General features: G+C 49.5%; 2 protein-coding genes across 3 annotated transcripts in view; both read left to right on the forward strand.

Moving 5' to 3' along the window:
• UBTD2 (ubiquitin domain containing 2) overlaps nt 1-36,476 on the forward strand; it is a gene marked incomplete at its 5' end in the record, with an annotated part of 58,428 nt that extends 21,952 nt beyond the window's left edge. Inside the window, 3 exons of one of the 2 annotated variants that reach the window (XR_014269663.1) lie at nt 7,418-7,654; nt 31,908-32,467; nt 36,434-36,476. Coding sequence is in view for 1 of the 2 variants with exons in the window: in XM_082489923.1 (XP_082346049.1) it covers nt 7,418-7,654; nt 31,908-32,305 (635 nt within the window). Of the gene's footprint in view, nt 1-7,417; nt 7,655-31,907; nt 32,864-36,433 lie in introns of those variants that run through there. The other variant, XM_082489923.1, reaches the window with a different exon arrangement.
• Nucleotides 36,477-50,180: 13,704 nt separating this feature from the next.
• On the forward strand, nt 50,181-100,362 carry STK10 (serine/threonine kinase 10; the record flags this gene model as incomplete). Its single annotated transcript, XM_082489766.1, has 19 exons — nt 50,181-50,336; nt 62,812-62,976; nt 81,424-81,472; nt 83,771-83,920; nt 85,210-85,282; nt 86,011-86,205; nt 87,285-87,366; nt 88,445-88,579; nt 89,364-89,906; nt 93,637-93,771; nt 95,731-95,847; nt 97,143-97,322; nt 97,564-97,656; nt 97,819-97,948; nt 98,359-98,483; nt 98,996-99,184; nt 99,501-99,626; nt 99,897-100,010; nt 100,125-100,362. 19 exons carry the CDS (start codon nt 50,181-50,183, stop codon nt 100,263-100,265), a joined length of 2,898 nt encoding a protein of 965 aa, XP_082345892.1. The 3' UTR covers nt 100,266-100,362.
• Between the last annotated feature and the right edge of the window lie 1,708 nt (nt 100,363-102,070).

Consider the following 102,070-nt stretch of genomic DNA (forward strand, 5'->3'; position numbering starts at 1 on the left):
GGTCCCCCAGAAATGGTTATCCTACTCTGAATACTCTCAGGACTGTGCCAAGAGATATTTTCCTTCCAGTTTTCATATGAAATCTTGGGTGCTCCTTCATCTCCTTGTTAGGAAAGTTTAGTTGTTCAGCATAATATTTCATTGGTAAGGCTGGAAGTCTTTTACTGCTGTCCGGGGACACTTCCTTTACAAAACACTGTTCTTGCCTTGCAAAAATGTGACCCTCTTAAGAAATAAAAATGCTGAAAACTAGCAATAAACAGATAAGCTGCTGCCGTTTTCCCGTTATTGTGTAAGCCTATGCTACTTAATGTAATTCAAATTGTCTGCTGCTTAGATGCAATACATTTCCCCCTGCCCCCTCCCCTGGTTTTGCTGTTTTTCTGCACCTCTCCTTTGTACTGACTCTTCCTCCAAACACTATTGTAATTTGGCTACTGAAAGGATCACACTAGAGAATGATGCAAAGAAAATTACTAAGATGAACTGTATTTAGATACTGATACCAAATTACGAGATGCCTTATGAGGAAATGGGAGCAAAATAGATTTAAAATGAGACTTATTTGATAGAGTCTTACTCACTGATTGTGGGGAGGGAAACCCTTGGGACTATTACTAAAAGAAACTTTATGGGTAATAAATTGTTACTTTGCATTTCATTTGTCTTAGAAATATGCTTTGTTAGCAACTGATCCTCAACAGGGAAGCAATTTTGTAAAGAAAATATTTTTGGTCATGAGTTCAATTTGTATAATATTTAGTAAGCTTCTCCTGACTGTCTTCAAATAATTACCCGTTGGTGTTTCTCAAATTGCATATCCCTGGGAGGGTATCGCTTCCCCTGTTGAAGCTGTGCATGTTTACAGTTTAAGCAAACCAAACAGTACCTGCGTGCCACGGTCTCCTCGCTGGCCTCAGCCTCCGCAAGTCTTGGTCTGCTTTGTTTCCTTGACAGCTTGTCATTTCTGTCCTCCTCCCGTGGAGCCTGACAGTCGTCAAATCCTATTTTTTCCACTGAGAACAGTTTCTGAAAATGTGTCTCATCTTTCCCATTCAGATAGACTGGTTTGGTGATTTTTCTGTCCTTTCTTCAGCACTTCTGTTGGGCGCTCCCGCTCCTTTCCTCACGTTTCATTCAAAATCTTTTTCATCTCTCAACATTTAAGCAGTTGGTTTCATCTCTTAGATATTTTCCTAAACAAAACAAAGAACCCAATGAAAACATTACCAGATCCCGCCAGATTCTCCTGATACTACTGTTATTCCAACATCTTGATGTTATCTTCTACCGCTTGCCTGTATCTGCTCTTAACTCGTGGTGCACAGGTGGGGGGGTCCCTCCGTGCCAGCCTTCCCCACCGCTTGTTTCTTGGTGTGTATCCGTCTCCGTACCTGTCTGCAGAGATCTGGACTCGCCAAAAGGCCCTGTTCTTGCAGCTCCAGCATACAGCTGCTGGTGGGTGCATGGAGATCGACAGCTTTGGGCTTCTGGTCCTAAAGAGGAGCATGTCCAATACCAATGTCTCCTCCTGGGAACTGCACTGCTGGGGCTCCCCATGCCCTGGGAGGGTTGTGTGTGGATGGCGACTTTTCCAACACACAGTTTGGCCAAACTGGGACAGTTTCTCCCACTTCTTACAAGAGCAGCAAAAACCTAATGCTACAAACAACATGTTTCTGTTTCAAAGGAAAAGGAGGAGATTCACTCTGGAGCACTTGCATGAATTTAACATGCCAAATTTTGTTCCTGACATTATTTTAAGAAATAGGTGAAAGATAGTTGAAGAAATGCTCACGTAAGGCTGACTGACAGCAAAGATGACAGTTCCCCAAATGTTTAAGTTTTAGCTCAGTTACTGGAATTAACTCTGGGCTGTAACAGGGGACCACATCCAGTGGCCTGTCTCACAGGGTTACCTGCATGGCCGATAACTGGGAAAGAGGAAAATCTAATTCGTGATTGAAGCAGAGGTCCACCTGTCCTTCTCCAGAGGCTATAAGCTGTCTGATGTCTCATTCAGCTGTTGCATTTGCCTTATTTGATTTGACAGTAAGCCCTTTGGGGCAGAGATATTATCCAATTTGATTATCGAGTGCTACAGTTCATGGGTGTATAAACTAGGAATTATGAATGCTTTAGCTGGATATTGGCTTTTAGTATGAGACTCTTCCGTTACCAGCTGCTCCTACTCATCTGGTCCGCTTCGGAGAAGGCGGCAGTACTGTGATCCTCATTGACAGCGACATAACAAACACAACAGCTGTTAAAAAAAAAAAGGTTCTACTTAGACATTTTTTGACATTCTGTTAAGAAACTGATTTAAATATCTGGATTTATCTGCGAAAGCTCACTCTAAAGAAGTGTAGATAACCTCACTGATGACATTGCTTTGATGGGAAGCTGCGGGGAAGGGAAACAAACCTTCATAATTCAGGTCATAAAATAGCCTGCACGGACTGGACAAATACATCTTTCCTTCTGAAAAATGTCTTTGTAGTTTGCCAGGAGCTAAGGTTAGTGGGGCAGGCAGTAGTAGCTGCCTCGAGGATCCCGGGGTACTCCTCTACCTGTGAAGGGAAAACATGTTATATATGCTGCTAAATCCTACTGATGGGACAGAAACAGCCTAGTGCTCGTCTGCCACTGGGTTTAGGTCACTTTGAGGTATTAAACAGTCTTAATAAGGGACACTTGACTACGGAAGAGGGCTCGAGCAGTGCTTGGATTTGGTGTGTGTAGGGACACCTGAATGGCAGCCGTGCCGGACGGGTGGATGCTGAGTTCAGACAGGATTTGCCTCTCTGCTTGCCCGCTTCTCCAGCCCGCTGAACATCACTGCGATGCCCTTTCTGCCCCGGCTTCGCGCTGTATCCCGGAGTGCCTAACTACATAAGTTTGGGTTTCTTCTTTTAAGCATGCTGAGCTTTAGGAAGTTTATTATGCAGCTAGTAATTATCAGGACTTCTTACCTTCTTAGCTATTGCTTTTGCTGCCGTTAACCTGAATGGACCTTAGCAAGTCCTAAAAACGGTATTCGGCACTTGTGCTCTGTGTACCATGCAAGTTGTAGTGCAGTTCAAACTGGGGGGAACGGCGCAGGAGGCATCTTTAAGGCAACTCTCTGGCTAGAGCAGGTCCAGTATCCAGGAGGACAAAGAGCACCCGTAACCACCCTGCGGTAACCCCTCTGAGCAGCCCAGCGAAGGCCTTTGTAAGGCCACGTAGTGGCCCGTGCGGCTCTTCTCCCCGAGAAAGGTCCTGCAGCTTGTCAGCAATTTCTTACCCCTCTTTGGGATGCACAGCACCACGTGAATATCAGTGAGCTATTGGAGCAGGAACAAACAAAATTATTTTTAGAGTGTCACAAATGTGCCGATCTTTTCCTTTTTGAAAAGTAGATTGTTAATGGTCTTCATATTTCCTTCTAAATAAATCTCTTGCCAAAAATACCAACCATTGCTGTCTATTGAGAGGGGCAACTTTCAGTATTGCTTCAAAGAGAACATGCCTTCTTGGCATTTATAAAACTATTCATATTTTCAAGCAGGATATTAATAATTTCTTACTTATGTTGAAGTGATGTAAGATGAAAAATTAATGTGATGTTACTTTCTCTTCCAGATCTTGCAAGCTAGTTGTGCCTCTGATGTGCATGGTATTAAATGAAGTCAACATTGTCTTTTGAGCTCTAGTTTACTTCCAAAGTGAGGAAGAGAAAACTGACACTGTAAATACCTGACAAAGTGTTTCCAACTGCTGATGTTTGTTTCATTGCCTAATCTGACTAGGCTTTATCAGCCTTATTACAGAAAAGGGAAAGTCCTTTGATGTGGTCCACAATTTTGATTGTAGAAATTCATGTAGTGATGTTTCTCTTTAGTGACTAAACCATGAGGTGGAAAGCGAGATTTGGGCCCTTTTATGCATTAGGCTTTTTACATTGCTAAGTTTCTCATGTCCCTTCTGCTCCATCTATCCACACAGCTAGAGAAAGATTAATATTTCTTTGGGGGAGCATAAAGCTTTTAGGGGGTTCTTGAAGCACTTCTAATAAATGGTAAACATGCTAAAGATTTTTAAATACTGCCTTGTGAAGCCAAGTTGTGTTTAAAGGCTTAGTACTGGGATGGATGACTTGTTAGAGTGGATTTGGCGTTAGAGGCATTTGTAGAGTCCCTTTCTTCCGCCATCCTTCTTTCCAACTTGAAAAAAAGAATTTATCGCTGAGTTTATCATCGCTGCTGTCTGTGTAGGACGGATTGTATCTCCAGGGAGAAGTTATCAGAGACTGTTGGGATCTCTGTCTCTCTAGTCTCTCCCCTGCTCTTCTCATCTAGTGAAGAGCAATAGATTCGGATGCTGTCTTGGGCGAAGGGGGAAGCAAGGGAGAGAAATGGCCGGTTGGAGTTTCTGCCGTGGTGCTGGGTAACGGGCAGGCAGGGCTGTGTGCCGGCGACGCTGTGCTCGGGGACTGCGGGAAGTGCCTTTAACCCGCTTTCATAATTAATGTTTGGGGAGAAGGAGAGTGCCCTGTGGGATAAATTAGCATTCATTCGCTGTACATGCAAACAGATGTTAGCCGAAGTAGAATGGAAGAAGAGATGCCCACTGACCCAAATTTCCTGCATTGTCCTGTTCTGTCTGTCTGAAATTTTCATGCTCTGACTGCTAAGCCTTAATAAGGAAACAATTCCTTGTTTAAGTGTTTTACCACATATGTTTTTACAGTTTTGTACTATACTGTTTAATGCACACGGCCCATCTTGTCCGGGCTGCCTCCTTCACCATTGTTCGAGGCGGGAGCATCATCGGCTCCCGGCTTGCGTGTGCTCAGCTGAGGCTTGGACTGGGAACCGCTGGGCTTTGCCAGGAAACTTGGTGTTTTGTAAACACTTGGGTTGGCTGTTCTGAAATCTGTTAAATGGTCAGCACTTCTTTGAAAAGCAAATGGAAGCAATCTCATGGAAGCAATCCCATGGAAACAAAAAGCAATAAATGTTTGTGGTCACTTGAAAGGATTCAGAAGTTTATTATTGCTGGTTTCTGCATGGGATACAGAATGCCAGCTGGAGACATTGCATGTGTGCCATGCAATTGTCATTTGCTACTTTTAATTATGATCTGACTTTGTTTCCGTGCAAATATATGCTCTACTATATTTTTTTTTTAATCTGAAGAAGGTTCGTGCCTTGACGTAGTTGGCAATGTCATCTTACCATCAGAAGTTCTTTTAAATATCCTATTTTCAATGACTGAAGTCTCAGCTGCTTAAGTGTGAGTGTCATTCTGAGTTACGAATTTAAATAGGTAGTTCTTTGGTCATATAAAGTCAGATTGTATAAGGGCTCAAGGTGTAACCTCGTGAATTTGGTTTCGGTCTCCTTAAAGCCTGTGTGAAGTTGCAATGCCTTCTGCGATACCAGGCACCGATGCTCAACCCTGAGACCCAATGCTCGGAGTCAGGTGCTGTTTAGAAAACAACTGAGTGCATCTGTGGCAGAAAAAAAAATCGAGGAAGGAAAGGGAATATTTTAATTAAATAATGTTTTTGCAAAATGTTACAGCTTACCTGAAATTGCTATTTCACTTTAACGTTTAGTCTTCTCAGTCATATCCCTTTCCCCCCCACACACACTCTTTGAAATATACGTGGTCTGTAGTTAACTGTAGAGCCGCAGTGTAAGTGTAGATTAAGAACTACGAAGAATATTTAGACATTACACTATTCTGCCATTGAAAACTGAATGCTGGAATAAGATTGAGGAGAGACATAAAGGGGTTTTTGTCAGCTATTGTCAACATTTTGCCAGAAAAATAAGAGGGTCTGGAAAAAGGAAATGTTTCTTATCTCTCCTTATCTATCTAAGGACGGACATGGGATACAGAACGCTAAATGTAAATGCTTGTGTTTTGTCCTGGTGCTCTCCCGTCCTTGCAGTCTAGCTAGGAGCACCTGATAAGCAGCAGCTTTGCTCTGCAGGCTTTGATACCACAGCCATATAGTGGTGTCTCGTTCTGGTAAGGGACATTTCAGCCTCGGTAACATGGATGTGGGGTGACAGACGGCATCTCTTCTTGCTTCCCTGGCCTGACGGCAGCTGGGATTCCTTTGCCCTCTTGGGATAGCAAGGGCTCTTCATGGGAAGCATAGGAGACGATGTCTCTCCAGCATCATATGTGGTGGGGTCCTTAATTGACTTGTGTTCTGTGTAGATTACCTGTCTTTCGGGAGCATTCAGTACTCATCACCCAGTTTCTATGACCCGTCCCGTAGAAGGGCTGCTTATTTTCAGCTGCAAACACACTTAAACTTAGTTAAACTGTTGAAGGACTCTTTATTTCCTCTGGAGACATTTAAACTATGTATTCAAGGTTTTGCGGTATTGAGCCGTGATGAGAACTGTTTTTGTGGTTTGTCACTGCTCTGTTTCCCGTGCTCTCCTCGCAGGGTCCCGTTGCGGCGAGCTGCTGAAGGAAGGCTGAAGGAAATGGGGGTTTAACTCTTGTAGGAAGAAATTCTTCCTGGTGTGCACTGAAGTTTTGCTCTCCAGTTTTTAACTTTTCATTTCACCGGAAGTTGAAATAATACCTGACTCGCAGAAATGCAAGAGAAGGGCTTAGCACACTCTTAGCAGTGCTGTAATTTAAAGTGAGCAGGTAGTTTTCATCCACCAACATTATACCTATGTGATTATCTTAACTGGCTATTACACAAAAATAGCTGTAGTTAAAATGAAACAACTGCTTTCCTGTTTATTGTGAATGAGGTAATCGCTTTTTAAAGCTTGATAGATTCCTGGATTATTCTTTAGGGCTTTCTGTCTCTGACAATTCTAGCCTTTGTGCATCTTATTTGCCTTTCTACATATACTTACTCTGCATTAAAACTGTTTAAAAGGAGATGATGCAAAAAAAATCCTCAGCCCCTTAAAACTCTTGTATTAACAGAAGATCACGTTTGTTGAGCAGAGAGCGTCACTAACAGCGTGGAGCAGAGGTCCAGGTGTGCTGTGGTCTCACTGCATCCCAGTGGTGGGATAACGGGCGTCTCGCTGTACCGCCGGTACAGCCTTCGGCAGATGGCTCTTGGGCGCGAGTCCCCCCGCCAGGCGCACATGGCACAGGCGGAGGGATGCAGGGTTACCGGCGAGCTTGGGGAGAAGTCGTGGGGTGCTTAGGGGTGCAGGTGAAACTAGCAAGCAGGAGGTAGCCCCTCAATTTTTTCTAATTTTTCTAACTAACTTGGAGCTCAGGGGAAGGGAGGCGGTGCCTCAAAAGAGAGGGGGAAAAAGGATCAGCATTGTCCGAAAGTAAACTTCAGCTCCGTAGATCCTAAATAGAATAACTAAAGGACCCTTAAGTAATTTTGTGCTGTTACCTTTTTAAAATTTCCCTTCCTCTTTCTCTTCCACAGTTGCTCTCGGTCGTAATCAGCCCTTGAAAAAAGAGAAACCGAAATGGAAAAGTGATTACCCCATGACAGACGGACAGTTGCGCAGCAAGAGGGACGAATTTTGGGACACAGCACCAGCTTTCGAAGGTCGCAAGGAGATTTGGGATGCCCTCAAGGCTGCTGCACATGCTTTCGAGAGCAATGATCACGAACTGGCACAAGCAATCATTGATGGTGCAAACATAACACTACCACATGGTAGGTTCATCTAAGATGGATGTGGCGTAAGTGTAACCGTAGGTTAAGGCAAATGCTTTTCGTTTTAATCTGAAAATCAATTGAGACATGTATGCAATAGTTTTAAATACTTGTATTTCAGTATGCATGATGTCTTCCTATTTGGTGTTTCAAAGCAAAATTCATTAGTCTGTAGAGGGATCAAGAAAAGCTACCTTTCTGTCGTTACCTAAATTTGAGTGTATGGTCAGGTACATGGTGTAATACACAACTTAAGAGTCTGATCTCTGCAGGCAGCACTTGTAACTTTCTGTAAACTCTTAAAACACCTGCATGCTTGAAGGTACAGTTTTCTTAATTTTTTTCCATCCTCCCTTTTTAAAGGGAATAGATTCTTTTCCCTAATCTTACGTGTTTCTTTGGCACTTGAAATGTTTTGGGTTTACTTTTTTAAATTTATTTTCTGAAGAGTATGAAAAACTTTCTCAAAAACTTGGTGCTGGCAATCTGCTGCAAGATCTTGTACAAGATAAACTGTAAGCACTTATTTCAGGTGCTTTCCCTTTTGCTCTGTTGTTCTGAATACTGATTTTTTTCAAGCTCTGTTGTCCTTCACTCCACCCTCTGAAATGAATCACTCCCCTTTATTCCCAACAGAAATACAGTTCAAGTTCTGCATTTTTAAAAAAATAATTAAAAAAAATTGAATGGATTTGTAGCTTCAGTAACCTAAAAGAATCAGAATGAAATTAAAAAAAAAAAAAAAACACAACACAAACAACAAACCACAACCAAAACAACCCACACCAACCCCCCCACCACCAACAACCCATAACAAAAGACATGGAACTGAAGCAGGCGTGTGTTCTGGTTGGGCTCTGCTTGGTGTCCTCCCTTCCAGAAGGGGCATGAAGAGGCTTGCACCCAATAATGAACTTGTTCCAGACACGTGGAGCTGAATGCTATATAAAAGACATTATATTATATATGTCTCCTGGGAACAGAAAAAGGATGATGTGGAAGATTGCGTACCTTGCTTTCCGGGGTAACTAGTCTTCATAAGATTGACTACTCATATTTTCTTTTTCTTTTATTGGTCCTGTTAAAGACCTCAATTTCCTGAAGAAGTCACAGCCGATCATATATTTAATTTGGAAGGGGTGGATTTGGGGATCTGTCTGTCTTTTCCCATACTAAAGTGTGAAACATTAGTAGTTGTCGGGGCTCGGCATGTTCTTTTCCCCTCTCCTGTTTAGCAGGCAGGAGCTCTCTGAAAGTCACGGAGAGGTGGAAACTTCCAGTGCTGCAACACGACCTGGCTTTTCCATAATTCATGGACAATCTTTTGTGGTCTTCCAGATCATTGTTTGTTTTCAAGGAGGTTTGTGTTTTGCTTGTTTGACTGATAATGAATGAGTTTTTGTCAAGGGCAGTTACGCCTATGGAAATGGTTTCTGTAGTAGCTGTAGTTTTAAAGAGAAATTGGTCGATTATTTCCAGAACCTACCAATGCCAACTCCTCTCAGGTCTCCTCTTTGACAGACCTGCTGGAGGTCCATATACATTCTAGGCCCAATCCATTGGAGAGAGAAAAATAATTTCCCTGCTATAAGCTAGTGTGATTTTCAAAAGATAGAGGAAGGAGTCACGTTGTCTAGCGTGGAACTGGTATCAGAAAACCTTTCTTCCTGTGCTTGTCACACCATGTTTCTTTCCTTGCACTAGTTTATAAAACTGGTCAGAATCTGGAAATCCAAAATTACCTACCAGGCTTCTTGATTTTATATATCAATAATGTACTTTAAATAGCATATTTACTCTGTGTCCAGAAATCATCAGAATATTCTCCTTCTAAATCAATAGTGTTGCTCGATTTTTGTCCTTCCAAAACATCTAGATTGCTGAAAATATCCCAGAAGAAGCTGGGTGTTTGGGCAGCTTATGAGCTGGAGACAACTGTATAGGTGAGAAGGGTCTGGCAAAATTGATACAGAAGTTACTGATAATTTTAAGTCACCATTCAGATAAACTGAAATAATTTATATCTCATAGACTGAGTATTTGCAGACCTAAGGTGGTCGCTGCATTGTTTTGCTTAGTTGCTAAAATAAAAATAGTAGAGGTCAGGAAAACTCCATGTTGTATATAGGACAGATTTAACAAAATATAGATTACTTTCCACTGTGGTCTCTTACTGCTTATGTGAGTTGCTCTCCAGATCAGACTTGAGCTTAGCGTAAAGAATCATCTCTTGGTGTGTGAATGCTCACTCTGCAGTGAGGGTCTGGGTCTGCTTGTAACCATACACAGCGGACTGCTAGAAACATAATCCTTTGAGTAAATGAAAATTTGAGTCACGAGCGTACTTTTGCAGTGAAAGTGTTATTATTTGTATAATGTGGTTACGGAATTGACGAGACCCCGGTAATAAGCTATTTTGACAGCGTTAGATTATGTATTCAATTTAAATGTTGCACAAGTGTACATATGAACAGCACTTCCAGGGGAAATGTTAAATTTACAGCATCAAGGGATGCAAAGAAGCCGTTTGACATGTTAGGTCTGTGCTTCCTCTCATCAGAGTGGCATAACATCTTGTAATTGCAGAGGAGGATTTTATTCAAGTGGGAAAGTTTAAGTCTGCCTGGAAGAATGTGTCTCTGGTTCTGAGATGGAGTCGTTCATGTGTCCACGCTCCTCGCTTACGAAAAGGGAGGATGGGTGATGTGTAGTTTCAACACTCCCAAATTTTGAAAATAGCATTTCTTAGTTTCTTAAATAACTGCTTATTAATCTTATTCAGAGTTTAAGGCTTTAAATCCCAGCAGTTTCTGCTTGCAAGCAAAAATCTGAAACTGGGCAGTCAGCTCGCATTTCTTCTCTTTGGGCAGTCTGAGGAATGCAGGGTGGATGGCGTGCCCGGGAAAATAGCCCTTTTAATGTCATTGAATGTAATACTTAAGGGGGAAGAAGTATGTGAACTCTTAAATTTGGCTTTTCAGCAGACAATTTGCTTGGGGTCCTGCCTACTGCTGGCAGACTGCAGTCTGCTTTCTGAGGCCCACGTGCAGAATACTCAGAATATTTCAGATATAAGTCAGGAATCAAACTTGTGTCAGACGCTCTGTTGCTCAAGCCAGGCCTGGCCTGGGGCTGGATTCCAAATACAGAGAACATTTTGAATATTTATCCGGGATCTCAAGTTTAGTAGTGATTTTTGTACCCATAAAATTGCATTGCTTGCTTTTTAGCCAACCTTCTGCTGGTGTCACTTGTCTGGTGCATCAGCTGCTTGCGTAGTTCTCTGTGCAGTGTGACCCTTCCACTACAGAGAAAGCTACTTCTTTTAGAAATTCAAGTATTTCTTAGTCATCGAGCATTGTTAGTGCCATGTATGAATAGATTATGAATAAAAGCCTTCCATTTATGGGCTCGGTAACGCCTGTTATCAGCAAACTGAGCTTATCTCCAGGCAGGTAGAACAAACAAACTGTCCTTGTTCTGAGTGACACCAAAAACCTCTGTGTTTTTTTGTTTACAAAAACTCACTTTGTGGAAAACTTAAAAAGAAAAGAGAACTGTTCAAGAAATCCAGCTGCTGCGTATGCATTAACTGCCCGGTCCTGTGCTTACCTGACTTGAACTACCACCGGGATTTACCCATGGAACCGCTGAGCAGCGCCGTGCCCTGCGCGGGGTGGTCCGTCCTCCCGCCCTGCCCTGGGCTCTGCGAGGGGACCTGGAGCATGGCAGGGGACCCACGTCACCTCTGAAATTCCCCTTATATACTCTTTTTGTTGTCTGTAGCTGTTTACCTGGCCAGCTAGCAAATACGCGTCCTGTTCAGGCTGTGCATTCCGTAGCAAAATTAGGATGAGAATCAAAATGCTTGCAGAGCCTCCTGAAATAACACCTATATGCCCACGCGCAATTTTGTCTTCTGGTCTCCCAGAAACCCTGGTAAATCGAGTCGGGAGCGCTGAGTGCCTCCTTGGAGTTTAGGCTTTATTTCTTCAAATGGGAGGAAAAGGGGAAATTTGCTGGTGAGGCTGTGCATGCAAACACTCTGTATTTCCCCAAAGGAAGCAACCATTTAGGAAGATGGCATGCAGAAATCAAGTCACGATTCCCCCCCCCCCCAAGTAAATAATTTGACAATGGAGCTCTGGCATTTTTGTGCATGAGAACTTGTATTTGTGATAGGACAGACAAGGATTGGACATTCTTCCTTAGATTTCTTAGCTCACCGAAGAATTTTGATTCCTAAGAAAAACCAACATCAACTAAGATAAATTCCTTTAACTCTACTGAAAAAATGGAAAATGTTTAATTTTTTCCTCTCCCAAAGGGATAGGTCTTCTGCAAAATAATGCAATGCTATGAGACTATGGCATTTCCTCTCATTTATTTTCTATGTGCACAACTGAGGCTTAAAAAAAAAAACCAAACCAAACCCATACATCTACGTTGTAACTGTCCCTTTGTGGTAAGCACGTTGTGTATGTCTTCAAACCGTGTATTACTTACAAAATTAAACCTTGCGGGAAGTGAGGGGGTGGGAAGAGGGGGCTGGGGAGAGTAAGGACTGACAGAGGTTTGCAGATACAGATTCTGGCCTAGCTGATGCTGCAAAAATAAAATTGTGCTTTTATTCCAGAAACCTGTAGGAAAGGGAGGAAAAAACACATCTCTTCTTAACACTGCGTTCAGCCAGATATCTCACTTGTCTAACCTGTGTGAGGAAGACTCTAACCAATGTAATTTTTCTAATGGATGCCTTTGCTGTCTTCTGCGGTTAAAAATAGCACGTAAGAAGTATTAAATAAATAAATAAGCTTGTGGGATGGGCTTAGCACTTCTCATCTATCTTGGGTGCCTCTGTGGGATGTATTTAAAAATAGAAATAACGTTATCACCAATTTATATTTTTTTTTCTGATGTCTTAAAGTAGCACATCCTCAATATTTTATTAAAGAGTCTATTTAAATTTAATGAAGAACAGTTTTACATACTTCTCAGCTATCAAAAAGGAAATGTTGGCGTGTGTAGTATTTTATTAGGGTCTGCACCAGATGTTAGCGTTGAGCTGAACTTGTCCTGAAAGTAGTTAATATTAATTGGAATCTGTCTGGGGTTAAGTGGAGTTTTTACATTTCAGGATGGACACTTAATCTGCTGTAACATAGTTACCATTATATTGGATGTAACTCCTTTAATGCTGTTTGAACAATTAAAGGGCCTCTCTTTTAAGCAGTAGCTTTGTGCTCAACTTCTCTGTGCCTTAAAATACCGCTCCCATAGCTTGCAGCATGCTTTTTCAGTGAGCAGTCTTGCAGCGCCGGCTCTTTGTGTGCAAGCAGAACTGTCACATTTACTGTGTGTAACACTTGAGATCATGAAAAGTGGGGATGCGAGTATTTAACTTCAATGCTGGGGAAGAGTAGGTGAAATTAATGAAGTGTTCTTGCCTTGAATAGAGCATTTTCTTCCCCTTTGGGTGGAATATTCGACGGAAAACCACAGAAGAAACTCAAAGCCAACAGCAGTGGTATAGAGGAAAGCATGCCGTACCTCTGCTGTTTACCCCACCCCAGTCCAAACACAAATTCCTAATTCCAGCAAAACCCTTTTTTCCCTACTGAGCTGAAACTATGCATCATACTGTGATATTTGCTGCCTTCAGGCCCGATGTTTCCCTGCGCTACAGAGCAGCTTTTAATGGCTGTGCCTGCAGTGCTGCATCCCTCTGTGCACTGCCTCCCCTTTGTCTGCACTGGGGTTTCGGAGACTGGTGCTGTCGGAAAGGACACAGTCATCACTGTGTCCTTTAGTGCTCAGCTGCCTCTCGGTGCAGCACTGTGGTTCAACAGACCATCAGGACGCACGTGCTCCTTACTGAGCCGGTCGGGGTGGTTTTTTTATTTTTCAGTCCTTAGCCAGCGCTGTGTGAGCACGTATTAGTTGTACTTGATAAAGTAAGTTGCCCTCTGCTATCTTGAAAACTCCATTTTTTGTTTGTAAATGAAGGGTTTCACGCTGTTGCTCAGGACCTTGGGAGTGCAAGAGGAAGGGGAGAGAGGGGAATAGCTGAAGCTGATGGAAAGGTATGATTTGGGGTAAACGGGAGAGCAGCCCATAGCACGGGTGCGTTTGGCAAGATGTCAGTGTTGCTTTTAGCGTTGATTGCGTTCGTTGTACAAGAAGTCCTGAGGAGGTTTTTATATTGCTTAGGTAGATCCCTGGGAGCGTTGGAAAACGCCTGCTCCCTGCTGCAGCTGGTATTTCACCTTCTCTCATTGGTCTTGAAATAAATCAGGAGAATTATTGAAGTTTTTTTGGAAACAAAAGCTATGTCTGTGCTCAGAAGCGTTGGATGGGCACACAGGTTATTGATGGTGGGCATCAGCGTGCTGTATTGCTGCCTGGCACTGGTAGACTGTTCATATGTTACCTTTATTAAGATGGTCTTTTATTCACTTTGTTCAGTTGATGGAAGGATTTCCATCCTTCCTGAGATTATTGTGTTGTTTAGGGAAATTTCAGGCTAACAGGTTGCCTTTCTCTAACTTCTTTTCTGCGATAGTTTTACAAAAAGTTTGCATAGCAAGATCACGGTGGTGCAGGAAATACGGGATTTGCCTCAAGCAATTGCCCCCAGTGTTTGAGACTGGATGGACAACACAGTCTGTACTGGTGATGGAGGCAAACCATAAGCAAAATACTATTTCCTTCTTCCTTGCAGGGCTGAGGAACACAATAATGATGGGAAAGCTGAGCAGTAGATGCTATCAACACAAGATAGTAATCCCAACCGGCCTCATCCTTCCTTTAAGGATGAGGGGAGGATGTACGTACCCTCAAGTGCCAGCAGTCATTTTAAGGCTGTATCAGCTGTTAGTGGCTGTGCCATTTTGTATTAATTTAATAAAAAGTATTGTATATCACAGGCATAAAAACTAGTTTGTATTAAAGCCAGATTGTGTATCAGAAGAGGGTTTCTTGATACCATCCAGGAGTGAAATCAGACTTACTTTTTCTAAGTCAGGTTGAAGCGTGGTCTCTAATTCAAAAGATTAGGTATGAATTTTATTCTGTTGCGGACTTTGTGTATCACCTTTTAGAAAATACATCTGCTGTGGTGTTTTTACCTATTAAAAGGGAATACCTGCCGAACTCTTTGCTCCTTTGTGAATGTTAAGGCTTCTGATGTCACATGCCTGACCTTTATTAACACCCGAGAGGTGCTGCATGTGAATGCCAGTGGTGGGATGCTACTGTAAATAAGCTTTCTGCAGCGGGCCCTGTGTATCCATCTCATAGACTGATTTTTCCAGGCTCCCGAAACAGTAATCGCTAAAAGTAAGCTGCCAGCTGTAAATGGGAAAGGAAGCAGTGCAAGGTAGCCGGCAGGCTCTCAGGAGTTGGTCTTTAAATTTGCACAATAATTTGGAAATATCTACAACAAAATTACATAGTAGATGTTTAACACTGGCTATTTAATGTACGTCTCCCTTAAAACAGTAGCTCCAGAAATGGAACTCTGATTTTTGCAGTGCTTTTTGTGTGATGGCTATATTGGACTTAACTGTTGTATTGATGAATCTGTGGTTGAGAGAATCTGTACAGTAAACTTCGCCCTAGCGTTTTAAATTGAATTTTTTTCCCTGAATTGCTGCCCGTTAAGCCACAGGATCCTTATGTTTTTCTCCTACCCTTGCCTGCAAGCTACCGTATCCATTGCTTAGGCTTTGCTAGGGGGCTAAGGCTGCAGGAATTGCTTTCTCATAGCTCATTTGTCTGAAGAGACTTTTTAATTGTCATTGACAAACTATTTTTTTTCTGTAGCGCATTACATTCTCTACACACATGAAACGTTGAACAATGTGGTTTTGTATGTGGATACAGAATGCTTGGTCAGATTTTTGTAATGTCTCTTTAAAACGGTAGTGAATGGTATTTTGGTGACTCTGGCTGTCTAATTTTAGATTTCAGCAGAGTTATGAAAGCTTGGGGGGTCTGACTATCAAAGCATATCTGTCAATATGATCAGCAGTAGTACTGAGATGAGCATGCAGGCTGCAAAAGTTAAGGAAAGTCCAAAATCTTTCTGTAGTGAATACCATAAGATTTATAGTTGAGGCTACTAGTTTTTTGCCTTTTTTTTTTTCATTGTTGTTTTTTTTTTTTCTGTGCTAAACTCTGCTCAGCAGAAAGCAGTTCTTAGTTTGAGGGAGGGTTTTTTCTGTTTTGTTTTTACTTCAATTAAAAAAAAAAAATCAAAAATAAAGGATTAAAACCCCAAACTTGCTGGTGTCTTGCAAGGAGCTGGGCTAGCTGCTGTTAGCGCTAAGGACATGAGTGTGCATTAGGAGAGAGCTTGTACTTTGGTTTTTCTTCTACACATCAGTATCTGTTTTTAAAAGTAGTTGACGTCAAGTTCTCTCCTTAAGTTTATCTTTGCTAAAATGGTTAGTGAATACATTGATCCTAGCTTTTACAAGACTGCACCCAAATTCTTTTGACACCTTTCTTCCTCTGTGTGTGCACAGCACCGATAGATGCTCTGGAAAAGGGTTGCCTGCTCAGGTGAGAGCTGCGGTCCCAGTTTTGGTGGTGCCTCTCAAGTTTGGGCCGTTCTGGTTGTTACAGTCTCATCATCACATTACTCTGAAGCACAGAGGCGGCACGAGGACGCAACAGGTGTCAAAAATGCTACCGTCCAGCTGCTGGATGGGCACCTGCCCTGGGCTCCTGCAAAGCGGTGGAAATCCATTTTATGGAGCAACTTTGTGCGTGCTCCTTCTGCCCTCTCTGTCCTCAGAAAGTACTTCCCGCTGATGAGAAATCTCTGAAATGCTCTGGCTGTTTCACTTCTGCTCAGGCACAGTAATCCCTTTTTCGTTAGAAGACTTCATCTAAATTGGGGATCTTCGACCAGTAGCCTCCAGGCTGTGTGCTCCCTGCTCGGACACCGATCTCAACCTGCTTTGACCCGCTTCCCGGTGCCTGCTCGGAGGCAGCCGGCGGGGTGGCAGCTCCTCCTCCTCGGCTGTCTCTTACCTCTGTCCTTCTCGACATTTTCTCTGTCCGTTGTTGAGCCGGCATGCCTGGAAAGATGGCTTATTGCTCTTGGGAAATGCCTTTTTCCAGGGAGGCACGCGTGCGGGCAGTGCTGGGGAAGGGCAGATGCGCTGTGCCTGTGCTGCTGCCCTGCTCCGCCAGCAAATCCTTATGTTAGGCTCAAATCAGAAAAGGTCCCTTTTGCTCTGCAGTTCTCGCTGTTGAAGACTGGCCAGGTACTCAGAAGGTCTAGCAAGTTTTCTGGCAATATGCAGAGAATTGTTTCGTTTTTGCTTTTGATCCATGTGAAATTTAAAAAGACAAAAGTCAATTATTACAGCAATTCCTTCAACTTTTACTGTCCTTTGGAAAAGGAACTGAGGATTCAAAATGTAAATGCAAACTGCAAAATGTTTAAATCTTTTCTAAAGCCTCGTTTCACATTCTTTTTTACCAGTTTCTGTTGCCATTTGGTTTAACAGCGCTGTCAAGTCCATAAAGCTTCATCACATGACTGTTGCACAATTGGCAGCTTTAGCTGCATTTTTCTTTTTAAACTGGAACTTCAAGAAGGAGATATTCAGTTATAAATATGAGTGGGAAAACAGCTCTTCCCGGCTGAAAATACAGCACGTTATTTCAGTTCCTGGATGCTTAAAGCAATCCATTTGTTTACCTTCACACTGAAGAAGTTTGCAGCATTAATTTATAGACTGTAGTGCAGTAGAAACACCTTCTTTCATGGTAACCACTTCAGAGCTGGGAGTTAAAAGCTTTGGAGAAACCTTTGATTTGGTTTTTGTGTTTAAGTGGAGTTGTGAAAGCTTACGCTCTTGAGTACTTTCCCTTCCTTTTAGCCTTCTAGGGGAGAGGGGCAGGGGGTTAATGCGAATAACCCCATCCTGCATTGACCTGGAGTCTCACAGCCAGTTGTTTTTGCTTTTCAGTGCTGTTGTCTCCTGTCTTTCCTCTGGTTTGTACTCTGAAAGGATCCATGCAAAGCAGAGCGTTACTGTGAAGGTGCCTGTAAAGCACGGAATAAACCGAGGAAGAGAAACCCTGGTTTTTATTTGAAGCAGTGTAAAAGATTGCTTTCCTAAACAGCAAAGCTAGCTGTTGCTGGTTTCTTCCATTTGATAGAATTCCTTGGATTGTTTTCGCTTGAGTCAGAAGGGATGCGAGGGAGCAGGGAGGCAATGTGGGACAGCGGGATGGGGCTGCTGCTTTGCTGGGTCCCCCGGCAGGAGGGGAGAGAAAGCACGCTAGCAGGGGAAGTACTGACAACTAATGACTTTGGTGGGTGTATGGGTGCGTTCAGCGTTTATTTCAGGTATGAGACAGCATGAGAGAAAGCAGAATGTGTATTCTCAATCTTGGAGAGCGATGGTAAAGTAGGGTTGGCTTCCCAATACTGACCAGGGCTGTGGACCCTGAACACTTTAAGCTGCAGAGCAAGACTGAGCAGGTTGCCTGCTTCCTTTTACACAACTTCCTTGTTTCCCCCTCCACATCTCCAGGGTCGGAGGATGCTGACCAGGGGCAATGTACATCTTTGGGTTTAAAATGTCCTTTGCCACAACGTTTATTTGCTTTTGACGTTCATCAGTTCCCCCATCCAGTAGCTGCAAGCACCTATAGCAGGGCGGGCGATTCAGTGGGTATTGCAACAACAGGAACCAGCAGGAGCTGGAAGTCTGGCAACTGGTAGGATGGTTTTAACGTTCAGAAAAACATCCATGCATCCAGAGCCTCGGAAGTGGCAGGAGGGGACCGTTTATGAACAGCCTTTACTTTCACAGCCAGTGGCTTGCATGCATTTTAGGAAGAGAAGGGTGTAAAACGGCAGTGATTTTTCAAATGCAATGCGCTGCAGAGGAGCCCTCGTCTGCCACATAATAAAGTGATTCTTAACAGCACCATCAAATGGGTTATTCGTTCCCACCCGCTCTGCTGCAGAGTTGTGGGCTGGCTGTGACTCCAGGTTTCTGAAGAGCACTGGGGTGTAGCCCCTGTGTCCTGGGAGGACTGTTCTCCACTGGGATGTGGTTAGAAGTGAGAGGCAGAGATGCTTGGAGTATGTTTGTACGGTATTTTTCATTAGAGAAATGCTTCTGGTAAAAGTGAGCCATTCAAGAGATCCCCTGACTCAAAATTAGAGAAATGCCAACAAATTCTTTTGTAATTGGCGAATTCCATGTGAGAAGGCTGTGTCTGAGCGCCTACCAGGCGGTGCTCCGCAGTGTTGGGGTTTCTCTTGTTCTCAAGGAAGCAAGTAACAGCCAGGCTAACGTTTGGCCAATATTCTTGTTCTTTCTGCATTGCAACCGCTGTGCATAGCATGTGGTGGAAAGCCGGGCACAGAGATTTCTGAGTAGAGAATGAGGGGAAATTACAATAGCTAATCAATGAGGCAGTAATTGTTGGAACTGGGTTACCGTATCACTACTGAAGGTGCTTTTATTCTAACAGTCTACCCCTTTCTGTCATTTTGTTTTTTCCATCCTCTTCAAAATTCCAGATTATTAGGTAGGATCTCCTGCTCTTTCCTCCTGTTTGCTTAAAGCTAACGTGCTTGGGCCAGTACACAGGCACTGGTGAGTAAGTACACGTGTTTACAGTGTAAAATGCACCTTGTGCTGCTTTAAAGCAAAGGACTACTGTGGAAGACAGTGAGAAGACCTATCCCTCTTTGGGAATTACTTTAATTTCCTTCCCATAGCCTTCATTAGTGGTTGCGGCACTGCAACAAGTGTGATTCTGCAGCTGCTGTCTCGTGTGTCGGATATTTTCCGCAGGAATGGTACGAGCTTTCTCTGCTGTCCCGGGTGCAGTATGTTGGTGCTGGTGAAGGACACGTTACGCTGTTGTGCTTCACCAGACACCTCCTAACCTTGAAACAGAGTCTATTTTCTCAAAAGCCTCTTCAGTCTGGAGCTACAATTAAGATGATGCTTTCTGTCACTTCTGCTGTGATTAATATTTTTAAAATAGATGCGCAACATCCTTTCTGAGGGACGCTGGATTTCCATGTTTTCTTCAAATGGACCATTGAATCAAATCATCAGGATGTATAGCAGTTGTGGCTGGCTGAAATATTTATATATCTAAGTGCAGGTTAGAAACTATCAACCCTTCAAATAAAAACCCACTTATGGCTACATCCTACAGTTGTTTTCCTTAAATATTTTTAACTTCTGCTCTTGTTTTTTGAAAGGTATTTTGAGGAGCTTCGTCAACATAATTGCTTGGACTCTTCTCAAGTCTCTTCCCCTGGTAGCATATGCCCGTCTGTTTCCCATCTTTGGTTTCAGTTTGCCTTTTCTGGGGCGGTGAGGACGACTGTACAATGCTGGTTTCAGAACGGCTTTTTTTTTTTTTTTTAAACCATTAATGTGTGACCAGGAAAGTGTAGCTAACTCTTTTAAGGAAAAACAAACAAACCAAGACTGACTCTACATGATGGCCTTTAAATGCTCAAATTAAACCTGGACTCATGACCAAAGAAAGTCTCCAATTCTTCATGTAAGAAGCTGCAGACTACATGTTGATCTGCATGTTGCAGATCTTCCAGACAGGAGTAAGTGTGCTTTAAGTGAATAATATTCCTCTGGTATCTAACAGTGGTCAGGACATGATGTCTAGTTTATTAGATACTCCACAGAAGTGGACAGTTACTCCATCATCGGTTGCTTACAGCGGTGGAACCGGGTATCTGCTTCATCTGCCTTGCTGTCTGCTAGTAAAATGAGAAAAAGAAATATGAAGTGTTTAAAATGCATTCCTTATTGAAAATTTCAGTGTAAGCCAATGAGAGCCCCATAGGTGCTGCCTTAGAATCATAGAATCATAGAATCAGTGAGGTTGGAAGGGACCTTTAAGATCATCAAGTCCAACCATTAACCTACCCTGATAAAAACACCACCACTTCTAAACCATGTCCCTAAGCACCTCATCTACCCTTTTCTTAAACACCTCCATGGATGGTGAATCCACCACCTCTCTGGGCAGCTTATTCCAATGTTTAATAACCCTTTCAGTGAAAAAATGCTTCCTAATATCCAATCTAAACCTGCCCTGACATAACTTGAACCCGTTTCCTCTTGTCCTATCACTTGTCGCCAGGGAGAAGAGGTCAGCTCCCATCTCTCTAAAACCTCCTTTCAGGTAGTTGTAGAGGGTGATAAGGTCTCCCCTCAGCCTCCTCTTCTCCAGGCTTTTCACACAGGCCTTCTGTGTGAAAAGGTGATCTTCACAGTTGGTATTGCTTGTTTCTGTGATTGACGCAGAGCATTTTGCCCTAAAATTGGTGTTTCTGAAGGAATTATCCTTCGAAGTGCCTCAGTTTGGTAAACAAGGGGCTCAGACAGACCTTAGGTGTCTCGTTTGCTCCTTGCCTGTGGATGCACCCTGCTCCTCCTCCACAATCTCCAGTTGACAGCAGCCAGGACATTTCTCGTCTTTCGCTGGTTTGGCTTCAGGTATTTAAATAATAGGAAGATGGTAACTTTTCTCCAAGATCGAGGGAAGATAGTTATGATCAGAAGTGTCTCAGTTGCAGAAGGCTTCTCCCTGGCACAACTTTTTAGGGCCAAGTAATGGTTTAGGAAGGTCCCATCTGGGCTGTGCTACAGAGAGCCCGGGCAGTGCTCTCTAGCCTGGTAGGGAGCCAAAGGGAGGTATTTCAGTACTTTTAAATCTTCCACCACCTCTTTGCGTAAGGGTGTATCGGAGGACGACAAAAGCATGTGATAGATAGCAGGCTTCATCTGGTGAAATTCAGATTTGACAGTGAGGGGAAAAATACTAATTTCTAAGAATTGGGTGGTTTTTTTTTTCCTTAGCACTCGCGTGCTTTGTAGTAGCTTGAAAGGGTTTAGGACAATAAGGGACTTCCGAATCGTAACTTGAAAGAGCCCGAGTTTGTTGAGACCTAGAGCCCGTAGTTGCTTTTTGCTGACACTTAGAACCGAGAAGCGGAACGGGCTTCGCCGTTTTGCTGATACGCTTCCGAGCCGAATACAGAGCCCAGCACAGAGCAAGCACAGGCGATGTTTGTTTCATAGCCATAGCAGAGTGAAGAAAACTTGCAACAAAATAAAGCGTGTGTTTCCATGCATGCTTTGATTATCAGTTAGTATACAGAAATAATGAAATCTCAGAGCTGCCTTTATTTGTTCCGTAGCAATCAAGGAAGTTTTTTGTAGAAAGTCGTAGTTGCGGCCAGGCCTTGAGTTTTTATCCTGTCTGGGCTCGCACGGTCTGTGCAGATCCCCAAAGCCTCTGCTAGGTGCACTTTTAGGGTACGATGCAGCTCTGACTAACGTGCAATCTTCTACATTTATGCTTAATCAATAAATTTTTTTCTTTTTTATTACAAATAAGGTAACTCTTGGACATGCGGAGCACATCTCATGGGATAAAGCAATGTTACAGCCTTCTGTTGCTTCAGATCTCTCCTGTAGCCTTCTTTAATCCCCTCTGCCCCCACCTTTTTAAACAGCCTTGTGTTGTAATTTTAATTTAGGATGTAGGTACTAATGTGGGATCGTGTCTGTTTGCTTGACCTCCCTGGAGTCTTCAACATTTTTGCTGATTATCTGTGGAGACTGAGCATGCAAATGAATGATTTCCGTGCTCGTTAACAGGTCTTTGAGGGTCAACACTGGGGTACAGGCAAGTTTGAGAGCAGTAAAAGAACAAAGGTGCAGGGCAAATTTTTGTCTAGATCATTCTATGCTTTCTTTCTATCCATCCCCTGTTGCATACAGATAGATCAAGAGAGTTGTTGTTTAGTCTTAGAAAGTAGTTTTCTACATCCTTTTCTCTTTGCAAACTGACGTGGGACTCCTCTGCACTCCATAAAAGCCAACATTTGCTTTTGTGTTTGGTCTAAGGGGTTGTCACCACTGCTCTGTTAGCTGAAGCTGTAATAAGTGCTATCTCAAGCCAAATTTCCATCCATATCCACTTCGAGCTCAGATTAAACTGAGGCTCAAATACCATTTTGCTGCCCAGAGCGGGCCTTGTGGTGGGCAGGGGATTGTTTGAAGGTTAAGCACGTTGACACTGGTCACGCAATGGAGATGGAGCAGCTCGAGTTGCTGCAGTCACTAGTTGCTGATTGAACCTTCCTGTGTAGGGCAGGACTTCTTAGCGTGGTCAGACTGTGCCTTCTCCACTTGAGAAGCAAAAGGCCATGTTTGTTCTTTTGAGGTGGCTACAAGTCAGTCCAAGGTAGAACAAGCAGTTAAGGACAAGTGGATTGTACTTAATGAGATTAGTCTCCAGCAAAGGTGAAGTTATCTTTGGAAAGGAGCAGGCTCTGGTGTACTTGTCGGATGATGTAGTGGTCTGCATTGTTGATGACTAGTGTCCTGCTGATCTTAGCTAAAGGAAAATCCTCTTAAAGTAAAATGCAAATAGCATAGCAGTTACCTTGTCTTCCAGAAGTAACTGGAAATAGCAAAGTAGTTTGTCATATTAGCAAAGTGAGATTGAACAGTTATGTTTCATAGATGGTTAAAGTCCTACTATAATGAACTAGGGATCTAGTTTAGGATTAACAGAACTTCTGCAGTCCACATGGCATCTTCTCTTGTCCTGTTTTGTGAAAGAATAAAGTATTTGTACCTCAAGACCAGTATGCTGTGTTTTCTGGTGGCCTTTCTGCAACATCGTAATCAAACATCTATGGCTTCTGCATCAGGAGACTTTTACAAGTCTGTTTTAGGAGACCGTAGGAAAAGCTTTTCAGACTTCCAAAGAAAGCAAAAACTGCTTAAGTCTCTGTGGTTGGCAAGAAGAAGAAAAATCTCTATCAGTTCCATAAAATGCTATTGTTAACCTCCCATTTGGTTTACCATTTTAATCATGTTAGTTGTAGGATTATGGATGCTGAGTGTTAGGTATTCACTCTTGGTTTACGGGAACAACAGAGTAGTTAAAAATTCAGTGGTGGTAAAGGCAGTGACAACTTCTGTAAATCTGAGTTTGGCTTCTTTTCATCCTTATGCTGAACAGATAACCTGGTCACTTTAAACATTGCCAAGTGAGCTCTCCATGGAGGGATATGATGCGTGCCCAGATGACTGGGATACTACGCTTTTTTTTTTTTTTTTCTCGAAATCCCCCCATCCCCTTCCCACCCCCTTTTATAAGATGGATAATGGAGAACAGCAAATGTAAATGAAGAGGATATACAGGGAAGCTCTTTTACCAACCAGATTTTTATTTCTTTTTTAATTTTTATCTAAGAAGCCTGTCTAGACAGGCATCTATTTTAATGACATGCAAAGCAGAATAGAACATGAATACTTCATTAGTAAAAAGACGTGTCATCTTTGAACCCTGATGTAATGTTTCTTGGAAGCTGTTACCTTCTTGCAACATTAGATCCAAGTTTTAGAGTGATGCAGAAGTGGCAGTACATATGGTATTGCTAACATGACAACTACCAAGCATTAATACATAATTGACTTTCTCTATCAAACTTGATTTGAATAAAGAACGACTCACCAGTGAATTGGTCTGTTCTAGAGTTCGTATTGTGGCAAAAGCCTGCAAGGAAAGGCATGGGGAAACTTGTTGTAAAGGACGCCGTGACTGGGTGACTGCTTAGCCAGCCTCTGAACCCATGGTTGTGGTTAAAATTCACCATCTTCTTGCATTGTTTAGTTCGTAGTTGTGATTCAAAGTCCCGGACTAGTAACTGGCAGTCCTTAGCCACGCTGTGGATTACAGCTGCGTATCCAGCCCCATGGGTGTCTTGGTTGTCTGCCGCAACCAGAGAGGGTGAAAAGCCAATGAACTGTATAGACTTGTAGGTATTTGTGCTCTTGTAAAACCGTACTAAGGAAGAATTGGCTCTGTTCTGTAAGTTACAGGGCTGTCAGGTTTTGGGCTTTCTGGCGTAGGTCCCCTGTGCTCTAGCATCCCCTCTTCCTCTGGCAGACGAGCGCAGTGGGGCTGTGCATCCCAGTTCTTCTGCCAGGTTTGCCACTGCCACTGTTGGCATTAGCAAGCATTATTTAAGAGGCCTTTTGAGGGAGTTGGTTCAAGCCCTTGAGCCCCCCTTTCCCACAAGCGTTGTCCTTCCCAAATCGTTCTCTGTCCCCACCCGTCCCTCCTCCCATGGCAGCTAATCCCTCTCCTCTCCCTGCCCTGCTCTCCCCCTGCAGCACAGCAGGGACGGTAAGGGATGCACACCTACTAACAGCGGCTAAAAATCTGAAGAAAAGTGGCTAGCTTATCTAGTGCAGAAATTTCTGTCTTTGAGAAGACTGTTAATTATTTTTTGCCTTCAGCCTAGTTAATTAGTACTAATGAATTAACTGATGCTGGTGCTCTGCTATGAAAAAGGGAGCAGATCAGCATGCCCAGCAATGCACCTGGCGTATCTGCACCAGCCTTTTCCCAAAATAAACACCCCCCTGCTCCTTCCCTGCTCCCCCTCCCCAAAATCCACCTCGAAACAAAAGGTTTCTGACAAACACAGGCAGCAATGGCATGCAGGCAGATTGGCTTTCACTTACAACACGTGGACAGACATACCTCAGACTGGGTGACGATGGCACATCCCTCTTAGCCAGCAGATTACCGCAGAAGGAGCTGCACAAACTCCTTGTCTCGCTTCGCTGTTCAGATGCATCTCGGTTTCTTTGGCAGGTGAGCGCTCAGGCAATGCCGTCTTGGAGCACGGGGTTCGCTCTCCGCCGTCCAGCTGCCCTCTGGTTTCTGTAGGTACCGGGTGCTGCCGGTTCGGTGACAGCAGTTTGGGTTTTCCTCCTCGGTGCCGGCGTGAGTTGCAAAACTGGTTTTAAGAATGGTTTACTCATGAGATGGCCAGCTTGGTTCACAAACCTGCCCCGCAGCAGAGCGAAGCGTGCTGTTTGAAGCAGGGTGACTTAGCTACACATTGAGGGGTCTCTGGCTAGATACTGCGACTGAGATTTGCTCTTTAGAGTTTTATTACAGCAAAAGCAGCTAGTTAGGATCATTCAGGTTGGAAGGGACTTCAGGAGCCCGTGTGTAGTCTCACCCTCTGCTGCAGGTGTGTCTCAGGTTATTGCCTTGCAAAGCCTTTCAAACAGCTGAATGTATGTTATTTTATCAGGAATCTTGGAGCCTGGGTGAGCCTGGTTTTCTGAAGAACATCCAAGCAAGGAGATGAGCATGAGCAGTGCAATAGCTGATTCAGTGAACCAGCTACGAGGTAGTTCTCCTGCCAAAGAATGGGATGGGAGGATTACAGGGGCGGCAACAGAGTATCATAATTTTCTGCTCCTTTCCCTTGTAATGCATGAAGCACAATTCCAGTCTGTCTTGTGCCAGTTGCCGCAAGCAGGAGTGAGCTGGTCCCCGCTCACCACGCAGCTCCTGAAGCCCTGGAATCTCTTGCTGGCTCGGGAAGTTGTTCTCCTCTGTGGAATTGAGCCAGACGGATAATGTTCCCATAAGGGAAGAGCTGTTTTTCAGGGAATTTGAAATGAGAATTATTAAATGCTTAACACTTATTATCTACAAAAGCCATTCTTTAAGGAGCTGGAGTAAGTTCTTTATAATAAAGGGAGGCTGAAAATGAGAGCAGAGCTGTGTTGTGTAAGTAGTGCTGTGGCTTAGGAGACAAGCTGGTGCCTTCATAAAGGCTTTGTATGGTAGCTTTATGGTAGTTTAAATTTGCATAGCCCATGGAAGTTTAGTGTGGAAGAAGCATGGGAGGGGGCTTACATATGTCATTTATTATGAAGTGCTTCATCCACACCATTAATGATTATAGCTGCTTTATTGTTCTCTGTACGTGGTGCAAGGCACAGGCTTGCACGAGTACTCCCACGCGTTGCCCTCCAGAAAACGGGAGAGCTGCAGTTGTTAACTGCAGCATTAAGTTGTTTCGGTCATTATTAAGTTATACGAGGTTTAATGTGAAAGAGCTTTTTTTTCTATTATCTCCTCCCAGTTTGCAGTGGTTGTAGGTGAGCTGGAACAAAGCACTACGTGTTTTTACTTGTTTGTCTCAATCCTGTTCACGTACTGAGCACAGTCACCCTTCACCACTTTCGCATGCCGTTGACGTCAGTACACGTTTATATCTTTTTTTTTTTTCTTATAAGATCCTGTGTTTCCCAGCCGTGACCTGGAATCGGCAACTAATAAAGATGAAGCGATAGTTCAGGTTTTCTGCCTCGGTCGTTGCTCTCTAGGAATTGTTGTACTGTAGGACCCAGAAGAAGACCCACTTGCTTTGTGATGCTCATAATGAGTTTCAAGCATTAGTGACCTATATTGGATTCAAACCAATAGTCTACAGGTGAAAGCTCTACTATTGCTCTACAATTTATTCAGCATTCCAGGCTCAACTTGAATTTGGAATGGAGCTTTTCAGTAAGAAAAACAAATGAACCAGCTGTTCCTTGGGCAAATGTGTTATACACAGACACTTAAGCTCCTTAAATTAGTTAGTCTCATTGCAATGCTAGATTTTGGGTTGTGTCGTATTAATTTTTCTTCCTGCAGCAAGTCTGGGGGAAGGGAAGAAGAGATGGAAATCTGCTCAGTTTTATAGTTCTGGGCGTTTCTGAGCAATCCTCCTCAAAACTGCTCAAAATCTTAAAGAAATAGAAGGCACATTATCAACAGAAAACAAGAATTTTGCTGCTTCTTCTAAAGAGAAGGGTATGCAGCTTTAAAGAAATGCCAAAATTCCATTAAAATACATCAAAATCTTTATGGTTTTGGATGAGTATGGTCATATGTGCCTGATTTCAATAACTTCTGCAAAAGTTTGCCGTTATGTCATTTAGCTCTCTTAAATTGCTAGTCCTTTGACATGCAAAATGACAGGTAAGTCTGAACTACTTAGGGGTGGAAGCAGTATCTCAACCAGTCTTTTTTTGGTGTTTTATCTTACTAATCCCGAGGAATATCTCCATCCTAATAATCTCAGTAAAACAAAAGTTTTATGGCCGGCAGGGCAATTAATTTCAAAATGTTCAAATTCTGTATGCTTGATGATCACAGCTGCTTATTTTTCCGCCTGAAACTCTCAAGCTGTCTCCTACCTGGATAACACCCAACAAGAAGCTCTGCTTCACAGCTTCTTCCGGAGTTCCCCAGTCTCCAAGCCCCAACCTTTTTGAAATATTAAAATAATCTCATCCGCTGTGGTTCTAGCATTGTGTCTTCTGTTCTGTTTGACTCGAATCAAACGTATAAAGCTAACTCCATAGCCGTGTTGCAGCATCAGTACTGGGTGACTTTAGAGCTTACTTGACAGCGTAAGTCTTTAACTGGGAAATTTTCAGGGTAATGAATGGGTCAAAGAGATCCTCAAAGCACTCCTTAGGTCTCGTGCCGTGGCACCTTCATTCTGAATGATAGAAAGTTGGAAAGGACTAGGGTTTGGGTGGGTGGGTTGGTTGGTTGGTTCTGTCATTGGCATTCCTCAGAGGCAGTTCTTCATGTTGCTACCAGGATGTTTCGTGTCCAAGTTCATTATTGTGTCAACATCTAGAGGAGTATTTAAATACACAAAGAATACTTAAGTATGTGAAGTACTGATAAGCTTAATTTGTCCTCTCCTCAATATCGTTGTAAGACCTTTTTATAACATCTTGGTCTTTCAGGTACCGTACAGAATCCTCCACCTGCATGCCTGCCAACCATCCTCCCTGCTGCTTTCTTCCTGAAATGTACAATCCAGCAGGGAAAAATCAAAGCGCTGACTCCTGCTCTAGGCTTTGGCATCTGAACCTGCCCTGGTTGCCTGATGCCGCGTCCGGCTGCGGCATCTGGGGCAGGAATGGGAAGCAGGGAAGGGGAAACCTGCCCAGGTTGGGGCTGGGGGGGGTGGGGGCTGTCCTCGTGTGGCTCTGAGCACACTGCCCGCGGCGGGGGAGGGCACAGGGCTGCCTGAACTGCGAAACCTCTGTTCCCGTTGGTTTTTCCTTCTTCGGTGTAAGGGAGGCTGCATCCTTCCTATGCTGTAACTGGCTGGTGAAGACCCTTGTTGCCTAGGTAACAGGGAAACCTAAAAAAAAAAAAAAAGGAATTATTTTTCTTTTTTCTCTGTGTTTTCTCATAAAAGCTTGACATTCTTTTAGTGCCCCTTCCTGCTGAATAACTTTAGTGGCCCAAGCTGATGTATCTTGCGGGAAAGATCAGAAACATGGTTTTCAATTATAGCAGCAAAATTATGAAGTGTTTTGTAGTTCGGATGTTTAATTTCCTGCGTGTTTTGCACTGCGTAAGGGACACTGCAGCGAGTGCCTCGGTGAAGAGCTGCCATCTGGCTGGTGAGATGGGCCTCGCTGTGGTGGCTGCGGGTAATTCAACCACTTTCTCTCTTCCTCTCCTCTTGATAAGTTGTGTCTGCCTGCATCGCTTAAAATAGCTCCACGCTCACCACACCTTTGGTATTAACCAGAATGTGTTCAGCCATTGTTTCACTTTTGAACTCCAACCAACGTGACACCCCTTCGCGCTCTGCCTTTGAGTTTCTTGCTGCTTACATCATCTTGAAGGTCATAGCGGAGCCTGACCCTCTCCAGAAAGGCAAAGCGTGGTAAAGCCCTGTGGGAATTAGCTGTTGAAGAGGAACCAGGCTGTGTGTGTGCACAGCTCCATGTCTTTTTGGAGGTGAGGACCAACTCCTGATCACCTCCTTGGAGCTCCGGCTTGGCCTCCATCAGGCCTCCCAGAAAGGAGGTGGTGCTATTATAAAGTCCCTTCTGCTTGTAATAGTCATCTCCTGTGCTTTAATCAATATATCCAGTCTTGAAAGCCACTGAGTGGTAGGTAATAGGACTTGAGAGTCTTACCAGTACAAGTGGAAGAAGGGGATTACCAGTGAGGTTTATGGCAACTCGTTGTTATGTTAACAATTTATCATAAACCGTTTCTCAGCCTGGGATGGGACTGTGCAGTTTTTATTGGCAAGAGCTTTCCTTTACTCTGTCTTTTTTTTTTTTTCTTTGAAAGACAGACCTCCGAGTTAGTTGCTGTTTCAGAGGATTTTTTTTTTTAAAATTGCTTATCTGATTATGATTAAGCAATCCAGTGTTTATAGCATATGCTTTGACCTTGATGTTAGTTCAGCTGGGCAAGGATATAAATGATGAAGAAATTCCTCAGCGAGTTTACCCCATTGTATTTAAAATTAACTCTTTGATATGCTATTCTAAGATAGGAGCTTTTAAAGAAAGGTAAAAGTTTAGCTGCTTGGCTAAATTTAAAGGCTGTTGAAGTTCAGATTTTTCTTTTCTTTTTTTTTTGTTTTTTTAGCAGCAAACCACATCTACTTGTTTCTGTGAACTGTGATCCAGAATTTAATACTGTGACATTTACTAAATCGATCAGGCGTGAAGAATGAAATGAACATTTTAAAACAAAACTGAATTACAGGAACTTGAGGCCTTAGTCTGTAAATCACAGACAAACTATCATGAAAGGTATAGATCCAATACAGTTTTGATGAAGGCCAGTTTGCTCTGAGATTCATAAATGATACAGGACTGTAATGAGTGGTATAACTATTTTTTTTCTGGATTTTCTTTTTTTGTTTTGTTTTCTCAATAAATCTCAAGGCGTAGCAGCCTTGGTGCTACCTGTACAAACAAAAGCCTCCAAAAGCAGCTGCACCTAAAACATTGATCTTTTAGCCAAAGATTTCCTCTGTGTGTTTTCATCAACACAAATTATCCTTTAAAAAAGGGGGGCTTCTGTCTAAAAGAAAGATTTCCAGCACAAGGTGCTGCTGTCACACTGGGCTGAGTGTAACCCCAAGTTACAATTTTACGTTGCAGTGATTTTGCTGATCAAACGGCAAAGTTTAAGACAACTCACTGTCAGCATGAAGAAACCTCCAGCTAAAAAAACCCACCCTTAGCTTCTAACAAGGAGCAGTTGGGTGTTGTGTGTGCAGAACTGCCGAGTCAAAGAGTTTTTTTTTTTTTTAAAATATTCTGTAGCTCAAGGACTTGGCTCCTCTTCAAACATTTCCGACTACAAAAGGATGGGTAATCTCGCAAGTGAATGTGCCCCCTCTAGGGGCAAAAATGTGGAAATTTGTTATAGCAGGTAAATTCAAAAGGGGAGAAGCGTTTGCTTGGCGTGTGAATATCTGTGGATTTTAAACCACAGTGAGAAGGGATTTCTGCTGTGATCGAGGATGCAGCTTCCTCAGCATCTCAGTTTCCCGGCTCGCTGCGAGAGGTGATGTGTGCCGTATGCAGCAGGGCTCAGCCTTCAGCCTGCTTTTACTGTAATTCTTAAAAGGTTTTGAAAAATATTCTGCCATCATTCCAGGCTAGTTCTTGAAATATCTTTATAAAGTGTGTCTCATAGAGTGGAAAAAGTCAGCTTGCATTTGTTGTTTCAGGAAGTGTTACAATTCTTGAGCTGTTCTGTGCGCGTTGTGCCGTTTCGGTAAGAAGGAATGCCGTGTGCGAGGCAGCACACAAACACCCAGCTTGTCCCGAGGAACCTCTCGGGAGTCTGGGGAAATAAAATCACCCCTGAAACTTCGGGGCTTTGAATATGCAAGTTACAGATGCTGTGCAAATGTGAAATGTGTGCTGGGTGTCGCTGCGCTGGCAGTGACACCGCGCTCCGCTCGGAGCCGCAGAGTGGTCTGACGTGGGTGGTCGTGTTTGTTTGTTCTGGCAGCGATCGCTAAAACGAGTCCTATATGAAGCCCTTTCAGCAGTTTTTGAATGCCTGAGAAGTTACAAAATCTTTCTTTCACAGTGGTCTTTTGCCTTTGGGCTTTGCCGTTTTGCCTTTTCAGAGCTTGGGTTCAGGATCGTGTCATTCATCCCAGTAGCGTTTTCTGGGTGCGCGCGTGCCCTGAACCTCAGGCTGCGCTGCCGGTGAAATATTCCTCTTTTAAATGACACATGGGGGAGACCATCCTCCTCACTCATCTCTTCCTTCCAGCTGCTTTGGAAGTTTATCCTGGTTTATTGGGAAGAAGGGGTGCGTTTGGCTTTTAGGCGGTGCTTTTAAGTCAACCCCAGGTTTCCAGATGAAAACAGGGCGAAGCAATTTTTAATGAAAACTTCGGATTTTTTTGGTATCTATCCTTTCAAGCCTGAATTCAGACCTCGTTGCTCAGATGGTTTAACAGCGGGGTCAGCGCTTCTGAGCATGACTGCTTTAACGTTAAATGTGAAATGCGCTCATATTCTTTTTTTTTTTCCCCCCCTCTTATCTCCTAAAGGTGCTCTTACAGAGTGTTACGATGAACTGGGCAACCGGTACCAGCTTCCCGTCTACTGCCTCGCCCCACCTATCAACATGATAGAGGAGAAGGGCGACCTGGAGACTCTGGATATTCCTGATCCCCCACCCAATTCAGGGCACGAATGCCAGCTCCGTTTGCGCCTCTCCACAGGCAAAGACCTCAAACTCATGGTCCGCAGCATGGACACGGTGTACCACATGAAGAGGCGGCTGCACGCGGTGGAGGGAGTGGAGCCGGGCAGCCAGCGCTGGTTCTTCTCGGGCAGGCCGCTGGCAGACAAAATGAAACTGGAGGAGCTGAAAATCCCAAAGGACTACGTGGTGCAAGTCATCGTGAGCCAGCCCTTAGCAAATCCCACCCCAGTGGAAAACTGATTTCTGCTTGTTTATTGATTCTTCTTTCCTCCGTCTCTGTCATGGGGTTTGTTTTCACTGCCCTCTCTTCTTTCGGTCTGTCCTGCTAATGGATTGGTTCCAAGAAATGACCAGCAAAAATTCCATCTGTGATGGAGATCTGCAAAAACAAAACATAAAAATGTAAACTGGCCTTTGGGGTTTGCCTGATCTCATATTTAACACAACAGCAAGCAGCACAGGGCAAGGGCAAAGGAAGGACCGGGAAGGGGAAGGGAAAAGGGAGGAGGTACAAGGAAGGAGGGAAGAGACTGTAGTTTACTTAATACAAAAAATGTAGTGATTCTTAAAACTGTAGGTGGTGTCATGATCCGTGGAGCCAGAGCAACAGAGAGCACTTTTATTTAAGAAAAAAAAATAAAAATCAATTTATAAAATTTCATATCAGCACCACACACAGTTGATGCAAGAATCGCAGCTGCTCTGGGGGGTCCCGCGCTGCCTGTTCACGGGGATCCTTTCTGGTTTGACCGAACTCCCGTGCTGTGCCCGGGCACCGCCGAGGCACCGCCGGCCCCGGGCAGCGGAGCTGGGCTGGCGGCTCGGTCTCCGTCCCGTGCAGGTGGCTCCTGGTGGCGCTCAGACCAAGCAATTGTACATTCCAAGATGGCAACACAGTCCTGTGCCATTGCTGGCTCCCGAGCTGCGAACGCAGCCCGCCGGAGCCTTAGGCAATAACTTAGTCAATGTATACTCTCACGTACTGTACTGTAAACTTACTTGCTACAAGACTGACTTAGCCTGAAGTTTACTGGTTCGCCGGCACCTGCGTCTGTGCCTGCCGAATTACTGTATATCACTCCGATCATTAAAACAAGTTTTTATCAGCCTAGCTAAGGTGAGCGATGCGCTGGTCTGCGCTTAAGCGTTAGGGGCATCATCTTTGCCAAATGGCACCGGTGTTAAAGGTCCAGGTTACATCCAGATGCGTTGAAGCTTCCCCTGCTCCGTTCCTAGAGAGTACGAAGCGTGGAAAATGGTAAGGAGGACACGACAGCACACGGTTTGCAGCTTTTCATGTGAGTGTCATTTGAAGCAGCAGACAGTCTTCTAGCTCTGGTGACTCCCGCCAGGACAACTGGAGGCATCCTCACCGACACGCATCCGCGGCCCAGAGCCTCACGGCGGTGTTTCACAACCAGTGCTTTCCCTTCAGAATGTAAGAGGAGCCCTTTCGGCAAGCGACAAATCCTTTTGCGGTCTCAAAAACCTGAATCAGAGCATATTTGGCAGGGGGGAGGGAGGTGGAAATATAATTGCTTAATTCATCACTCAGTTAGTGATGCTCTGTGTTTCTTTGGCTGCTCTGCACCCCTGTCTGGTAATGCCTTTGGTTGAGATCAAATGCCCTGTTCCTTTTAAACATGATTTCTAGTTTGCTTGGGTTTTTTCAGCCATCATTGAAATGACTTCACTTCTTCCAAAGTCAAATGTGCTGTTCATATATGAATAGCATATTTTTATTGGTTTCTGTCTTCCCTCTCTGAATCAATGGTCTAAAGCTACAGTTGTCGCAGCTCTTTCTCGTCTGCTAGTGAAGCTGGTGGGTTACACTGACAATTTTAAACTTGTTACTTTTGCTCCTTCATTAATTCCATCGAACTCGGTTTCTTGGGCTCGAAGGGAGTTTGTGCTCCATGAGCATCAGCATAGAGCCAGAACGAGCAGAGGTCGCTTGTACAACATCACGAGTCTTTCCCAGCAAGTGGAAGCAGGCGCAGAATTTACATTGATGGTTGGAAAACAGATGCACATTTTATATGCATTTCCCACCCTACAACCAAATAAATTTAGCTTTCTTTTTTTGTCCCTGTGTTGTATTAAGCCTGTGGTTTTCTGAGAGCTCCTTTAGCCCCGATTTGGTATAGGATGACTGAAGTGCAGCGGCAGAGCTGTGTAAAGGAAAATTACTTCCCTGTTCTCGTGAACACCAAAGTGACTTGTTTTTCTTTTTTCTTTTTAAAGATTTAAAGGTGATAAATACTAATCTATAACAAGTTTTCTATTGTGGAGTTTTTTTAAGACAAATATCATTTACTATACTGGGGTTTTGCAGCCAGATCTTTTGCATTCCAGAGAGGGAAAAAAAATATTTGGTATATAAACAACTAAAAAAATCTCTTGGATTTTCACTGGGCAAAGGATGGTTTCATGCCAGGAAGACACTACTTGTCTCATAAGGCATAACTTACACCTCTGTATAAATGGTCTTTATGATGTCATTTCCCTGCCGTCCCTTCCGGAAGGGGGGAAATCGTGATAGATTGAGGAGGAGCAGAGCAGAGGGACAGTTCCATAACTGTGAACACTAAAACACTACTTTTTTTTTGGTAGGATATGTTATGTTGATTTTTTTTTTTCTTTTTCTATTTTCATTCAGGCAATTGTCACCATGTACTGTTTTCAAGACTACAGCGTGTAGGGGCTGGGAGAGCTCCTTCTTTCCCTCTCCCCCCTCTTAGTTGGAAAAGGTTTGGTTTTATTATGCCGTAATAGATGACCGAGTTTTATATTAATTGCTTTTATGGCGGGGAGCAAGGTGATGATCTGAAGCCCATGCTGTGAGCGGGCTTTCAGTAGAACAGAGAATTGCTTTGTGAAAATACTCTTTATCTCTAACAGCCTCCCCCCCCTCCCATCCCTTAAGCACATATCTAAAACTGAAGAAATTCAATGGTAAAATGCTTTTGTAGGTGAAAGTGAGGACTTTTTAACCTCTTCCGTATAAAACGACGGATGTGCTAAGCGCATACCCTGCTGGGAAGAAATTTTACAAGATTTGTATTAGGAATGAATTCTAAGTTTCAAAATATAGATATATATGAAAAAAAAAAATCAGTAATGAAGGCATACAGCATGTTGACTAGCATATCCCGTGTATATAACTAGAGGTTGCAATATGCGTTGAGAGAAGAGTCATTCCTGTTTCTGAAATGCCTCGGCTTGGTCCTACGAGATGGTCTGCAGCGCAAACACCAGCGCGGGAAACCAGACGGGGGCTCCCGTGGGAGCGGTGCGGGTTCCCGGGCAGAGCCGGGCTCCCCGTGCCTGGAGGAGGGTGGCAGGGAGGGCTGGTTTGGTGGCAGAGCAGAGTAGGCACGGCTGGAGTGAGACTAACGAAGTGCTAAACCGCCGTTCGGCCGGCGGCCCCGGTGAGGAGGCAGGACCGGCGCGGGTCTGCGTGGCCCACACCGGAGGATGGATAGGAGCGCGCCGGGGTGTGCGTCGTTATTTTGCAGCGTAGGCGTACGTTGAGCTTGTGGCTCCATGCTGCTGGCGGCACGGCAGCTGGTGTGCTGCCCCACACCCTGGGGTGTCCTGGGTGTAGGTGAAGTGATGCAACAGGGTTTTTTTTAACGCACGTGGCCATGAACTGCAATGCCAAGTACAGACAAGTGAGGAGTAGTAGGATTTTTTACTTCGTTAGACCCTTCAGCCCTTTGTGTCATTCTTGATTAGCTCTGGTTTTGAACCAGTAGATAAGCTCTGGCTGTGGCCAGTAGATAACATTTTTTTTACCTTGTTAGTGACAGGTCCGTTTGACGTGATTCAGATTTTTTATACACTTTATTGTTGCTTCTGCCTGACCCAGAAGTAATAATGTAGTGAAAGTCCACGCTCCTGAACAGCTTGAAGGGCAGAGAGGCATGAACGCACGTAGTCTGCTGGGCGGGGGAGCTCCAGCAAAGCTGCAGATGCCGTAGGTACGTTGCTCGCTGCGCTACAGAAGGTCGTCTTCCACAACCAAGTGACAGCTGCTCCTTCGGAGCATCCAGCTCCTAAAAGTCTCATTGACTACCTTGGCTCTTTGTGCATCCCAGTTTAGTGGTGTCCTCTGCAGAAAACACGGCTTGGGATAGCTGCACTGCGAGAACTTTTTTTATAGGTTTCTGAAAGCCTTTGATTCTCTGGGTCTGGGAAACCCTTTGGAAAAGTAAATGATGGGAGTCAGCAGTGTGGTGTAAGTTGCGTTTTTTAATAGACCCCTGATGCTGAAAGTAGTAGTAGTAGTAGTAACAACCACAAAAAAAAAAAAACCTCCTCCCGGGAGCAACCAAACGAAACCCAGCTCCTCTTTGCCTTTCACAGAGAGTTCCGAAGTTGTTGCTTTGGGGAGGAGAGGAAAGAGGGGTTCATCGGAGCCCCGAGGCACCACGTGGCAATGTGCGTAACCTCGGTAAAGCAGATGGCCGGTTGGTAAAATATCGCTGTAGTATGACATGCTTCTGCATATATATCCGTTGTTAGTAAATAATGTAAAAACTTTTGAAAAACTATTAAAAAAAAAGCCTATCTTAGTTTGTTGCAATGGTTGGGTGCTTTTAGCCATGGAGATTTGAAAGCATTTTAGCCGTGTAAGTGTTGACGAATTGAATGCTGTACCTTTCTCCATTTCTGTCTTCTTCAGAAGCGTAAGTGGTTGCTACATTTCTGACTCTTGATCGATATTTTACAAACTCTTTTCTATGTCGCTGTAAATGCATCCGAGACCCTGCACCTTATGCAGAGAATGTTTACATTTAAAAAAAAAAAAAAAAAATTGTTGGCTTTTTCTCTGCGCTGCTCAGATCCTGTTCTGTTGAAATGAAAGTAGTCTCTGTTCGAAAAAGGGGCTTTTTTTTTTTATTTTTTTCTTTGCCCTTCGCCACTTCGCCTGTGATTCTGACCCCCTCCCAGATGATGGCTGGCAGCTCCTGGGCAGCGTGCGCTCTCCCGGAGTAGGGTGTAGCGGTATTTGAGAAAGGCGTTTTTGGAAACTTGCTTTGGGCGGGGGCTGGGGGGTGAGCTTCGTACGCTCTGCAACTTTCTTGGAAAAAGAAAAACAAAATCTGCTTCAAACCCGCTAGATGTTGGTGGTCTGCCTTGCGGGTTAACTCATCTAGGGAGCCTTTGAGTTCAAACTTTCCAGCAACCGCGCTTCTGTCTTCTCCCGAAGAAGATGAATGTCCTGCTATTATACCTGCAGCTACAAACACTTCTGTTGGTTAATGACTGTATATACAAGTCTGCCTGCTCGAAGACTTTTCCTTTTCATAAAGTGTTTCTGATTGCTCTGTTCTGCAAATGGCTCTCCTCTTCCATATTTCATCCGCTTAGATGCTCGTAGCCGCGTGTGTGTTGCTCTTGTTCATAGGAGATGGAGCTATAGCTCTCCTTCCAAGGGAGATACATGCCACTGAGCCTACAAAAGTCAAATAGTTGGAGGTGTTTTAACCGGCGGGCTTCTTACCGTGGACTTTGAGACTTGTAATAAACGTGTCCACTGGACTCTCCGTGAAGAAGTATGTTCCTGCCCTCCAAGCAGGACCACTTGTTGGGTATTTATCCAGTAGAACTCTGTATTTGTATGTTTTACAGATGAAGACCATTTGATCAGAGCCATGGGGCAAATAGAGAACTTAAAATCCTGACTCCTGCCTTAAAACTTTTAGTTCATCTTGAGCTCCAAAAAAAATCTGCACCTGCTCGTTCCCAAGTCCCTTTTTTCTTTAGGAAATTTGAATCCAGTCAAAGGCTGGAGACAATTTAAGGAAATTTCAAACACGATAAATTTTAGCTGATGGCTTTATTAAAATAACTAACTGGTCTTGTATTGAAAACCCTATTTGTGCCTCTCTTAAGTCCAGGGAATGTTTAAAAAGCGGAGGCGGCTTTTGAGCAATGATTGAAATGACTGCAGTAGCTGGCAATTTGTAAGACACTTGCTTTCATACGCTCTGAGCAAGAGACTTCGGTTTGTGTCCTCTCTGCCTCATGGTAATGGCTTTCAAAGATGGCTGGTACCATCAAATTTGTACTTCTTGAATAAATATCTTCATTTTTATGGTAAAACTTTCTGTGTGCAGTTTGTTTGTGTGTGCCACCTAAGGAACATTTGTATTCCGTAGGATACGGTGCTCGATTTGGTACTGACACAGGAAACACGCAGCTCCAACGCGCAGTGAAACAAGGACGAGGGGATTCCAGGGACGTGGAATTTTCCCCCTGTAACTTCTGTGAAATCTTTTAGAATCAAATACACCAGTTGCTTGAAACACCCTTTTTAACTTTTTTCCCCTCGCTGGCTCCTTCAGGCAATGAAGAGTTCTAGCCCAATATAAAGATGCTGTGAACACCAGGTAATTTTTAAAATGCATCATGTGTTTTTACGTTGTACCTCTGTTTCTTGGTTGACATATCGCAGTGGTGTGTGCACATATTTTTAATCAACTCCAAAGCACAAGTAGGTTGTCTTTAGACTGTTAAATGATGTGATTTTTTTTTAACCTAGGAAAGATCTTTTACCATTGAGAGCAAACAGTCATGAACTTCTACTGGAAATGCTGTACAAAATTTCCTGTATTTAGAACAAAAAAGAGAAACTCCCCCCCCCCCTCCCCCCCATTTAAAAAATAAAAGTAATCCTGGAAATAAGTAATCCTTAAGAAATAAACTCAGTGTTGTTTTTCTTTTAAAATTTCTCCAGGGGGGCTTTTGATTCTGAGCTGGAGCTCCACAAATTTTTGATTACCTGTCTGATACCCTAAAGACGTTTTTTGGTAATAAATTTGGTGTGTGACAAGGTTTTCCCTTGCAAATAAGGTGCGCGGCGCATGGGGAATGCAGGACCTGGAGATGCGCTGTGACATCCAGCGTGAACCTCCTCTCTTCCCGCCTCCCGCTGGCTGCAGATGTGCTTCAGGCTCCTCGGTGAGCAGTGTGAAATAACGGATCTGTGTAATTGTCCTAGAATTACATTAACTGACATGTCTTAATTCAGGTCACCATTTTTATAGTCTTGATTAACTACCAAATGTATCAGAGGAGTAGGAATAATTTTTTCGTAAGCCACTTTGGTTTAATGTTATCCCAGCTAAGCATTTCCTTTTTTTTTTGGTTGGTTTTTTTTTTTTTTTTTTCATCTTAGGATAATTTCATGGTAGAATTCATGATGTGAGCTAAAAACAAATAAGCATGTGATTTACCTGGAACTTTTTAAATTTTCCCCATATACTCACACATATAAAAGGAATATATACGTATATATAATCGCTTTTATATATATACACGTACTCCCTTGTGTGTGTTTATGTGTAAAATACCAGGTGCCAAGGCTTGTTTGAAGCCATTTGTTCTGACCCATGAGACAACCCTGCTTCCACCTCCCCCAGCACAGACAGAGAAGTTCTCGGAGCCGATGTCCTCAAACACCAGGTTATAAAACTACAGGTGATCTTTCTTCACCCATCTGCTCGGTGACCAAAGTGTGGTCCCTTGCCAAGCAGTAAGAGGGATGTCCGTCTCGTGTTGTCGTGTGTGTGCATACCCACACCGCCCCATCATCTTTGCTCTGCAGCTGTAGCACGTTTTGGCATATGAAATGGACCGGGGAACTCCGGGCTGACTCTTGACCTAAGCAAAACCCCAAAAGGATCTGGTTTCTTGGTCAAAAGTGCCCAAGAGTTGAAATTTTCTCAGTCGCTGCTGCACACAGTGAAATCAAGTGCTGAATAATGGCTGTATTGTGCCTATAGTCATATTTCATTGACCTATATCTCACTATATGGCATCAGGTGATGTGTTGCGAGTAGCATGGGGTTTCTGCCCTACGGTGGATGTTGGACCCCCGCTCCTGGCCCCATGCCAAACTCCAGTTGCTTTCTGCTGGCGAAAGCTGCATCCCAGTTTGGCCAACGCTCCTGTCCCGCTCAGTCTGTGCTCCTGCAGACCGGCGCTGTGTCCGTACCCGGTGTGGGGCTCCAGGGACAGCATGAAGGGAAACGGTCTTTAACTGCAGACCTGATTCTGCTGCTGCATACGCTGCGATAACGGCCCCGGTGGGTACAGGGACTCCAGAGTCACCCTGGACGCTGTAGGGAGCATCTGGCTGGAAAGCTCGGGGTGGCTGGTCCTTCCAAATCCGGGCTAAAAATAGCAGGGTAACTTATGGAAAAGGGCCTGAGCTCTGCAAAGAGTGGTTCGTTGTGTCCTCTCCTTCCCTGAATAATCCCAGGACATTGGGATTTCAGCCGCGTAGTTTATTTTCTCTGGACTTGGAGCAGTTGCCAAGGTCTGGGAGGTGGGATGCCACCTTAGGGACTTGCCGAAACCTCACTTCATGGGAGGTCAGTGGCAGCGCTCGGAGACTGGAATTTTCTATTTTAATTAGTCCCTTATGCTGCAGCCACGCTGCTTCGTTAGGGAGGCTCTCTAATGGCGGAGAGTTTGGATGCGGTGCCCCGTGTGTAAGGTGAGAGGGGGAAATAAATTCACTGAGTCGCTGTGCCCAAAGGGTAAACAGTCAATATTTAGCAAGAGGAATTAAACTGCCTCTCTTGCTTTCTCTCCACATGGACTTAATTAGGTGGTTTCGTTAACAAAGCAAACAGCGTTTCCTGTCGTTGGGCTGTTCCTCGGGGGCGCGGCAGCGGGGATGTGGGGAGCTGCCCCATCCCGGAGCGCGCAGGCGGGGGATGCAGAGCGGCATCAGTGGCTCCGGCCTCGCAGACCAGTCTGCCCCATTTCAAACCAGTCTTGCTTTGCGCGCGTCCGCCCCTGGCAAACCGGCAGCGCTGGGGAGGAGGGCGCTGGCTGCCCCAGTGGGGGACGTAGGGGACGGGAAGAGGCTGTGTGTAAAACACCAGGAGGACACAGCTGTTGCGGTGCACGGGGGGAGGTAACGCTACCACCGGGCTTCGTCCCGGGGAGAGGTGTGAGGCTGAAGTCCGAGTTGCATCAGTCCCTCCCCCTCCTCGGGCGCCGGTCTCCCGGGCTCACCTTGGCAGAGCTGTGGCGACGTGCAGTGGAGAAGAGAGAAGAGGCAATTGCTTTTCTGCAGCACTTCAATTTATTAATTTTCTACGCATTTGGTACATCTACCTGGCGGTTGTGAGCTGAGCCCGGGGGGCAGAGAAGCGAGGCTGTGCGGTTCCCAGCGGGGTAAAGGGTTCTTGTTAGTCTCTTTGGAGGTCGCTGATCCTGCTGGGAGCCTATTCCTGGTCCCCTTCTCTTTTCGTTGTTGTTTGTCGGTATAGAATCATAGAATTAGTGAGGTTGGAAGGGACCTTTAAGATCATCAAGTCCAACCATTAACCTACCCTGATAAAAACACCACCACTTCTAAACCATGTCCCTAAGCACCTCATCCACCCTTTTCTTAAACACCCCCAGGGATGGTGAATCCACCACCTCTCTGGGCAGCTTATTCCAATGTTTAATAACCCTTTCAGTGAAAAAATGCTTCCTAATATCCAATCTAAACCTGCCCTGACATAACTTGAACCCGTTTCCTCTTGTCCTATCACTTGTCGCCAGGGAGAAGAGGTCAGCTCCCATCTCTCTAAAACCTCCTTTCAGGTAGTTGTAGAGGGTGATAAGGTCTCCCCTCAGCCTCCTCTTCTCCAGGCTAAACAACCCCAGATCCCTCAGTCGTTCCTCAGAAGACTGCAAGCATCTTGAATTCCCTATAGTTCGGTTGCTGGTTTTGGAGAGGAGACAGATCCCCAGCGGAGCAAGGCAGCCTTGCCCAATGGAAACAGTTATTTCGGGGAAAGACCCCGAGCCCAGGCGCTTCTCCACCTTGCTCTAGTTTCCCTCCAGACTCAGGAGAAATTGTTTTCCACTGATTGCCTCTGGCTCATCCCAAACAAGTTACAGGCTAATAGGGCACCTCCCTGGCACATGGCCGTTTCTTTACTGTTTGTAATGACTTGCAGATGTTGGAGTGATGCACAACAGCTGGGGTTACGGGGTGGATGGGGGGAGCGGGGTGCCTTCACGGCTGTATGGCAGCCGGGCTGCTCCTGCTTCAAGTGGCCTTTTAATCAGGCAGCCTCCAGATGAAAGGACGGGATCAATGTGACTCCGGGCTGAAACAGCTTATTGCAGGAAACTACTCCAAAGGCATTAGAGAACTATCCGCAGGCCCCGAGCGGGACGGAGGCTTTGATACCCCCCTGCGCCACTAAACCCCCCAGGAAACGGGCTGCGAGCCCTGCAGGGCTGACAGGAGATGCTACAGCTGCTGGTAACGAGTCATTGAAGAGGGTAGTGGTGGTGGAACAGAGAGGAGGGGAATTACCAGTAAAAACAATAATTCAGGAACCTAGCAGCGGAAGGGAAGGGAAGGAGAAGGCATCTGCCTCAGTTACCGAGGGCTGTCTTGTTAAATGTGCTCCTGGAGCGTGCTGCGACGCTGCAGTCACGAGGACGGTGTGAAGCTGCGACGGACATAAGAGATGTCTACAGCCTATTAACGACTGGTTCCCGACCATTGGAGCTGTGGGTGGTCATTAGTCAGAGAGTACTTCAGAGCAGGGAGGGATTTGAAAGAGCGCCGGTGACCAGACAGGGACAAAGGTGCGCTGGTGGCAAAAGCCGCTTGGCAAGGGACATGTGCCTGCTCCTCCGTAGGGAGGAGTGTGTAAACGCAGAGCTGGAGGGGAGGTGCTGTTACCGGCTTTGTTCCCTTTCTGGTTGTGGGGAGCTGCTGCCCACTGTGGGGCAGGGATGGGCGAGGTCCCTACGGCCTCTCCTTGGAACCTGGAGCTGGTTTAAGGTCAGCATGAGGGATCCACCAGGGAAGGGAAAGAGATTCCCCTGGGGCTCTTACCTGGCATCGGCATCTCCATGGCACAGGCATAAGCCAAGGTATGGCACTCGTAATGTTTCTGGAAGGAGTTTCAAGCCTGAGCGTACCCCACCGCGGTACCCCCTGGCCAGCAGCTCCGAGAATGGGCTGCAGAGAGCCTGGAAAATAAGGAGAAGCCGCAAGTGAACTCAGAGGAAAATGGCTTTACTAAAGGCACCGTCTGCCAGTCCTGCCCACCTCCTCCCATTAGAGTCTCCTCAGACAGAGGAATACGCCCGGTTTACCCCCCAAAAGTATTTCTTCCTGTTGCAATCTTACCATTGAGACGTTTGCAATTTAGACCGTGCGGTAAGTCACCAAAGCCCCGCTCCTGAAGACAACAGGAAAGCTCAGGCTTGAGTGAGAATTGGCTGCGGGCTGCAGCGCAAGATCCATCCCAAAGGTTAATTTTGCAATTGAGGGGTATTTTCACAGCCTCTCTTTGGACTGTAATTTCTCTAATTTTACCTCATTCCCGGGAATATCAAAGTCCTCGAATATCTTCTTAAGTGCTTTTTTCTGAATGCTAAAGAGAAACCTTGTGGCTTCAAACTCATTAAAACCGATCCCGTTACCCCCATCTACGTCCAGCCCTGGAAAGGCGGCTGCCGCCTGCTGGCGGAGGAACTGCTCGATGAGGCGGTTCTGGTTTGGGGCAGAAAGGTTTAGAAACAGATGATAAGCACCGATTTCCTGCGGGGAGAGAATATGTGGAATACCAACGGGTGCTCGCGTCCAGAGAATAAAGGTGACCTCCTGCTAGTCGCGCCCGCAGGAAATACCAAAATCCTGATGCTTCCTGCCGCGGAGCCAGGCGGGAACACGCGGCTGCCGCCGGCGGGGTGCGGGCTGTGCCGGGGAGAGTACCGACAGCCAGCCAAGCTCCACGGCTGCTTCGTGAGGCCCTTTCCCATCCCTCCCGTGTGCCGAATGACTTGCGGGGCTACGTCCCGTGGTTGGCTCCTCTCCTTCCTCCCTGAGCCCTGCCGGCAGCAGCCCCGAGCGCTGGCCCTCAGCCGGGCGTCTGGTCCAGAGCGGAGCTGCAGGATGTGTCCAACAGCAGGGTTGAGCTCTGGGGGTAACCCTGGCTTCACCACCCCTCTCCCTCGCCGCAGCCTGCTGTCCTCGCTGCTTTGCCCTGAAAAGGCACCGGTCTCTCCCAGTGAGGGCTGTGGGTGATGCTGGGGAGGCTGAAGAAGGGCACCTACAAACCAGCAAGAACCGATGGGTGAGAACAGATGCCCTGCTCTCTTCCCCACAGGTAGACACAGCCAAGGGCTTGTTTTTTTGGAGAACTACGATGGACAGCCTGAGCTGGGAGGAGTGTTTAGATGGTTCCTACCTTCAAAAGGTTCACGGGCGGATTTATCCCAGAGGAGGAAGGTTGGTATTAACGGGGGGACTGCCTGTTTCCCTGCTGTCCTTTCCTATGCAGCAGCACAGACCCAGAGACCCTCTCCATCCCTTGCATTCCGTGAGGGAAGATCAGCTCCAGTGAGCTGATGACCTTTACGGGGGTGGTGGATGGTGCAGATGTCCCAGTACCGACTGCAGCACCTGCAGGGTACACACCTCGTGGGACGGGACGATGCACGCCACCGTGTAGAACTCATTAGAGCAAATCCTCCCCCTCACGTTTTGGTCCAGCGTGTCAAACAGCAGCATGATCTGGTCCTTAGTCAGGTCGGTCACGTAACAGAGAAAGCAATAAAACTGCAGATCTGGAAAACAGTGAGCTCTCAGGCACCGTCTGCACAAAGCCGAGAGCAATAATTAGCAGGATTTATTTTATTTTAAATGCCCACTGCTCCCAGACAGGTTGCGCAGGCAATTAAAACACAGTAGCAGACGAGATACTGTTCAGAATTAACAGACAGTATTAATGAGATGGCCTGATTTATGGAAGAGGCATATGTGATTTCTGCACAGAAGGCACTGTTAAAGTGCTTATAATTCTCTGTCTTCTCTCCCACCCCACTCCTGGAGGAAAAAAGGAGTTTTCCAACAAACCAGAAACATTGGGAAAAGAACCCATTTGTTTTGGAGGTGCCACTTTTAGCTCATGATTGACTAGCAATTCTTTTTAGTCCTACTTAATCTTTTCCAGTGCAGAGGAGCCAAACCTCCAGATCCAACATTTCCCTCAAACTCCCCCAAGTGTGAACACAGAGGACAAACAGCCCCTGCTAAAAAAAAAGCCAGCAGCCTGGTCTGATCCTGCTACCATTACATCTCTGCCAGCGGGGTAAATCCATGGGAAGAGGCGTCACTCGAGCTGGAGCACCGGGGTGGGGGTTGCAAAAACATGGCAATAGACTGAAGAACTGCAGGCGGGAGGTGGGGAAGCTGCAAACCCCCGGGGGGCAGGGGAGGGGGGGATTGGAAACAGCCTCATGTGGAGGACACTATTGGCAAGGAACCCACCTGCTTTCTGACGCGGCGCACGATCGGTTTATGGAAAGGATTACACGATGAGGTTGCTGCTGCACTAAGGAATTAGCTTCTGCGAGCCAGAAATCCCCTCTTGCCCCGTGTTCCTGGCATCTTGCTTGCACAGCTGTAAAGATCTCCTTCACCGCCGGCCTGGGTTTTTCCTACATCGAGGATCTGCTCGTTGTGCCAGGACCTGGTGGTTATCACGTTTGTACAGCACTAGCAAGCCTGACCTGGGGGCTTCGCGTGCTGCTGGGGTGCAGAGGATGATAATCCTGGAAAATCAAACGGGTTTCGTAGGCTCTCGGACCTTTTCTGTCTCACAAACAGGGAAGGAGGCGATGGAAAGGGGAAGGGGAAAGCAGTATCTTCGGCGCGAGCTGAAAATGCCTCTCAGTGGCTCTTCACGGTCCCCTGAGCCGTACGTCTTTCAGAAGGCGCTGCAGGAGCCGCCGGGGCCATGCAACCTTCCAGAGCAGCCGGGGCACGACAGAGCAGGGAGGACGTGGTGAGACATGCTGTACCTGAAAGCTTTTTGGGGTATTGCCAAGCATTTGTGTTAACCAAGCTGCTGGTTAATTAGTATTACAGAGTGCTGCATTTGTTGTAACATCTGAAGTGCAGTATTTGTAATGTCTGTGATCTCTGGTTTTAAATCCTAAGCCACGTAGCGTTCTCGTATCTCTTTTCAAAACACTACCCGGGGCCTGTGATTGTAGAGCATTAATGCCAATCTCGTTTTTAGAAGTACTTACTCTTCAGGTAATTGTTTGGATGAACATCCAGGACCTGGACAGACTGTACCGGTGCCGCGGCGTTTCTTACTGACAATGAGCAGTACGTTTCATCTAAACACAGATGCTGCAGAAAACACCCAGATTTCAGCTTCATCTGGGTTGGCTGTGGAAGATCAGCAAAACAGAATTAGCGCCATTGCCATGACCCCTCACAGAAGGAAAATTCTGCCCTAGAACCAGATGCGACCTCCGTCCCACGCCTTTAATGCCTTTTCCACATTTTCAAGAATTCCCCCCAGATGTGGAGGCAAAGGCTCCCCTTCCATTCAGCATTAAAGGATAATACGTTCTAAAATCGAGTGACAGAAACTATTCTTACAACACTCAAGAGCATTAAATCTGATTAAAATGTGCAAGATAGCACAGACTTGAGGACTTATTTTAGACTGCAATGCGAATCTCAACCTCAGACAAGTGGTACCCCAAAGCGTGTTGAGGAGGTCCTACGTAGCAGCCACTGCAGGGCTTTGCTCTTGCCCTTAGCCAGGGCTTCGACGTTTCTGGTTTCCAGGACCTGACAGTGTCCTGTGCGATGTGTCCGGGAGCTGTAGCTCAGAGATGGCTGCTTTTGAACGCCCAATTTCTTGTTCAGGTGAGCTGCTAGGAAGCTGAACTGCTTTTATATTTATATAAAGTGTTTATTACCCATTCCTCTTCCAACCCAGAATGAGTCCAGTCCAGCACAACAATAACCATTGGAAGTGCTCTTTATTCCCTACTCCTAACCTATACCAGGAGTCATACTAATAAAATCAAATTCCACCAACTTACTTTGGTCAACAGACTCTCTGTAACCCAACATTTAAAACACGGGGCTGTATGTAGTCTTGCAGTCAGGTCAGCAGTTTCTTCTCCTTGGGTCGTAACGCTGAGCGGGAGCTCAGCTCTGCTGACGCCCGCTGCTGGGGACTGGGCTCACTCTGAGCGGTCGCGGTTGGTGCAACGGTGATGCTTGTGACCGTCTGTCTATAGGATCAGGGATGTTCCCAGGAGCTTGGGGCAGATTTGCAAAGTCTTTTGCATTTCTGGAGTTTATATTCTCTTTCTCTTATTATTTATCACTTGAGAAATAGTAAGAATAAGTAATTCATAGATAGATAATTAACCTGTTTGCTGACTTGGTTTGACACCTGTGAGCTTTCTGCAAGAAATGGGTGGGAAGATTTCAAATGGCTGAGTCCCTTTGGCTATGGAGCCAAGACACAGTAAATCTGCTTATAGGGTATCAAGCACTGAATAAAAAATGCCACAGCCCTCAAAATGCTGTGCTGAATCAGAGTTGCTTGGAAACTTTCGAAGGGGTAACTTGAATTTGCGAAATTTTATGCCAGTAGAGAAATCATCTCTCCAAGCCCTGATCTGATCAGCCAACCCTCAGATGGTCTACAGGGCATCTACCTGCACTGCAGGCCCTTTGGCATAGGATTTATCTTGGTTTCCATGTCTTTACAGCACTTGATAAGGACAGATATCCCCAATACGTGCCCACAGCTCTTGTAGGGGCAATTACAAACATGACGGAGTCAAACACTTATCAGGGATGCAGATTACAGAACAAGGGGCAATGACCACAGGCAGCAGCTTAGGAGGTCCAGTGGGACATTAGGAAAACCCCTCTGCCAGGATGGTGATGTGCTCTGCAGCAGGTAACCCCAGGAGGTCGTGTCTGCTCCATCCAGGGAGGTTCTTCAAGACTCTGCTGGACAGATTGCTGTCTGTCCTGCTCCGGGGCTGGCGACACTCCTGCTCCAAGCAGGAAGCTGGCCTAGATGATCTCCAGGGGTGCCATCCAAGCAATGGTCCTATGGTTGTGTACAATGCCCAGATCCCCTAGTACAATAAAGTAAAAATACTACTAATGAGAATGATAAATTTAAAATAAATCATAGCTAAAACACTGGAAGAAATGAGATTACAAGTATGACATTTTGAAAGTAGTTGCTCTGACTCTGCTCTATTCTGTTCTTACTCCAGTGTTGCCAAGTTCACACTTTGTATCAGATCCCAAACCCATGCAGTTAGGTGAAAAAAAGTGCTCAATTATTTTCAGCTTCTTTCTGTTTCAGGGGTATACTTGGGTTGCATTTTCAGCTTATTTTTTCTACAAGTCAGTGGGGAAAAGGGAAGACATAGGGGAACACAAAACTTTCTTCAAAAACAGCAGCTGAAATTCTCGTACAGCCACAAACTTCCAGGAACCGGAGATTTAAACAGTATTTCAAGCATCAGTATCAGGAAATTCCCAATGGAAATGTGAGGGCTGATCATACCGGGATAAACCCATATTTTTTCTTAACAGAAAAGACAATGAGAGCCGACAATCAGCCCCCACACTCTGGGTTATAGTATATCAGGGAACTAATGAGAAATCACCAAGCCCAGATGTTCTCAAGCTGAGATGCTGAGTTTTGCCCGCGTTACACATCAGGAGGGAGTACGCAAACGCACCCCCTCCCATATCTCCTCCTTTGACTCATAAATGGGCCATGTATGTGGGGCAAAATACACAAGCTGGCGTGAGCAACGTTGGTATCACGGAGGTTTGCACAGACAACCATTTACCCCTAAGCCCTCTGTTAAAAACAGAGATATTATGAAGCGTGTGGCTGCACCATCGGGTATTTCCCCTAGATGTCCCCATTTAATGCTTGATTTCAAGTTGGTTTTTCAGAGGATTTGGAGTTTTTCCAGGGAGAGGATGCAAACCTTCACACTTGACACCAGTTGGGTCACATCTTCTCTAAAATAAATTCATGATGGGTGCCTGCAGTACTAATACACTCGAATTCCTGCTACTGGGCGTTTTTAAAATATTTGTGTTTGACTGTTTTCACATGAGATGAACTGGGGGAAGAAGGAAACGTCCCTCTGTTGCCAAGGCAGTTTAGGATTATGTTTTTACACTCGGAGATGTGTCTCTTTGCTCGGCCCCCAGCAGCGCAGCCCCCAGGGCGAAGCACAGCTGGTGCAGATGCTGTTGGCTCACCACGCTCCTTACGCAGGGCTGAGCAGGCAGGAACACAACAGCAGCCGTGGAGGAGGTTCAGACCTTTCCTTCCAGGTCTTCAGTGATATTTGTATTTAGCATGGAATCATAGAAGGGTTTAGGTTGGAAGGGATCTTAAAGATCATCTGGTTCCAAACCCCTGCCATAGGCAGGGACACCTCCCACCAGCAAACTGGGCTCAAAGCCCCGTCCAACCCGGCCTTGAACACCTCCAGGGACGGGGCAGCCACAGCTTCTCTGGGACAGCCTGCGCCAGTGTCTCACCACCCTCACAGTAAAGAATTTCTTCCTAATATCTAATCTAAATCTGCTCTCTTTCAGTTTGAAGCCTTTATCCCTTGTCCTGTCACTACATGCCCTTGTAAAAAGTCCCTCTCCAGCTTTCTTGGAGGCCCCCTTTAAGTACTGGAAGGCCACTATAAGGTCTCCCCGGAGTCTTCTCCAGGCTGAACAACCCCAACTGTCTTCATCGGAGACGTGCTCCAGCCCTCTGACCATCTTCGTGGTCTCCTCTGGACTTGCTCCAACAGGTCCACATCCTTCTTACGCTGAGGACTTCAGCGCCGGACACAGCGCTGCAGGTGGGGTCTGATCGGAGCGGACCAGCATCACCCCCTGACGCTCCAGCCTCCTCCCGCTGGGCCGGGGGGGGTGCGGTGGCGGGTCCCTGCCCGGCTCGGGGGGCACGGCGTGCCGGCGGGGCCGAACCCGGCGGGGCCGGGACACCCCACCCCGGGCCGGGCCGGGCCGGGCCGGGCCGTGGCGGGGCGGGCGGGGGGCGGCGGCCACCGGCCAATGGCGCGGGGCGGCGGTAGCCAGACCAGCAGGTGGAGCGGCGCCGGCTCCGTGTGCGCTGCTGGAGGCGGCCCCGCTCCCCGCCTCGCCGCTCCCCCGGCGGCTCCGTCCTCCCCCGGGGCAGGGCGCGGGCGGCGGCTCCCCGCGGCTCCCCGGCAGCCCCGCCGTGCCGTGCCGTGCCGTGCCGTGCCGGCAATGGCTTTCGCTAATTTCCGCCGCATCCTGCGCCTCTCCACCTTCGAGAAGCGGCGGTCTAAGGAGTACGAGCACGTCCGCCGGGACCTGGACCCCGGCGAGGTGTGGGAGGTGGTGGGCGAGCTGGGCGACGGCGCCTTCGGCAAGGTCTACAAGGTGGGTCCGCGGCGGAGGGGACCGGGATGGGATTGGGGGGGGGTCCCGGGGAGGGGGGGTATGTAGCACCTGCGACCCCGCAGGGGTGGGGGGTGTCTCCCCCCCCCCCCAGTGTGGGGGCTGGCCTGCAGGCTCCCCGCTTGCCGAGCCCACCTGGAAACCGTCTGGAGGCGGGGGGGGGGGGTGGGGAGAACCCCCCCTGTGGGACCCGGGGCGGTTCGAGCATCCCGTTAACTGCGCGGACGGGGGGGGACAAAGTCGGCTGGGGGAGCGGGGGGTGCGGCGCTTGGCTTGGGGCAGGGGGAGGGAGGGAGGGAGGGAAGCTTGCCCCCAACCCATTTTCCCCTTAAATCGCCTGTTTTCAGAGCGATGCTTTTGTCAGGCGAGGAGGTGTCCCCTGCCAAGGCTGGCGGTGCAATGAATGGAGGGAGGTTTCTTGGAAGGCGGCGGTCTCGGGGCTGCCTCCAAGTTTTGCGAGCCTCCGGGGGCGACGCTATTTGTATTCCTGTGGTCCTCACCGGCTGGAAACTCGGGGGGGAGAAGAGGAGCCGAGCTCCTTGGGAGCGGGGACACGTCCAGGGCTATGAATGTTTAACCTTTGTGTTAAAGGATGGGGGCTTTAAGGGCCAAATGCTCACTGTACTTTGCACTTTAAAGTAACAGTGTTCTCGTTGTTACCGGCTCTGAAACGCTCCGGTCCCCTCTGCCGCAGCGGAGAGGGGCTCTCGGTCGGGGATCATCCAGGCTCTTCGGGAGACCTGCGGTACGAACCCCGTTTGGAAGCGGGGTTGCGAATTAGTGGCTGGGCAGCTGGCTTTTGGTGGTCTCGTTAGACCTTTTAAGAAGGCGTTGCCTTCTCAGAATGGAGAAATAAGTAGTAAGTAAGGAGGAGGCCAAGAAGGGAGCGGGCTGGTTGCAGGTCAGGACAGGACAGCGGTGTTTTACCACAGTGTCCTGCGATTTGCTGTACTTATTTGTTGTCACTGTCATGTTATTTGGTAGAAATACTCTAAAAAAATGGGCCCTTAGTATCCATTGGGTGGATGTCTTTGGTGAAGGATCCTATTTTCTAATAAAATGCGTTTCCTAAAAATCATATTAAAATGCCTAATATAGTTATCCTCCCACCAGTAGTAAACAGTACTTCTGTTACCAGTGTACTTGGTGTTGTGCATTGGAAACCCATTTGTATATAGCAACGTTCACTCTTCTCCTGGATAATTATTTGCTTGTATTTGGATTGGTTTCTCATGCAATGATAGGAACGAGGTAAACATTGTAGAATAACAGGCTTCTAAGACAAATGAAAACTTAGAAGAATAACAGATTTAAATCCTTTCTGTTTTAAACAGGTATAACATAGGCAAAGTAGATGACTTTCAGAATAAAGGTACTTCAGAAGTGGCTGGTTTGGTTTTTAAGTGCGTTGTTGTATCTGAACGCCTCTGCTATTAACTCCAGCCTCACACCAGTAAGAAAATTATGAGAGTAACTTTGTGTACTGTAGGCTAAGGATGTCAGCCTGTCAGGTAATAACATCTCCTCATCTCCATCTACTTCCATCTCCTTTGATCCCCATTTTGACCCAAATGAGAACGTGCATTATAGTAAATGACACAGTGAAGACCACGTGTTTATAACCGTCTATAACTAGTACATTCGGGCACCTGCCTGCTTTTGAGCTGTTTTAACACGGTTGATTGGGGGTGGGGATTAATGTTGTGACAGAAATCAAAGGGCTATTTTATTTTTCTTAGTGAACTTTTAATTCTCCATCTTCTTTGATCTCTTCTCCACCTGTTCTCCATCCTGGTTAGCGAATGGACTTGGTTGCTTTTTGAAGAGTTCTCGTGCAAGATCTTGTTTAATCCCAACTTACTTGGGTGCCAGGTGCTATAAAGCCTTATTTTAGATAATAGCCAGTAGCATTATTGCAGAGACGTAGTTTCCTGCCACGCTAAGATTTAACTTGCATATTGTCGTCTTTTGTCTTTCTAAACCTGGAGTGCTACCCTAGGTGGTGATGCATGTGGGATGGAGGTGGGAGAGAAGAGGCTCGCCCTCTTGTTCTGCTCAGCTGCCAAAAAAGCCCCAAAGTAACAAACCAACCTGCTTGTGCGCAACGAGGACGTAGGTAGCCAAGATGCAATGAACAATTTTAATCGTTCTCTTGAAGTCACTTTAAACTCAATTTGCTCTTCGCACAAAAGCGACAATTTAGAGCAAGTCAGAGTCTTTGTGTGCGGCCATGAGAGTTTCAGGATGTTTGAATGAAGTTCCTGCCCGTCTTCCGCCTTTTTCCACACACGGAAGTGCAGGGAGGTGATACAATCCGCCTGTGCCAGCATCCTGCCCTACCCACCAGATGTTGTACTCGCTCCCCGGAGCCTGTCATCCCTGAGCAGTGCAAAAGGACGGGCTTTGTACTCTGAATAGTCCGACCTGGGAGAAATTTAGATATGGATGGAAGAAAAAAAAATGTGCTTGTTTTAGTAGGTTTTGTTTTTATGACACCGGGTTTGAGCAGGGGGAAGGAGGGCTGGGCTGCGTGATGGTTGTACTGGGGAACCTTACTGCCCTGCCGAAAGCTGCTGGGGAGCTGCGTCTTGGTCTCCCCATGCACTCAGCTGAGCAAACCTGGACTGGTTTGACACAGTGTTTACAAAAGTAGGACAGGCTTGATTTAAATATATATTAATTAAAAATAATCAAATCTCTGTAGTGGAGCCCGAAATGTATATAGCAGACCTTAAGAAACCTGCAGCCAGTGGAAACTACTGGGATTTCTCTATTTTTATACAAGGACTTTTTTTTTTTTCAGCAAAAGAGGACCCGATTGTATGAGGAAACAGTGAAATGTGTTGCAGAGGGTAATGAAGCTGAAAGGGGGAAGGGGGTGGGGAGAAACTGTTTCTTTCTAGCTCTCATTCTATTAACGTCTTGGTTTTGGTAAGTCCAGCGGGTATGATATGGAAGCGATAGCCGCCCGCAGATAGAGAGAGGCACCGCATGTCAAATACACTTTGTTACCCGCCTTATCCAAAGCTCATTAAATCGATGATCTTAAATCAGTCGTTAGGCCAGCAGCTGGGAGCTGTGGTCAGCGTGTGCTGGCCTGGGAAGCCCGCGGCACCTCTGGGGTTGTGGGCTTATAAAAATACAAGTTCCTAACTCAGACCCTTTCCAAACAGCCGTAAAAAAAGTTGTTTTTCTTCAAAAACAGCTAAGATACGATTCATAAAATGTAAGGCTGTGGCTTGTTGAAAAGTTCGACTGGTTGAAAATCGACATCTGTTTGCGTGTGCCGGGGGGGGGGGGGGAGACGTGGCAGCGGCACCCCCGCGAGCCGCGCTGCCGCAGCGAAGCCGGGCTGATCTCGGGGCCGTGCGGATGCTCGGGGCGCAGCCAGCAGCGCGGGCTGAAAGCTTGGAGCCGCTGAATCACATCTCGGTCCTGCAAAACCCATTAGCTGGTGCAGCATTTACTGCTGCAGGTAGTCGCATTAACGTCGGCGGTAATGGATATGCAAGGGCTCTTCTGGGCATTGAGAATTCACGAGCTCGCAGGGGACGGACTGGAGATCACAAAAGCGCGGGCTCTGCTGGAAGAAGCCCTGGGACTCGCTGCCTTTCTCGTGGTGGGATTGTTTTGCCGCGCTCGTGGCTCTTGTGAAGCGCTATCTCCGCTTCCCAGCGCGCGCTGATGGGGACGCTGGCTCCCCGATAAGGCTTTCTGCTGGCGGGGTGGGGACGGGCTGTCCTCCCCCTGCGGGAACGGGGGCTGCCGTGCTCCCGCAGCCCCCGGCGCGGCGGAGAAGGGGGTTGTTCGCATGGACGCGCCTTCAAACGGCTCTCGGTGCCCGTTCCCAGAGAGATAACGCCGAGCCCCGTGCCACGGCAAGTCACAAGCGTGCCTTTTATGTTGTTGTTCAGCTTTTGAAGCCGTATCTTAAGAAGAAAGGAGAATTTGGGTTATCTGATCTGTTATGGTGGTATTAGTGCTGTACACACTACAGACTATAAATGCCCGGTTTTGAAATTTGGGTAATAAAAGACTAATTGTTAAGTGTTGTGCAGCTGCCTTATGAGCCTGGCTTTCACAGCGACGGGCCCATTCGAAGTCACGAGACCGTCCCTGTCACTTGCAGACCTCCCTCTGCTCCACCAGCCGGACCCACACCACTCTGGTTTTACATGAGTTGCCTCAAGAGACTCGGGCTCAGCTCTTGTCGGTTTGATTCATGAGGGATTTACCATGTAATTCCTGGAAAGGGTGTCACGGAGAGATGCTAATCTGCTGGGTTAGCTTTAAAAAAAAAAAAAAAAAAAAAATGCAGGGGAAGATTTAGTTGATTGTAACTATGGCCACAAAAAAATTAAAACAACAATGGTAAGATCAAATCATGGCCTTGTTCCTTAGAATAGCTGAAGGGTTTTCTTGAAAAGTTTCAGCTGGGGAGAAAAGAGGAATGGGAAGACACCACTCCCTTCCTTATAGAGCAGGGGCCCAACAATATTATGTCTGGTTGAACTTTACACTTGATGTTCACTTTAAACTCACTGAAACGTGTGATGCTCCATCCCTGCCGAAGTCCTGCGCCCTGCGGAGCCACGGCTGTGCCTGTGTGCCAGGGGAGAGGGATAGCTCTCCGTGGCCTAAATATTTCGATAATGACTTCAGTGTCATGGCCCGGAGCTTGGCAATGCTGCCGACAGTGGGAGCCGTGGGCAGCTGCGTGGAAGAGAAAGCTTAGATGAAGGCTTTGAGCCTTTCACCCTCAAGCACGTGGCAATCATTGTTCCTTGGAAAAATCCCTGCCCAATGCATCTTGTGATTTTTTTTTTTACTTTTTTTTTTTTAATTTTTGTCTTGAGTGTGCAGTTTCCTTGGGGGGAAAAAAGGTTCTTTTCCTTATCCTTGGGGTGCCGCTCCCTGTAAATCTGGGATTGTCCTCATGAGTGTCAGGTCAACACCCCTTCGCTGCCACACTGTGCCGTCGGGGGTCCCCGGGGGGCTCTGCCCGCCTGCGGCAGACGGCTGTGCCGCCAGCCCAGGGGCAAGCGCTGCGAAACACGGGCATGGTGAGCTGGTGCCTTGCTCAGCGGCTGGGCCTGAGCATCCCCCGGCTGCCGGAGCTGCTTTGCTCCCATTGAAGAGGGGAGAATGCAGGAGCGGTGTCTGTACGTGCCGCCCGCGGGATGCAGGGTGGGGAAGGGCAGCGTGCCCCTTGTGAAGAGCAGAGCCGTGGCAGTAGCGCTGCTGGAGTTGGATCGACTGACTTCTGTCTCCTGGCTATAGAAAAGCAAATCACTTCTACTCCCCGAACATCTGTTCAAAACAGAATGCTCTTCCCATCCAATGTATGGAAACCTTCCTGACATTTTCCCTTCTTGTGCAACTCCCGGACACCTACCTGTCCTTGTGTCCTTATTTAACCAACCAAAACGTTTGTGTGGTGTTTCAGTAGAGAGACAGCGAAGGAAGTTGTGCCCCAGCAAGGCCAGGTGATGCTGGTGGACCTCCGTGCTTGCACCCGTTGGCGTCGCTGGGTTGCTGCCTGCCCTGCGTTTCTCTCTCCACCGTCGCGGGCAAGCGCAGGCGTGCTGCTGGCTGTCCCCGGGGGAAGGCTCGTGCGAGGGCGTCGTGGTTTAGGCCAAAATCCACTACTGGGGACCTGAGGGACCCCAGATGGGACCGACAGATGCTCCCCTCTACCCCTCTTCAAAGAGAGAGGCAGAGGAGGAAAAAGAGAGCAAAGGTCTGATCAGTTGGGTTTTTATTCTTCTACCAGGGCCTTGCTTATCTGATGCTTTTCTAGCAGAGTGTGAAAGGGCTGACAGACAGACAGACAGACAGACAGACAGACTACCACTGCCTGTCTCAGCCCTGCTTCCTGGCTCTCGGGCACAGTAGCTGTTCAGCCCACTGCTCAGGCCTTAGCTCTCCGTGTACCGAATTTGTTGCAGAAAGTTGCTAGGAAACTCCAAAGTGGTTGTGTGGCTTTTCCCCCCGGCCCCCCCCCCCATTTTAATTTTTTTTTTTTCCAATGTTGTGGCATTGACTGAATGAAGAGCAGGGCAGGAGCGCTTCACTTGGAGCACTGCGCTTTCCAGGGGACCCGTGATTTGAAGGACGTTTCGTGCTTCCAACTTCTAGGCTGATGGAGGCTGGAGGTGTTGGATCCACATAGATCTTTCCTCTCTTCAAACCTTGCACGGGTATTTATTCACTTCTCGCTCGCACCAGGACCGTGAGGTCCTCTCAGTTTCTGTTGGTGGGTTGTAGTGGGGTCCACCAGCAAAGCAGCCTCTTGTTGTTCTCCCGGCCTCTGCCGCCGCGTTTGGGTGCGAAGTCTGAAGCATCGTGTGGAGCTTCTCTGTTCCTTGACTAACGTGCTGCTGCTCGGGCTTGTTATCTCTCACCCCCTTCTGCTGGGCCGTTGCTGAGCTTGTAAGGCAGGAAAAAGGGTTTGTGCCATGCTTTGGTCACGCTTTTTTTGGCACCTCTACATAGAAAACAAGCCCTTGGCCATAGCTTGAGCTCTCTGGTGATGTTACTTCCCCTTGCTTCTAGCTTGTAAAACCAGAGGAAGGCGTTTCTGCATATTTCTCTTTTTTTTTTTTTTTTTTTTGACCTGTTTCGTAAGCCACTTCCACTTCCCCGTAGCCCTTGCAGAAGTGTTGCCCCAGCTGCCAGAGCAGCAGCACTGGTCCAGCCCACTGCGGTCAGAGCCCTGCCCGACCCCACGGACCTCCCCATGGGCTGCTGGGGGTACCGGGGGCTGCTAGCCCGGGGGCTGCTGGCCCGGGGCTGTGCCATCCCCAAGGCTGCGCCCGTGCCTCTCGCCACCTGCTCTGCTGGGTGGTTCCAAGAGCTGAATTCAGCATTTCCCAAAAAAAAAAACAACCAACCCCAAGATAGGCTTCACTTATGGTGGCAAACTGCTGTGGCTGGGGCTTGTTGGGCATGGAACTTGTTTCGGCTCCCATCGGTTATTTGACAATAATGCGAGCACTGACTCGAGCCCGGCTATCCTGTCTCTGTTTATTGATGCAGGCAGCGCAGGCAAAGTTCATCGTAATTCAATTAATCATTACGTAATCCCTAAGAAATACCTAAGCGAGCAGTTGCTTGCATACAAAGGCACACAATAGGAATATGCCGCGTGAGCGGGGGGAATTGTCGGAACTATCAACCCCCAAATACAGCATCCGCTGAAATCACCGGGCTCTTTACTCTCAGTTCTCTAACTCGGCGATATCTGAAGCACGAGCTCTCCTGGCACAGAGGGAAGGCTCTGAAAGGATGGGAAGAGCAGTTCACACCAAAAACGTGGTGGCAAGTTATTGCAGACCAGCTTCAAAAAGATCATCCCTTGGCTTGGGACGATGCAGCGGGCAACCAGCCCCGATGGCGAGCAAGCCTAGGTGAAGCGATCGGGGCGCGCTCGGCGTTAGCGCTCTCTTCTTTTTACTAGTGAGTGAGAGTTCACGCAGGGCTTTCCTCTGCCTCACCTAGAAACTGGCCGTGCCTTCGGCGGCAGACCTGCCCAAGGAAGGACCGAACAATCCAGCCTTCCGGTAGCGCGTTCTTTAAAGGCTTAAAATAGTTCCTGTGTTTGTCACAATCTGGATTTCACAATAGCTCAGAGGGTGAGTCACATGCAGAGGCCAAACAGCCCCTTCTGTCACCTGAACGGGCGCCTCTCGCCCCTTAAATCCATAGGCTGAGCCGCAGTTTCACTATGCCTCTGCCTTCCAGCAGTAACCTTCTCACCCCCCACTCCCTGGTAGTCCCAGGGGGTTTGGCAGTCGCGTGTCCAGCACCCGTCGTGCTCCAGAGGGCTCCAGCAAGGTCCTCAGCTTTGTATCCTGAAGCTGCTGGCATGGCTTTCTGGAAGTGGTTTACTGGATAACTTTTATTGGATATGTTTTCTTTTGTGGCATGCACGTTCCCGTCCCGTTTCTGCGTAGCCCTGTCAGCCGTGGTCTGTGCGGTGCCTTGATTTGCACGATGGCTGGTAGTGGCCATAAAGGCTTCTCAGGTTTTAAATGCCACGACTGTAACGAACCTAACTGTAGTTCAATAGCACATCCTGGGCACTATGCTGGCAGCTATCTGCTGTTTTATTTTTGGTGCTAATTAGCACTCCGGGGACAAATTATCCATGGAATTAAAATGTCCGGGAGTGGAGGAGCTAAAAGATGGAACTGGATGTGTGCTTTTGACTGACCAGCCGTAGGTCATAGATTGGCATCAAACAGTTTCTGTTCTGGGGATCTCACCATCTGGGTGGTTCTTTTGCTTTTGTCCACAAATTTCCCTGGGGAAAAAATGGGAAACACCATGAATTCCTCAAAGGCTGTGCATTTGGGGGTGTTTTTACCTGAGAATGGAAGCTCTCTTCCCCATCTCTGCATTCCCCACGTGGACTTTTGCTGGGTCGGAGACCCTGTAATTAGGCTGGGGTTGGCAGAAGACTTTGGATTTGTAGTTCAAACTATGTATTTTGCAGGATTGCATTTCAGGTGATGTGGCTGTCAAACAAATTTACTGTTGGTGAGTCATCCTAGGGTGCCTTCTTGACAGTTCTTGGTTTTCTTCTTTCCTCCATATCACTCTTCCTTTCTTTGGGATTTCTTTTTGAGGCCGGAGCGGGCTGTGTTTTGCTTTGTGCTGATGTATTGAGGCAGATTCTGATCCGTTGCACAAAGGTAAGCAGAAATTAGCAAAGGGCTTTAAACCCTAAAGCATCATCTCATGCCTGGGGTGTCTGCAGCCAGGGCTGGCATCGTACGCGTTTGGCCTATTCAGGATCCAAACAAACCTTCCTGGAAGAATATCCCTGTCGTAATACATTGTGTGCAGGAAAATACCAGCAGAGAGGCTGAAGGAAATTGCCAGACGTGACTTGCAGAGACCGCCTGGTGTACTTGGCCAAAATCTGACGCTGCCTGTATGAATCTGGCTTGCTGTGAGCGGCTTTTGGAGCCGGCTGGCTGCTGCGAGGGGCTGCGGTGCAGCCGTCTGCCTGATGGCAGGCAGCTGCCATTCCCAGGGAGGCTGGCGGGAACGTGGCTGTAGCCTGGTGTCAGGGCTGGAGGACGAGCAGATGGAGAGAAGAGGGAAGGTGGAGAAACGGGCAGAAGCTCCCTGGATTTCCAAAGCGCTTGCGATGACAAACGTGACTTGCTGAGCTCAGTTCAGGAGCGCCCACACCAGCCGGTGCGCATCTCCCTCCCTCGTGTGTGGCAGAAACACTGCAGGCAGGGTTGGGGCTCCGAAGAGCCCTGGACAACTCTGTAGGGGATGAGCTGTCTCACCTCTGAGTGTTGGTCCTCTCTAAGGCAGCTGTGTGGGGCAACCGGTCTCCTCTCCACGCTACAGTGGGCCATACCAGCAGAGATTATTTTTCCAAAATCTCTTGCTTGATCTCATGGTCGCAGGTCCCCTTCCTGCTTCAGCTGCTTCTGCGTCCCATGGGGCTGTGGGGCATTTTGGTCCCTTCTGGGAAGCGCCGTGAGCGCACTTGGTTGTAGCGATGACATGATCACAGGGCCACGGAAAGTACAGGGTCCCTGCCCACGCCATCCCCACGCCATCCCTGCCCACGGGAGCCTGCCGTTTCAAAAGCTCATGTTCTTGCATCCTGAGTTCGCGATGTCCTGAGATGACTTCTCCTCGGAGACGGTGGTCTTGCTTCTGATGGTGTGACCAAGCAGTATGACCTCCATGTGCTGGTTGGCCTGGGGGGACGGGGGACAGTGCAGTGCTTCTCTCCCTTTGGGGTGGAAGCCCACCTTGTGCACCTCATGGGATCCCCCCCCTCCCTCCCTGAGCTGCGTCCTCTGCTAGAATGGAGATGGCTGGGTGAACACTCATTCAGGACAGTCCAAAGTGATGGAGAAAGGCAGCAGCTGATTCTGTTATGGACATCTTTAAAGACTGAACATCAGGCAGGGCGTATGTGGGCTCACATCTAGAAAGGAAGCGATGGCTGGGGGCTGCTGCTCTGTTCACCCGCTAGTCATAGGAACGACGAATGAGGTCAGGCTGCCACAGGGAACACGTGGGCTGCGGTCGCTCCCCCACCCATGGCTTGCAGCCTGGTTTGCAAAACCATGTCCTCCAGCTCGGCATCCAGCTCCCTTGGGTGCCTCGGCAAGCCTGGGAGGGGATGAGGGGTGGCAGCGTGGCTGCTGGGGTGGCTCCCCGGGGCTTGGGGGTGAGGGCAGGCTGGTTCAGACCTCTCGCTGGGAGATGATGCCACGGGGGACTGGGGCATACTGTGCTCCCGGGTTTTTTCAGGTGCCTGCAGGGCCCCGGCATCCTGGAAGGGCTGAGCTGGCTGGGACCCCGCCGGTGGGAAGCGTGCGATGGCTGACCTCCAAGGGAAGCCCCACCTCTTCTCACAATATTTACTTCCCCTCCTTGGACCTCTCCCAATGCCGTAAGTGCAGAGCAAACACAGTGGGGCACTTCTTGCTCCGATTCGGAAGCGCCCGTGCTTTTCCCCGTGCTCGCTCTGCTCCGCATCTCCCCCTGCCCGGCTCTGCCCGCCCTCCTCTGGGCAGCGGGTGGCAACTTCGTAAGAAACAAACCAACCTGAGCGAAAGAACCCCCCTAATTTCTTCTGAAACCAGCACGAGCTGCTGTCTTGCATGTGGGCAGCGAGCCCAGATGGAAATGGGTTTGTCCCCTGTGGTAAAGACACAGCTGTCTGTGCCAACTCACGCGAACGCAGCATGTCTTCAAAACCCAGCAGAGTCAAGAGTCCCTTATTTTCCTCCCGACGTTGAATGGTTTTCCTCTTATTCTCCCTCCCCCCCCCGGGCTGTTCCTCGGTACACAGTTTTACTATCACCTAAGGTATATAAAACTGTTCAGTGGGGCTTGTGGTGTTTACACTGGGAATTAATCCTCTTGTAAGCTCCCCCGTAGGTTTTCCAAACACAGATATGTAAACTACAGAGGAATAAGAAAGGTCACAACCAGAGCTCGCTCAGTTCCTCTGGTGGCAACATCCACGGTGGGACTTTCTCCCCTGGCAGAGAGGCAGCCCGGAGCGGGTGTGATGGAAGGAAAAGGGGTACCGAACTGGAATCGCGCCGTGGGGGCTCTCTGGTGTCAGTGGGGAGCAGGACGGGTGGGCTGTAGGGATTTCTCCTGTCCCTCGGTCTGCTGATTCAATGAGCTTCTGGGAATGGTGGGGAGCTCCTGAGGCAGCAGCTCCCGCCTCGGCCCCTCTCCCAGCCTGTGACCCAGCTCACCGTGAAGCCCTGTGTGCAGGATGTCTCGCAAACGCCCTGGCGGCCCTTTGTTGCAAGCTTCTCATTTTTTTTGCAACTATTTGCACCCGTTTCCAATTGCAAAAATGCCGGCTTGGCCCGGCCGTTTTGGGGGAAGGTGATGGACGGTGCTGGGTGGACGATGCTGAAACGGTCCCGTGTTGGCATCAGCTCCCGGGCTCGCCTGGCACTGCCCCCCCCGCAGGTCCTTGCTGTTAGCCAAGCCTTTAGCCAGCTGCTTTTTCCCCATGCAGGAGGAGCGGGGTGATAAGAAACGTGTTTGCGCATGCTTCCAGTCCAGCATTAATAGCCTTTTTCTGGTGTGTGGCACCTACAAGCGGAGCAGCCCCCACGCAGCTATCGGTGACCCCCTCCCGGGCAGTGAGAGCTGCTGGGGGAAGGGTGTTTGGGGGGGGTGGGGGGAGCTGCTAACCCAAGGGTACGCTCCCGTGTTGTTGTGAGGAACGGGGAGGGAAAGTCGGCAGAAGTTTTCCAACCACTAGGACAAAGAGGTTTTGATGGTTTTTCTAGTTAATTGGTGAATAAGCTGGTTAAAGGGACCGTCTAAACCAGAGGGGGCAGTTGGGAGAGCACGTGTAGTGTTTTTCTTACTGTGATCTGAAGAGCTGGGCAATATGCAGCACCGGGCGTGCTGGTCAGTCCTGGGAAATCAAAATGCACCCTTTTCTCCTTACATTTTTTCTCACGTGTTCCCAAAAACTGCCCAGGTGAGGGTCCTGGTGAGGAAGGGGAGCGTAGGGATGTTCGGGGTGGAGGTGGTTTGCAGCTGTACTGTGCATTTGGTTGGATTGTCTGTGTCCTCAGGACTTCTCTTAAATGGAGCTATCGCCTATGCCGTTAGCCTCTATACGCTGAGCTCTTCTTGCTTCCATCTTTCTCATGCTCCAAACAATAGGATGCCTCTCCTTTTCTAAAAGCCTCTTTCTCCCCACGGTGGGAAGCGGTGTGGGCATTAGAGCCTGGAGGGAGGAAGGAGGATGCCTTGGACCTTACCCGGCATTCATCCTCTCTGCGAAACTACAGGCAGGTTTAGGGAGCAGAAATGCATGTGCAAGCATCCGTGCTTGTGTTGTGGCTGGTACCAGTCAGGCTGAGCGGGAATTGTGCAAGTACTGTGTGCTCCTGGCTCCCCTCGCCTTTGTACTCACACCGGTTTTGTCTTGCAGGCGAAGAATAAGGAAACCGGTGCTTTAGCGGCTGCCAAAGTCATCGAAACAAAGAGCGAAGATGAACTGGAGGATTACATGGTGGAGATTGAAATACTGGCGACCTGCGATCACCGGCACATCGTCAAGCTGCTGGGAGCGTTTTATTGGGATGGCAAGCTCTGGGTAAGAGGCTGTTGCTGTGTGTGACCTGTACAGCTGTGCGTTTCTCACTCTGCAGAGAGGAAATGGCTAATTTATGGTGAAGCAGAACCTCTGGAGCAGCTTGAAGCATCACTGAGAGTTAAAAATGACTCACAAGCTGTGCTTTACCCGCTGAACGAACAGTGCCGGGATTTTCCCCGCTTTCTTTGATGAGCAAACTGTCTTCTAACTCAACCTGCTTATAAATAGCTCGGGGAAGATCAAGAGATCTTCCCAGTGAAGTGAAAACTGGAGTTGGATTTTTTTGGGGGGGAGTTTGTAAAGGTAGAAAACGCAGCACAGATAAGGGCATCTGTTCCCCACTCAGTCCCTCTTTTGAAAGATCAGATGGAAGGGTAACCCTGTAGTTTATTTGTGCCTTGTTTCTGGCTCAGCATCTGTGATACAGAGGCAACTGATAGCCATGGGAAACAGAGCTCTTGCTGTGGAGGCACAGGGACACAAAATGCAGTGCAGCGGGTTAGTGCAATGGCTAGTTGTGCTGCCGCTGGAACAGCAGGATCCCGCATCTCCTTCCCCTAGCCCAGCTGGTATATATATATATATATCTATCATTTTTTTTCCCCTGCCTGCTGTTTTCTTTCAGTCCCTGGCATCAGAGGAGGGTGAGTGTGAAAGGCTCCTTCCTCCGTGCTGCTGCAGGGAAGGTCCAGAGGGCTGGAGAACCTTTGTATGCTTGTCCCGGGCTAGACTCGGATCATTGTGTGCCTGTGTCGAGATAGTGGAAATCAGGTGAATATGAGGATTCGCAAACCCATCTTCTTGGCCGGTTCATCTGCTCCTTCTTGTAACTACTGGCAAGTCGGGGGAGAGTCAAAGGGTGCTTTCAGCAGCTCTGTTACTTTTTCCTTCCTCTTTTTAATGATAGCTTCGTGGCCTCCCAGGGTAATCTTACTAGAGTTAAAAAAAAAAAAAAAAAAAAAAAAAGAGATCTTCGCTTTTGAGACTTGCACTTGTGTGAGCTGAGCTGTCGGAGCCGTCGGGCCCTGCTGCTTGTGCCGAGGGAGCCGAGGCCGGAGCGCGGGCTGAGCCGCGGGGCTGTTGCTGGAACAGCGCGATCCACGTCCAGCTCATTCCTCGGCTAAGCAATGCGGGAGAGGTACTGTTTTATTGGGCAATGTGCACTTATTCAGCGAGCGCCTTTTGCAATGGCAGCACGGCCCAGTGTCCCTTCTTAGTTACAAATCCATCAATAAAGCCCCCAACTTCCCCGAGACGCCCCGCTCAGACCGGCTGCGGTACCCAGCGCTGAGCGCCTCCTCCTGGGCATCTTCTCGCTTCAAGGGAGCTGGGCTGCACCTTGTCCACAGACTTGGTATTTGCGTGGCTACTGATGGCGATGCCGAGCCCTGGGCACGTTAAAGAGCAAAGTAAATATGTACCCTTCTAAGGAAGCGAGAGGCAAACATCCCTCCTAGGAGGGGACTTGGGATTTGGACGGATTGCAACTGCAGCAAAACTAATCTTGGCAAAGTTAAAAAGGCAAACATGCACCGAGCTTGGGTGAGCGGGGGCTGGTTCGTGTTCCGCCCTGTTGTTCCGTTTTTACCTCCCTGCTCAGTGCCTGGCCTGCCTAAATTCTACACGTTGGCCTCGCTCGCTCTCTCTAAAATGTCAGCCCCCTCCCCTTTCCCCTTTCCACCTCCTCCCCGCAATAGGAAGCTTTGCCTTCCTTCCTGTAGGGAAAATGGATTGCAGAGCTCCTCGGCGCTGCTTTTGTCTAAGGAGTGCTTTGTAATGTCATATGCTTGCCGACCTACTAAAATTAAACCGCCTCTTTTGAAGCTACTGGAACAAGAGCCTCCTGTATGCGGCTCTCCCGTGAGGGCAGACATTACAGCCCCGGCCATTGTTTTGGGGGAAGGATCGTTCTCTTTCTTTAATTATTTGCGTGACTTTTGCGTTTCATTGCTCAGGCTGTTCTTATTAATTGCTCTAGTGTTTTACTGGCTTTGAGGGACGTAAATAAGCCAGGCTGCTCTACTTCTGGAAGGCTTCTAGTCGCTACCGGGTTTTGCCTAAAGTCAAAGGCTTCCGCTTCTCAGTCACCGGTGCTGCTGGGGAAAATTCGCACCCAAGTATAAACACCGGCTTTCATTGTCTTGTCTGTATCCCATCCCCATTTCTGTCTGTGCGGTTGTTTTAGCCAGCAGTTTCCTGGACCGTTTGCAAATGGTCCGTTTGCGCGATGGGCGCGTGGACTCTGCTGCACTTTTTTGGCTTCGAGTGGCTCCGGCTTTGGGTAAAACTGCCGCGGGTGCGTGTCTGGTCGGCCGTCCGCTGTGGGTTTCCTTGTCCTCGCAGCCCGGCGGGGAAAGACGATGTTCAAAGCGAGAAAGGGGCAGGAGCGGGAGCAGGCAGGCGGGCTGGCGAGGGGTCCAGACGTGCCCGACCTCCTGGATGGCGGGAGCTCTCCGGCTCTGAATAATTTACGGCTCGGTCTGTGCCACAAACGGCCTCAGCCGACGGCGCCGAGAAGGGCTCTTGCTAAATCAGCCTGTTGACTGTTCTCTGACTCTTGAATTAACAAGGAAAATATGTGAGGGAACCTGGCCTTCGGTGGCGGCTGCTGCTGCAGAGGCTTCCTTGTCCCCCCCTGAGCTGCGTTAGGTCCCCGTGGTTCCTCTCTGCCAGGGTTTGGCTTTGCGCGTCAGTAACCAGAAGGTGACATGCAATATTTATAGAGCAAAAAACAACCCCGCTGTGCAAAGGGAAGTGGCTTATCCTACAGCAGCTGCTTTGAGATCCAGAGCGCTTGAAATGAAAGCACAAACCAGCGAATTCCTCTTGCTTTTATACCTGGTTGGCATCAAGCTGAAGGAGGACAACCCCAGTTTTCACGTGGGACAGAGCAGACGCCCACTGTGAGCCACAGACAAGGGCTTGGAGGACCCCAGGACCGGTGAGGTGACAGCATCCAGCGTGAACTTCCTCAGCATGTAAATACACTGCGGGGATGCTGTGCCCTCACCAGCAGTTGCTATCTCGTTCCGTTTCCCTCCCTTCGTCGTCTTTCCTTTGCTCGTGGCAGAGGCACTCTTGTGCCGGTGGAAAACAGCCCAGGGAGGCTTGCAGAACTGCAGTGGTGGGAGCTTTCATGATTTTATTTTATTTTTATTATAAGCCCTGTGGCATTTGATGTTCTTTTGCATAAATCCCAGCTGCTGGCGATGGGGGCACCAAATGAAAGCCTGAGAATCTCAGGCTATAAAAGAAAAAAGTCTGGTTTGAGTCTTTGTGGCTGGGCCGCATCTTAAAGTCTTTTTTTCTGAAGTGCGATGTAGGACTTGGAAACACAAAGGCAAATCCCCCTCACCCAGTATACAGATAGCTTTAAAAACGGACTTCTTAAAGCTATTTTGTGACTGAGGAATGGGGCTAAGGTATGGGGTTTGAATGCTTGGAATCAGTGGTGCTGAATTCGTGCTGATAATTATTAGTATGTGGGAAAGTAAAACAACAGTCCTTGTGTGTTGTGTCCCTCTTGAAGGCTATGTGGTTTGGGTTTTTTTTTTTTCTTCTCCCTTCCAAAACAACACAAAAAGACTGAGACCTCAAAGGAAGGGAGGAACTTTTGATCTCCTGCTTCTGAGCATCTCTGCTGCTTCCGAGTGTCTCCTCTAGCAGACAGATGAGCGGGGAGGAAAATCTTGTTTGGAGTGATGAACTCGGACTTTCCTGCAGGAGATCTCCGCTCCCAGGGGACGGTGGGTGTCTCCGCAAGACAACCCAACACGCTGTGGCAGCTGATCCGTGGAGCAGGGCAGAAAACCCGGGCTCCCTCCTGCAGGAGCCTGTCGAGATGCTCCAGCATCTCCGCAGGGTTCTCTGGAAATTAGTTGAAATGTCATTTGGCCCCAGGTATTTAACCGCGGGACTCTTGTCAGCGGTGGGGACAGCTTTTCTAGCGAAGCACCCGGGGAATTCTCTTCCCCCTCTTTTTCTATAAACCCTGGTTGCTATAGCAAACGGGGCTTTGGATAAACAGACGTTTCCTGGAGATCAAAGCGAAAATCACTGTACCGTGCAGGTAACCCTGCCCTGCCAGAGCGTTTTGGGGAAGGTTAATGTAATCAGCTCAGAGTTTCTTCTCACTGGCCCGCTGTGTGGGTATGTAACTCCTGGAGCTTGCAGAGAGACACCGGCTTTGTAGCTCGTCTTTGTACTTCCCTTAAAAAAGCATTTTGCATTTTCCGTGGGCAGGCCCTGACCTGTTTAGCCAGGGACTTTTTGGATTGTTACCCCTTTGATATGGATGTTGACTGGAGATTTGAGCATTCTTGAAAATCCTGTATCATAAACGTTCATTATCCCATGCACTAGACTGCTGGGCTATGTAAAGCATCCGCAGCTTTTAATTCTCTTTAAGTTGGAAATACCTTTTCTTTAAAACAAACAAAAAAGAAAGCTGATAACAGTGTCGGATTCCCTAAGGTTTTCCATAGCGAAGGGAGGTTGTTGCAGCTCGCAGGGATGTCTCGCAGGGTGAGCAGCCTGGGCTGTGACTGGATGCCCGCGGGGGACCCCTTTGCACAAATGCTGTACCAGACCGGGTCTCTCCAGGCTTCTCAGTCATCTCTCCCCGAGGAATCTCGGGGCTATTCATGTCCCTTTAAAATTTCCCTTGGCAGGAGAGTTGCAGTCTAAACTGGCCCTTCCTGCTTGGCCTTGTGCTCCTGAAGCTTTGTCCCAAACATCCCCCCAAAGTGCTGGAACAGTCGTTTGCAGCTCATGAGTGTTGAACTGTGCGTAGTGCTTGAGCAGAGTGGAGGAGAGACCCAGAAAAACAGTGTGATCCCCAAACTGCAAACTTTGTTCAATAGCTGGCCAACCTCCTAGAGGAACAAGCCTTCCCTTTCTCTTCCTCCTTTCCCCCAACTGCAGAAACTTCAATCCATGCCAGATTTGTCCCAAGCCCTGAGAGCATCCAGCGCTGTGCTGCCAGCAGGGACATGCTCTGGTACCCGTGAGATCACGGAATCACGGAGTTTTCAGAGTTGGAAGGGACCTCTAGAGATCACCTAGCCCAACTCCCCTGCCAAAGCAGGATTGCCCAGAGCACATCACTCAGGACTGCATCCAGGCGGGTCTTGAAAATCTCCAGAGAAGGGGACTCCCCCCCCTCCCTGGGCAGCCTGTGCCGGTGCTCTGTCACCCTCACCGTAACAAAGTGTTTCCGTGTATTTGAACGGAACTTCCTATGTTCTAACTTGTGCCCGTTGCCCCTCGTCCTGTCACTGGGAACCGTTGAAAAGAGCCTGGCTCCATCCTCTTTCAACCCACCCTTCAGATACTTGTACGCCATAATAAGGTCTCCCCTCAGCCTTCTCTTCTCCAGGCTAAAGAGTCCCAGCGCTCTCAGCCTTTCCTCATAAGGGAGATGCTCCAGTCCCTCAGTCATCTTAGTTGCTCTTCGCTGGACTCGCTCCAGCAGTTCCCTGTCCCTCTTGAACTGGGGAACCCAAAACTGGACACAGTATTCCAGTTGTGGCCTCACCGGTGCAGAGTAGAGGGGGAGAATGACCTCCCTCGACCTACTGGCCACACTCTTCCCTATGCAGCCCAGGATTCCATTGGCCTTTTTGGCAACAAGGGCACATTGCTGGGCCATGGATAATTTACTGTCTACCACGACCCCCAGATCCTTCTCCTCAGAGCTACTTCCCAGTAGGTCCGCCCCTAACCTATACTGGTGCTTTACGTTCTTCCTCCCCAGGTGCAGGACCCCGCACTTGCTGCGGGATAAGCCCTGCTGGGCAAACTGGTGTGGGGGTGGTGGTTGCTGGACCGGTTTCTACATTTCTACTGGTCCAGAATGTGAGTGAAACAGCAAAACGGCCCCAGTCACTTCTGCAAGGTGGGTAGGCGAGGAGCAGATGTGGGCAGGCGCGCTTTGGCCAGGACATGGCTGTGCAGTAAGGATATCGCTGTGTCCCCTCCCTGTCCTTAGGGTCAGCTGGATGCGCATCATCTTGGCTGGGGATGGAAGCTGGAAAAAGTGATGTAGCCCAGCGGTTTCTCTGACGCATCCCTGGGTTTCCAAGGTCAAGCAATTCACTGCTCAGAGCAGCACAATTGACCAGAGTGGGTCATCACTTCTGCTCCGGCCTCGGGACAGTGTCTTTGCCAGCCGGGACTCTGCGGAGCGGCTCTCTGGTTGGCATCCTCCCTCCCCTTCCCGCCACCCGCTGTCTGCCTGCGGAGCAGTAAGGCTTCTCTCTGCCTTGCCCTTATGCAGGTTGTTTACTGCCTTTCCCAAAGACATGGAGGTCTAAGTCGTCTTCTGGCCTCCTCTCCGCTGGAAAGCTGGGCAGCGGGTTGCACGGGACCAATGTATCTGCTCTGCCTCGTGAACGTGAGCTGTAGCATTCAGACTCCTGGCAAGTCGCTGGAAGTCCTGTTGTGGGTAAAACTGGGGGCTTTCCCTTAAAGCAGGGATGGAAACGGAGAGATTTTGATCAGCCACCAAGAACGATGTATGCAGCAGGCAAATTACCATAGCCCGGCCAAGTTCAAGAGCGCTTCTACAGGTAGCGACATGACAATACAAACTAAAATAGAAACCTTTGTCTACCACCCTTTATACGGGATAACGTTGCAAGAAGGGGTTATTGAAGCAATAATAATGCCTTGTGATTGCATACCCTTGTCATCTATACACTGTGGAATGCTTTTATAAAAGAGACCTGGTGTCATTATCCCGGTTATTAGAAGGGGGAGCGGAGGCACAGACGAGAATTTGCCTAAAGTTTGCCCAGCAGGTAAATGGTACTTGGGAATAAGTCTTATGTGCTGAATCCCAGTATGGGGTTATAACCATAAGGCCATAGTTTTATGAAAAGAAAGCAGCAGACAAGAAGCCTATAGGCAAATCAGTTTTCAAAGCACTTTACAACTTTGTTTAGAAACGAATCGCAATAAGCCGCGTTCCCACTTGGCTGGCTTACCAAGGGAAACACTAAGGAACAAGGTTTGCATATAAATGAATATTTATAAACTACCTGTGTATAGGAGACAGTGCCTTGAAACCTAGCTCCAGACTCTGCCCTGGAACGAGCAATAGAGCGCAGGTTTAGACTTCTTTATTTCAGATATAGCCTGAAAGTTGTCATTTGGGAGGGAGGGATGGCCTTTCACAGACCTTACAGCTTGGGGTGGTTTCCATTGACTTCGAAGCCCTCACTGAAACAGTTAAATGGCAATACTCTCGTCTTGTGTGATGGATCCAGGCACCTTGTGTTGTGAATTTGGGGATAATCAGAACAAATAACTGTTTCTAGGGAGATGCCGGGCAGGAGTGGAAAACTTGTGAAGTCCTTTGCCACCCCTTCAGCGAGTCATCCTCCTGGCCAGGCGAGGCTTTGAGGCTGCACTGGAACTGCTGGCTGTTAATAAAAGACACCGGGAAACTTGTCCTGGGTCAAACTCCAGCTCTCACGGTGAGCTTTGCCCTTCTGAAATGCGTCGTCTATTTTCGATGCTGGCACAAACTCCAGATGCTCGAGGTTGGGGAATCTTCTCACTGAAGAATGCAACTCTTTCCTTTTAGCTATTTATTTTAAAGGATTTTCTGCGTTTGGCTGCCCATCCAGTAACAAATGCTCATGGTGAACAGAGTGGCCTCTAAATGCTGATTAACTCGGGGAGAGAAGGGTGATCCCAGTCACAGCCCTCATAGCAGCGAAGGCTTTGCCCCCTGCCCGGGCAGAGAGCCACCCCCCGGGTGTTTTTCTGGTTTCTATAGCAAACGGGAGCACTGGTCTTCCTCCTGCCGACCCTGCTCCGCTGAGCTTGGCGCTGGGAGCGCGGTTGCGGTCCGGTCCCCGAAGGGAGAGCTCATGAAGGAGCCTGTACGTGTTGCAATCAACCCTTCCTGCAGCGCTCGGCAGCCCAGGGACCGCTGCCTGGTCGTGGCCGTGCTGACTCGCTCTGCTCTGCATCGCGTAGCTGTTCGCATTCGTTGGCTGTGTGTGTGCTGGGATTCTCGTCCCCCTGGGATGCTGGTTAGCAAGTCGGGATGGCAAATTCTCAGGGGTTGGGTATCAGCCCTTGTCAAAAGAAACTGACCTGTGTGATTCTAGCAAGGGGAAGGATGCTTTTGGCAACATAAAACCCATTTGGTTAAAAACTAAGAGGAGTTTTGGTTTGTTTTCTGCCAAAATTTCAGTAGGAATGGGAATATTTCTGCTAACCTGTGTGTTTGGGGGGGGGGGGGGGGAGTTCAAGGAAATATTTTGTCATCTCGGAATGATTTAGATGTGGAAAAACTCATCCTCAGTCTCCCTGCAATCAGCAGGGAGCTCGGCGTTTCAAGAGGCGTATGCAGTGTTATCTGACTTTGTTCTTGATAAAGCTTTCCTGCTCTGAAACTCCGTAAGCCTTGGGTTTCCTCACTTGCTGCCCTCCATCTTCTTCCCCCCACTCGTTATGAGGATAGACTTTTTTTCTTTTTTTTTTTTTTTAATATTTCAAATATTTTTCTCTGTCAGTTATTTTGTTCAGAAAAGGGGGGAGAAAAGGTTTATTATATTTAAAGTCTCTGAATAGCGTCCTTGTCTGTAAGGGAAAATTGGCAAGCTTGGAGCACTCTCTTACAGAGAGCTAATTATTTCGCTTCCACCTACAGCATACTTGCCATGTCACACAAGCTGTTGACATTTGTGCTCTGCTGTGGCAGCAAAGAGGCTTCTGGTGGCTTCTGTATTGTTTTATGGCCTCTGCAGTGTGTGCTGAGGGCCGGCGGCAGCCGGAGGGGAGCGCGGAGCTGGCGGCTCTCGCAGGTGCTGGTGGTTTGTCGGGTGTTCGTCCCCTCTTGCCTTGGTGGCACGCTGGCCTCGTGGGGCTCTAGGAGTGAGGTTGGGAAGGACGGTGTGTGTCCTCAGCAGGCTGTTGTAGTGGTTTGCCCTGTCTTCAGCCCCCAGCAATTAGCCAGAGGAGCTCAGCCTTGCTTTGAATCAGCCCATCTGGCTCACGAGCAACGCTGGCGTAATCCGCTCCCCGCTTTCTTCCAGCCCTTTGGCACGTGTTGGGTGAAAAGCGTTGGGCAGGAGGGTGGCGGGGAAAGCGCCAAGTTAAGCGGGCGTAGGAATGCGATCCACCTCCTCCCTCCGCTCCGTAATGTAAACTTAATCCTTGGACTTCAGTCGGAGCGGAGCAGGCTGGCCGAGATAACGGGGGGACTCGACACGCTTGGAAACAAAGCCTCACCGGTCAGCACGCCCCTTCAATTTAAAGGAGAGGGTAGATCTGACCAAACAGTGTTTAAAAAACCAAGGTGGTGCTCCCCAAAACCAGCCGCTGCGGTCCTGCCCGCCCCGGTGCTATGGGGGGAGGAGGGGGCTGATCCGGCATGGCTCCTCTCGCGGCCGGCGGGACGGCACGGCCCTGCGGTGAACCACCAGAACTCGGGTTCAGACGTCAAGCAGAGGGAGTAGAGGTGGTGCCCCTTGACCGTGGCTAAAAGCGGTTTCTGTGCCTAAATATATCACTGCGTTCTTTCCACCAGCGAGGAACAGCTCTGTCCTCTGGGGGTTGTGTCACTCGGATGCTGAAGCCCCTTTCTCAGTCCTGGGAGGTAGAAGCGTGTCCGGAGTTTTTGCTGGAGCCATGAGGATGGGCTCAGCCCATCAGAGCGGGGGACATGATGGGCTTCAAGGGACAGGGGACAGAGCCACAGGGGGTGGCTCTCCACCCCATGCTCAGGTGTTTGGAGGTGCTGGGTGTGGGTGGAAGCCCCAACAGATAAGTAGGGCTGGATATGAGGTGTTAATGGGGAAAGCACCTGGCCTCCCCGTGTGTCCAGGCCACAGCCGGGCTGTGGAGGCGGTGCTGGTGTCTCAGGGCACGTGTGGAAGTTGCCGTCTCTGTCCCAGGTGGCTGCTCCAGCGTGGGACTGGGCTTTGCCTGTGTGCCCGTGTTGCGCAGTGGTCTTGGGATGGAGCTTGAGGTCCAGATCCGTCGTTTATCTGAGCAGCTTTTGGGCAGATGGCCATCTATGTTCTTTTTGCTCTATTTCGTATTTGTTGCAGCCAGTGTTTCTGGACTGGGGGCACCCCCTCCATGGGTTTCGTGCAGATCTTGCCCCCTCCCCCCCTCCCATCCCCCCCAAATGCTCCTGACCATGTCCGAGTCCCGTTGGTGCTACAGCAGAGCGCAGAGTTTGGGAACAGAACTAGCTGCTGCCTCTGCCCTTTATTTTCCACGTCATGTGTACTATGGGGCTGAGCCATAGCGTGGGACAGACACCAGCAAGCTGCTGGGTGACTTTGATACTGAAGAACTGGATGGGAATGGCCATCACTGGCAACAGGATGGGAAACTTTCTGCCCTTCTAGCACCAGGATGGAGGGCTGTGGGAGGATGCAGTCCTGGACTGGCTCAGTCTCCTCTGCCTCTGAGTCGAGACCAAAAGCCCTAGAGACTGTCTGGTCTCTTGGCTTCCCACCGCTCCTGCAGGCTCGCCACCCCCAGGGGCTCTGCGAGAGGGACCGACCTGCAGCGTGTCCCCTGCCCGTGTGCGGCTGGAGGGGCAGCAGCGGGGGCTGGCGGGGAGCGAGGAAATGCTCTGCAGCCGCAAAGGCAGCGGCTGTTACTCAGTGTGGCCGTCTGTCGAAATTCAGGCAGTGGGACGTGCCTTGCGAGTGCCACCTCGCCTCCCAGCCACCAGTTTTGCTGTGGTGGGAGGGAGGATCCAGACTTCCCCCCTTGGGCAATCCCCTTACAGAAAAGCGGGACCTGCTGTCCTGCTGCAGCCTAAAGAGCAGCTTTGTAAAAGTGCCGTAAAGGGGTTTCTTCCCCCCTTCCCTCCAGCACGAGCGGGGTCCACTTTCTCCCCTGCGCTGGGGCTTGTGGTGGGGCCTCCCACGGCCTCCCTCACGTGGTGCCTCCCGTGTAAGATGGCTTCTGAAGTGGTGTCCATCACCCGGACGGGCTGGGAGGAAGGGTGGGCTTCAGTTTGCAGCATTGCTGACTTGGCAAATTGGCCCAGCAGGCACGGTGATGGCAGTGGGAGGCAGTGGAGGGGGGGAATGCTGACACAGCGCCCGGGGGCATCAAGGTTTTGGAGGTGGGAGTCCCTGTGGACTGTTCTGCACCGTCCTTCCCACCCACCCCTCCCGTGGGGCAGCTCATCCCTCTCTGCAGCGCCAGGAGAGCCCTGGGGCAGCCACTCTGGCTCTCTCTCTTTTCTCTTTCCCTTTGTTGCGTTTTTGCTGAACGCGAAGGATTCCTGCCCCCCACCCTGCCCCTGAATCACGGGAGCGGTCGCTGTTTGCTGCCTTTCTTCCTCTTTCCCTGTAAGCGGGCGGGCGATGCCAGGAAAGCCCTGCTCTGCCCACTGCGGTACCCACGCAGCCGCCTCTGCCCCCGGCTCCTTCCTCCCGCCTCTCCCTCCCGGCGCCGCACATGGTGACCTGCCGCCCTCCTCCCGCCGCCCTCGCCCTGCAATGGCAGCTCCGCATGGAGAAGGACCAAAACCTGCTCAAACGCGGAGAACACCGAGATGGAAATGAGTGCTGCTAATGGTAGCATCCCCCCTGGAGCTTTGTGCCAGCTCAGCATCCTGAAGAGGGGGGAGGTGGAAGGGGTGCGATGGCTGGCAAGGAGGCAACCCGGAAAGCATTTTCCTTCACCAGCCCGGTCTATAAGTGGAGCACGGTTTACCACGTCTACTTTTCTCATCTCCCCAGTCCCTCTGTGGCAGTGCAAGGCAGGAGAGCCGGCGGCTGTGCCGGAGGGTGCTTTCCGCTGTGGGTGGTGAGGACGCCTCGAAGTTGCCCCACGAACGTGGCGGAGCCACGAGGCTGTGCGTGGGCGATGGAGGCTGCCGCGGCAGCAGGATGCTGTGGGTTACCTTCTCCCCAACGGCGGGCAGCTGCTGAAACAAACAAAATGAAACCCTCTGCTGCAGATCAGGAGAGGAAATTGCTGAAGTGCTTCAGTTTTGAAGCCGTTTCTGGGCCAGGCAGGGTGGATCTGGGGACAGATGGGATCCTGGGGACACAGGCAACCTCCCGTGCCCGCTGGTGCTGATGCTCAGGGCTCGGTGTGAAGGGAGGTGGCTGGGTGGTTGTGGCGCGTGGTGTGATGTGCACCCACGGAGTAACGGCCCCGGGTGCTCTGGAGCACCATGATGACTCCAAAGCAATTGGGCTATTCAACGTGCAACTGCAAAAGCAGCAAAGTGACAGGAGAAGCCTGCAGGCGCCTGCCACCGTCAGCGACTGGGCTGCCAGCCAAGGGCTCCTCCATCCTAAGGGAACCTGGTGGCTTCCCTGTGCAGGGACTGCATGGCTGCCCAGGGCTGCCACTGCTGAGATGAGCTGCCCCCAACTTCCCCAGCTGATGGCTTCTTCCCCCCCCACACCCCTCTCTGACTGGACGAGGCATTTCGGCAGCGCTGCTGCAGAGGGAACAGTTCGTGGCCCTCTGACATGCCAATGGGATGAGTAACGCTTGGCTGAGGGTGTGTCCTCTCCTCTTAATTGGGCTTCAGTTGCAAATCTCACTTCAGGGACATCAGCTTGTCCACCCTTGGGGACTGTGCAGTGTTTGGTAAAAATACCTTTCAAGATAAGCTTTTTTTTTTTTTTTTTCTTAATGTTGTGGAAAGTTCTAGGAGTTCAAACACACCCAAGAGGCAGGACCAGTCCTGCCCAGGGTGGGAGGAGTGAGCAGGTTCTCGGTCCTACCTGGGAAGACTTCTGGTATCTGGGCAGAAGATGCTGTTCCTGGTTTGTCAGACCCAGAAGCTGCACCGGGCTCTAATCCATCCTAGCTTTGCTTTCTGGCTTGGTGTCCCTCCATCCTCACCTGGTGTAAGGTGCCGGAGGGATTCTCCTGGCACGGTGTCTGGTCTGCTGTCTTGAGCTGCAACGTCATATCATGCTTTTTCATAATGCCCCCTCGCTCGGGTACAACTTGAAGGCCTGTGTCTTTAAGAGCACCTAATTTAAGCCATAGCTGTTTCATACATATGTATGTATATTTATTCTCCTGGGCAACCCCAGGCTCACTGGACCCTGCTTCCTCTCCTCCCGGGCAGTCACTCAGCGCTCCAGCAGCCCAGAAAAGGGCCTCACCCCCCCCTCCCACCCCCACCCCCCCCACCCCCCCCCCACCCCCCCCCCAGCCCCGCTCCCGCTTGGGCTACAAAACGTGTCCGGATCCTGCTGTGCCTAAAGGCAGAATTAGGATGAGCCATGGGAAAAATCAAGGTCACCAGCAAAGCCCTTTAACTCGAGCGGACTTTTGCTTACAAAACTAAATTTAAATTTCATTTTCCCTGTGCAAAAGTTTTCCTGAAAGGGAAAAATTATATGGCTTCTGCACGCAGACCTCAATTCACACTTTTCCACTAAAGGTATAGAAGAAAAGGGCCCTTTTTTTTTTTTTCTTTTTTTTCCTTTCCTTTTTTTCTTTCCTTTTTTTTTTCTTTCCTTTTTTTTTCTTTCCTTTTTTTTCTTTCCTTTTTTTTCTTTCCTTTTTTTTTCTTTCCTTTTTTTCTTTCCTTTTTTTTTCTTTCCTTTTTTTTTCTTTCCTTTTTTTTCTTTCCTTTTTTTTCTTTCCTTTTTTTTCTTTCCTTTTTTTTCTTTCCTTTTTTTTCTTTCCTTTTTTTTCTTTCCTTTTTTTTCTTTCCTTTTTTTTCTTTCCTTTTTTTTCTTTCCTTTTTTTTCTTTCCTTTTTTTTCTTTCCTTTTTTTTCTTTCCTTTTTTTTCTTTCCTTTTTTTTCTTTCCTTTTTTTTCTTTCCTTTTTTTTCTTTCCTTTTTTTTCTTTCCTTTTTTTTCTTTCCTTTTTTTTCTTTCCTTTTTTTTCTTTCCTTTTTTTTCTTTCCTTTTTTTTCTTTCCTTTTTTTTCTTTCCTTTTTTTTCTTTCCTTTTTTTTTCTTTCCTTTTTTTTTCCTTCCTTTCTTTCCTTCCTTTTTTTTTTCTTTCCTTCCTTTTTTTTTTCTTTCCTTCCTTTTTTTTTTTCTTTCCTTCCTTTTTTTTTTTCTTTCCTCTTTTTTTTTTTTTTTTTTTTTTTTTTTAAATAGCAGTCCTCAAACTGTGGTACGAAGGTTTGGGAGGCGGCGCGAGCGGGTTCCTTTCCCTGTCTATGGACCAGCTGCCCAAATCTGTTGCTGTGCGTGCAGCCGGTGCGTCCCTGTTGAGCCGCGAGCGAGCCCGGGCCGGTGGCTGTGCCCCCGGGCCCCTGGGCCGTGGCGTGGGGGCCGAGCCTGCGGGGCTCTGGCCGTGTCGCTCAGACAGCTCGCTGATGGGAGCCAGCGGCGACCTTTGCGTGTGCCTGTGTGGTGTCGTTGCGACTGCCCGTAGACGGAAAACTGAAACGCCAATAGCGCCTAATCCCCAGGATTTGTAACGGCTTTGGGGCGGCAGCAGGAGGGAGAGCTGCTGCTGCGTGTCGCCCCCGGGAGCCCAGCGGGGCCGGGCAGGCTTTGGCGAGGAAGTCTCTGGGTTTCTTGTGCGGAGGAAATCGTTATAAACAGGATGTTTGCTCCAGCCCCGCTCCCGGCTGCTCGCCGCTGACCCCGCAGCAGGAGCTCAGGACCCCCCTGGCCCAGACGCCAGCTGTGGGTGCCCCCCCCGGCTCTAATCAGTGTGAAGGACCGCTGTCAGCACGTCATCACTGGGGCAGAGACCCCCACGGGTCTCGCATCTCTGTCTCACAAGACCGCAGGAGCTTTTTTGGGGGGACTAGGTGTGTGAAAGCTCTGTTGTGTTGCGCCCCGCTGCTTGCGGCTCCGCAGCGAGCTCCGTGCTGCGTCCCAGGTCCTGCGCGTCGCGGGGGGATTGCCGGGGCAGCAGCCCGTGTGGCACTGAGAAGTTAAATGCAGCGCTGAGGTTGGCACTGTCACCAGAGCGGTTACTGCTCCCTCTGTGGCTTGGGACAGCCCAAATATCCAAGCACATGGAAACAATCCTAAGCAAAGAGTTAAACTCTTTGCAGCCCTCGGGTAAATCACCAGCCTGCGCAGATGCACATGCTCTTGTCAGCAGTTCTCTCCTGGGACCCTCCCAGCTCGTTCCTCAGCACGGCCGGAGCGGCAGACTGCCCACCCCGGGGTGTCAGCGACCGCCCGAGCATCCCCCTCCCCGCTGTGGGACCGGGGAGTGCGCCGGCACAGCCTCCGCTCTCCGCGAGCATCCTGCATCCCCCAGCTCGCACGGAGGTGGCCACGCGCTGCTGCCACCGGGTCTGCCTTCCTGTGTGCTTCCATGGTAAAAGGCTTTTCAGGCTGGCCCTCGTCCTGGAAGGAGGTGTGAGTGGTGTATGAGCTATGGGATTGCCAGTTGCATTTATTTAAATCAGGTTTTCTGGGCTGGAACGAGCCCATTAGGTTTTTGGATGTTCAGACTATCTGGCCACACCCATAATTATTCTTTTGGCATCTCTGCCCTTGTCGAAAATGCATATTTTTAAGCTTTCCATATTTCCCATATTCCCAGTGCCTGGCTTGCAGCCTGCTGTGCCTGCATAGACATTCGTGGTCATGCTGGTTCAGATGGACTGATTTCCCTAATTTTCTCATTGCTAGACTGTGAACCCAAACGAAACTGTGAACCCAAACGAAACTTCGTGTGATCCGGAGTAGGGTGCGTTGTGCTCAGCCCTTCCCCATTTAAAAGCTCAGCGTGCGGTGGGCATCAGAGGACATTTCAGCTGTGCCCCGGTAGGAAACAGCACAGCATCTGCCCTGGGGGGGGGACGACACGGGACACCGCATTGGGCTCCCGAGGGCTCTGCTGACCGGGGCAGCTGTGACTGTCACCCCGCTGGCTGCCCCCTGTGTTTCTCCCCCTCCAAATTAAAATTAGGTTCCTCAATCTGTAGGCTGTGGAAGGGGAGCTGTGTGAGATGCCAGGGGACTTCGTTTAGTTGGGGCGTACAGCGGCAGAAGCTGTAAAGCTGCGCGCTGAGCATTAGCAGTGACGGCACCCGGGTCACCCGGATGGCAAATGCCACGGTAGCAGCTGATTCGGGCTGGGTTGTTTGATATTTTAGGAGTGTTTAGAATTGAGAGCCGAGCCTGGTAGCACAGACAAGCTTCTCATCGGGCCATGTCTACCGACTGAACATCAGGGAGGCTGTTGCTTGAAGCGGGAGACCCCCGTCTCTGGGTAGGTGAGTCCCTGAGCCGCCTGGGTCGGCAGGAGCAGGAAAGGATGAGACAAAGGAAACCCTGGGCTGCGATTCAGTGATGAGACAGGCTCCTTTGGTACAGGCTGGTTTTCTGCCAGCCAGAGCCGCGTAAAGCTGCGACGCTCAGGCTTAACGTGGGATCGGTCTGCACTGTCCTTCTGCAGCCGCTGCAAGCCCTGCACCGTGGGCTCGGGTAGTGCAGCCAGCGGCCACTCGCTCTTGGTTGGTCTGGGCTAGCGGCAGGTTGGATGGTCTGGCAGAGGGCAGGTTCCACATGTGGGATCATGGTACTGCTGTGTGGAGGTATCACCAGGCTGGTGGTGCCAGCGGAGCCCCACCAGCCTCCCAGAGCAAGGGAAAGCCCTTGCCTTCCCGGTTGCCATTGGTGTGGGACTTGTTCGGGGTTTGCTTTTGGCATTCTGGGCTCTGGAAGGGCCGGTGTCCACTGGTGGTGTTAGTTTGCTCTGATGAACATGATGAGGCACACTATGAAAATAATAGAGCTGCGTTGGGGTGACGACGGGGCACAGAGGTCCAGTGGAGATCTCGGTGCCTGGGGAGACGGTGGCAATTCTTGCCTTTCTGTTTGCTGGTGAAGCTGCTGATACTCTGGTTCAAGATATAAACTCAAGCAAGGAAAGGCATGTTGACGTGGCCCGTCGGCACAAGGGCTCTGCTCAGGCTTCCTCCTGGCCAGGCTCCTGCCCACCTCCGAGCTGGTACAGATTTATTCTCCTGGTTCGTGAATGGTTCGCGTGTCTTCCCAGCTGCTTCTCTCCATCTGCCTGTTCCCCAGCCTGCTTCAAATGCCTCCCCAGCCCCGGCCTCTGGTTATTCTTCTTTGCTTCCTCCGCCGATGCCTGTGCCAGGCTGCCCACCCTGCCTGGGTTTCTTTTCTCAGCATTGTCTTCCCCCCCCCCCCCCTTGACTTTTGGACCTGGGCTGATTCTTGCAGAGCAATTCAAGGTTTGCTGTGCCCCAGCACCTCATCCTGCTCCCCATTTCGCCCTCAAAACAAAGCAGTTGCGTCTTCCACCATGGCCCAGGTTGATAATAGCGTTTCCCTTGTCCACGTGTAGGAACTGCAAGACAAAAGGGTGGGCTGTGGCTTGCCCGGAGCTGCAGGGTTAAACCACGGGAAAGAGGGAGCTTGAACCTTCTCCCCTCAGCTCCTGGTCCAGTCCTTAGAGCAGCGTTTAATAACATGACCTCCACTTGAAGGGCTCAGAGAGCTGCGCTGGTAAACACTGCCTTGGGTTGGTTCAGTCGTTGTCCTCAAAATAAACTCTGGCATTTCACCTCTCCGGTATGTTGCCCTGTGTCGCCTCGACAAGAAGAAGAAGAGCTTGTCGGGGAGGTGAAGCATCTCTTGTCCTTCCTAACCCCTTGGCTGCTTGAAATTTTAATCTCTTTATCTGAGCAGCCTTGTCTACCCTGCGGGCGCTCCCCCCCCCCCCCGGGAAAGGCTCCGTCTGGGTTTGTGCCGGGGTTGGGGGGAAGAGGACCTGCGTCCCCGAGGTGCGGGGGAAGGTGGGTGCTACCCAGCCGGTGGGAGCATGGGGGGGGCGGCGGGGGCCGGGCAGGCGGCCATGCGGGACTGGCGGGACCCCGTGCACATCTCCTGGGAGAGAAACAGCAGCAATCTGGTGAATGTACTCGACCTCTTTATTGACATGTTTTCTCCTCAAATTGCTCAAAAATCAAGAGAGCAATGAACTACTGAGCAATGGGTGGGGTGGGGGTGGGGGGGTGAAAAAAATTGAAGACCCAGCAGCCCTCCCCATCTCTCACTTGCCAAAGAACATCCCGCCTGATTTCTCCCGGCCACGTCAGCTCCCAGCTATGACAGCTATCTCATCCCGCTGGCAAGGCCGCTCTCTGGAGCAGCCCTTGCTCCAAAATGCGATGGGAAGAGATGTAAACAGAGAGGAACCCGGAGCCGAGGCTGTCTGCTCAGGGTGGGAGTCCAGGTACGGGGCCAGGCACTGCTGCTGGGGGTGTCGCAGCCATGGGGATGGTCCCTCTGAGAGGGCTGCTGCGCGCAGGATCTGGCCCCAGGGCTCGGGTGATGTTCTGTTCGTGCTGGGGATGCCTGGGGGGACGTGTCCTGGGAAGCACCGAAGCCTCTGCATCCCTGTGTGGGGCAAAGGGGCGGATTTGCCATGTGGGGAAGCAAAACCCAAGGCTTTTGCCTCCTCTTCCTTACCCGGTGGGCTTTGCTCAGTGAGACTCAGACCTGACTTTTAATTCCTCTCTCTTTGTTTCCCCAGATCATGATTGAGTTCTGCCCAGGCGGGGCGGTGGATGCCACCATGCTGGGTGAGTGCAGTGCGCGGGGCTGGGCTCTTCTCCGTGCTCCGGGTGATGCCCGCAAGGTGTTTCCAGCCTTCTGGCAGGCTTTCAGGGGCAACCTTGGGACAGACGGCAGGCGTGGGTGTCCCAGCTTCTCCAGCTACTGTCTCTCTCCCATGAGTTTGCCTATTTTCATACCCGGAGCAGAAGGTGTGGCAGCCCGGGGGCATTTCTTGAGCTACTTTGATGTCCTTTTGTGATTTAAATGCTGCTGGGATCAGCAGATCACAAGGCTTGGGGAGAAGGGAGAGTCTGGCTGGAGGGGAAAGATGGCTTTAAATATTTATCTGCCGGAGGCACCGAGTTGCTCGGGATCCTGTTCCCACAGCTTCGCGGGGAGGGCAGTGGGGCTGAGATGTTTAATCTGGGCGCCTGTCGTGATGAATCTCCCGGGATCTTCTTGCCGACTTCTCCGTATGGTATCGGTCATCTGGTGAAGCAGTAGAGCGTCCGAATAAACTGCAGTTTGCAGTAATTCCAAGAATCTTCCCATTTTTAACTCCTCCCTTCCACGTAGAGCCACTGGGATAGGGAGTGTGTGGGTGTTCCCCAAAACAGCCCCGGCTGGCGCCACAGCCCCTCTGTGCCGGGGCTGTACGGACCCCAGGGGGGTGACATCCCCTCCATATGGCAAACACAGCGCTCCGACGGCCTCTTGCCCGGAGCCCCTGGGACAGAGCTGTGTCTCCCAGGCGTTACTCCCTTTCCACTCTGATATTTCCAAAGGCCTCACTTTCTTTCTATTTCTGGGAAAAGTATGGCCCCAAATTTGTCATCTTTAATTCAGCCCCTAAAACTTGTGCCTCCTTTAGGGAACTTTTTTTTTTTAAAGCAGGTCCAAATCACTGCATGAAAAAGTACCTTTTCTGAAGTGCTGGAGGAAATGATGCCGTACCCCCTGGAAGTCCTCACCGGGGGTGCCCCATCTCTTGGGACACAAAAATCCCCCTGAGCATTAGTGGGGCCGTGTCCGTCGGTCTCTGGAGGACGTGGGAAGGGGGAGCAGAGAAAACCGTGAGCGAGTGGCCTGGCTGCAGTGCCGTCACCCCCGAATGAGGGGCTGCGAGTGGGAGCTCAGGAGTGCTCCCGGCATTCAGAGTTGCCGAATGCTGCCTGTTCCCCCTCCCCATCCCAACCAGCAGCTGGCACTCGCCTCTGAAAGCTTTTGTACAAAGCCTGTGGCCCGCCGCACCTCGCTTTTGCAGGATGCTCCAGGGAGAGTGAAAATCATCAGCCCCCCGCCCCGAGCAAGGGAGATCTTGGTGAGGAAGAGGAGGAATGAAGTGGCTGACCCAGCATCCCCCAGCCTGTGGTTAAGATCTACGCTCTGAACGAGCGTCTGTCCCAGTGGTTGGGGTCCATCCGTCGGCCCCCGTTCGGGCAACTGGAGTCGCCTAAGGCTCGGTCTGCTCTGCTGCACGCTCAGCTGTGCCGGAGGAGGGGTCTGCCCTGCGAGGGGCTTGCAGGGGGAGGGAGGGAAGCTCGGACGATGCTAACCATCTGGAAGTTTGATGGTTTGCAGAGCCGTCACCTTGGAAAGCGGTCTGGGATGGTGAAGGTGGCCGGGCAGAGCTCAGCAGGGAGGTCACACCAGTGTCCCTGCAAGCTTCAGAAATAGGGACAGACAGCTTGGTATGAACTGGTGTGCTGGTACCTGGTGCTACCTGAAAAACCAACTCGGAGCAGTGGGTGGGGATAATGCTGGTGGGTGTTTTATTGCTTGTTGTTTTGGAAAGTGGTGTGTCCCTCATGATGCACAGGGGGTTACGCTGCATCTCCGTGGCAGGGGTAGCTCCCTGGGGGATGAAAGCACGGCTGCGTACAGACCTGCTGAGTGTTCGTGCTTATGTTTGACCCTGCTGCCTCCTGCGGCCGAGTTCAGTTCATCCTCTCTCCAGCATCGTCCCCATGCTGGGTGAGACCCAGCTTGCCTGCGGGGACCCGTTTCCCAAAGTGGCAGGTCACTTGCAGTTCAGACCCCCCTTCTCATCCCCCTCACCTCCTGTTCCTGGGCCAGACACCTCAGCCATCCGTCCCCGGGAGGGAGCTATAAACCAGCAGCTCCACGAAGGCAGGCATCGCACTACGAGTGCTGGCTTAGGGAATAAATTACCTTAACAAGCTGAATTGCATTGGTCTCCCGCTGCTTTGACACATGGACAGTGTTTTTTAAATGGTCTGCTGGGTAGCCCGTGCCTTCCTGCTGCTCAGGTGGAGCATCGCTCAAATCCCTGTCCTGTTTAAAGCCTCTCTCCCTCCCCGCAGAGCTGGACCGGGGCCTGACCGAACCCCAGATTCAAGTGATTTGCCGCCAGATGTTGGAAGCCCTCCATTACCTCCACAGCAAAAAGATCATCCACCGTGACCTGAAGGCAGGCAACGTGCTGCTCACCCAGGATGGGGACATCAAGCTCGGTGAGATGCCCAACAGGCGCTTGCTCGGCCACACTCATTGGGAGAGCGGCTGTGGGCGATGGTGCATCGTTTCAGGCTACGCCAACGAGAGCGGTGCGCTGCTGGGAGCTGGATTGTAGTGTTCGGCTGTGCCCGAGCGCGGGGCGGGATTGAGGGATGCTCTCTGCCTGCGAGACATCAGCCGCCTGTTTGCTGGCTGATGAGCTCGAGCAGGAGGAGGTCTGGGAAGACTTCATATCGTTTTGTGGGAGGCCAAATCGACCATCGAGCTGTGTGCTGGGCTTAGCCCCCCACCGGCACTGGGACTCCCCGAGCCGCAGCTGTGCTAAGGCTCCTGATGGACTTTCCTTTCATGAATTTGTTTAATCCTTCTTTGAAGTCGATTTTTATGCTTTTTGGCCTGCTGAGCATCCTGTGCAGGGTGCCAGTTGGCAGGGCTGAGAGCTGGCAGAATTCATCTTATCTCCAGAGCAGGTCTGGTGGTGACAGGGTGAGTTTTGCCAAAGGGTTGCTTTGCCAGCTCGCTGTGGGCTTGAGTTAAATTGGCGTCCACCTACCTGCTGAGGGATGAGAAGGTAGCTTTTTCTGTAGGGTCTAGTTGGAAAGGTTCAGGTCTCCTTCTGGACCCTGATGAGGGGTGCCGACAGCTTTGGGATGATGGAGACCAGCCAGCCCGGCGAGATGGAAACGTTCCTGTGACCATGGGCTTTGTTCTGCCACAAGAAATGCTCTGCTGGCTTGGGCCGAGGATGACCCACAGTCAGGGATGCCCTGGTCCTGGGGTGCAGATGGATAACAGCTCCTCCTGAGGTGATCAGGGCCATCTCGGAGAGCAAACAGACCTGGACTGGTCTTACCAATTTGGGTAAGGCATCATGCAGTGGATGCTGTGCATGGGGATGAAGGGAAGGAAAAGAATGCAACTTCCATTTTTCTGGTGTAAAATGAGACTTTTTGCTATGAAATAGCAGTCCTGAAAGTAATATGCCACGGAGCTGCTTTTGTTTGTGGAAGAGATCTTGACTTCCCTCTAGATATGTCAGGTTTGGGTTACAGTAGGGGTCGTTTGTTATGCCCCTGTCTTAGTACATGGGAGGGGGAGGTCCCAGGTGGTTGCGTACCCAAAAGCAAATTTAATTTCTGATGCTCAGTTTCGAGGAAACAGCACATTGTATCATGTTCTTGCCTTAAATGTGTGTTTGCTTTTAAATCTGCGTTTCAGCCAAGTGTGCTAATTCAGAAGGGTCGTTCAGTTTTCCTACAGCATCTAATGTTACTGCTCTTTGCAGCTGACTTTGGAGTGTCTGCCAAAAACATGAAAACCTTGCAAAAGCGAGACTCCTTCATTGGGACCCCTTACTGGTGAGTGACCTGCTGGCTATAAAATCCTGTGTTCGTGAGGAGCTTCCCTCCTCTGCAAATCGGGCTTCCACAGAACTTGGGAGCTGATGACCTTTGGGATGTGTTGAACCATAGTGCCTTACCAAGCATGGAGGGGAGGATTTTAACAAGGAGTCTGGGCCAGTGTCCACATGTGCAAGGCTTTCCCGTGCCTGAAGGGAGCTGTGAGCAGCCTCGGCAGTGCGGGACCATTGCCCAGTGTCACGGTGCCCTGAGCTGGTTGAGGGGCCACCATGTTCCAGCCTTGGAGGAGCGAGGGACGCACATGTGCTCGCGTGTGTGTGCTCACCGCTCCCCCCACCCTGGGGGATGGAGTGGGCTTTGAAGCGGCTCCAAGCACATGGGAACGACTCCTCGCTCCAGAAATGCAATCTCTAAATCACCCGACTTGCTGAAGGAACGGAATCGGCGAGGATTAATTTATTGTCTGAAGCAACATCCGTGCCAGATGTCAATGGCCTGGGGGTTTCCATGGGCTGCCTGGGCTGTCTCGGCTGGGCTGTGGAAGAGGGAGGGTGTCGGACCCCTTAGAAAAGATGCTGCTTCTTCTGAAACCCAAAGCTGGGAGGGAAGACTATTTTTTGTGCAATGATGGGGATTATTTACAGCATTTAATTGCTGCTGCATGGCTGACGTGTGGCAGTAGTGTCATCCCTCACTATCCCTGCTCCTTGCTCTGCCCCTTGCAGGATGGCTCCGGAGGTGGTGATGTGCGAGACCATGAAGGACACTCCGTATGACTACAAGGCGGACATCTGGTCCCTGGGAATCACCCTGATCGAAATGGCCCAGATTGAGCCGCCCCATCACGAGCTCAACCCCATGAGAGTCCTGCTGAAGATTGCCAAGTCCGACCCTCCCACGCTCAGCTGTCCTTCCAAATGGTGAGGGGGTTTGGGCAGCAAAGCCTGGAGTACCCGTCTCCCAACTTAGGCAGTATTTCAAGAGTGAAAAAATAGTCTTTTATAGCAGCGTTGTCTAATTTGAGAACCTGATGTAGGATTTTAGTCGTATTCTACATCCAGCTGTGTGTGAGGGGCCCCGAGAGTGCTGCTGGCTGAAGGCGGGCTGCTCGGCGCTGGGACCCTGCCGCTGGTGTCCGGGCAGCACGGGGGGAGCTGCTGCCCATCCATAGCCCCGCCGACGTGAGGGTCATCCCTTGGCTGTTTTCAAAACATCCCGGTGGTGGATGAAAGGCAGGTTTTCCTCTAAACCTGGAGACAGCCGAGAGCTTCAGAACTTCTTTCCTGGAGTCAGGAAACCCTCTTCTGCATTTAAAAAAAAAAAAAAAATCCAATCCGTTACTTATTATATTTTGTAATCATCACAAAACCTACTGCATGAAAGCCAGCAGCAAATTACTGGGAGAGCGCTGGAATGACAAACATTGTAACAGTGGTTCAGGTAACAGGTAGGACCCTGTGGGTAAAACCAGCAGGCAGGGTGGGAGGGCTTCCTCTGGAGCAGCTCGGAAGCCAGAATTGGATCAGGGACGCAGTCTGTATCTCAGAGCTGCGCTTTGCAGGCTGAGGGTGCCCTCCTATGGGGTTCCTGGTCCTTCACAGCCGTCCTTTCGCTGCAGCTGTGGGGATGGGTCCTGGAGCATCCTTGTCCGCAGGCAGCTCCACCCATGGGCTCCCTTTGGAGGATGATAATTGCTGGTGTCCTCTTCTCTCTCTTTGCCTTGGCTGTGGGACACAGTGGCTGGCGCTCAGTCCTGCTGTCTGTTGCCATCACAGGTGAGGCAAAGGCTAGTCCTTCACTTGGCCATGTTGCTGATTCTCTCACAAATAATCAGAATAACTGAGCACCGGCTTTCCCATGCTGGAAGTGAAACAGTAATTGTGGTCAGGTGCCAACTGGGACATAACCTGCAAAGGGATCGAGCAGACCCCTGTGGTGTTCGAGGCCTTTTCTTCTTCTGAGCTACTCGCCAACAACTGTGTTTTAACTGTGTTTTAAGGTCCTTGGAGTTCAGAGACTTCCTGAAGACGGCGCTGGACAAGAACCCGGAGACCCGACCCAGTGCTGCCCAGCTGCTGGAGGTAGGGACCACACCAGCCCCTGGGCTGGGTCTGCAGCTGGAGTTTGGGTCTGTGAGTGTCCAAACCACCTGCATCTGTGCAGCCTGGTTCTCCTTAAGGAGGGTTAAAAAAAAAAAAGTTTATGGGCCCTAGACTGGTTTCAGATGACTTTTGTCTTGTTTAGAAAGTTTGTAGTACTTTTCAGCCACTAAAATGCTCTAAAAAGGAACAGCAGTGGTGTTTTTTTTGCCTTTGGAGCAAACTGCAAACTTTTTGTGGACACTGGCTGGAACAGGAACAGCTCCCCTTGCCTAAAATTGCCCACGTGGCAGCCGGCTTGGATTATACCTGGTTATCCCAGATCTAAATTCAGCTCCTTTCCTTCTGTCCCCTTTCCAAAATAATAGCAAAAACCTGGACAGTCCTTTTTCCCCCGCTGACTGCAGACGCTCTTGCTCTGCAGGGCCGGCGCGCTTGCTGCGCGCTTGCCATCCTGCGCCGGAGGCAGCATGCGACGGTCTCTGCAAACCTGAGGGGCTCCCCAGCCTTTTGCTGAAGCACGACACGAACACCCCTCCGTGCGCACTGAGCGATTTGAGCCCGGTTTCAATTAAACCTTCCCCCGCGCTCTGTCTGTGCCCAGGGATCCTGAACCCCGGCTCTTGTCCTGCTCCTGGTGGCACTCTGCGGGTTCGGACCTGCACCCCGGAGCTCAGCCTGCCTGCGGAGAGGGGGGGATGTCTCCTCTGCAGCGAGAGCCCCTTGTTTAAATGCAGCTGGCGCTTTTGTTTAGGAGGGTGTTGACATAAAGCAGCTTTGCGGAGCACCAGGCTGTGAGCATCTGTGTGCAGAGCTGGCGCTTAACCTCGGCACCGTGTTCTCTCTTGTTCCCCTGTATACGTGCAGCACGTATCTGTACACTCACCTGGGGGGTTAAGCCTGGTGACGCTGGCAAGAGCCGTCTCCTTAGGTCTTTGCAGTTGTTTTAAAGCGAGAAGTGGTCCTTGCCATCAGCATCCTTCTGCGCTCACTTGGCCACAAGCTCAGGACGTCTGGTTTTTGGCCACCTCACACACGTGCGTTGTGCTTGGCTTTTCAGCATCCCTTCGTCAGCAAGGTGACCAGCAACCGGGCCCTGCGTGAGCTGGTGGCTGAGGCCAAGGCTGAGGTGATGGAAGAGATCGAGGACAGTCGGGATGAAGCAGAAGAAGACGACTCGTCGGAGTCTGCCTCGGTGAGCGCTCCCGGCCCCATGCTGGCAAGTTTGTCAGCATGGCTGTGGTGGGGAAAAGAGTCCGGCAACTTTTTTAGGCTCTAAAAGACTGGTTCATGGCTATTTAGGGCCCCATCAGGTGGAGGAGGGAGCTGTTGCTTGGCCAAGGAAGGGCTGTTTCTCGGTGGCTGCCAAGGGCGTGGTGAAACACTGATGCTGGTGGGTGGCCCAGCTGCCCGTTCACAGGAGGATCTTGCAAAAAGTGTTTAAAAAAAAAAAAAAAAAAAGTAGAAAAGTAGGCCCTGGTACAGGCTGGAGAAGCTGGAGTAGAAGCAACGCCAGCAGCACGTGGTGGAGTGGTGAGACACCACCAGCCCTGGGTGGGAGCTGGGCAGACCTACCCCTGAGCTGGGCTCTTGGAAGGGGACAGTGTGGGGCTGCCTGGGCCCCCCAGCTGTGGGGGATATGCCTTGACCTCCATCAGCTGTAGCAAAGGACAGTGGTTGATCGCTGGTGGAGTTAGCCACAGGCAAAGGTGTTCAATATGCAAACTCCTACACTGCCTCTTCAGAATCTGCGGGTTCTGGAGCTCCCCCACTGTGCTGTTTCCTTCCAGCCGGTGCCCATAGTTCTTGGGATCGCAAACCTGGAGAAAAATGGAGGTATCCCAGAGCGGATGTCCTGAAAGGGAAGATTTCCTCCCAATAACTCTTTAGCTGTGGGTGACTTTGCTCTGAAGCGTGGGGACTTGCAGCTCTTGCAAGGTGGTGCAAAACCCAACACTTTCCCTTTGTTGTCTTTCCAGCCCCCTGGTAAGCACAAGCGGGACCCCTCTGAGGCGAGTCAGCTGAGCTTTGATGGGGAGAAGCCTCCAGACTCTTCCTTGCCCAAGGCAGTGAATGGGCCTGTGGGGACTGGCAAGGAGACCACGGATGGACAAAGCGATAAAGTCTCAGATAAAGGGATAAGCAGTGACAATAACAAACTAGAGAGCAACCGCTCCACAAAACCCCGTCCCAGCTCTGCCACCTCGGCCACCCAGGGCAAGCCAGACATCATCTCGCAGCCCGGACAGCTGGGTAACTCAACGGAGGGGGACAAGCGGCCTAGGCCAGGCAGCAAGGAGCGGAAGAGCATTGGGGAGCGACCGGAGAGCAGCCATCTGGAGAACTTCACAGAGGAAAAGCTTGCCAATGGGAGCTTGGATCCCTCGGCACCGTTCCCTGGCAGCCGGTCCAAAGGGGATTCAGATTCTGGCAGCACTTCAGCCTCCGAAAGCATGGACCTCACCATCTCCCTGTCTGCCGACCTGTCCCTCAACAGAGAGAGCGGCTCCATCTCCCTGAAGGTGAGCGGTGGGTGGAGGGTGTGGAGAAGGAAGGGCAGCAAGCCCCTGTTAAAAAGTGCTGAGGTGTTTTTTCCCTTTTTAGCCAAGTCTCTGCAATTCTGATTCTTGAGAGGGTGTGCACGTGCATGCTTCGGCCATAGCCCCTTAAAGTCCTTCCTGAGAAAGCAGCACGCTGTACTCTGGATGGGGTTGGTCTTTGACTACAGGAGGAGAAGCTGAGTTGCCCCTTGTCTGCCATGTGCCTGGAGGTGGGGAAGGGTAAAGCAGGAGAGGACGGAGGCTGGATGAAGACACAGGGTCTGGGAATCTTGCTTTTAATCCCCGAGCATGATACTAAAGACCACTCAGGTGTCACCCCAGTACAGAGTGCTGTTTGGTGAGATAGCCAGAAAGGCTCCCAGGGTTGCTTGCGAGGTAAGTGTCCGGGCTTGGACCTCTGCAAATAAACACAGGGCCAGCAAGGAGGGTGGAAGCCCATCTCCAGGCAAAGCCTTTGATGGTTTGTTTTCCCTGTCTACGGGATGCCCCAGCACATGGTGCTGGGTTAAGCTGTGCCATGGGGACATGGCACATCCTCAAAGGAAGGAGTAGCTCTCAGTGGAGCTGCTGAAGGTACACATGTCCTCTGCTGTCCCAGGCCACTGAAATCTAATGGAAGCCCGATGTTTGTAGCTATTTTGGGTTCCTCAGAAGTGTAAAGTAACCCTGCGACTCGCCTGACTTGTGCGGTCATACTTGTCCTTGCTCTGACTGTGTATGAAACCCAAAATGTGATTTTCTAAACTTTATATATTGTCCATCACTCCACTGCTCTTTCCTAGAACACCTAGCCCAAGGAGAAAGCTTATTTAGGCTGGTGCCTCTCTCAGTTTTTCCAGCCTGCCATACATCTGGCCTGGTTTGTGTCAGCAGTGACTTGCACAAAGACCTCCCAGGCTTCTTGGCTTTTGCTAAGGCTTTCTGGAGGTCGGGAATGCTTGTGAGCCAAAGCTGGCCAGGTCAGCATGGCTTAGAGGACGAAGCAAAATAACTGGCATGGTATTTGCTGAGCTTCAGAAGGAGAAATGTGCGTGAATTGAGGGGGCAGAGTGATGTGTTGCACAAGATCTTTATCCAATTGCCTGCATGAGTGATAGCTTCCCGGCACAGAAACATGCCCGAAAACCATTCTCAGCAAAACTTTCCTCCCCTCCTGTCTCCTGCTGTGAGCATGAGAGCCAACATCCTCACAGGAGCTCGCAATCAATGTGGATCCCTAATGAGGGAATGTGATGCTCTTGCATAGCAATTCACCCCTCTCGACGCCTTTCCCATGACACCTGGTCTCCTTGAGGCCAGCCGAAGATAAATATGATGCCACGCATGTAGTTGCTCTCCCCAGTTGGTCCTGTAGAAGGGGAAAGGAGTTTTCTGTGTCTTACAGGGAGTAAGTCTCAAAGAGATCGTCATGTTAGATGACGGTTTGAATCGGCCCAGCCAGAGGCAATGCTCAGAACGAACTAAATGTCATTTCTCCAAGCAAGGCGTTCAAGCAGAGCTATTCTCCAGGAGTGACGCCCCGGGAAAGATGCTCTGCTGGCACCTTTGCTTTGCGCAAGGAGTTGTGGGTATGGGGGTACTGGGCTGTGCTGCTCCCTCCTCACCCAGGCTCCTTGCCCAACCTTGGCTTCATGGGGTCAAACTGCCCTGCTCTGCCCTTGCTCATGTTCCTGGTGCCGCTGGTTGCACGGGGTGCCAGGCAGGTTGCAGTAAGAGAAGGGGCAGCAAAGTGTTAAACCGTTTCTGGTTGTAAACATTAACTATTACATGCTTTTTGTCACAGGCGAAACTGCAAAGTTAAGGTGACTCTTTTATTACCAGACTCTTTTCCCAGTTGCTTATAGTTTAATCCAAAAAAAAAAAAAAAAGGTTTTGGCAAAAATATCTAGGTCTTTTTTCTTTTTTGAGAAAGACTAGGGATAAGAAATCTACAGGTGAGTTTGGGAGGTTTGCAGCTGGCAGAGATAACAGGCAGAAACAGGCAGAAGGAGACGGACAGGGTTTTGAAAAGGTAAATCAAACTTTCCTAGATACAAGTGTTTCTGAAGGGAACTCTTCCTTTTCAGTATCTAGCTTGAATTTCTGAAGTCTGACCTGCACAGGTACTGGGCGTTCACAGCTTTGGCTGAAACCTTTGGGAGCTCGAGGAGGCTCACTGGGACGTGTGCTGTGCAGTGTGCTCAGAGTGGGGACTCAAAGGCAGCATCCCATGTGACCACAGTTTCTCAGACTCTTCTCTGGAGAACAATTTCCTTCACAGGAGTGTTTGAAAACACATTTACTCATGTTTAGGAGAGGATGCTGGCCTGCTACCGAGGGATAACAGAAAAGACCAGGAGAATATTAATAATTCTGGGTTTAGATCTGCATTTGAGTAGCCCCATGAATACGGCAGGGAGCTGCTCCTTCAAGAGTGGGGGGAGAGCCTGGGGACTACTCGGGGACCAGCCTGGCTGCAGCAGCTCCGGGATGCTGGGCTCAGGCAGCGAGTCACGGTGTTAACGGGCACTGTGGGTGGTTCAAACAGCTGAACGTTGGTGCCTTCTCATTTTGAAAACACAGGAGTTCTAGCCAGCTGTTCTAATTCAGTTTGGGGCAGTAAGAGCCTTCATGACCTAAGCTGGTCCCGTGCAAACCTCTTTGCACCAATTTCTCTGTGTAGGCTGAACCACTAATATGGTGGTACGTTGTTACACAGTGGGCAAGTTGCATGCCCTCCAAGTTTCTCTGGCTCCCCCGTTGCAGCGAGCTCTCTGGGGGTTTTCTTTGGGCCTTGCAGGCTCACCTGAAGCTCTTCTGCCATCTTCTATATCTCTAATGGTCATCACAGCAAGAGCAAGAAGACTTCAGAGAGCCTTTGCTCATTCCACCACTGTGCTTTCCCTGTAGGGCTGCATGATTCAAGTCTTTCATATCCTTATTTGTTTGGTTGTTTTGGTTGGGATTTTTTGCCAAAAAACCTGAGTCCCTGGCTGCGGTCCTTCAGCCAGGCTGGGATGCTGACCCTGCAGAGGGATGCTGACCTGCTGTGACGCTGCCGGGAGGGGACGTGGTGCTCCTGGCACTCGTCCCTACCATGCTAATGAAAGTGAGCCTGGGCTGTGCTCTCTGCAGGTCGCTGTAAGGGGCTGAGAGCTGGTTGTGATCAGGGAAGTACTGTAACGAGGGCTGGGGGGACAGGAGCACTGAGCCTTTGGGCAGGGCTGGCTTGTTTCCCCATGGCTCCATCTGCAGTCCCATCCTGATGTGGTGGCCTTGCCCACCTCCCACCTGCAGGGGTGTGGGGGGATCACCTGTGGGTCAGATGACCCATCAGCTTTAAAAGGAATCATTGCAAGCCTCACGTTGGGTGGGTTGCTCAGCACTGCAGTGCAGAGGGGTCCTGGCATCCCCCATCGGGCTCTGCTTGTTGGAGGCGGTGAGGAAGGGTCCTTGGGGTGGTGGGTTGTCTCTCCTCCAGGTGAGGTTTCTGCAGGGTGGCCATCAGGCTGTACTGCGGTGCGGTAGGAAAGGCTGCATGGTTTGAATGGCAGCTCCAAGCCTGCCGATGATTTTTGCTCCATGTGGTTTCCTTATGTTTTTCATTAACAACGGCATCGAAATTGCTCTGAGGCCTCCAGCTGTAGCACCCCGTGCAACAAGCTGGGGAGCCACTTCACAGCCTCCTCCTTTCCCCCTCTGCCGAACTCAGGATTCCCGGATGCACAAGAAGACGCTGAAACGTACCCGCAAGTTTGTGGTGGATGGAGTGGAGGTGAGCGTCACCACCTCGAAGATCATCAGCGAGGATGAGAAGAAGGATGAAGAGATGAGATTTCTCAGGCAAGTGGGTCACTGGGAGTGAGGGGAGGGCAGGGTGCCAAGCCAGGGCAGGGTTTTCTTCTCCACAAGCAAATCCAGGAGCAACCTAAAGCCCTCCCATTTTCTGTTTTGGTCCCACTTGGACAGACAGCTGTCCGGTGTGGACATCACTTCTTTTACACTTTCCTTGGAGCGGTCACCATGTGAGCTGAGTTCCATTTGCAGGGGAACAAGGGACGCATCTCAGGGATAAGATGCAGTGAGGCTGTGATGAAGGAAGCTTGAGCTGTGGCTGGCTCCTGTCCTCTGAGGATGACTGAATGTGTTTCTCCAGGGCTGTGGATGTGCTGGTTCGCTCAAAATAAGCATGAAAATCTTCTCAAGATGCTCTTCTTTTGTTCTTGTATCTCCTCAGACTTCATTAATAGAAAGGCCAAGGGAGTTGTAAGCTCCTTGAGCATCACTTAATATTCATGGGTGTATCCTCCCTGCTTAAGCCTTTATGACTCCTTTGTGGATCTTAGAGCTTTCAAACCTCCATGACCCTTTCTCAGGGAGAGAAACCGCTGTTTCTAGCTTTTTTACTTGCAGTAGCAGCACCAAAATGAAAAGCCCCCTAAAATAATTAAAATACAAATTATTTTGCTTAATGCCCTATTCTAGGCTCCCTTGTGCTGCTCTGAGGGACCCCTGAGAATATAATCTCTCCCAAGTGCTATGTGTCCCTGTGGCAGCCTTATTTCGGGGCCCTAATATAAGATACGTGCAGAAGCTCATTAGCTACTCATTTTTGTGTGAGAAGTGCATATAACCCAAATAAAACGTGGGGAGCATGTGTACGAGCGTACTGGGAATTTGCAGCCGCAGCTGCTTTCTCCTCGTCCACTCAGGTGTGGTGGCATCCCTGAAAAGAGGCTCCCTTTTGATTTTGAAATAGTGCCTGCTCCATCTGGGAGGTGGGGGAAGGGACAGAGGGGCTTGGGTTGGAAAGCATTGAGTCCCTGAACACCTTCTGGGAGAAGTGGTTATTCCCTTGGGACTAGCTAGTGGGCACAGTCAACTCTTCTGGTGTCTTGATTTGCACCGAAGGGGCTTGTTTCTGGTGGCTCGGAGCACACCAGGGTATTGATCTGAAGCCTGGCTTAGAAGAGAGCACGTTGTGTTGCGCTGGTTGGTTTAATGGGGCTTGAGTTTGTTTTGAAAGAAGAAATCGTTCCAAAGTGCTTTTCCCAGGAGGGCCCCCGGAGAGGGTTGTACTCGGTGTGCAGCGGCGGAGGTCGCGGTGGGGATCCTGCACGGGGAGAGCGCAGCTGCCGGTCCTTTTGCCTGCTACATGGGTGATTCCCAGCTCGGCCGGGCACGAACATGGCAAACGGGCTCAAAGGCAACTGTCTGAGCCGAGGCTCCCTTTTACTGGAGGTGAAGCAGAGTGAGGGGACTGATGCAACGTCATGTCAGAATTTGGGAAAATGGCCCTTTCAGCCACCCAGGCATGAGCAAGAAGGGATGGAGAGCACAGAGGCCAGGGCAGGGCAGCTCCAGCTTGGCCTGAGCTGTGTTTTGAAGACCAGCATGCACCAACCCAGCTGGCAGAACGGGTATTTTGGGTGCTGGCTGGGAGAGCGTTGCCTGCAGCACCACCTCCGAAGCTTTGACAGGGCTCGTTTGAGAAGCTGTGAATGCTAACAGGCTTTACCTGTGAAGACTGACGGTTGGCCAGCTGCTAACTTAATTAGCATCCCACCTCCTCGCGGTGTGCTGGTGTCACAGAGCCCAGAGCACATCAGTCGGTTGGCGTTTACCTCCTGCGTGTGCTCGGAGCAAGTGGCAGGGTGCTACGGGATGGCCGTGCCACTCTCCTTCCCCGCTGAAGCGCGCTGGTTATCGATTCTGCCATCTCTGCTCAGGCACACGCCTCTGCACTTGTCTGACTCTGTATTTCTCTCTCTCTCCCCCTCTCGTTTTAACCCTCCGCAGGCGCCAGGAGCTGCGGGAGCTGCGTCTCCTTCAGAAGGAGGAGCACCGAAACCAGGCCCAGCTCAACAGCAAGCACCAGCTGCAGCTGGAGCAGATGCTCAGGCGCTTCGAGCAAGAAATGACGGTACGCGGGCAGGGAAGGGGGATCTCCTGGGTATTGGCCGGTTTGGCTTCTCCTCTGCGGATGTCCTGCAAGCCCTCGCACAGGGCGATGCTGTCTGGGCTGCAGCAGTCCTGGGGCATCATGTCCGGAGGGAGAAGGACAGCCAAGAAACCCCTTTGGGATTCGAGGGATGAGACACGTTCACGGAGGACAGAAGGTTCTGTGGACATCAGGCACACACAGCCTGCATCTTGGGAAGCACCGACCGCTGTTGCCCGGCAGCGTGTAGCAGGGGAAGGGTTGTTCTGGACTTTCCCTCTTTAGTGATCTTTGTTTGCATGTCTGTTCACGGGCTATGGTGACAAACTGTTTCTAGTGCTGTTGAATTTCACAGGGAAAAAAAAAAAACCTTTAAATAAGAAAGCAGTGTGGCCAGAATGTGAGAGCAGGAAAAGTGGCAAGCCTTTGAGTGTAAATTGAGTAAAGATAAACTGGGCTTATGTACTTAGTCCCTCCATGGGCAGCTTACGTTGAAGTAAAAAAATTTTGTAGATAAGTCCCTTTACAGTTTTCGTGGGCCATCTTTTAATTACCTCTCTATTAATTCACCTAGCGTGTGTGTCTGGTAACCCCATCCCCTCGCGGCAGGCTGGGAGCCATCGCTCATTCATGTGTTCTTTTACATTTCTAAAGTCTTGATGTGCCACGTCTGTGAATTCCCGTCTTAGCAAGCCACTTCTCATTTGTGAGATTCATTCGCTGTACAGCGCGATGCGCAAATGCCCCAAATGTGCTTCTTTTACCCTTTCTCCGGGGCAGTTTGCAGCCCGCTCTTGTTGACCCACAGGTGCTCCATCTCTGCTGCTCGCAGGGAGAGAGCGGACACAGGGATGCTGTTGGAGCGCAGTGCCCTCAAACTTGGAAATCCTGGTCTGCAGAGAAAGAACTGTCATGTTTGAGCAGCTTCGCTGCCTGCTGATATTTGCCATGGGTCCCAGTGGGGTGCTGTAGATCAGGACGTAAGCAAGGAGAAAGGGCTGAAATGCATCAGTGCTACAGCAAGTTCAGAAATGCTTTGTGCTGAGATTGGCGCTGGCTCTGCCCTGTGTGCTTCATGGGGCGTTATTTGGAAATTTTGCTCCTCTGTGTTTAGTAAAGAGACTTAATTAATGCAAGGACAACTGTCGTCTGTGTCCGTCCCCCCCCCCCCCCCCCCTTGTTTTGTCCTTTTTTTTTTTTTTTTTTCTTTTAAACTTTTGGAAGGAAATTGGAGCACAGAGGACGCTGAGGTTGACCTCTGTTCCCTTCCCATACAGACAAAGAAGAAGTTCTATGACACTGAACTGGAAAACCTCGAACGGCAGCAGAAGCAGCAGATTGAGAAGATGGAACAAGATCACTCGCTGCGCCGGCGGGAGGAGGCCAAGCGCATTCGCCTGGAGCAGGAGAGGGACCATGTCAAATTCCTGGAGCAGCTGAAGCAGATGAAGAAGGAGGTAAAAATGGGGATAGGATGGAGAAAAGCTGTTTTTCTGCATCCATTTCTTCCAGGAACACTTTAGCATTTCACCATAGCAGATCTCGAGAGGGAAGCAGTTGTTGGTGTTTTGGCAGGAAGCTCTTGCGTTTCTTTGGTATATTTGGGTGTTTCCTGAGGTCCGCCTGTTCAGTGACATTAGGTGGGGTTGTACTTGGCCTAAAGTTACCTGCTGATAAATCTCATTTCCCTCCCCAAAGGTGAAGAATGAAGTTGAGAAACTGCCACGGCAACAGCGCAAAGGGAACATGAAGGTGAAGATGGATGACTTTGCCCAGAAAAAGCAAACCATGGTAAGGCTGAGAGAAGATTGCCACAACTCCAAGACTGGAAAGTGTGTGGTAGAAAGAAGCATCCTTCCTCCTTGAGGGATTGGCAGGTTTTAAAATACCACCAGATGCTTTTCAAGTTGCAGCAGCAGGAGGGCTCATGGTGGTACTGCTGTTTTCTTCCAGGAACAGGAGTTTTTGGCCAAGCAGAAGGAGGACCTGGAGCTAGCCATGAAGAACATAACCGCCCAGAACAAAAAAGAGATCTGCGACAAGGAACGCGAGTGCCTGAACAAAAAGCAGCAGCTCATGAGAGGTGGGTGGCAAAGGCTGAAAAGGAGGAAAGCAAATGCTGTAACGGTGGGTTTATCCAACGCTGGCTCTTCCCACGCAACAGATGCTGTGACAGAGTTGCAAGCTGGCAGGATAGGATTTAGAAAAAACAGCCTTGCCAGATCCTGTCTAAATGTTTAACAATAATAATACTTAGCGCTTTAATCTTCAAAGCGCTTAACAAATACGAACCAATTAGGCTTCATAATTGCAAGAAATGATTCTCTGATCTGGTTTGCAACCAATTTCTCTTGGAAAACAGGAGGTGAACGATCACCCCCCACATCTGCTGTACTGCTCCCGTGTGCAGGGGTGGCCTGTGCTGGGGATGCTTCGTGTGACCAAGCTGGGGGGCCAGGGTGGGTTGTCTCCTGACCCTTCTTCCTTCCTCAGACCGGGAGGCGTGCATCTGGGATCTCGAAGAGCATCAGCAACAGGAGAAACACCAGCTTGTCAAGCAGCAGCTAAAGGACCAGTATTTCCTCCAGCGGCACGAGTTGCTCCGGAAGCATGAGAAGGTAAAGAGTTAATACCTTCCTATGCTGGCACCAGGGTGTCCTTAGAAGGGATGTTTCCCTTCCAGGCTGTAAGTGGGGGTGGAGGGTGGGGTAGGAGTTAAGGGATTTGGTCATTATTAGTGAAAAGGGACCAGAATAACGCTCGGATCATCTGCCTTGCTTGGGATATATATTCTGTACTGCGTGCATTTAACGTACAAGAAGCAGTTGTGAATCTGGGGGGCTTTTCTGGATGTCTGTTGCTGTCCAGTATGCGGGATGGTGGATTCCCAGAGCAGCAAGTGAAGACTGGCACATGTCACGGTCATTTCTGCTTCCTTCCAGCCCCCTTCTCTACTTTCACAGCACGTTCAGTAGCTGCCCTCACCTCTTGTCCCCTTGGAGATGTCTGTCACCGGACACCTCCGTTCACCTCCCAGATCTGCTCTCCAGCTCTCTTTGGTCTCTTCAGCACTTCCTTGTTGGCCTGAGGTGTCCCTCCTCCTCTGATACCTGTCCCTCTGCTGTCGCAGGAGAGGGAGCAAATGCAGCGATACAACCAGCGCATGTTGGAGCAGCTGAAAATTCGGCAGCAGCAGGAGAAAGCCCGGCTCCCCAAAATCCAGCGGAGCGAAGGGAAGACACGCATGGCCATGTACAAGAAGAGCCTTCACATCCACTCCAGCGGGAGCGCATCTGAGCAGCGGGAGAAGATAAAACAGGTCAGGCCCTGCAAAGGGCACCAGGGCTGAGGCTTGGCTCGGGGGTGATGTCCTTTGCTGGCCTAATGGCAAAAGGAAAGACAAAAAAAAGGCAACTGTTCAAAAAATTCTAACCCACTGCAAGGAGTCAGAGGTCGTTGCTTTTGTGGCATCAGGTGCGGTTTTCAGCGCTGCTTCCATTGTGACTGGTGTTGGGAAGCATCCTCGGGGCTTTTCTTTCTTTCCTATCTAACAGTGCAAGCTGGCCGGTCTCTTAACCGGCTTCAGAGATCAGAGCAACGCTGCCTACACGGGCGCCTGCGCTTCTCTCTTCCAGTTTGCTCAGCAGGAAGAGAAGAGGCAAAAAGCGGAGCGGCTGCACCAGCAGCAGAAGCACGAGACGCAGATGAAGGACATGCTGGCCCAGTGCGAGAGCAACGTGAACGAGCTCCAGCAGCTGCAGGTACCCATCCCTCGGGGCTCGGCCTCTGGGAGCTGCCTGTGCGCTGCTCCTGCTCCAGCACGAGGAGCACGTTGTGAGAAGTGGCTGCAGGGGACTGTTGGTGAACTAGAACTGACGTCCCCATGCTCTGCCTTGGGAGGTTTCTGTGGCTGTGTCTAAACATGCCCTTTCAGAGCTCTGAATGCCTCTGGCCCACGCAAGTCCTGTTCCACCACAGGATTTGCAGTCCCAGCTGCTTAACGGGTGTTTTGTTTTGTGATCTGTGTTTAGAATGAAAAGTGTCACCTCTTGATTGAGCATGAAACCCAGAAGCTTAAGTCCTTGGATGAGAACCACAACCAGCACATGAAGGAGTGGCGGGACAAGCTGAGGCCACGGAAGAAGGTAGTGCCTCCTCGGCGTGAGCGGGGTGTCCTGCTCGGCTGGCTGGGGGGACAGTGTCCATAGTTACAGTACAATCTCTCAATCTCTTGCTGTGTGCGTTCCCTTCTGCTTAAGGCCCTGGAGGATGAGCTGAACCAGAAGAAGCGTGAGCAGGAGATGTTCTTCAAGCTAAGTGAGGAGGCAGATGGACAGACGCCAGCGTCCCCAACCAAACACGCCAAGTTCGTCCCGTTCAGCTCCGCAGAGAGCTCGTAACGCCGCGCAGCTGGCAGGCCACCAGCTGGTACTTGCTGTGTCCTCCTTGGCTGCGGGTGGGCAACTTTTGGACTTGGAAGACCCTCTCGGCAGCCTCTTCTCACAACACCACCCTCTTGTCCCTTCGCTCTGTCTGGGATAAACTTGTCCTCTGTCCTGAACTGAGGGACGCTGACTGGAAGTTTGGTGGCTTTTCCAGGAGCTGGCCTGCTCAGCGCGGCTCCGGGCTGGGAAGCCAGGCAGGACTTTTTCTGCAATCGTTCTTGCACTGTTAGCTGGATGCGTCGCCTTCACGTGAGCCTGGTGCTCACTGGGTTTGTCAGCTCAAACTGAAGCAATAACCGCTCTGAACAGGAGAAACAGGCGGTGGCTCCTGCCCTCTGCGCAGGGGCTATCAGCTCCTCTCCCCTGTGGCTGCTCCTCCTCTCGGTCCTCTGTAGAGCTGGGGCAGAGCAGCTTTGGCGCTGTCTTAGGCTAACCTTGGCCTTGTGGCCCCCCAACACTTGCCTTAGATTTATTTCTGTCTATTGTGGTCCTTTTTTGCTCAAGGGAGAGACAGTGATTTGGATTCTTTTTTTTTTTTTTTTTTTTTGCCTTTGAGGAGAGAGGGTTGGGTTTTTTCTTTCCTCTTCCTCCTCGTACAGACTATGCAGAAAGGGGAGCCCCTGGATGTCCTTCCAAAGATGCTTCTGCTGCTTCATTTGCTGTGATTGGTGCCACCACAGTCCCTCTGGCACCCAGCTAACACTATCTTATCAGAGAATGGGCTATGGCATAATTGAACTGTTCAGCTGGCTGCAGGCTTTTGTCTCTTAAAGAAGTGTATGTGTATGTGCAAAGGGGGAGGTTTGTAACGGTGTCCGATCCTGCAGTGACATAGTGAGGTGTTGGTCACAGTCATGTGCCTCCTGGACAGGACAAGTGAGGGGCAGAAGGGTGTTGTTGCCAGAGATCTCATGATCACATGTATCTGAGATTATTTTTTTTTTTTTGAAGTGCTATATATGTGTTGGCCACGTGGGTCAGCCAGCCTGGCCTCTCTGCAGTCATGGTTATAGGCTGCAAAGCATCATTTGGAAGGAATAAAGGAGTCCTGAAACAAGGAATGCAAGGGAAGAGGGGATGCAAAGATCATGGTGCTTTGTTACTCTCAGCATTGCTTTCTCCACTGATGTCTCATCTCCTTATGATGTGCCACGGTTTCTTGGATGATCCTCCTGGCTTTCAGCTTGGAGTCAAGCTGCAGAGCAGCAGAGCAGCAGCAGGTCCAGCCCTCTGTCCTTTCTGCTCCCTGGCAATGTGTCTCGGTTGGGCTGCCTTCCTCCGCCTGCACAAGGCAGTGCTTGGCTGGGGAGGCCAGAGGCCAGACCTGGGTAGGGGGACAGAGGCCTCACTGGGCAGCACCTTCTTCTTTACACAACCAAAAGGTGTAAGGTAGCACTGAAGTTTTTCTCTCTGTTGACCCCTGAACAAGATTGTTTGTTTCAGGCCTGCTTCCCTAGCAAAAAAAAAAAAAAAAGATGTCTGCTTAAAAAAAAAAAAAAAGGGCAAAAAAAAAGTTGTTATTTTAAAGTCTCATGCGTTGATTTAGAGACACACTGGCATTTCAAGAGAAAAGGTGGTATGTGATGTGCTACTTATAGGTATGTAGGTGAAGGAGCCAGCCCTCAGGTCTTTAACACCTCTTTTATCTGAGGAGTGCATTTACATTTACTATCCGTTTAGAGTTCATAATACGTAGTTACAAGCTTCCTGCAAACTAGCAAGACTGCATCTATTTGGGCCATTCTTCTGAATCCACACCA

Source organism: Vanellus vanellus (genome assembly GCF_965231255.1).
Source record: "Vanellus vanellus genome assembly, chromosome: 13".
Taxonomy (NCBI): Eukaryota; Metazoa; Chordata; class Aves; order Charadriiformes; family Charadriidae; genus Vanellus; species Vanellus vanellus.